The sequence below is a fragment of the Sphaerodactylus townsendi genome, unplaced genomic scaffold (assembly GCF_021028975.2).
Source record: "Sphaerodactylus townsendi isolate TG3544 unplaced genomic scaffold, MPM_Stown_v2.3 scaffold_19, whole genome shotgun sequence".
NCBI classification, from domain to species: domain Eukaryota; kingdom Metazoa; phylum Chordata; class Lepidosauria; order Squamata; family Sphaerodactylidae; genus Sphaerodactylus; species Sphaerodactylus townsendi.
The window spans coordinates 1,257,298-1,396,038 of NW_025950352.1; the positions used below are offsets into that span (position 1 = coordinate 1,257,298).

General features: G+C 53.2%; 5 protein-coding genes across 6 annotated transcripts; 4 read left to right on the forward strand and 1 right to left on the reverse strand.

The window, feature by feature from the left end:
* The first annotated feature begins 25,530 nt into the window (after positions 1-25,530).
* LOC125425154 (cytochrome P450 11B, mitochondrial-like) lies at positions 25,531-37,553 on the forward strand. Its single transcript, XM_048482697.1, has 9 exons — positions 25,531-25,822; positions 26,597-26,752; positions 28,538-28,737; positions 30,913-31,116; positions 32,173-32,327; positions 32,440-32,606; positions 34,803-34,881; positions 36,228-36,419; positions 36,780-37,553. The coding sequence occupies exons 1-9, from the start codon at positions 25,551-25,553 to the stop codon at positions 36,891-36,893; spliced, it is 1,539 nt and encodes a 512-aa protein (XP_048338654.1). The 5' UTR covers positions 25,531-25,550; the 3' UTR covers positions 36,894-37,553.
* Positions 37,554-38,583: 1,030 nt separating this feature from the next.
* On the reverse strand, positions 38,584-54,899 carry LOC125425093 (TBC1 domain family member 20-like). 2 transcript variants are annotated; one of them, XM_048482600.1, is made up of 8 exons: positions 54,791-54,899; positions 51,627-51,815; positions 49,137-49,217; positions 46,846-47,032; positions 44,797-44,898; positions 43,993-44,134; positions 43,554-43,738; positions 38,584-40,308 (listed from the first exon to the last, which is right to left on the reverse strand). In XM_048482600.1, the coding sequence occupies exons 1-8, from the start codon at positions 54,834-54,836 to the stop codon at positions 40,056-40,058; spliced, it is 1,185 nt and encodes a 394-aa protein (XP_048338557.1). In that variant the 5' UTR covers positions 54,837-54,899; the 3' UTR covers positions 38,584-40,055. The 2 variants fall into 2 exon arrangements, with proteins under 2 accessions (XP_048338557.1, XP_048338558.1); XM_048482601.1 differs by lacking the exon at positions 44,797-44,898.
* A 3,892-nt stretch (positions 54,900-58,791) lies between these two features.
* On the forward strand, positions 58,792-96,001 carry DGAT1 (diacylglycerol O-acyltransferase 1). The gene is made up of 18 exons (XM_048482684.1): positions 58,792-58,847; positions 60,983-61,642; positions 74,269-74,356; positions 77,975-78,015; positions 79,504-79,589; positions 79,682-79,734; positions 81,145-81,250; positions 81,352-81,477; positions 81,808-81,882; positions 82,062-82,165; positions 83,176-83,214; positions 84,642-84,683; positions 85,394-85,438; positions 87,095-87,207; positions 88,993-89,058; positions 90,436-90,523; positions 94,196-94,258; positions 94,869-96,001. Exons 1-18 carry the CDS (start codon positions 58,792-58,794, stop codon positions 95,013-95,015), a joined length of 1,998 nt encoding a protein of 665 aa, XP_048338641.1. The 3' UTR covers positions 95,016-96,001.
* Positions 96,002-97,655: 1,654 nt separating this feature from the next.
* Positions 97,656-116,502, forward strand: LOC125425141 (formin-like protein 5). Its single transcript, XM_048482685.1, has 4 exons — positions 97,656-97,766; positions 98,869-99,093; positions 100,888-101,124; positions 116,357-116,502. Exons 1-3 carry the CDS (start codon positions 97,656-97,658, stop codon positions 101,110-101,112), a joined length of 561 nt encoding a protein of 186 aa, XP_048338642.1. The 3' UTR covers positions 101,113-101,124; positions 116,357-116,502.
* On the forward strand, positions 116,392-132,805 carry LOC125425106 (casein kinase II subunit alpha-like). The gene is made up of 13 exons (XM_048482621.1): positions 116,392-116,480; positions 117,485-117,496; positions 117,744-117,855; positions 120,821-120,922; positions 122,705-122,755; positions 125,513-125,572; positions 126,596-126,679; positions 129,574-129,684; positions 130,184-130,285; positions 130,633-130,733; positions 130,875-131,023; positions 132,106-132,195; positions 132,333-132,805. The coding sequence occupies exons 1-13, from the start codon at positions 116,392-116,394 to the stop codon at positions 132,446-132,448; spliced, it is 1,179 nt and encodes a 392-aa protein (XP_048338578.1). The 3' UTR covers positions 132,449-132,805.
* Positions 132,806-138,741: the final 5,936 nt, after the last annotated feature.

A 138,741-nucleotide genomic window follows, 5' to 3' on the forward strand; every position in this document is an offset into this window, starting at 1 on the left:
GCAGCAAATTGAATCCAGGGGGCCTTGTGGTGCAGGCGAGCCACGGGGGCCACGGCTCGGGTCCAGACTGCACAGGCACTGTGGCAAGCTAACGCTGCTCCGGAGGGCTCGTTTTGTGAGGCCGGACATTTGCTCCACTGAGGAGGCCAAAGGTCATGCTGGCAAGCAAAAAAAAGGCATCCAAGGACTGCAGGAGAAATAAACAGCCCCTCTGCTGAGGACAGGGTGACATGATGCAGGTCCTGGAGAGGAAGCCCCCCCTGCCCCCCCCCCAGACAGAGGACCAAGAAATATTCCTGCTTTCACCTTCAACTCAAGCAGTTGTTGATGCTTCCTGAACAAACTGAGCATAGAAAAATTGTCCCCAAGTTTAGCTGAGAGACAATTTTTCCTGCGCCAGGGCTCCAAATGCAGGGTTCCTGCATTGCAGGGGGTTGGACTTGATGGCCCTCCTGGTCTCTTCCAACTCTGTGATCAAAACATTTGAAGCTGCCAAGAAGAGTTTGGATTTATACCCCACCTTTCTCTCCTAGAAGGAGACTCAGGGTGGTTTACAAGCTCCTTTCCCTTCCTCTCCCCACAACAGACACCCAGTGAGGTAGTTAGGGCTGAGAGAGTTCTGAGAGAACTTGGACTGGCCCAGGGCCACCCAGCAGAAATGTAGGAGTGCGGAAACACATCTGGTTCGCCAGATAAGTGGGGAATCAAACCCGGTTCTCCAGATTAGAACCCACTTGCTCTTAACCACTACACCAGTCTTGAAGAGCCAAAAGAAGAGAGTGCTTTCAGGCATGTACAAAGGACATGTCTCTCACTGCAGAACATTTAAAACCTGCCTCCTTCACTTCCCAAGTGTCAGGGGGCCTTTCCCCACTTATCTTAAGCCCCGCGCTATTCTCCTCAAGTAGCGCGGGGTCCCCCTGCACTCCCCACGACAGGGGCGGCGACAGTGCAGCCGCCCCAATGCTGCCGCTGTCGCGCCCCCTCAGCACGCGGCATGCCTGGCGCTGGAGAAAACTGCGCCTTTTGATGACCCCGCGCAAAGCGCAGGGTTGTGGGGATGCCCGGGCGCGCACCAGGGATGCCGTGCGCTGAGAGCAACGCGCGGCATAGGGGAGATCGTAGAGAGTGGGGAAAGGCCCAGGGACTGGGGCAAAGATAAGCATCGGAACACAGTCTCCAGTCTGGTTTGAGCACCAGGAGAGATGATTCCGGACTAGCCAGAAGATTGCAAGCAAGTAGAACCTTGTGTTGTTGGGTGGGGGTGGGGAGGAATTTGGGACCTGCCCAAATGCAGCAAAAACTGAGTTACCGCTGATCTGAAACTCTCCGGAGACACCAAGTGAATGATCACACTCCTTTGGAACAGTGAAATGTGCAGACGCAAGACCAGTTGACAGGGAGAGAAGTCAGGATTCAGTTGGAGGGACTTTGACTAGGTTGGGTTACAGACAGATGGAGAAACACCCTCCCAGCAGGGCAGGGCTGGGCCAAGCAAGAGAGAGACCATCTTGGGCAGTTGGGTTGCTTCGGAAGAGGATCGGTCCCAGCCCAGAGAAAGAAAAAAGGAAATGTTAAGAACATAAAAACATAAGAACAAACCAGCTGGATCAGACCAGAGTCCATCTAGTCCAGCTCTCTGCTACTTGCAGTGGCCTACCAGGTGCCTTTGGGAGCTCACCTGCAGGATGTGAAAGCAAGGGCCTTCTGCGGCTGTTGCTTTCGAGCACCTGGACTGTTAAGGCATTTGAAGTTGGGGGGAGGCAGAGGAGGGGGAGGCAGAGGAGGCATGGGCAGTGGGGGGTGGGGCGGTCAGATGTACAGATGATGCCATTTTCCAGGATGAGGACTACAAATAGCTCAGGGAGGACCTTTCCAGGCGGGGTAGGTGCCCCCCCCCCCCCACAAATGCAGCTCCCTGTCGCTTAGGACAAGGGGATGCACTTAGAACAAAAAGTCAGGTTTCAAGTCTATGCTGGTGGGGTCTGAATTGGCTAAGAGTGAAAGAGCTCTGCGGGATGGGGGAACCTCCATGCCCAAAGGCAGTCAACCTGTGAAACACAGGGCTGGGAGAACACGCGGGGCAGGCTCCCATTTCGGCTGCTGTGGCCAGAGGGCCCCAGGGGCATGAGCCAGCAGGGTTCTCCTGGAGCCACACAGCCCACCCGCCCCGGGTTCCAGGTGAGGCCCACTCAGCCTCTTGCGGAATGCACACCGGGCTGCCAGGAGAGCACTCAAGGAGAGAGGCGGCCGATCGATCTCCGGCTGAGCAACAGACACGGAGATGGCGAAGGGAAGAGAGCGGCCCAGAAGTTCCCCTGCAACGCCGTCAGGGGCTTCCTGGGGCTGCTGGTGTGGGTGCCTGTGGGCCCCCCTTCCCCTGTGCTTTTGCCGGGCCTCCTGCTGCCTGGCTTTTGTCTCCCCCCCACCCCCCTCCCCAGAAAGGGCCGGGCAGGCCTGGCTGCTCTCTCAGCGCTGGCTGCAGTGGCAGCGAATGCGCTTGGCCTGTGCTGCATCTCTGCAGCCCAGGCGAGCCGAGTCTGCACATTCCCTCCCGGGGAAGATGAGCACAGCTTTTATGTGCCAGGCGGGGCGGGCGGGGGGGGGGGGAGGGCGATGCAGCAGCTCTGCCTTCCCCAGCAGTAAAGATGCAGGGCTGCAGAATCCGGCTGACGAACCAAAGTCAACCGCTCGTCCTTGATTCTGCAGAAGCTTGCAGATGGGGGGGGGGGTGTGTGTGTGTGGAGGGGGCGAGGCGGCCCACAGTCCCCTCTTTCCCGGCCATCTCTTGGCGACCCCCCCCCCCCCACCGCTGCCTTCCACTCTGCTGACTCATGTTCCAGGTGTCAGGAGGGGTCAGCTTGGTACAGACTGCGGGAAAGAACCACAAGAGCAGAGAGGGACACCGCGGGTTGCGGCGGGGGGGGGGGGGGGGGAGAGAAAAGGCGGCCAATCAGCGCACAGGGATCCCCCTCCCCCCTGGAATTCTGCCCGCCACTGCAGGGCTGCTGTCCTTGTGGGGGGGGGGGCAGCGCAGCAAAGCAGCCTGTGGAGAGCGGAGCGGAGCGCGGCTGGGCACCCCCCACCCCCCGGCACATCCTGGGCACCGAGCGGCTTCCCCACGCCGCCACTGGAGCAGGACCGCCCCGGGATCGCAGAGAACCGCGCCAGCAGCCCGGGCCAGGAGAGAGGCCGGATGGGGCGCCTCCCCAGCCACCGCCGGACCTCAACCCGGGGTGGGGAGGGGCGGGGGGGTTCCGACGACTACAAATCCCAGAATGCCCCGTCGGCCCCGAATGGGCCGCGTTCTGTACCTGACCCGGCCCCAGGTTTTTGCCCGCGCAGGAGGAGAGCTGGCCAGGGGTAGGGGTAGGGGTAGGGGTAGGGGTAGGGGTAGGGGTAGGGGTGGGGTCCCGCAAGAACCGAACTCGCATCAGCTGGGCACAGCCGGGCACCCCCTCCCCCGCCCTCAACCATCCCCGCTGCCCTCCCCACCCGTGGCCAAGGGCTGCGTAGGCCAGGGAGCGACAGGTCCCTGCCCCGCGGAGCCGCCAGTGCCAGAAGCCGCGCCGGGCGTCGTGATTAGGCGCTCTGCACATGGCCCGGCGCCGCGCTGGCGGGGCTGAGCGCTCCTCTGCAGCCGGCGAGGCGGGGAGGCAGCAGGGGGTGAGTGACGGCAGCGGCTTCCCTGCATTGGAGCGGGTGGGGGGGGCTCTTTCACCACTTGCTGCTGCTGCTGCTGCTGCTGCAGTCGCTGGAACAAGCCCTGCAGGGAACGCGCGTCAGAGCAGCAGCAGCAGCAGCACAGCCCGTCCTCTGCAGTCTCGCGCTCGCCCCCCTCCCTCCCTCCCTCCCTCCAGCTGCAGCTGCGCGCCCTCCGCCCCCTCCCTCCGCTCCAGCGCCGGGCGGGAGGGGGGGGGGCGAGCACGGAGCAGCAGCCTCCCCCTCCCCCCGCCGTAACTGCAAAGGGGACGGGAAGTCAAAGGGGCAAGTACTGCCTGGATGCCTTTTCACCGCCTCTCCGGACCTGAAAACCGTGGCCCTTCCCCCCACCCCAGACCGGCGGCTCCTCCGCAACAGATGAGGGCGGGGCGGGGGGGGGGGCGACCGCACAGCTCCAGAGGGGCGCCCTCTCTTTGCCCCATAGGCTGTAGGGGGCTGCAGGGACGCAGTAATAAAGGAGGGCCAGAGCCCTCCTGCAAAGGGCGCCCCATCCCCAGCGTCCTGGTCGGGTCTGGCGGGGGGGGGGGGGCTGCTGGGGAGGCAGGATGATGAAGAGGAGGAGGAGTTTGGATGTATAGCCCTCCTTTTCTCTTCTGCCAGGAGTCTCAGAGCAGCTGACAAACTCCTTTCCATGTCTTGTGGAAGGCTTTCAGGGCAGGAATCACTGGGGTGCTGTGTGGTTTCCGGGCTGTAGGGCCCTGTTCTGTATGGCCGTGTTGGGGAGAATGCTGCTAGAACACGGCCATAGAGCCCGGAAACCACACAGCACCCCAGAAACTCCTTTCCCTTCCTCTCCCCACAACAGACACCTGGTGAGGCAGGTGGGGCCGAGAGAGTTCTGAGAGAACTGGGACCGGCCCACGGTCACCCAGCAGGCTTCATGGGGAGGAGGGGGAAAACAAACTCAGAGTCTGCTACTCCTGTGGAGGAGTGGGGAATCAAACCTGATCTCCAGATCAGAGTCCACCACTTTTAACCACCGCCTCACACTGGCTGCCGGGGCCCCTTGCGTCACAGGGCAACGAAAGCCCACGTTTTGTCCCAGGGGGATGCCGGGTGGCAGCAGCTGGGCACACTCTGGGTGCAGAGCCCCCGCTGGATGCCACACGCCTCTCCCCAGGACTGCCGTGCTGCAGAGGGTAGGCAGAGGACTCTGGCCCAGTGGGGAGTGCTGGGGGGGACTTGTGGACCTGGTGGTGCTCAGCAAGCAGCCCTGCATGCCAGGAAAGTAACCTGCGGCAGTCTGTCCCTCTGCAGCATCCCATGCGAGGGTGGCATCAGGGCAGCTTTTGGATCAGCTGACGGGGATGGCCTCTTCAGGAGAGGTTGCTGCGGGAGAGTGGAGGGCAGGATAGGCAAGAGCGTCTGTGTCCTGTCTGGCTCTCCCTTCAACTCATCCCTTCAAATATTTAAATCTCTCCAACTGGACCCAGAAGGAATCCCCCACAGGTCAAATCGGCAAGTGACCCGCAAAGAGGGCACTTTGCATTCCTCTCCATCGGCCTGAACTTTCTAAAAACTGGAGGCTCCCGTTTGCCCAGGAGCGTGGCTGGCACAGCATTGGATCATCCAGAGGGCGTCAGCCTCAGCCTCCGCAGCGCCAGGGTCCTTTGGGAAACTCAGGCACTGGGGGGCCGGAGGCATTTGGCTTTCCAGAAGTCAGCAAAGAGCTTTGGTTTTTCATGCAGCCCCCAAGGAGGGACAGCAGCTACCAGAGCGCCCACCACTGGGTTGCAGGGGCCAATCAGAGCCCAGAGCATTTCAAGATAAATTACACCCCCCCCCCGCCCCTGCATCAGCATAAGAAGCTGATTTGGGAAAGAATTGGGGGGGGGGGGGCAGGCACATATCACAAGTGGACACATTCATTTTATTGTTATTATTTACTATATTTATACACCACCTTTCTCCCCAAAACAGCTTACATAGTTCCCCTCTCCATTTTATCCTCACAGCAGCCCAATGAGGTAGAATCATAGAAACATAGAGTTAAAAGAGACCCCAAGGGCCATCAAGTCCAACCCCCTGCCATACAGGAACACACAATCAAAGCACTCCTGACAGATGGCCATCCGGTCTCTCTTTAAAAACCTCCAAAGGAGACTCCACCACACTCCGAGGTGGTGCATTCCACTGTCGAACACCCCTGATAGTCAGGAAGTTTTTCCTGATATTTAGGTGGAATCTCTTTTCCTGTACCTTGAACACATGACTCCGTGTCCTAGTCTCTGGAGCTGCAGAAAACAAGCGTTGCTCCCTCACCAACATGACATCCCTTCAAATCTCTAAACATGGCTACCATGTCACCTCTTAACCTTCTCTTCATTAAACTAAACATCCTCAGCTCCCGAAGTCTCTCCTGGTAGGGCGTGGATTCCAGACCTTTCAAGGGGTCTAAAAGCAACTTCCCATCACCCCCCTCTCAACAGATATCTTGTGTGGTCAGTGAGGCTGAGACTTTTGAGAGAACTATGATTGGCCCAAGGCAGAGGGCGTATCTGCCAGAGGGACATAGCTGCAGTGGAGGACTTCCACTCCAGATGGGACATCAGCCCCTGCCAGCATGGCCAATTGGCCATGCTGGCAGGGGCTGATGGGAATTGTAGTCCATAACATCTGGAGTGCCAAAGGTTTGCCCCCACGGTCATAGGTAGTCACATGTCCCCAGGCGCCACCCGTGGGGGAGCGGCACAAAATTACCCTCCCCCACAATGGGCCTGAATGAACAACCCGGCTGGCCTGAGAGCCTGCTATGGGCCCGCCAGGTGTCCCTTGGCCTGGCCCCACCAAGCCTGGCCCTGCCAACCTGCTCGGGACTGCCATCTTCCTCCTCCACTGGTGAGCCTGAAGGAGCAGCTGGCTGTTGTAAGGAAGTGCGGGGGGGGGGGGATGGGACAGGAGCAGGTGTTGCTCTGGGCACTATTTTCTCCCGGTATGCCTCTGGCCCAAGGTCCCCCAGCAAGCATTGTGTGGGGGAGCAGGGAAACAAACCCGGTTCTCCAGATCAGGTACTGCTGCTCCTAGCCCAGTGGTGGCGAATCTATGGCATGGGTGCCAGAGGTGGCACTCAGAGCCCTCTCTGTGGGCACGTGCAAACAGAGTGCCCCCCCCCCCCAACACACACATCTAGGCTGGCCTGGAACCGCTCGGCTCGATTATTAGCATTAAACCTAAGACCTAGCTTTGGGGAAGCAGTGTAGGTAACTCTGTTAAATGCTGTTAAACCCCACTGATTTTCATGCGAAGGACTAAAGCACAATCCTTTACCTAGGAGTAAGCTTGGTCGCTGGCAATGGGGCTTGCTTCTGAGTAAACCCTCCTAGGGTCATGATTCACCCATTGGATGAGTCGCACGATCGTTTCAAAGCAAAGCCACCGACTGCCACCAAACTTACTCGGGAGCAACGCACTCCTTGGAGCCAACTGTTTTTTCCTAAACTAAAACCTCAGCATTCAGGTTAAATTGCCGTGTTGGCACTCTGCGACAAATAAGTTGGTTTTGGGTTGCAATTTGGGCACTCGGTCTCGAAAAGGTTCGCCATCACTGTCCTAGCCACTCCGCCACACCGGCTTGGCCTTGCCAGGAGTCGAGTACTGCCATGAAAGGAAACCACTACAACACCCAAGAGGAAAGATGCTGTCAGATCCAAGCCGCGGGCTCCTCTCGCTTGTGGTGTTAACTCATCAGGCACAGCTCACTCTGCCTCAGTTATTCCACTTGTAATATGGACGTCACAGTACTGCCCTACTTTACAAGGGTGTCGTAAAGATGACTAAAACATTAAGTCGAGTGTTTCAAGTAGTCTGAGATCGCTGAACAAATACTCAGGACTGAGACACATCCTCCAGCTTTCTTGTATTACTGTATTTTTCTCCGCGGAGCTCAGCAGAAACTGAGACAAGGAATGGTGGACCCACCACGGTCCAGTGGTTTATACCTGTGCACTGATTTGAACCCAGGCCTTCTGCATCCTGAACTGAGGCTCCTTCCCCCACAGCCTAGACGGGGACTTTCATATTGATTTTAATTTGTGCTCTATTTATATGTTTTGTTGTTCACCGCCCTGAGCCCTCCGGGGGAGGGCGGTATACAAACAAACAAACAAACAAACAAACAAACAAACAAACAAACAAACAAACAAACAGTTAGTTAGTTAGTTAGTTAGTTAGTTAGTTAGTTAGTTAGTTAGTTAGTTAGTTAGTTAGTTAGTTAGTTAGTTAGTTAGTCTCGGTCTGAAAAACAGGAGGAGAAGCCTGTCTCCGATTCCCAAAAAACACGAAAGTCCATCTGCCTTGCCCGTGCCCCTCCGGCTGCAACACAAAAAGACACACACAGAGGGGGGGGGGGCGTCCCTTGCCCAGCATCCCAACCTGTGCGCCCCCACCCTGGAGCCTGCCTCGGTCCGGGACCTCCTGCACCCCCTCCTTTCCCACTGGCCGGTCTCTTGGGCCACCTCCAGCTGGTCCTCCCTCTCCCACTAATCAGCAAACAGGATTATTCTTCTCCTTTGCATCCACAGCGGTTGCTTATTAACCGCCTTAGCCCCGTTGCACTTAATCGCATTGCTGCGGCTGCACGGGCAGAGATAAGACCGGCTTCCCCAGCCCAGTGGGGCCGCACAGCGGGAGATGGCAGAGAGGTCGCCAGGTTGCCAACTCTGGATTGGGAAATTCCTGGGGATTCCAGGATGGATCAGGGGGACAGCAGGAAGAGGGGAGGAGAAACATCTCAGCAGGGCCTGGTGCCCTACAGTCCACCCTGCAAAGCCATCGTCTTCTCTGCAGTCTGTGGGGTCAGTTGTGATATTAAACAGATCAGCAAATATATACAGTCAAACCAATACTAAAAAAATCTGAGGCCAGCCAAGCCTAAGAAACACGGACTGTATATATAGTGACACAAGGCAAGGAAACTAACTGGTATATGCAATTAGTTTGAGTATAAAGTCAATAGATAATTCATAAACCGTCCATAAAGATTATTCATAAAGCACATTGTGATGAGAGTCCGTGGTATAGTCCTTTGGCACTCCAAATGCATGGACTATAATCTTTATCATCCCCTGCCAGCATGGCCAATTGGCCATGCTGGCAGGGGCTGATGGGAATTGTAGTCCATAACATCTGGAGTGCCAAAGGTTCGCCACCACTGTTATAAGTAATATTCAACTGGATATAAAGGTAATAACAAAACATACAGTGTGGGCACATAGGCAACCTAAGAAACGTAATGGGACTGTACTTAGTAACAAAGAGGATTCAATCTCTATTTCTACTAGATTTACCTGAACGCACTGAAGAAATTTCTGTTGAAAATGTGGACTAGCGCGCAACGCGTTCTGCGTTGGTGTCTTCATCCACTTGCTGGAGCTGCTACTGTCTACTACCACAATTTGTTTTAATGTTTTTTACTCATTGAATATTGGTGATACTGACTCTTGCAATTGATTGGAACGCAATATGAACGTTACAGGTTTCTTGCCTTATGTACAATGTTTATGACATCTTATACAATGCTTTTGAGAATTTGTTACTAAGTACAGTCCCGTTACGTTTCTTAGGTTGCCTATGTGCTCTCATTGTATGTTTTGTTATTACCTTTATATCCAGTTGAATATTACTTATAATATAATCGCAATATATCTTTATGAATAAGCTTTATGAATGGTTTATGAATTATCTATTGACTTTATACTCAAACTAATTGCATATACCAATTAGTTCATTGCCTTGTGTCACTACCGTGTTTCCTCGAAAATAAGACAGTGTCTTATATTAATTTTTGCTCCCAAAGATGCGCTATGTCTTATTTTCAGGGGATGTCTTATTTTTCTGTGTTCTGTTCGTCGGGCATGCTTCCAAACAAAAACTTTGCTACGTCTTACTTTCGGGGGATTCCTTATATTTCGCACTTCAGCAAAACCTCTACTGCGTCTTATTTTCCGGGGATGTCTTATATTCGGGGAAACAGGGTATATATACAGTCCATGTTTCTTAGGCTTGGCTGGCCTCAGATTTTTTAGTATAGGGTCAGTTGTGATGCCAGGACTCTGGAGGTTGGCGGTTCCGGCCCAGGAGACGTAAGGAGGGCAGAGGCTGGCCAATGCATCAGGTTGGGTGTGCATCATTGGAGGAGGCCCAGTGCTGATAGGCCGGGGGAGGGTGGCGGGGGTGGTAGAGGAGACCCGCTAGTCTCCGTGGCCCGGCTCCACAAACGGCTACTCTTTGTGCTTGTGAGAACTGCGGACGCTGGACTGCAGCCCTCTCTCCTCCCTGTCCCAGTTTCATTCTCTAGCCAGCCTTAGCTCCTCGAGTGCATGAACCACAACCCTGTGAGGGTGTCAAAGGCCCCATTTCCTCAAGGGAGAACTGAGGCTGAGCTGGAGCATGAGGGAAGTCCGAGGATTTCTCAAGAAGAACAAAAGCCACCCCCACCGCCAGGGGACCATTTCCCGTTCCTTTGTGTCTGAGCCAAAGGAAGTGCAGCCTGCCCAGCGGTTGCTGAAGGTTGGGATCGTGGAGGCAAACGTGCAGACCACCCCCCCCCCTTTAGGAGTTGGGTCTTAGTGGGAGAGCTTTTCTCCCAACCCTCGCAGTAAGAAATTGCCCTCCTTGCCAGCAGAAGCCCGCGCTGCCCTCGTTTGCATCTGGGCACCCTGTCCTTGAAATTGTCCAGTCTGCGCTTTGGCATCATCGCCTCTGGGTGAGACAGCCTAGGAATTGCCTCTGCAGTTGTTGGAAGCCAGAAGGCACCGGCCAAAGCCCCAGCAGCACTGCGGAGGGTCCAGCCCCGAGTGGCCTCTTCAGAGACCCTTCAAGGATGCCCCCGGCCCCCCCCCCTCACGGGTTGGACCTTCGAGGACTCTTGAAGGTCATTCGTGCAAATCTGCAATAACACCTGCGACCACTAGATGGGGATCGTGTCCTACGAGACTTCAATGAAAGAAACGCGGCAAAAAGTTGGGGAAGGCGTTTGCATTTATATGATACACTTAGCAAGCCTTTATTGGCATAGACAACAGTATAACAATAAAAAACGGATTAAAAAGCATATACAATACAGGAAATAAATGTTAGATCGAAGGAAATCTACTGGCGTTTAGTAATTTCTAGGAGAAAGTCTGCCACTATCATACAGAGAGAAGGATCAGGATTGTCCAACAAGCAGTGTAATCTAATTATATCGGGGAGATGGGGTAAATGTAAAGGTGTAAGATTCACATACTTGGATCTGATTTCCTTGAATCTGAGACAGTGTAGTAATTGGTGGGCCAGAGATTCAACTGAGCCATCATTACACGGGCACAATCTTTTAGCCTTTTCTTGCTTATTAAATCTGCCATGTAACAAGGCAGAAGGCATAACATTAAACCTGGCAAGCATTATGGCTCTCCTTTGAGCAGGGTTTATATATAATACACGTATATATAAAGTCCGCCTTTCCCACTTTAATACTGGCTCAAAATGCTGCAGACAGAATGTGGACTGGAGGGGGTCACAGGGAACACATCACTCCAATTCTGGCTCATCTACACTGACTCTCAGGGTTCAACTGAGAGCCAGGGTGGTGCAGTGGTTAATACAGTGGTGGACCAGGTTTGATTCCCCACTCCTCCACGTGTGTGGCAGACTCTTATCTGACTGGTGAACCAGATTTGTTTCCCCACTCCTGCGTTCCAGCTAGAATGGCTTTGGGCCAGTCACAGTTCTCTGGAACTCTCACAAGGTGTCTCTTGTGGGGAAAGGAAGGGAAGGAGTTTGCAACCCACTTTGAGATTCCTTACAGGAAAGAAAAGTAGCAGTGGCGGCGTAACTAGGCAAACTGGAGCCCTGGGCAAAACCTGAGTTCGATGCCCCCTCCAGGCACGTGCCCAGTGCAATGCACACACCCCGGCCCCCTTGTAGCTATGCCCAGTGGCATACCTAGGCAAACTGGAGTTTGGCGCCCTCCCCAGGTCGGGCAGCCGCCCTCCCCCACTGTGACCAAGCAATGATTTTTTTACACCAGGTCGTTTCAAAGTCACCATCACATTATAGGAACATGCCCCAACTCACAAATCTGAACACAGCAATGGGCCATGCCACACAGCAGAAATAATTTTTGGAAAACATTTTCAAAATGCTTTCAAAATGTTTTATTGCTGCTATGAAAACATTTTATGGTGTTGTATCCAGTCCCCCCAATTGGGGGAAAGAGCATCACTTTCAATGTTGTTTAAACTGGGGACCCCAGATTCTCCCTTTAAGGTAGATTTAAAAGGAGAATCTGGGCTCCCTAATTTAAACAAGTGATGCTAGAATCCACCCCTAAGCAGCATCACTTTCAATGGTGTTTAAACTAGGGAGCCCAGATTCTCCTTTTAAATCCACCTTAAGGGGAGAATCTAGGGTTCCCAGTTTAAACAACATTGAAAGCGATGCTATTTTTGGGGTTGATTCTCCCCCACCCTGAAACAGCATCACTTTCAATGTTTAAACTGGGGACCTCAGATTCTCCCTTTAAATCCATGCCAAAGGGGGGGATTTAAAAGGAAAATCTGGGGAAATTTAGAGGGTGCCTGCTGTCACGGGTGCAATTGTTAAGCTAGCAGCACCAAACTTTCAGGGTATCTTTAGGAAACTCTCCTAATGAAACCCACAGGTTTGGTGAAGTTTGGTTCAGGGGGTCCAAAGTTATGGACCCTCAAAGGTGTAGCCCCATCTCCTACTAGCTCTCATTGGAAACAATGGGGAATGGGGCACCCCCTTTGGGAGTCCATAACTCTGGACTCCCTGAACCAAACCTCACCAAACCTGGGTGATAGCATCAGGAGAGTCTCCCGAAACATCTCTGAAATTGTGGTGCTGCTAGTCTAAAATCTGTGCCCTCTGCAGGCCAAAAACAGAAAAACACTGAAAATACAAAAAAATCCCACAAACGAACCTGCAGTTTTTGCGCCCCCCACAAGGGGGTGCCCTGGGCAACTGCCCACTTTGCCCAATGGGAGGAACGCCTAAAGTGGGGATATAAATCCAAACTCTTCTTCTGTTAAAGGAGCTGATCTTGACTTTCCAAGCCATGTACGGTTTGGAACATGAACCAGTTGCTGCTCCCTTATGAACCTTCCTATTAAAACCATCTTCTGAGTCCCCACTTCTGAGGTTAGGCAGGTGACAATCCAAGAGATGGCCTTTTTGGTCATGGCACCAAAACTCTGGCCCTCTCTCCTCTGGGAGAGGTGACTCTCGCCTTCTGTTGCCATCTTCTACCCACAGGTGAAGACGAATTTGTTGCATTTGCCCTTCCCTCAAATGACCCCTCTTTCCTCGCCAATGTTTCTATGTTTTTCATGAATTTTCATTGTTTTATAAAACTCTTTGAATTGTTTTAATCATGTTTGTTTGGGAACGGGGTTGATTTCAATGGTTCTAATGTGTGACTTTATCATGCAGGCTGTTAGAAGAGAGAAGAAGAGTTTGGATTTATATCCCCCCTTTCTCTCCTGCAGGAGACTCAAAGGGGCTTACAATCTCCTTGCCCTTCCCCCCTCACAACAAGCACCCTGTGAGGTAGGTGGGGCTGAGAGAGCTCCAAGAAACTGTGACTAGCCCAAGGTCACCCAGCTGGCATGTGTGGGAGTGCACAGGCTAATCTGAATTCCCCAGAGAAGCCTCCACAGCTCAGGCGGCAGAGCTGGGAATCAAACCCGGCTCCTCCAGATTAGATACACGAGCTCTTAACCTCCTACGCCACTGCTGCTTCTGTTAATTGTTAGCTGTTAATTGTTAGCTGCTTGGTGTGCCCTTTGCTCGGTCTCTTTGTGACTCTCCGGCGTCTCAAGCAGCAAAAGGCCCTGCTCAGCACCTCCTCCTTGAGGACTGGCGGGGCAGACACTGGACATGTTCGCATGTTGCACAGTTACGGGTCATGTTCCCGTTTAGTGCTGCTGCTGCTGCTGCTGCTGAAGGCAAAGAAGAAGGGATTTTTTTAAATGGCACCTTTGTGGCATGGAACGTATAATGAGGAGCGTATGATTTGAGGGGTAGCACCCGCTAATACAGTCTGTCTCTTTAAAACGTTGAGATATTGGTTGTTGAAAATAACTTGTGCATGTGTGCTTGCCACAGTAAATTCCTCAGTGGTCATGATATATTGTGAGGTGAACTTAATAGAAAATTCAAAAGCCTTGAATGCGGTGTGAACTTGATGATATGTTGTATTAGACACTGCATTTATGTTTGTATAATTACCTTTGTGGCTAGCCCGTCCCAAATGCTAACTGCGCTGGGCTTCCTATGAGATTCCACCTAAACATTAGGAAGAACTTCCTGGCTGCCAGGGCTGTTCGACAGTACAACGCGCTCCCTCCGAGAGTGGTGGAGTCTCCTTCTTTGGAGGTTTTTCAAGAGAGGCTGAATGGCCATCCATCAGGAGGGCTTTGATTGTGTGTCCCTGCATGGCAGGGGGTTGGACTGGATGACCCTCGGGGTCTCTTCCAACTCTAGGGTTCTATGCCCATTTGACTGCCGGACATTGCTGACAGTTATTGCTGTTCTGTTTCAATTTGTTTTTCTGCTTGGGTACATTTTTCCTCTGTATTGAAAAAGGATTGTTTTTTGATAGACACTTCAGTCTTTGTTCGCCTTTTTGGGCACATGCTGCAGGGAGCGAGGGAGTGGGGGGTGAAAGAAATACAGAGCAGTTCTCTTGATGACAGAAGCAGCTTCCAGACCGTCTTAACCAGAGGTGGGATCCAGCTGGTTCTCACAGGTTCCCAAGAGTAGGTTACTAATGATTTGTGTGTGCCGAGAGGGGGTTACTAATGGGTGATTTTGTCACGTGATTTTTGTCTTAGTTACGCCCCTCCTCTCAGCAGTAGCGCGCAGAACTTGAAGCAGTCTAGCAGGAGGTGTGTGTGGCAGCCTGCGCCTGCGTGCATTCGTTTCCCAAGGACTCCGCGCGAGCTGCCAAGCCCAAGCGCCCAGCCCCGCCCTCAGGTGAATGCCCCACCCCCAGAATGCCTGGCCCTGGCCCTGTCGTGCCCCGCCCAGCCCCATTGGTGCTACGCCACTGTCTGAATCCCACCACCATGGGAACCTGTTACTAAAATTTTTAGATCCCACCACTGGTCTTAACGTTGCTTTTTTTATATTCCAGGGTTACTGTGTCACATGCCCTTTCGAGTAACCTGGTGCTGAACTTTCCAACTGTTCTCCAAGGCAGAATAGATGCTCACTACTAGCTCTAGCTTTTGGGGCAGAGGGCTAATACCCTGTTTGCTGGGGCAAAAGCAGTTTTTAGTTTTGTTTTTAATGTTTGCTGTATCAAATCGTTTTATGTTGTTTTTACACTGTTGTTCCCCATCTTCGGTCCTCGGTGTCAGGATCTGTCGACCGTGCAGTGACCAGACTCTTGGGTTCAGAAATTGGTTTATCGAGAGTTTATTACAAACAGCATGCAAGCCAGCTTTTGCTGGAACTGAGTTCCACTATCACAGCATTTTATGGTTGATATCTTTCCCCCAACCACCCCTCCAACCAGCCATGCAGAGTCTCCAAGGCCAAACTGAAACTGAGGCTAGGTGCTGGCCGGGCCACAGGATTAGAAAGTCAGAGGTGGGATCCAGCAGGTTCTCACAGGTTCCCGAGAGTAGGTTTCTAATTGTTTGTGTGTGCCGCGAGGGGGTTACTAATGGGCGATTTTGCCACGTGATTCTTGCCTTCGTTACGCCCCTCCTCTCAGCAGTAGCGTGCAGAACTGGAAGCAGTCTAGCAGGAGGTGCACTGGCGTGCCTGGCAGCCTGCGCCTGCGTGCATTCGTTTCCCGCCCAAGGTCCGGCGCAGTGGCTGCGTCCTTGCCACAGTCCTGCCCAGCAATGCCCCGCCCAGGAATGCCCAGCCATGCCCCCGTCGTGCCCCGCCCAGCCCCATTGGCACTACGCCACTGTTTGAATCCCACCACCATGGGAACCTGTTACTAAAATTTTTGGATCCCATCACTGTAAGAAAGTTACTCTGTGCCTAAAGTCAAAGAAAACAAGCCAGGGTTCCCCACGTTGCCACCTGCCTCCGACCCAGTCCAAAGTCTCACAGCAAGCGCTAGGGAAGAGCTGAAACGCTTGCAGGTCTTGGCACTGGGAGAAAGGCAGATGTATAAATATTTTGGATACATTTTAAAAATAGATCTTCTCCAAAGCCCCCTTTTTCTACGCAGCTGCAGGCCAACAGAGATTGTAACAAACTACTTGAACATCCACTGAAGAATGCCACAGAGCTCGGGGGCTTCTCGCCTGCATTCCCATGCTGTGCATCCCTTAACAACATAAAGTGCCCCCACCCCACCCTGCACACACACAAATTGCCTTCTGTCAAATGCTGAAAGTAGGCAGGGTGTGTATTTGACTAGGTGCCCCGAAGGAGAGGCAGGTTTATCAGGTAAGTTTTATTTGGTGTGATCTGCAAAGCGCTCCAGGCGCACGGCAGAACCTAAGTTGGGCGCATGTACTGCTGAAGGAACAAAGTCCACGGGAGCTCCGTGTAGGCAGGACGGGGAGAGGAGAGGCCGCCTTCTAAACTAGCCTAGCCAACTAGGCGGGTGGTGGCGGCAGCTTGACCTTGTCTCGTGGCAAGAGAAGAGGAGGGAGAGAGGAAATATGATTCCCTGAAGGTTGCAGAGCAGTAAGAAGGAGTAGGCTCAATGTCCTGACTCTATAGCCCCTCTCTGAAGTCTGAGGCTACGAGATGGTGCTCAGCCCCTTCACTCCCACCACTATTAAGCCTAAATAAATAAACAAATACATAAGAACATAAGAACATAAGAACGAGCCTGCTGGATCAGACCAGAGTCCATCTAGTAGCACTCTGCTACTCGCAGTGGCCCACCAGGTGCCTTTGGGAGCTTACCTGCAGGAGGTGAAAGCAATGGCCTTCTGCTGCTGCTGCTCCCGAGCACCTGGTCTGCTAAGGCATTTGCAATCTCAGATCAAGGAGGATCAAGATTGGTAACCATAGATCGACTTCTCCTCCATAAATCTGTCCAAGCCCCTTTTAAAGCTATCCAGGTGAGTGGCCATCACCACCTCCTGTGGCAGCATATTCCAAACACCAACCACACGTTGTGTGAAGAAGTGTTTCCTTTTATTAGTCCTAATTCCCCCCCCCCCAGCATTTTCAATGAATGCCCCCTGGTTCTAGTATTGTGAGAAAGAGAGAAAAAATTCTCTCTGTCAACATTTTCTCCCCCCCACATAATACATTGGAGTGATTTGATGGTGTGTTCCTGCATTGCAGGGGGTTGGACTTGATGACCCCTTGGGGTCTCTTCCAACTCTATGATTCTGTGATTCTATTATAAGAGGCAGCTCTATGGAAGACAGATTGATCTGACTCTAGGGGCCAGATCCGCAGAGAAACCCTTCTGCACAAATTCTGCTCCCCACAAGACTGCTCATTTTTGACTGATCACTTTAACCATACAGGCGTAGGAGACATTCCGGGTGGATTGGGCCCCATGCTACTTCTTGGGCGGGGGGTGGTGGTGGTGGTATGCTGTACAGAGTTTGTTCCCATTGCAGACAGCAAAACATGCGCACGCACGCACACACACACACAGTTTATGGGCACTCAGCATCCCAAGGTCCTCCCAAGCCCATCCATCACAGCCCCTGCAGGGGCAAAGTCTTTCCATGACGAAATCTATTTTAAAGGCCCCCTTTATCTGGGAACGGCATCCATCATGGCCGCTTGTGCCAACTGCGGCTCCAGCCCCGGCAGGGCCTTGACATTCTCAAGACTCAAGGATGCTGCCGGCTGCAGGAAATCCGGGCGGCCTGCTTGGGACTTTGGCTGCGGAGCCCTTCTGACGGCTTGAGCCCCACCTCGGCCAGAAGCCCTCCAGCTGGGCCTCAACCAGCAACGTTCTCTCTCTCTCTCTCTCAACCCCCTGTCCCCAATACAAAGATTAAAGTAATGGCCTACTTCGCAGGGTTATTGCAAGCATTAACTGGGGTTGTCACTTCTGGATTGGGAAATCCCTGGAGATTTGAGGGTAGACCTTGGGGGGGGGGGGCAGGATTTCAGAATGGAAGTGACCTCAGTCAGTGGGCTACAATAATGCCTTCGCAGTCCACAGCAGAGGCTTCCTTCCTTGGGCCAGTCACAGTTCTTCAGAACCCTCTCAGCCTCACAAGATGTCTGTTGTGGGGAGAGGAAGGGAAAGGAGCTTGTAAGCCACCCTCAAAAAGGTGGGCTATAAATCCAAACTCCTCCTCCTCCTCCTCCTCCTCCTTCTTCTTCTTCCCCCCCCTTTTAATGTCATGTAAACAAGGAAACCCCAAAATGCTCTGGTGCATACCCCTGGGGGTGCGCGTACCCCAGGTTGTGAGCCCTTGTCCTAGATCAGGGGTGTCAAACTCACTGCCCTCCAGATGTTCATGAACTACAATTCCCATCAGTCCCTCCCAATATGAGCATTGGCTTTACTGGCAAGGGCTGTTGGGAATTGTAGTTCATGAACCTCTGGAGGGCCGCCAGTTTGACACCTGTGTCCTAGATAATCTGTCTCCTTTCCGCAAGGAAACCTGATTGGGGTGCGATCCAATTGAGGGCTGTCTGGTGTGCCCTGGGGCGGGGGGGGGGGGGGGGGGGGGAGACTGCCGGGCTAAGCTTAGCAGCGAGATGTTGCTGCAGCATCACAGCCTGACTTTCGGGGCAGAGAGGTGCCGGCTTTTGGTTTTCTTTTGGCTTTCATTTCACCGCTGCTGATAGCAGCAGAGCCAAAAGAGATTTAAATCCGCAGCAGGAGATCAGCAGAGAGGGGCTCCAAGAAAGGCCTTTGCTGTTAACTGTTTTGTTGATTAATACTTTGCAGTGTTTCCTCAGCCTTATACTGGTTGTTGTTGGAGCTTTATTAGAAAATGGCACCAGATTCTAAACAGACACAGGATCTCCCTCCCCCCCCCCCCGCCCCCCTTGACTGTTTTAGTGCACTGGGATGAATCTGCGCATAGGTCACATTTGGCTTCCTGGCTATTGTTCCTGGCGGGGCCTGGAGGCTCTCTAGAATGGGATCCCTTCCCTTGGAGGGGATGGCTGTTTTTCCAGCCAAATGCTTTCTCCTCTACGCAGCGGTGTAGGAGGTTAAGAGCTCATGTATCTAATCTGGAGGAACCGGGTTTGATTCCCAGCTCTGCCGCCTGAGCTGTGGGGGTTATCTGGGGAATTCAGATTAGCCTGTGCACTCCCACACACGCCAGCTGGGTGACCTTGGGCTAGTCACAGCTGCTCGGAGCTCTCTCTGCCCCACCCACCTCACAGGGTGTTTGTTGTGAGGGGGGAAGGGCAAGGAGATTGTCAGCCCCTTTGAGTCTCCTGCAGGAGAGAAAGGGGGGATAGAAATCCAAACTCCTCCTCTTCCTCTTCTTCTTTCTGCCGTGGCCCAGCAGTGCTGTGCAGAGAAGTCCTTGGGGCTCTTCTCCACCCCCACCCCCACCCTCTTGCCCCTTCTTGACAGCCGTGATGGGCGAGGTTGTTTCTGAGCCCAGCTCTCAGCCCAGTGGGAGGGTGGCATTCCTGGCATCCGCCTGCTCTTCCAGAAATAGACCAGAGGGGGAGATGCCCCCTGCCCTTGCCCTCCTGGGCTTTCTGGATATTTTTAGCTTAGACAGAGTGAACTGTGTGGGTGCAGCTGACGTCACTTAGCGTCCTGCTGGTTACTGGACGTCAACCCCCTTCCAGTGCTGGGTTCCTCCCCACCTGCCCCTCCCGTCGGTGTTCAGCCCAGGACCCCTCCCAGAACAGCACCTGCCTGCCTGCCGTGGGAAGCCCCTCTGGGGGAAGAGTTGAACGTTTCTCAGCTGGGATGGGGGCAGCAGGGCCAAAACGAAGAGCGGGCCAGAAGCACCCCCGTGGTCCCTTTGGACAGATGAGTTGCCCTCATGTAACCTCAGCTTGTGGGTTCTGTGGGGCAGTATTTGGAAGGAGTTGCAAAGAAACTAAATTTAAAACAAAATGGTTTACTTTCTTAACAAATAACACTTTTAACATTTAACACATTCAAGGTCCTGTTCAGGTTGCATTTTCAAGTCCGTATATTTACAGTCTACTGACACTGCCAAGTCCAATTCTTCTTTGCAAGCGGGTTGGCTCCTGAAGACTCCAAGGGCTTGATGAACAGGACTCAACATGATGAAGGTTTCCAGGAGAACTCTCACCCATGACAACCACAAAAAGAAACCCTGGAACAATAAACTCCAACATTTACAACATAGCAAAAACAAACAACTACCTTCCCACTAGTTCCCAACAACATTGCAGTTACCTTAACAAGGTGTTCAGGGCTTATACAAATCAAGGTCCGAGTCTGGTAGCCTCGTCTCCTCCAAACTACATGAGGTCTGCAGCCTCTTGCTGCTTTGAGTCTCCAGCCCTTACTGGGTCAACCCATTCTGGACATGGGGGTTGCCCTCGCTCAGGGGCATCTGGCCTGCCTTGTATTGCAGGAGAACTTAGCTGCAGCAGACATTTGGGGAACTCTGCCTGGGGACAGGGGAAGGGCAGAGCGGGTGGAGGTCCAGTTAGAAAGACAAGGCAACATGTCGTGTGAAAGGCCCCGGAGAGACGCTGCCCATCTGGGTGGACGAGACTGGCCCTGATGGAGTTGCGGTCTGGTTTGGCATGAGGCAGCTACAGGAGCGTGCGTTCCCCGCTGTGGCTCAGAAGCCGATCACCTGCTTGGCCTTCGAAAGGTACCCAGTTCAGCCTCTGGCGCCTCCAAAGAGCCAGGCAGCAGGTGACGGGGGAGACCTTTCTCTGCCTGAGATATTGGGGAGCTGCTGCCAGCCTGAGCAGGCAATACTAGCCTTGACGATATGGACCCTCAAAGGTGTAGCCCCCCATCTTCTATTAGCTCCCATTGGAAACAATGGAGGATGGGGGCACCCCCTTTGGGAGCCCATAACCTTGGACCCCCTGAACCAAACCTCACCAAACCTGGGTAGTATCCTCAGGAGAGTCCCCCAAACAATCCCTGAAAGTTTGGTGCTGCTAGCCTAAACAATGGGCCCCCTGCAGGCCAAAAACCGAAAAACACTAAAATGTTTTAAAAACCAACAAACGGGTGGGCGGAGCTTCAGACATGAATGGGGAGGGTTTGAACCCGAGAACCCCCCCCCCCCTTACCTACGTCCTTGGACTAGTGGTCTGAGTCCATCTAAGTCAGCTTTATTTGTGTTACCTGGAAGCTGTTGAGAGGTCAAGGGCAGGGGGCACATCACGGCCAACTGTTTGGGGGACACCCCTGAATTAGCCTCTTTCTGAAAAACTACCACTGATACTTATTGCTTGCTTGTAGATCTGGGGGTTCCTTTCCTAATGGGATGCAGAGGTGCTCATGCACTGGCTGGCCCTGCTCGCATTCTGCTCCCCACCTGCTTGAAGGGAGCTGATTTTTCACGGATCTGTTTGGTTGTGGCTAAGAGCAGGTGCACTTGTAACCCCCATGCCCAGAATGGGTTGGCCCAGAATGGGTTGACCCAGTAAGGGGGTGGAGACTCGGAGCAGCAGAGAGGCTGAAAGAGCTCTTTTGCAGAAGAACAAGGCTACCAGACTCGGACCTTGATTTCTATAAGCCCTTAACAGCTTGTTAAGGTAATTGCAATATTGTTGGAAACTACTGGGAAGGTAGTTGTTGTTTTTGCTATGTTGTAAATGTTGGAGTTTATTGTTTCAGGGTTTTCTTGTGTGGTTGTAATGGGTGAGAGTTCTCCTGGAAACCTTCATCATGTTGCAACCTGTTCATCAAGCCCTTGGAGTCTTCAGGAGCCAGCCAACTTGCAAAGAAGAAATTGGACTTGGCAATATCAGTAGACTGTAAATAGAAGGACTTGAAATGCAACCTGAACAGGACCTTGAATTGTAACGTTAAATGTTGATGTTTTAAAAGTGTTAATTGTAAAGAAAAGTAAACCAATTGTTGTTTAAAAATTGTTGTTGCAACTCATTCCAAGTACTGCCCCACAGAACCCACAAGCTGAGGTTACACACTCTGATCTGGAGGAACTGGGTTTGACGCCCAGCTCTGCCGCTTGAGCTGTGGAGGCTTATCTGGGGAATTCAGATTAGCCTGTGCACTCCCACACATGCCAGCTGGGTGACCTTGGGCTAGTCACAGCTTCTCGGAGCTCTCTCAGCCCCAGGGGCGTACCTAGGCACACTGGCGCCTGGGGACAAAACCTGAGTTTGGCGCCCCCCCCCGCCCAGCGTATGGGCGGCCACCCTCCCCCACCATGACCAAACAATGATTTTTTGTACCAGCTCACAAAACACCTCCCACTCCCATCAAAACATACATGGCTCTCTCCCCACCAACTCTTTTCCTAATTTCCTAATCACAACAACCCTATGAGGTAGGTTGTTAGCCTGAGAAACAACTCCAAGCCAGTGCAAGTGGGTATTAAGCATGTAAATCTCTCACAAATCACCCCCAGTAAAACATTTACCAAACAAATGTCAGCATCATCTCTCACAAAACACCTCCAGTGGAATCCACCCCCAAACAGAATCACTTTCAATGGTGTTTAAACTAGGTCAAATTCTTCTTTTAAATCTACCTTAAAGGGAGAATCTGGGGTCCCCAGTTAAAACAAAATTGAAAGTGATGCTGTTTGGGGGTGGATTCTCCCCCACCCTGAAACAGCATCACTTTTGAGGGTTGGAGATTCAGGATGAAACAAATAGCAGATTTGGCTTGGAATCTGGGCAAATTTGGGCACATTCGACAAAAAAATTGTCCGGTTATGTCCTGCCCAAATATGAACAAATGCTAATGCACGGTATTTGGGTTTTGGGGGGGTATTTTGGGGTTTCGGCCTGCATGGAGCGCATTTTAAAGCTAAGCGGCACCATGATTTCAGGGCATCATCCAGAGACTGTCCTGATGATACCACCCGAGTTTGGTGATGTTTGGTTCAGGGGCAGCAAAGTTATGGATGCCCAAATGGAATGCCCCCATCCCCATTGTTTTCAATGGGAGCTAACCTGAGATGCGGGCTACCCCTTTGAGGGACCATAACTTTGGTCCCCCTGAACATAACTTCACCAAACTTGGGTGACAATCAAGAATAGTTAATAGATGATACCCCCTGAAATTTTAAAATACTAGCTTTAAAATACACCCCTTCCAGGCACCCCAAAATTTGGCCAAGATTCTTTGTTTTGCAGTGACTTTGCTCCATTGTAGCTAATGAGGAATTTCTGAGGCAGGCTGCACATTTTTTGAAGATAGAGGTGCCAGACTTTCAAGGTGGCTCCAAGAGGACTTGATTAATATCATCCAAGCTTGGTGAGCTTTGTTTCTGGAGTGGGGGTTTGAGAGCTGCCCTGAGAGAACCAGCCCACAGGCTTTCTTATGCAGGAGCTGGGAAACAGGGCCATGCCTTTTGGGGGCCCATAAAATTGAACCCCAGGAAGCAAAGGTTTCCAAACCTGGATGCTATTACCAGGAGGCCTCCCTGAGCCACCCTGAAAGTCTGGTGCCTCTATCTTCAAAAATGTGCAGCCTGCCTACACACTTCAGAAATTCCCCATTGGCTACAATGGAGCAAAAGTCACTGCAAAACAAAGAATCTTGGGCAATTTATTGGGGTGCCTGGAAGGGTAGTTTTAGTTAGTGACACTCAAATGTTCAGGGTATCATCTGTTAACTATTCTTATGATGCCACCTAAGTTTGGTGAAGTTATGTTCAGGGGACTGTAGTTATGGTCCCTCAAATGGGTAGCCCCCATCTCAGGTTAGCTCCCATTGAAAACAACAATGGGGATGGGGGCACCGACCCCCTTTGGGGCCCATAACTTTGCTAAATTTCTGACCAAACATCACCAAATTCTTGGGTGGTATCATCAGGGCAGTCTCTGGATGGTACCCTGAAATTTTGCAGCTGCTAGCTTTAAAATGCGCCCTCCTGCAGGCCAACGTGAAAAAAACACTTAAAACATTAAAACACACAAAACGACCCTGAATGTTATGCCCCCCATGTGTGACCAAATGGGGGGCGCCGAGGGACAAGGGTACCCTGTTCCTAGGCAGGAACACTGCTCAGCCCCCCCACCCAGCACTTCACAGGGTGTTTGTTGAGAGGGGAGGGTCAAGGAGATTGTCAGTCCCTTGAGCTCCCGCAGGAGAGAAAGGGGATATAACAAAAACTCTTCTTCTTCTTCTTCTTCCTTTCCTCTTCTTCTTCTTCTTCTTCTTCTTCTTCTTCTTCTTCTTCTTCTCTCTTCTCTTCTCTTCTCTTCTCTTCTCTTCTTCTTCTTCTTCTTCTTCTTCTTCTTCTTCTTCTTCTTCTTCTTCTTCTTCTTCTTCTTCTTCTTCTTCTTCTTCTTCTTCTTCTTCTTCTTCTTCTTCTTCTTCTTCTTCTTCTTCTTCTTCTTCTTCGTCAACAGCTCCAGCTGGTTTGTGGTTCAGCTTTCCTTTCCAGACATCCAAAACGTGAACTCAGCTGCGAAGGTATTGGGCTGCTTGGATGATGAACAGCTGGAAGTTTTGCCAAAGAAGATGGGAAGAATTCAGGGAAGCCAAAGAGCTCTTTCTGGGGGCTTTCACTGTGGGATGCGCAGGACGGCTACCCATGCTAGATCCCCTGTTTTCAGGAAAGGTGTTGGAAGAACTGAATCGGTGTAAACAAGTCTTCAAGCACCGTTCTTAGAAGCACACAAGGGAAAAGCCCACGTAAGGCAAAGAAACTATTCGGTCAACAGATTTCCTCCCTGTCTTGTAGGAGAGACGCTCCCACTGCTTCAGTAGAAACATAGAGCCATGTAGCATCTTTGGGGCTGCAGCTGCTGCCCGGACGTGATCGGACTTGCAGGCACTTTGGTGATCTGGTTGGAAGCTTACAAAGGTGGTGATCCCTACCATTGGGGTGTTGTGGGGTTTCCGGTGTTCCAGTAGCATTTTCTCCTGACGTTTCGCCTGCATCCGTGGCTGGCTAGCCAGCCACAGATGCAGGTGAAACATCAGGAGAAAATGCTACTGGAACACGGCCATACAGCCCGGAAACCCCACAACCAGAGGTGGGATCCAGCAGGTTCTCACAGGTTCCCGAGAGTAGGTTACTCACTATTTGTGTGTGCTGAGAGGGGGTTACTAATTGGTTATTTTGCCACATGATTTTTGCCTTAGTGACGCCCCTCCTCTCAGCAGTAGCGCACAGAACTTGAAGCAGTCTAGCAGGAGGTGCGCCGGCGGCGTGGCAGCCTGCGCCTGCGTGCATTTAGAGCCTGCCAGGGACCGGGCGCATGCCCCAAGGCCCCTTGCCACAGCCCCGCCCTGGAATGCCCCGCCCTGGAATGCCCGACCATGCCCCCATCGTGCCCCGCCCAGCCCCATTGGCGCTACGCCACAGTTTGAATCCCACCACCATGGGAACCTGTAACTAAAATTTTTGGATCCCACCACTGCCCGTGGTCCCTTTGGGCAGATGAGTTGCCCTCGCTCAGGGGCATCTGTGATTCTGGATGTGAAAGCCTTCAGCAATACATTGAACACCCCTCCAATTGCTTCGGGGAAGTCAGCATCTCTCTGTATCTACCGAACAAGTGGCAGTTTCCCTCCTCCGTCTTTCCTTGGGTTCAGCTGCCTCTCTGGGCCACACGTCCTTCCTTGGAAGATGGGTGGGAGGGGTCTTCAAGCAGCTCTCTGTCCCTCACAGACTGCCTTGGGTTTGGGGAGGGAGAGAGAGGGGGGGCCGTGTGCCTGGCCTTGGTGGGGGAAGCTCCGGTAGGGATATAAGAGCTGTGCCCCTTCCCCCTCCTGGCAGAGGGACAGCGGAGTCAGGCAGCAGCGGAGGGCGATGGGAGCCAGCAGCCGGCTGAGCCCCCAGTCTGCCGGATGCCATATTTCTCGCTCCATCTGGGCCGGGCGATCCTGCCGCTCGGTGGCCCCGGTGGTGGCGACCCAGCCGACCCCTTCCAAGGTGTTGCCCTTCGAGGCCATTCCCCGCAGCGGGCACAATGCCTGGCTCCAACCTTGCCATATTTGCCACTCTTTTAGGCGGACCAACAGCTTCCAAAACCTCCACCACATCATGCAGAAGAACTTCCAGCACTTGGGACCCATCTACAGGTGAGTCCCGACTCGTGGTCCAGTTCGGGGGGGGGGGGGGCCCAGGCGGTCCGTTCCCATCCCTCCCTGAAAGGAGATCCTCAGGTGCCCCCAGAAGTGAGCACCTTCTCTTCACTGGAGATGAACACACAAGGGCCACCTGTCCTCGCTGTTGCACTGGGTGGTCCAGACTGCACAGGCTTATTGGTCGGGGGTGGGTTTGGTAGATGACCCTGTCTCGGCTTCCGGCCTTTGTGCAACTCTGTGCAGCCTCAGCCACTGACGTTTCAGAGCTGGCCTGCGGTAGAACAGCTAGATTTGAATCCAGTATCATCTTAAAGCCGTGGTGGTGAACCTATGGCACTCCAGATGTTCATGGACTACAGTTCCCATCAATAGTGGGATTCCCATCAATAGTATTTATTTTACTTTCTGTCTCATCTTTGTCCCCAGTGGAGACTGGCTTACCTTGTTCTCCTCTCCTCTGTTTTATCCTCACAACAACCCTGCAAGGTAGGTTAGGTCAAGAGTGTGTGTGGCTGCCCCAAGGCCAATTGGCCATGCTGGCAGGGGCTGATGGGAATTGTAGTCCGTGAACATCTGGAGAGCCACAGGTTGCAGAACCCTGTTCTACTGTGTAAGTTTTAGTTGATATGGCTGCTGTACACGCGTGGGCCGTGAGGAGGGGGGCGCGGGGGGGGGGTGCCCAGAGCAGGTGTTGCCCCGGAAGCCATCCCCCCACTCCCATCTCTGCCCACCCTGCACTGGCAACTCTGACTCAGTCTTGTTTGGCAGGGAGACGGTGGGCACCCACAGCAGCGTCAACGTGCTCCTTCCCCGGGACGCCGCCCAGCTCTTCCAGTCGGAGGGGATCTACCCGCGCCGAATGGGCATTGATGCCTGGATCGCCCACCGGGTCCTGCGTAACCGCAAATGCGGCATCTTCCTGTTGTAAGCGATGGCAAAGGAAGGGCAGCGCGGAGAGTCAGCTCTTGCCCTTCGCAGCTCACTCCGGGCATTTGTGTCTCAGTGACATGACCGACCCCCTGCCTTTAGCTTGTGGCATAAGAGGGTTCACAATCCCAAGGTTAACACTATCCATAATACACTAAAAAAAAAACATTAGCAACCCCCCCCCCACCAACCAGGAAACACCTGCCTATCAGGAGCAGCAGTGGCATAGGAGGTTAAGAGCTTGTGTATCTAATCTGGAGGAACCGGGTTTGATTCCCCGCTCTGCCGCCTGAGCTGTGGAGGCTTATCTGGGGAATTCAGATTAGCCTGGGCACTCCCACACACGCCAGCTGGGTGACCTTGGGCTAGTCACAGCTTCTCGGAGCTCTCTCAGCCCCACCTACCTCACAGGGTGTATGTTGTGAGGGGGGAAGGGCAAGGAGATTGTAAGCCCCTTTGAGTCTCCTGCAGGAGAGAAAGGGGGGATATAAATCCAACCCCTCCTCCTCCTCCTCCTCCTCCTCCTCTTCTTCCTCCTCTTCTTCTTCTTCTTCTTCTTCTTCTTCTTCTTCTTCTTCTTCTTCTTCTTCTTCTTCTTCTTCTTCTTCTTCTTCTTCTTCTTCTTCTTCTTCTTCTTCTTCTTCTTCTTCTTCTTCTTCTTCTTCTTCCTCCTCCTCCTCCTCCTCCTCCTCCTCCTCCTCCTCCTCCTCCTCCTCCTCCAAACCCCCTTAAAAACCCTTCAGACTGAATGGCCTCATAAGTAAGCCTGCCAAATTCCAGGCTGTAGCTGGAGATCTAGGGTTCCAATGGATCTCAGAGGTCAGTTCCCTTGGGGGAAAGGGCTCTTTTGGAAGATGCTCTAGGGCAGGGGTCTGCAACCTGCGTCTCTCCAGATGTTCATGGACTACAAATCCCATCAGCCTCTGCCAGCATGGCCCCTGCCAATTGGCCATGCTGGCAGGTGCTGATGGGGTTTGTAGTCCATGAACACCTGGAGAGATGCAGGTTGCAGACCCCTGCTCTAGGGCAAGGTACCCCACTGAAATCCTCCCCTTTCCAAACCCCCCCCTCCTCAGGAATCATCCACCAAATCTTCAGGTATTTCCTAACCCTGGGTAGCAACCTGACTTACGGAGCCTCCAAAGAACTTCTCAAGATGGTGCCCCACCGCCTCCTCAGGGAACCCATTCCACAAGGTTGGGGCTGCTCCGGAGGAGAAAGGCTCTCTAGCTGAGGCCAAGTTTGTCACCTTGAGCAGTGGGACAATCAGAAGGTGGCAACTTGAGGAAAGTCCACAAGGCAAACAGGGATAGACCGTTCTTCTTCTATTATTATTATTATTGTAGATTTCACAGCTGCCAGATCTTTAGCTGGGTGTTGGCCTTTATTACAATTCGAGCCTCACCCAGAGGCCTAGGAAGTTGTAACGTATCGGCGTCGTATTTGTGCGGATCCCGGCAGGGCTGCCTTCTGAATCTGACAGATGTTGATTTTGTCCTACTGTTTTCGGAATGGTGCCCGGGGGTGCCGATGGCCACTGGGACGACCTCAACTGGTTTGTGCCCCGTAGTCACCGAATCTCGATTTTCCAATCATGCTTAGTGACCTTCTCATGTTCTTTTCCAATGACCCTGCTGTCACCAGGTATTGCTATGTCGATGAAGCCAAGATAGCACAGAGAAAAGAAATAGACATTTGTGTGTGTGGGGTGGGGGGGGGGGCGGTTACTGCCTTCCTGGGGCCTGCCCTTGCCTGCCTCACGCTGCTGCTGCAATCCTGCAGGAACGGGGAAGACTGGCGGGCTGACCGGCTGATCCTCAACAAGGAGGTGATCAGCCCCCGGGGCACCCTCAAGTTCCTGCCCTTCCTCAACACGGTGGCCGAGGACTTTGTGGATTTCATGCACCGGCGGGTGAGAAAGAACACGCGGCGCCTGCTCACCGTTGACCTTCACCGCGACCTCTTCCGCTTCACCTTGGAAGGTAGGCTGGTGCGGGCCCGCCCCAAAGGCAGGCCACCTTCTCCGCCCAGCGGGGCCGACCTGCTGCTCTCCAAAGCCATTCTCAAGCAGACCTGGCAACACCTCTGACCTTTGACCCCTGAGCTGCTCCACTCCAGACTGAGGAAGGCCAAATCCTGCTCCCCGGAGACCCCAGGAGGGCTGGCATCTGTGCTGGGGGGGGGGGCACTTGGACTCCCACAAAACCTTTGGCTTCTGCCTCCTCGCTGTCAGCTGGCTGGGGGCGCCGGCTTGACTCCTCTGGGCTGCACGATAGTGTCTTTCACCCGATGTTCAAATTCCTTTGGGCGGAGGGAGGGCTGCACAGCTGGGCGCCTTCGCACAGCCAAAGGATAGCAGCGTTGTAGGCACTGTAGAAGGTGTTCACGGCCAGAATCGATTGGCTGGGGTGGGTTTTCCAGGTTTGGGTGCCTGTCGCCCAGTCATTTTTGCTTCTAGCATTTCACCAGCATCTAGAGCTGGCATCTTCAGGGGCATGTCATGGTAGCAAGCATTTCTCGCTGGGGCACAGTGGAAACAGTATTTATTATTATTATTATTATTATTATTATTATTATTATTATTATTATTATTATTATTATTATTATTATTATTATTATTATTATTATTATTATTATTATACACATAACAACACAGCACAAGTGTCTGGAATTCATCTCTGAATATCGAGTCCTTCCCAAGGACCTAGGATATTAGAGGTATTTGCGTAGAATATGTGCAGTTCCTAGAAGTGCTGCTTTCTGCAGCATGTGGACTGATGTTCTGTCCAAGTTTAGGCTTTCCAGATGTTTTTCAAGATTTCTTGGGATTCCTCCTAGAGCACCGACTACTAGTGGGATTACTGTTTTTTATTATTATTATTATTATTATTATTATTATTATTATTATTATTATTATTATTATTATTATTATTATTATTATTATTATTATTAACTGGATTTAATATACTGCCCTATCCCCGAAGGGCTCAGATATTAGATTCCTTTTGCGAGGAGGCAGATTAGGAGGTGGGCTTTAGGAAGACGGGGAATGTGTGGGGGGTGGGGGGGCAGCCGTTCTGCCTGAAGGCTGCAGTTCAAGCCCCCGTGGTCCACTGGCTGAGCCCCCCACTCCCCACGGGCCATGGGAGGACCCCAGGAGGACTTCTGGTCTGCCGGGCTGTGACCCCAGGTCAGTTTGTCCAAGAAGAAGGACCTCTCCCCGCCCTAGAAGAGAATTTGCAAGGCCTCTGTGAGGCTTAACAGGTGGCCAGGTTTCCCTTGGCTACCAGCGGGGGAGGGGAAGGGGTGTGGCCACCAGATGCATGTTGGGAAACTCCTGGCGATTTGGGGATGGAGGCCTCAGTGGGGAACAAGGCCATGGAGTCCACCCTCCCAAGGAGCCGGTTTCTCCGAGGGAACTCTGGAGATGAGCTGTAATTCCCGGGGTTCCCCCGGCCCCTCCAGGAGGCTGGCATCCCTAGTGGGTGCTCCTGGCACATTGCAACTGACCTGCGGGAGCTCTTCCGCACATGAATGCTGACACGTGTGAACCGCCCCAGAGATAGAACAGAGGTGCCTGGCAGAGGCGTACCTAAGGAAACTGGAGCCCTGGGCAAAACTTGAGTTTGATACCCCCCATGGGTGACAATTATTAAGATAGCAGCACCAAAATTTCAGAGTATCTTCGTGAGACCCTGATGATGATACCACCCAGGTTTGGTGAAGTTTGGTTCGGGGGGTTCAAAGTTATGGACCCTCAAAGGTGTAGCCCCCATCTACTATTAGCTCCCATTGGAAACAATGGGGGATGGGGGCACTCCCTTTGGGAGTCCATAACTTTGGACTCCCTAAACCAAACTTCACCAAACCCTGGTCATACCATCAGGCGAGTCTCCCAAAAAAATCCCTGAAATTTTGGTGCTTCTGGCCGAAAATCTGCACCCCCTGCAGGCCAAAAACGGAAAAAACACTGAAAATACAAAATCCCCCACAAACGAACCTGCAATTTTGTCGCCCACCACAAGGTGGCGCCCTGGGCAGCTGCCCACTTTGCCCAATGGGAGGAACGCCTCTGGTGCCAGGGAGTGGCCACCAGCTCTGATGGTCAGCGTTCAGCCCCATCCCCCCTGACCCCGTCCCTCCCCTCCACTTGGCAGCCAGCAACTATGCCTTCTACGGGGAGCGCCTGGGCCTGCTGGAGGAGAGCCCCAGCCCCGAGTCCCAGCGCTTCATCCACGCCCTGGAGACGATGCTGCAGACCACGCTGCCTCTGCTCTTCATCCCACCGGGCGTCATGCGCTGGGTGAACCACAAGCTTTGGCAAGACCACATGGACGCCTGGGACACCATCTTCAAGCACGGTCAGCCCCGGAGCCCTCCCTGGCAGTGGGCGGGGGAGGGAGGGAGGGCACCCCCTTCTTCCCCACGGGATGTGAGGGGACTTTCCGGTGGGGAGAAGGATGTTGCCTGGCTGAAGACCAAATGGGCGCTGCTCTGAGAAAGGCACGGACGTCAGGGTGGTCGCAGGAATCGTGTCTGTCCTGAAAGAGGGGGAAGGATACGGTGACCAGACGTCCCGCTTTTGGTGGGACAGTCCCGCCTTAAGACAATTTGTCCCGCGTCCCGTGGGTTTTTTGAAGTGTCCCGATTTTTGGAAGGCTGCTGCACTGCCTTCCTGGAAGTGGCTTAGAAGGCAGTGTGGCAGCTCCTCCCAGCGCCGCTGCTTGACTGGAAACACTTCCCTTCTGGGGAATTGCTCCCGTTTCCAACCAGGCATCTTCTGGTGTTTCGCTTCCGCCTCGTCACAGGCGCGGAAGCGGAAGGCGACCACCAGAGAGGCAGTGCTTGCTCCTGTGGCCATTCAGACATGTGTCGCGACCTGCCTACCCACCCGTCCCGGTTTACAAAAGTGACCATCTGGTCACCTTCGGGAAGGAAGAAGAAAAGTTTGGATTTATGTCCCACCTTTCTGCCCTGTAAGGAGACTCCAGGTGGCTGACAAGCTTCTTTCCCTTCCTCTCCCCACAACAGACACCTGGTGAGGTAGGTGGGGCTGAGAGAGTTCTGAGAGAACTGGGACCGGCCCAAGGTCACCTAGCAGGAATGTAGGAGTGCGGAAACGCTTGAATGCTCTGCGATAAATAAGCAGTGACACTTGAGGAGGGATGGGCTCCTTCCCTCCTTTTACGTAGGGTAGCCAACTCCAGCCTCGTACATTCCTGGAGATTGTGCAGTTTATTAATCTACCAAGCTGATGGATTGCATTGTTTTATAGCACATCAGCTGTCTTGAATTTCAGCAAGGAAGGCCGGCTAAAAACAGTTAATGAAAACATGACATATAAATCTGGTCTCAAGGCAAGCGGGGACGTCAGCGTGGCCTGCTGCGGTTTCACCCCCGTCTCCTTTCTTCTCCAGCGGACAAAAGCATACAGAACATTTACCAGGAATTCTGCCTGGGGAAGCCCCGCAAGTACTCTGGGATCATGGCCGAGCTGCTCCAGCAAGATGAATTGTCCCTCGACTCCATCAAGGCCAACATGACGGAGTTTACGGCTGGTGGGGTCGACACAGTGAGTGGGTCATGTGTCCCAGCTGGCTCGGGCCACGACGGTGGCTCCGGCCAGGCCACGAAGGCCGCCTGCCGGAAGGGCCTCTCTCTAGCCATGCCCTTCCTCCCCCCAGACGGCCATGCCTCTGCTCTTCACCCTCTTCGAGCTGGCCCGCAACCCCCACGTCCAGACCGCGATCCGAGAAGAAGTCAAGGCGGCCGAGGCGGATGGGCCCAAGGAGCTCTCCAAGCTGCTCAACTCCCTGCCGCTTCTCAAGGCAGCCATCAAGGAGACCCTGAGGTGAGGAGGGCTGCACCGGTCAGTGGGCCTCCTCCCCTTCCACCTGCAACCGAAGGCACCAAATCCCGATTGAGGAGCTCTTGGAGATTTGGAGGGGGGGGGGCCTGGAGAGGTCCAGGTTTGGGGAGGGGGGAAATCTCCACAGGGTATGATGCCACAGACTCCACCCTCCAGAGCAGCCCTTTTCTCCAGCAGTTGGTGATTGCTGGCCCCTAAAGAGCCCGGTGGTTCCCAGCTCTGGCCCCGGCCTGGGGGATGCTCCGCCAAATGAGACCCGGGCCCTGTGGAGCTTGTCTCAGTTCCGCAGGGCCTGTGAGAGGCCACTATTCTGCCAGGCCTCCAGCTGAGGACAGCGAGGGCAGCTCCGTCACCACCAGCCTCCCTGTCCCATTCCTGTCCCTCTTTCCAGAGGTGGGATCCAGCAGGTTCTCCCAGGTTCCCGAGAGTAGGTTACTAATTATTTGCGTGTGCCGAGAGGGGGTTACTAATGGGTGATTTTGCCACGTGGTTTTTGCCTTAGTTGCACCCCTCCTCTCAGCAGTAGCATGCAGAACTTGAAGCAGTCTAGCAGGAGGTGCACCGGCGTGCGTGGCAGCCTGCGCCTGCGTGCATTCGTTTCCTGCTCAAGGACCGGCGCAGCGGCTGTGTCCTTGCCACTGCCCCGCCCAGGAATGCCCCGCCCCTGGAATGCCTGGCCACGCCCCGTTGTGCCCTGCCCAGCCCCATTGGTGCTACGCCACAGTTTGAATCCCACCACCATGGGAACCTGTTACTAAAATTTTTAGATCCCACCACTGCCTCTTTCATTTCCCAAGCTAGAATGGACTGTTAAGGTGCTATAAAGTACTAACAATATAACTGGGCTTTACCTGGATACTCTACGAGCCGCCTGGAGTCTGCCCTGGGGAAGGGGGGCACATAAATTCAACAATTCCTAAACAGCCAGCATTTCACTCTATGCCAGCTTCTCTGATACTGGATGGATACGGGAATACCCGATCAGCATCTGCTATTGTTATCAGCAAACCATTAGGCTGGCTATGTTTACGTTGCCACCTGTAACATGATCTTTATTCTTAGTTTTATGCATTTTATCAGTATTTATTTTGCATACTGCTTTGTTCGGTTGTTAGCCGCCCTGAGCCCTGTGAGGTTAGGGCAGGGCATCAATTGAACTGCACGTACAAACGTTTCAGAGATCAGGAATGAAGCGGAAGTGGTCGAGGGTGGGGTTTGCTGCTGTGTTGGGGGCTTCTGTAGACCCCCAGGGTGCCGGTGGGGAAGGCTGCGTCCTGTGAAATGATGAACCAGATGGCGGCATCTCCAACTTCTTCTGCCAGGACTACGAAGGAGCCAATGGTACCGTTTCTTGCCCTTTGGAATCTATCCTGAAATTAGCCTCACTGCTAAATATCTATCCCAACTGTCAGAAGCCAGGCAGAGAGGGATCATCACTCGAGCTAAATGTAATGCATTTCCCTCTGCGGTTCTTAAGGGCCGGCAGTCGAATGTTCCACTTCAAGATAGAACATGTGCAGATTGCCAGGATACTGTTGAGACCCTCGAGCATATTATGTTTTCTTGCCCAAGGGATGCGTTACCTAGACTCTCCCTACTTGTCCCTGCTCTAGGTAATAAGAAAAGTTGTTTGGAGTGTACACAGACTATTCACCTGCTGAATAATAGCAACGGCAGGATAACTGGAAAAATGGCTGAATTTTTATTAGAAGTGCTCAAGAAGAAGAAGAGTTTGGATTTATATCCCCCCTTTCTCTCCTGCAGGAGACTCAAAGGGGCTGACAATCTCCTTGCCCTTCCCCCCTCACAACAAACACCCTGGGAGGTAGGTGGGGCTGAGAGAGCTCCGGAAAGCTGTGACTACCCAAGGTCACCCAGCTGGCGTGTGTGGGAGCGTACAGGCTAATCTGAATTCCCCAGATAAGCCTCCACAGCTCAGGCGGCAGAGCTGGGAATCAAACCCGGTTCCTCCAGATTAGATACACGAGCTCTTAACCTCCTACGCCACTGCTGCTCAAGTCAAAGACATAATGGAAGTTTGATCACCTCTTCCTTACCAACCTTACGTGCTTTGTCCAGTTTTATGTTCTGTTTTAACACCCGCTCTGTCCTGTATTTTGTTTTATTGATATGCCTAATAAAGGTCAGTTGAAGTTGAAGGTACCATTTCTGTTGCAGGCTCTACCCTGTGGGCATTACTGTCCAGCGTTACCCAACGCAAGATGTGGTGATTCAGAATTACTGTGTTCCAGCTGGGGTTAGTATTCCCTGACTTGCATGCTCAACACCCTCTGCCCTAAAGGGTGTGAGCCTTTGCTACTAAGCCAGGTGGCTTGAGGGGGACTGTTGGTGCAGGACTCAGGCCGAACAGCCAGGCCCCCCAGAAGTGGACCAATGGGGGCCTTCCACTGGAAAGAGAGTCCTCCTCGGCCCTGCAGACTAATGCATGGATCCTGTGTAGGAGCACCTTATAAGCATTGCCCACAGGAAGGGTGAGGTCCCCAATGAAGCAGGCATCTGTGAGGATGCTGAGGCCAATGATGCTGGGCAGGTGGACTTGGCACCGGTGCTGAGCTCAAAGTCCTGGGCCAGAGGAGATGGCACCTCCACCCTGTCAGATGTTTGGCCAAGCCAGCTTTTGCTTGCTGAGGAAGAAGAGGAGTTTGGATTTATATCCCCCCTTTCTCTCCTGCAGGAGACTCAAAGGAGCTTACAATCTCCTTGCCCTTCCCCCCTCACAACAAACCCCCTGTGAGGTAGGTGGGGCTGAGAGAGCTCCGAGAAGCTGTGACTAGCCCGAGGTCACCCAGCTGGCGTGTGTGGGAGTGCACAGGCTAATCTGAATCCCCCAGATGAGCCTCCACAGATCAGGCGGCAGAGCGGGGAATCAAACTCGGTTCCTCCAGATTAGATACACGAGCTCTTAACCTCCTACGCCACTGCTGCTCACATGGCACTCAGGAGGGCGTCGCAAGGCCTAAGAGGACGGGGGGGGGGGGGGGGGGGAACTGAGCATGCTGATCCTGGAGAGGCGCAAGAAAAACCCAGTACCTGTTGCCCTTGAAATGCCTGTCCCAGAAGGGGAGCCAAGGCCTGCCTCTGCCGATCCTGGGGGCAAGACTGTGGCCAGACAGGTGGCAGGGCCTTCTTGGGTGTGACACCACCAAACCTTTGGGATGCCCGCCCCAGAACCATTTGTCTCCCTGCCCATCCATATCTTCCACCAGCCCGTAAAGTTATTTTGTCATACCTCCAATAACTCTCATGGCTGCTCATCTCTGGTTCTGGTACAGCTGACGTGCTTTTTCAGAATAATTTTAAATGGTTTTTTTAATTGTTCAAATGTTTTAATGTGTGTCGCCACGGAGACCCTGATTCATTAGAAAGATATAAAAACGTTTAAAGAAAAATAAATAACGAGGCTGGCTCAAGCAGGCTTAAGTTCCAAGAGGGAAGATTTGGGTTGAGCATTAGAAGAAACTTTTGCGGGGGGGGGGGGGGGCAAGTTCAGGGCTTTGACTCCTGCATTCAGCGAGAGGGTGAAGGATTCAGGCATCCCCCAGGGACGTGGGGCTGCCACTCACTCTCTCTCTGTCCCGACAGACCCTCTGCCAGGTGGGGCTTTATGCCATGGGCCGCAGCCCGGAAGTCTTCAGTGACCCTGAGTGCTACAACCCGAAGCGCTGGCTGACCAAGGAGGACCACAGCTTCAAGGCCCTGGCGTTTGGCTTTGGCGCGCGACAGTGCATCGGGCGGCGCTTGGCCGAAGCGGAGATGACGCTCTTTCTCTTCCACGTGAGTCCACGGAAAGGGCGGGCAGGGACCACAGGGAAGGGGGCCACCTTGACACTGGCTTGACCCCCTACTAGTGCAATCCTCTACAGAGTTACTTCAGTGTAAGCTCACTGGACCCAAGAGGTTTATACCAAAGTGACTCTGCAGAAGACCATGCAATTAAGTGACCGGCAAGCAAGCCGTTTTGTGCCTCTGCTTCCCCACTTGGCTTTGCAGTTTGCAGGATATGAAGTCTTTTGGAAGGCGAGGATGAGGAGAAAGAGCCCCGCCCCGTCCACCGGGAGGGCCCCCCCCGCCCCCATGGCTTAACTCACGGCCCAAACCCCTCCCGGCTCAACTGCACTGCGGTGGTTGTTTCAGATGCTGCGGAACTTCAGGATCGACACCGTTTCCAAGGCAGACATTAAAACGGTCTTTGGCTTCATCCTTATGCCGGAGAAACCGCCTCTGCTCACCTTCAGGCCTATTGACTAGGCCTGGGAACCACGCCCGGCCCCCTCTGGCCTCCCCTGTCCTTTCTCATGTGACCACCTGGACTGGCCATTAAAACATAAGAACATAAGAACGAGCCTGCTGGCTCAGACCAGAGTCCATCTAGTCCAGCTCTCTGCTACTCACAGTGGCCCCCCAGGTGCCTTTGGGAGCTCACAGACCTCACTAGCAGACCTTTAGCAGACCTCACTCCTCCCAGCAAAACTCAACTGGAGCCACCAACCAAGACATCTTGGACAGGAGACGGGCGGATTTAACCCTTCCACGCTCCACCTAGTTTCACAACAGAAAACTAGCCTCTCTCCATGCTGACATCATTTCAAGAAAGGGGGAAATAAATCCCCACAGCTTTTTAGAGAAGGGGAGATACGTTTCATAATAACAATCAGGGGCAGGTCCAAGGTACTGATTTTCTGCTCCATCTCTTCCCTTGGCTTCACAAGGCAAAGTGCGGCTGGGCCACAGGAAAAGAGGGTCTCAGGAAGGGAAGATGCCCCCCCCCCACTTATCTACTGTGCCCCCGCCCATCTGGCAACAGGATATATCAGTGATGGCGAACCTTTTCGAGACCGAGTGCCCAAACCCACTTATTTATCACAAAGGGCCAACAGGGCAATTGAACTTTTAAAAGTTGTTTTATCATTGTTGCCCCACCACCTTTGAGCCCCCAGGGGGAGGCTGCTTTTGTGAACTCAAATAAATAAATAAATAAACCTGAACAATGAGGGTTTCAAGATAGAAAAAAATGGAAGCTGGTTCACATGCTGCGCGTTACTCGGGAGTAAGCTTCTTGGTGGTAGTTCTGTGGCTTTGTTTCTGAAGCCAACTGTGCAACGCTTCTAACGGGTGAATCAATAACTTTAGGTATTACTCGGTAGCTGTGTTCTCCCACTGCCAGCAACCTAGCTTACGCCCCTGTAAAGTGTCATGCTTTAGTTCCTTCCTACAGCACCCAGTAGGGCCTAATTATGCCAATGAGGGTTACCACTACCCAGCCTCCCCAAAGTCTAGGTCTCAGGTTTCTAATGCTAATGGTCTCCCTGAAATAATTACTCTATTTGTCACATGACTAACTCTGCCCACGCGTGGCCAGGAGAGGGCCTTGAGTGACACCCTCAGCACCCGTGCCACAGTGTCTGCCACCCCACTATATATATTGTCAAAGGCTTTCCCAGCCAGAATCAAGAGGCTGTTGTGGGTTTTCCAGGGTGTGAGTTTGTGGTCTTGAAGTTTTTGCTCCAAGCATTTTGCTTGCATCTATGCCTCAGAGACTAGGACATGGAGTCACGGGTTCAAGGTGCAGGAAAAGAGATTCCACCTAAACCTTAGGAAGAACTTCCTGGCCATCAGGGCTGTTGGACAGGGGAATATGCTGCCTTCGAGAGTGGTGGAGTCTCCTTCTCTGGAGGTTTTCAAACAGAAGAAGAAGAAGAAGAAGAAGAGTTTGGATTTCTATCCCCCCTTTCGGTGGCGGGAGACTCTAGTGGCTGACAATTACCCTGCCCTTCCCCTCTCACAACAAAACCCCTGGGTGGACGGAGGGGCTGAGATAGAGTTCTCTCAGAAGTTTGTGATCAGCCCAAGTTGCCCCAGCTTGAAGCAAATGTGGGAGTGCACAGGCTTAATCTGAATTCCCTAGGAGAAGTCTCCACAGTTTGCAGAGCCAGAATCAAACCCGGTTCCTCCAGATTAGATACACGAGCTCTTAACCTCCTACGCCACTGCTGCTCCTAGATGCGGGTGAAATGTTAGGAGCACAACCATACAGCCCAGAAAACCCACAACAGCCAGTTAAGGAACAGACAGAAATGCCCAGTGCAAGGGTGGTGGTGGGGGTGGTGGGGGTGTGTGAAAGAGTCCAGCATCTGCGTTCAGGAGGGGCTACCAAAACTAGCCCACCACTTGGCCAAGTTCAGGGATGTTTGCTGCCGCTGCCACCACCGCAATGGCAAGTCGCCCCGTTTCGTGTCCTTGTGCCTGAAAACCCACCCGTGTTGTCGGTGCCCGAGCCAGAGGGCACAGTATCAAGAAGCCACAACGAGACCTTTGTAGAATCCAGAAATGCAAGAGCTGAGGAGCTGTGGCCCAAGGAGCAAGCAAAATGATGTTCAAATGAACTCTTTCTAGCACATTAGGGTGGCAAGTGGATCAGCCTCCTGCCTCTGGCCTCCGTCCACTCTGGTGAGTGCCTCTTGTCGGCCATTTCCTAATAAATAATGACTTATAAAGACACCCGACTTTGCCTGGATGTTCAGAGCTTCTGTCCCTGCCTGGCCTGAACCCCAACCGGTTGGGGGCAGGGGGAGGAAATCCGGTGTCCCTTACTCAAGGGAGGCACAGGCTGCTGGTGCTTTCAGAGTAAGTTTCCCCCAGAACTTCTAGGTGTGGGGCTGGCCTCGGGCCTGCGTGGCCTTTAACAATCCCCTGCATCTGTAAAGTGGGGAGGACAGCAGAGATGGAGGGAAGGCCCGCAGACTGCTTATGCAAGTGGCTTGACGGAGACCGGAATCGAAGTGTATGAACAGTCGCATTGCCACCAAGAACATGAGATGAGGCCACGGGCTGCTTCGGACGGTCCTGACCCCGCCCTTCTAAGGAATTCAACAGAGCCCTGCTGGATTAGACCGTGCCTTGTCCGGTTTGGTGTCCTGCTTCACCCAGTGGCCAGCCAGTTCCTCGAATGCCCAACTACAGGGCGTGGAGGCTAAGGCTGCTTCCTGGAGCTGGTACTTGAGGATGCGTCGACTGTCTCTCTGACTGGGGAGGTTCCCAAGCCCTGTAAGCCCAGAGCATGGCGTTTAGCTGTCGTATTTTCCAGAATCCGTTCAGCATGTTCTGCCTGTAACTCTTTGTGGGTCATGCAAAGCCAGCACACAAACACACACACACACACACAGAAGGGTAGTGCGGAGCTGGGAGCAAAGGCTCTTGGCAGTGACAGCTCTGGAGCCCCCCCTTTTCCTGGGGAGGGGGCCCACAGCCTTTCAAGAGGCACGGGCTGCTGGCTTGCAGTTCTCAATCAGCAGTGGGCAGGAGAAGCCTGTGTTTCGGCCGCCCCACATCCTTTAGAGGATCCCAGGGAATCCGCCCCCTTGGGGGCAGAGCCATGCGGTTGCTCGCTGCAGAAATCTCACCCAACGGTCACTAGAAGAGCTGCAGGAGGAACTCGGGGGCCCACTCCAAGGCTGTCTGGGTGACGGCCAGCGCTGCTGCCCCCAGGGTGGCCGTGATCCCCCAGACGGCTGCCTTCACCAGGGGGCTGTGTTCGGCCGGGGGCAGGAGGGGGCCCGCCTCTGTCCTGCTGAGCGCCAAGTGCTCCCGCTGCTGCCGAAGGACGGCATCCGGGCGCTGGCAGGAGGCGACCTGCTGGAATTCCAAGAAAGAGCCGATGGCGATGCTGGAGAGAGGGAGGGAGGGAGGAGAGAGAAAAATTGGTTATCTGCGTAGCTGGACACCAATCGGAGAGCCTGCCAGGAGTCATTTATTAAAACGGCGATTGACATCTTCAAATTTCGATGAACCGCCCGCCGATAAGTGCCCCCCCCCCCTCCATTGGCCCCTGACATCTGGGCCGTCTGTCATCCAACGGGACTCGCCAGAATGCTGGACGCCACTCATATTTTTTACTAGTATTTATTGCATATTTATTAGAGTTAGCTTTCATTGTTTTTATTGCTGCTTTTAAAGGTTTTAGCTATCCTATATTGCATAGGTGTCAAATTCGCGGCCCTCCAGATGTTATGGACTACAGTTCCCATCATCCCTTGCCAGCATGATGCTGGCAGGGGATGATGGGAGCTGTAGTCCACAACATCTGGAGGGCCACGAATTTGACACCTGTGCTATATTGTATTATATCTACATGCTGTGCACCGCCCAGAGCCCCTCGGGGATTGGGCGGTATAAAAGTCTAATAAATAAATAAATAAATAAAATATTTTCCACCAATGGCGAAGGCTCCCTTCAGGCTGGTCTTTCACTGGGCCGTGTGGCACAGCCAGCATGCACTCCGATCTTTCACTGGGCCGTGTGGCACAGCTCAGCCCTCACCTCTGCCAGCCTGCCAACCCGTGCTGACTCCTGGGCCCCGGAGGGCAGGAATTCCAGCTGCCCCTGCAGGAGGCTGAGTGGCCTCGCTTCACCTCCTCCGTTCTCCCTCCCCTTCCTTCCCTGCCCTCTCCTCTGGGCCTCACGCAGGGGCTACTAGCTCAGCCAGCCAAGGGGCAGCTCCAAGAGGAGGACGCTGATGAGCTGGTAGATGGCTCCCAGCCCCCAGGATCCCCTCCCGGGCCCACCCAAGCCAGGCCTTTGCCTTGTGGCCGGCTGGCTGGCAGTGCCAGGGACCCTAGTGCTGCGATGGCGAACCTTTTCAAGACCGAGTGCCCAAATTGCAACCCAAAACCCACTGATTTATCGCAAAGGGCCAACACGGCTGTTTAACCTGAATACTGAGGTTTTCGTTTAGAAAAAACGGTTGGCTCCGAGGCGTGCGTTACTCGGGAGTAAGCTTGGTGGTAGTCGGTGGCTTCGCTTTGAAGCGACCGTGCAACTCTTCCAATGGTTGAGTCACGACCCTAGGAGGATTTACTCAGAAGCAAGCCCCACTGCCAGCAACTGAGCTTACTCCCAGGTAAAGGATCGTGCTTTAGTTCTTTGCATGACAATCAGTGGGGTTTAACTTCCCGAAAACTAGGTCTTAGGTTTAATGCTAATAATCGAGCCCAGCGGCCCAGGTCAGCATAGATGTGTGTGTGGGGGGGGGGGGGACGACACACTGTGCATGCCCACAGAGAGGGCTCTGAGTGCCACCTCTGGCACCTGTGCCATAGGTTCGCCATCACGGACCACACCTGGGCGACTAGTGCCTGGAGGCAGCGTCTTGGGGTGGCCTCAGCCTCTCTGCCCTCTTCTGGGACCTGGAGAGGAACTGCTTGGCTGCTGGGTGAGGCGGGACGCTGGACGGGATGGACCCTCCCCGGTGTGATCCGACAGCTCCGAACTGGCTCCGCCCCACCCCACCCCGTCCCACTGAAGCCTTTCTGAGTCTAAAGCAAAGGTGTCAAACTTGCGGCCCTCCAGATGTTGTGGACTACAGTTCCCATCATCCCCTGCCAGCAGCATGCTGGCAGGGGATGATGGGAACTGTAGTCCACAACATCTGGAGGGCCGCAAGTTTGATACCTGTGCTCTAAAGCTTTCCACTGCCCCAGCTGCGTCCTCCTCTTCCACCCGCCCAAACTCTTTTGCACAGCAGCTGGTCCTTAGAGGAAGGAAGCAGTCCCTGCAGGGGTGTGGGGGGGGGGGGGGGCCTGGCTCCCAGTTCTGCAGAATGACAACAGAAAAAGCCTTGGAAATAGTGGGGAGACACCTGCCTCTCTTCCCCCGCCCCCGCAGGAAATCAAATTGCTGGATCTCTCAATGAGATGTGATGGGGTTTTTGGGCTGTGTGGCTGTGGTCTGGTGGTTTCAGCTCCTAATGTTTTGCCTGCTAAGAAGAAGAAGAAGAGTTTGGGTTTATATCCCCCCTTTCCCTCCTGTGAGGAGACTCAAAGGGGCCGACAATCTCCTTTCCCTTCCCCCCTCACACCCTGTGAGGTGGGTGGGGCTGAGAGAGCTCCGAAGAACTGTGACGAGTCAAGGCCACCCAGCTGGCGTGTGTTGGAGTGCACAAGCTAATCTGGTTCCCCAGATAAGCCTCCACAGCTCAAGGGGCAGAGCAGGGAATCGAACCCTGTTCTCCAGATAAGAGTGCACCTGCTCTTAACCGCTACACCACGCTGGCTCTCCTAGGAGCTAAAACCACCAGGTCACACAGCCCAGAAAACCCACCACAGCCGGTTGATTCCAGTCGTCACAGCCTTTGACAATACAAGGAAGGCCTCTCAACCACACACACAACATCCACACTTTCCTTGGGGGATGCATCAGAAAGATCTCCTGGAGAGGGATGGACCACTGAACTGAGGCAGAGGAGGAGGAGGAGGAGGAGGAGGAGGAGGAGGAAGACGCCCCCAGGACCCCTGACTGGCTCTCTGCCTCGAGGAGCATTGTTTGGAGTTTGGAGAGGAGAGGAGTTTGGAGAGGAGACATCTGAGGGGGGATAGGAATGAAGTCTATAAAATTATGCATGGGGTAGAAAATGTTGACAGAGAGAAATTTTTCTCTCTTTCTCACCATACGAGAACCAGGGGGCATCCATTGAAAATGCTGGGGGGAAGAATTAGGACTAATAGAAGGAAACATTTCTTCATGCAAGGTGTGATTGGTGTTTGGAATATGCTGCCACAGGAGGTGGTGATGGCCACTAACCTGGATAGCTTTAAAAGGGGCTTATGGAGGAGAAGTCAATCTATGGCTACCAATCTTGATCCTCCTTGATCTGAGATGGCAGATGCCTTAGCAGACCAGGTGATCGGGAGCAACAGCCACAGAAGGCCATTGCTTTCACATCCTGCCTGTGAGCTCCCAAAGGCACCTGGTGGGCCACTGCGAGTAGCAGAGAGCTGGACTAGATGGACTCTGGTCTGATCCAGCAGGCTAGTTCTTATGTTCTTATGAGCAAAGGGCAAGGCAGCAGCCCCAGCAGTGGCCATTTGGGCCAGCCCTCCCCCTCTTCACAACCCCCCTGCAAAGCCCTCTCACCTCTTGTGGAGCTGGAGAGCCGCCTCTCTGGTGAGCTCAGTGTGAGGCCAGCGCTGGAAGAGCAGGTGGGCCCGCACAACAAGGGCCTCGTAAGGCAGATCGGGAGGGATGTGAGACAGGAGCTGGTGGATGCTGGGCATGTCACAGTCGCAGGACAGCACCTCCTCTTCCCGGTACAGGACAATCTGGGGAGGGGGAGGAGAGACTGATGATGGAAAGCTTTTTCTCCCCCTGCCCCCCTTTCCCCGCCCCGGCATGCGGCTGCCTGAACACACTACACCAGTTGGCTCTTTTTCTTTCGAAAGCTGGAACTCTCCAGATGCCAGGTTCCATCCTGTACTGAAATGAGCGCAACCCCACCAAACAGTCAGACACAACTCTACACCGACACGAATGCATCACATTTCTGGCGCCCCCTGCTGCCCACAGCTTGACATACCGCAGCAGCAAAGTAGACCGCCATGAGCGGGTGGGAGGCCAGGAAGAAATCATAGAGTCGCAGGATGTGGTGAAAGTTGGACAGGACGTGGCCGTACCAGGTGATCAACCAGCTCAAGGCAAAGATTGTCCCCACTTCAGCTCTGCAATAAAAAAAGGTGCCACTCATGAGAACCTGCCAGGAACTGCCCTCAGCACATGGGTAATTTAAAAAAAATGGAAAAAGGAGTGAGAGATTAAAAATACACTGGGAAAAAGAAGAAGAGTTTGGATTTATACCCCACCTTTCTGTTCTGTAACGAGACACAAGGGGGCTTACAAGCCCCTTTCCCTTCCTCTCCCCACAACAGACACCTGGTGAGGCAGGTGGGGCTGAGAGAGTTCTGTAGAACTGTGACTAGCCCAAGGTCACCCAGCAGGAATACAGGAGGGTGGAAACACATCTGGATCACCAGATAAGCCTCTGCCGCTCAGGTGGAGGAGTGGGGAATCAAACCCGGTTCTTCAGATTATCATGCTGGCAGGGGATGATGGGAACTGTAGTCCATAACATCTGGAGGGCCACGAGTTTGACACCTGTGGATTAGAATCCACCTGCTCCTCACCACAACACCACGCCAGCTGCCCTGAAAGAATCTTATTTTAATCTAATGGCCAATCAGATCTCCAGTGGCCGATCAGAGCCCCTGCTTGGTGGGTGCCAAGAAAGGCGTCAGCAGGAGCCAGGGGACACCGTGCTGAGGACCCCGATGTGTACAACTCTCTCACACACACATGCGCGCACACACACTTCGCTCAGGGGTACCTCATCATGAAGTTGTGCAGCCGAGGGCTCTCCCGCTGGAGGATGGGCATCAGGTAGTTGAGGATGTGCTTGGTGCTGTCCATGGTGGGGTCCATGAAGTCCCTGGGAGGGGGAGGAGGGGGTGCTGCCTCACCACACGCACGGGCATCGACTCCTCCGAAGACTCTGCCCCATGCCGAGGCTGCCTGCTGGCAGCTGGTGCTCACGGCCCAGCAAGAAGGCCCCCGACCAAGGCGTGAGGTTCGGCCTCCCCTCCTCAGTCAGGACCTGGGAGATCTCACGCCCAGTGGTGGGATCCAAAAATTTTAGTAACAGGTTCCCATGGGGGTGGGATTCAAACTGTGGCGTAGCGCCAATGGGGCTGGGCGGGGCACAACGGGGGCGTGGCCGGGCATTCCTGGGCGGGGTTGTGGCAAGGACGCAGCCGCTGCGCCGGTCCTTGGGCGGGAAACGAATGCACGCAGGCGCAGGCTGCCACGCACGCCGGTGCACCTCCTGCTACTCTGCTTCAAGTTCTGCGCGCTACTGCTGAGAGGAGGGGAGTCACTAAGGCAAAAACCACGTGGCAAAATCACCAATGAGTAACCCCCTCTCGGCTCACACAAACAATTAGTAACCTACTCTCGGGAACCTGTGAGAACCTGCTGGATCCCACCTCTGCTCATGCCCCTTGACGGAACCTCCCTTGCTACCATTAGCCCTGCCTAGCATATATCATGCCTCCCACGCGGACTCAGATCCAAGACCCCCTTGACGGCTGAAGTTGTGTCTTTTGGGAGTGACCAGCCAGGTGCCAGGAGGGGAATACTCACTGCAGGGTGCCCACCCCAGACCCTTCCTCTGGTAGACAGAGGGGGTTTCTTCGAACGAGGAAAACTGCACCTCTGGGCTACGAGTCTACACTGTGCAAATCTTACAGCTATGTCAGCTCCTTTTCTTTTACAAGCCATTTTAATTATCCCACCGTTGTTCTACTGCACCAGGCCGATAAGCAGAAGATTTAATTTCCATTTTTTCTTCCAAGGAATTAGGCATATATTACGAAAGAATGGCTTTTGAAAAAAGGTAAGCATGGAGATTAGATCATGGTTGAGAAAGGAATGACGTTGACCAAACTAGCACCAAAGCCCATTGTGGGGGGAGGTGTAATGGGCTCTAGCAAAGAGGAGAGCGAGCAACCATTTCTCCCACGCATTTCTCCAACTTGATCTGAGATTGCAAAGGCCTTAGCAGACCAGGTGCTTAGGAGCAGCAGCAGAAGGCCCTTGCTTTCACACCCTGCATGTGAGCTCCCAAAGGCACCTGGGGGGCCACTGCGAGTAGCAGTGGACTAGATGGACTCTGGTCTGATCCAGCAGGCTCTTTCTGATGGTCTTATGTTCTAATAGGTTTTACTAGGACCATGGTGGCGAACCTTTGGCACTCCAGATGTTATGGACTACAATTCCCATCAGCCCCTGCCAGCATGGCCAATTGGGGGTGATGGGAATTGTAGTCCATAACATCTGGAGTGCCAAAGGTTCACCACCACTGTACTAGGACCACAGCAGCACCCCCTCTCCCAGTGTGATGCTTTCCACCTACCTGGTCCTGTGTCTTGGAATTGGGGGGGAGAATGTTGACAGGTGAGGCTTGGGGTGGGGGGAGGGGTTTTTTTTTGGGGGGGGGACCGGTAGGATGCTGGGGGGCCAGCGGAGCTGGGCTCGCTCCTGGGTCAGGGGAAGGTGAGTGGGTGGAATGTTGCTGAGCTATTGGTGGAGGATTCACCGTTGCAACATTCCACCACTTAGACAATTACAGGTTAGGCTGTGACGCCCAACTTGTGTTAATGACTGTATTGTATATTGTAGGAAACTAGCAGATCGTATCATGCAAGAAACAGACAAACCGCAAGCCACACAGGCAAGGGGAAGGACAGATCTACCGTCCTCCGGAAATCCTGCCTGTCAGGTTAACCCAGATGGCACGGGAGTTCCTGCATCCTCTGGAAAGCCCCGAGACGGCAGGAAAACATTTGTTTTCAGGAAAGGAGAAGAGGAGGCCTCGTACCGGAGGTGGAGCGTGGAGAGCCTCTCCAGCAAGGCCATGGCCATGCGCTCGCCGGACACCAGCAGCAGCGTCACGGCAATGTCGTGGTACCCTTGGTAGTAGTGCAGCTCCGAGTGGGACCTCAGGACGTGCAAGATGACGTCGATCAGCTGCTCCTGCAGAATCTGCCGCTGCTCTGCGCGCATCCCTGCCGTGGGGGAGAAGCGGGGGGGCCCAGTCACAACTCCCACACCCCACAGCTGGCTCCTCCCCCCTCCCGCCAGCTGTTTCAGCACCACAACAAATCCCAACCAGGAAGAAGAAGAAGAAGAAGAAGAAGAAGAAGAAGAAGAAGAAGAAGAAGAAGAAGAAGAAGAAGAAGAAGAAGAAGAAGAAGAGGAGTTTGGATTTATATCCCCCCTTTCTCTCCTGCAGGAGACTCAAAGGGGCTGACAATCTCCTTGCTCTTCCCCCCTCACAACAAACACCCTGTGAGGTGGGTGGGACTGAGAGAGCTCTGAGAAGCTGTGACTAGCCCAAGGTCACCCAGCTGGCGTGTGTGGGAGTGCACAGGCTAATCTGAATTCCCCAGAGAAGCCTCCACAGCTCAGGCGGCAGAGCGGGGAATCAAACCCGGTTCCTCCAGATTAGATACACGAGCTCTTAACCTCCCATGCCACTGCTGCTCCTGTGAGCAGAAAGAGAAGACCCTGTGAGCAGAAAGAGGGGCACCGGGGCTCATCTGCTGTATCAACCTTGAGCTTCAGTGAATGCGGGTGAGCGCCCTTGACTGTGCGTGTGTGCTCTGCACATGTTCAGAGCTGCTCTTTACACAGCCCAGGGCAAGACCCTAGCACTGAAAACTACTTCAGGGGCTGGGATGCGATCTGACGGCTTCTAGAACACTCACCCTCCTTCCAAGGATTTTGCAGCAACAGGCAGGGTTCCCCCACCCTCCCAACTTTCAGGGATGGGGCGGGATATAAATCCAAAAGAAATAAACAAATAATATCTTCTCAATAAAACCGCAAGGTTGATTCAGCAGGAGGAGAGTGACTGGCCGAAGCGTCACGGCGGAGTGGGAGTGAAAAGAAGCAGCAGCAGCAGCAGCTCTATGCTACTCCACCCGACAACAGCAATCCGTTCAGCAGGGAAGGCACAGAAGGGCGTTGCAATCGAGCACCAAGCACTAAGCAGGGTGCAGCCAGATGGCCAAGGCTGGACACTGGCCCCTCGCAGTGGGACAGGCAGCTCCACAGAGAGGCCAGGCAGACAGAGAGAACAAGGCCGAGTCAGTGTAACCCCCATGCTCAGAATGGGTTGACCCAGAAAGGGGCTGAGACTCAAAGCAGCAGAAAGCTGCAGAGCTCATGTAGTTTGGAGGAGACAAGGATACCAGACTCGGACCTTGGTTTGTATAAGCCCGTGGTGGCGAACCTTTGGCATTCCAGATGTTATGGACTACAATTCCCATCAGCCCCTTCCAGCATGGCCAGTTGTAGTCCATAACATCTGGAGTGCCAAAGGTTCGCCACCACTGGTATAAGCCCTGAACACCTTGTTAAGGTAACTGCAATGTTGTTGGGAACTACTGGGAAGGTAGTTGTTTATTTTTGCTATGTTGTAAATGTTGGAGTTTATTGTTTCAGGGTTTCTTTTTGTGGTTGTCATGGGTGAGAGTTCTCCTGGAAACCTTCATCATGTTGAATCCTGTTCACCAAGCCCTGGGAGTCTTCAGGAGCCAACCCACTTGCAGAGAAGAATTGGACTTGGCAGTATCAGTAGACTGCAAATATAAGGACTTGAAAATGCAACCTGAACAGGACCTTGAAGTGGGGTGTTAAATGTTGATGTTATATGTTAAGAAAGTAAACCATTTTGTTTTTTTTAAATTTGTTGTTGCAAACTCATTCCAAGTTCCCCACTTGGAATGCCCCACAGAACCCACGGATAGAGGTTACATCAGCAGAATGCTTCCGGCTGGGACACGGCACCCTCCACTTGGCCTGCGGGGGAAATGGGGCACCCACTGAGGGGCAGGGCGCATGGGGTACAAGAGGTCAAGGAAAAGAATCCTTCAGCTCAGAGCCAGCCACCCGGGGGTCTAACTCACGCTGGGCTTTGTGGCACTTAGTGCCCAGCTCCCAGCACCGGCAGGTCAGCCACTGCAGCCACACGGTGGCATATCTGGAGAGAGGCCCCAGGCGCTTGGGAAAGCTTCCTCCCCACTCCCAGCCCTGGGGATCTGGAGACTGCTCAGCGGCAACAAAAATGCACTCTGCACATGCTCACCCGTCCAAGGCCCAGCTCACCTGGGGGGAAGCGGCGGGAGGAGCGACGCACGTCCAAGAGGACCTGGTTGTAGTCCTTGTGGTTCTGGCGCACGTCCCGCCCTGCGGAAATAAGAAGGATTTGAAATGGGGGGGAGGGGGGGCAAAGGGACTCCCCAGTTGGGGAGGGGGGCTCAGCAAAGGTTGCCGGCAGCTGTTCCTGAGCCCCCTCCCTCCTCTGCCTCCACCTCTGGCTGTGCCAGACCGCCAGGTTTTCGGCTAGTGACAGTGTGTGGTTCTGGGGAGGCCTCAACGGGAAGGGGCAAGAGGCTCCCAAAGGCCTCACCACAGCTGCTCCCTCTCACAGTCCAAATGGACGCAACAGGCCCTCAGCCCCCTCCCCAAACCCCCACATGACAGGGAGAAGCTGTCATGGCCGACAGCAGGGCTGGAAATGCCCCCGCCAACTTCTGTGGTGCAAATCAGACAGAACGTCACTCATGTCTCCCGCTCAGGCTGCCATCACACTGGTCAAGGCCTGAGCCACACCTGGGCCTCCTTGCATACTCGACCGTCTCGTGTCAACGGACCTTTTGTTTTTAATCACTGCGGTTGGAAACTAGTAAGCAGGTGATCTCGCCCAAGGCCTCCAGAAGGGGCGAGTGATGAGGCATTGAGACACTCTGTGCTCCATAAAAAGCTGTTTACACCTTGTTGTTCCACTAATCTGTGGGAAGACCTGTGTGTGTGTGTGAATGAGCGGGAAACTGATAGAAATAAAGCAGTAAAAAAATGTGCCAGAGTGATTCCCAGCTCGCCCCTGGTGGTGCTGCAGCTGCATCCGGGGCGGTGTAAGCACAAAGGGGCATTTGGGGGGCGATGAATAACTGTAAGGGGGCGGTGAGAGCATAAAAGAAAGAAGAGAAGATTTAGAAAAATTGATTGATGTATTCCGCTCATAACGCTTAATTTTTCTTTGAACAACGTAGTTCATAAATAGTTCATAAATATGGGTGCTGTGTGGTTTCCGGGCTGTCTGGCCGTGTTCTAGCAGCATTCTCTCCTGACGTTTCGCCTGCATCTGTGGCTGGCATCTTCAGAGGATCTGATGTTGGGAAAGCAAGTTCATAAATAGTTTCATAATTTCAAAGTTCAATGTTTCTAAGTTACACCTTCCTTTACTATATTTTACGAAAAAGGTAGAAACATTAATACATATATCTTTCTGTTTAATTGCTATTAAAATTTAAAAAAATTAATTTCCAGGGAGCGCTAAGTAATATTTTTTCTGGAAAGGGGGCGGTAGGCCAAATAAGTTTGGGAACCACTGGAATACAGCTTCTTGCAAAGAGCCGGGACCTTAGAACCGGCTTCTTGCCGTTTGAGCCGCTGCTAACATTCCAATAAAGGCTTTTGATTCATACCCAGAGCTCAAATGATTGACCGGTGCACCAGGGCCAAACACAGGACAAACCGGCCGTTCATGCTGAGTCTTGGCTGCATGGAAAGAAAAACAGTGGCCGGCCTTCTCGGGTAGAGGCTGCGGCGGTCGTTCAGTCTGGCAAGCACGAAGACACGCTGAGAACCGCTGCGCCAGCTGTCCTGTGGAACTGGATGAGAAGATCTCCCGGGCAAGCACCCATGGCAGAGCGCAGATTCCAACCCAACTGTCTCAGGTCCTCACCCGGACACTCTAACCACGACACCACAGCTCTCAGACCTGAGAACAGGAGCCCTCAAAGCAGTGGTGGGATCCAAAAATTTTAGTAACAGGTTCCCACGGTGGTGGGATTCAAACAGTGGCGTAGCACCAATGGGGCGTGGCGGGGCATTCCGGGGGCGTGGCCGGGCATTCCGGGGGCGGGGCATTAATAATTTCTCTGTTACTGTAAAAAACTCTTACTGTAAAAAAACATGTTCTAATTTCCAGCTGGTACCTTTCTGTCCATTATTTAAACTCATTCTAGCAAGTCCTATCGTCTGCTGCCAACAGAAACAACTACTTCTCCTCTAATTGACTGCCTGTCAAATACTTAATACTTTCAAATACTTAATGTTGTTTCTAGAAATCAAAAGAAGGAGACTTTCCTTAAACAAGGAACTTTACCATATTGCTAAAACATGTTTTTAAAGCAGCCCAACAGGGAGAATGATCCCGTTTTCTACCTTCGCTAACCAGCCACATAGGAAACAACAAGACTTTATGATTTTTGGACCTAACTGAATTCCTAACGGAGAAGCAGACCCAATTAGGAACCCACTCTCGGGAACTGGTGAGAACCTGCTGGATCCCACCTCTGCCTCAAAGGCTGGAGGCCGGCTCTGCCCTCCCATTCCCAGAAAACAGCCTCCAGGGCCTCTAGAAGCCCCCCCCCCCCGCCCCCCCAAGCCACGCACTGCAGCCTGCTAAAGACTTGCCACATTTATTACTAGGAAGCTGCAGTTAGCTAGCTGGGCTGCGTGTCTGGCAGGCCACCTGCCCCCTCCCACCCCCCGACCGCAATCCAGACAGTGTATTCGAGGGACCCGCACCTGGTTTGGGTGGGAGGCTGTACACGTTCACGCCGAGCAGTTTGGGCCAGACCTTCCTGCGGATCTCATCGGTAAGCAGCCCCTCGGGGCCGAATGCCGCCGCCTGAAGGCTCTCCACATCGACAGGGTCTCTGGTGAGGGCTCGGTGGATCAGCAGCCGCTTCTCCTTCCGCTGTGAGCCTTGAAGTTCTGAAAAAGGGACCGGGGGAGGGCAGTTTGGGGGGTCTGGCCACAGGGACTAGCCTCATAGCTGGTCAGTGGTGCAAACCAGCTCCTCTCCACCCCCTCTCCAAGTGCCAGCAGAGAAACCATCCTCGGTGGCTGACCCCCTCAGCCGGCAGCCTCCATCCATCCTGGCTCTCCTGCCATTCCGGTTTTGATTCTCACACAGCAGAAATCCACGGTGGGTTTTTTTCCAACACACAAATGTTAGTCTGCAGCAGCAGAACAAAACCAGCTCCCCTTGCATTGTCTATTTTATGTGACACTATGCTCTCTTTTATGTAAAGGGCAACTCCACCCCCAATGCGCCCTGTCCTATCCTTCCTATAGAGCCTGTAGCCTGGTATAACAGCATCCCACTGGTTATCCTCATTCCACCATGTCTCTGTAATGCCCACTATATCAAAGTCCTCCTTCAAAACTCTGTACTCCAGCTCCCCCATTTTAGGTCGAAGGCTTCTACTATTAGCATAGAGACACCTGTATCCCCTGCCTCTGTCCTTAACCTGGGATTTATGTGCTTTACCCTCAAGTCTTTTGTAGACACTATCCCTTGTCACAGGCACATTGCTATGTTCCTTGCTTGTATGTGGTTGATTTAGAAAAACCTCCCTCTCTGTCTGCATCCCCAAAACCTGAGCCCGGTAGCAGAGTAAAGACCAGCCAGAATTCCAGGGGATGAGCTTTCCTGAGCCCAAACACTCTTCCATCCTGGGTCTGGTTCAGTTTGCTAGTCGAATGGGGCGCTGGGATTCAAAATCAGGATGCTAAATCCAGCCATGCTGAGCATAAGGTTCCCAGGAAATCAAATTGATGGATCTCTCAGCGAGCAGTGGTGGTTTTTCTGGGCTACATGGCCATGGTCTGGTGGTTTTAGCTCCTAACGGTTTGCCCACATTTAGAAGAAGAAGAGTTTGGATTTATATCCCCCCTTTCTCTCCTGTAGGAGACTCAAAGGGGCTGACAATCTCCTTTCCCTTCCCCCCTCACAACAAACACCCTGTGAGGTGGGTGGGGCTGAGAGAGCTCCGAGAAGCTGTGACTAGCCCAAGGTCACCCGGCTGGCGTGTGTGGGAGTGCACAGGCTAATCTGAATTCCCCAGATAAGCCTCCACAGCTCAGGCGGCAGAGCTGGGAATCAAACCCGGTTCCTCCAGATTAGACACACGAGCTCTTAACCTCCTACACCACTGCTGCTCCTTTAGGAGCTAAAATCACCAGGCCAAAAATCATTTAGGAGCTAAAACCACCAGGCCACGGCCACGCAGCCCAGAAAAACCACCACAGCCAGTTGATTCCAGTTGTCAAAGCCTTTGACAATACCAAGAAGATTTTCTCAACCAACCACACAACTTCCTCGCAAGGAACATCCAGGGGCAACCAGGACAATATTCTTCTTTAACTTTGGATGTCCCAGGCTAGCCCAGACCTCAGAAGCCCAGCAGAGTCTGCCCTGCTTAATACATGGACAGGCAACCACCAAAGGACACCAGGGTTGCAACTCAAGAGTCAGGTGGTGGCAAACTTCCTCTGAAAGTCTCTTGCCTTGATTTGGGTGGGTCAAGCTAGCTAGCCAGATCTCAATAAATCACAAAAGCTCAGCAGGGTGGGCTGTACTGGTTAGCAATTGGATGGGCGACCACCGGGGAAGTCCAGTCCAGGGTCCTGACGCAGGGGAAGCAGGGAATGGCAAACCACCCCTGAACACGTCTTGCTTTGGTCTACGGCAATGATGGCGAACCTTTTCGAGACCGAGTGCCCAAATTGCAACCCCAAAACCCACTTATTTATCGCAAAGTGCCAACACGACAATTTAACTTGAATACTGCGGTTTTAGTTTAGAAAAAATGGTTGGCTCTGAGGTGTGTGTTACTCGGGAGTAAGCTTGGTGGTAGTCGGTGGCTTTGCTTTCAAGCAACCATGCAACTCTTCCAACGGATGTATTATGACCCTAGGAGGTTTTACTCAGAAGCAAGCCCCATTGCCAGCAACCAAGCTTACTCCCAGGTAAAGGATCGCGCTTTAGTTCTTCACATGAAAATCAGTGGGGCTTAACAGCGTTTAACAGGGTTACCTACACTGCTTCCCCAAAACTAGGTCTTAGGTTTAATGCTAATAATCGAGCCCCGTGGCCCAGGCCAGCCTAGATGTGTGTGGGTGTGTGGGGGGGGGGGGGTGCAATCTGTTTGCGCGTGCCCACAGGGAGGACTCTGAGTGCCACCCTGCCATAGGTTCGCCACCACTGGTCTACCAGCTGGCCTGATCTGCTCAGACCTCAGTAGCTGAGCAGGACTGGCTCTGATTCAGTACGTGGCTGTGAGACCACCCAGGAAATCCAGGGTCGCCAACCAGGGGCAGGCAAGAGCGAACCATCTCTGTGGAAAATCCGATGGGATCGCCACGGGGGTGGGGGCCTGTGGCACTCCCCCCCCCCGACTGGAAAAGACCCTTGCAGAGGTCCATGTCTCATGTGCTCAGCTTAGTATGCTGAGGGTCCCACGTTCGATCCCAGGCATCTCCAGTTGAAGAGAGCAGGCAGCACGGTCATGCAAAGAGGAGCCGCGGCCACTCTGCACGAGTGGAAGAGACGCGTGCGAAAAGCCTGCCACTAGCCGGGGGGGGGGGGGTGCGCCCGCTGCAAGCCTGTTGTGGCCCCGGGCAAGGCTGCGCCCCCTCTCACGCAACCAGGGCGGGATCGCGGGGCAGCCCCCGAAGCAGGCGGGAGGACCCCCCCCCCCCGCCCCGTGTGGTGTGCCTGGCTGGGCAGCGGGGCCAGGAAACGCCCCCCCCCGGTTCGCGCCCAGGAAAAGCAGCCCCTGCGGTTGCGCCATCGTGGCAGGCGGCGATCGAGGCCGGCGGGCGCCTGCGCCCCTTTGCCAGCTGCGGAAGCTCCTGGCCGGCCCCCCGCCCGGGCCTCTGCACATGCTCAGCCGCCCTCTCACCTCCCCGGGCCACGCAGCCCGCACTCTGCCTGCGGCCCCTGCTCATCCCCTCGCGCAGCGGCCGGGCAGCCCAGGCGGGAGTCCCCGGGAGGAATCCCCGCCTCCGGCCACCCCCATTGGGGCAGCTGCCGCCGTTCGAGACGCCCATTGGAGGGCGGCCCCGTCAATCTAAACCAGGAGGCGGGAGTAGGGAGTTTCGCGCGCAAAGCTTTCTGGGAGTCGTAGTTCTTGGGGATCCCCAGCCGGGCCGCTTCTGAACGCGGGTCAAGGGGGCGCAGGAGGCCCTGCCGGAGCCAGCCGGGCAGGACTCGAACTCGTGCCACACCGGCCGCGCAGAGGGGGTCGGTGCTGCTCATGATAGCTGCGTGGCTTCCAGACCACGTGAGCCCCGCGTGGGGCAGGACTGTCACCTCTGGCTCCAGAGACTTGCAGCGGCTGCCATGGTCAGAGCAGGATTTGAACCTGGATCTCTCCCGTCCTCTCTCTGCTACGCACCGCTCTGACTTCTAAAGCACCCCCAGCCTCTGACCACCCCTCCCCACTGCCCCAGGGGGCAACGCCGGACAGTCGCCCCTCCTCTGCCCCAGCCCCTCCTCCAGCGTCCCTTAACATATGGGGAGACAGTTCACCCATTGGCCTCTTTGTAGGCTACCAGATCCTGCGGCTGTCCCCATCCCACTACCTCTAGAACAATGGTGGCGAACCTATGGCACGGGTACCAGAGGGGGCACTCAGAGCCCTCTCTGTGGGCACACGCGCACAGAGTGTGTCATGTTGGGGGAAAGCACTATTAAACCCCACTGATTTTCATGGGAAGAACTAAAGCACGATCCTTTACCTGAGAGTGAGCTCAGTTGCTGGCAATGGGGCTTGCTTCTGAGTAAACCCTCCTAGGGTTGTGATCCACCCATTTGAAGAGTTGCACGGTTGCTTCAAAGCAAAGCCATTGACTACCACTAAGCTTACTCCTGAGTAATGCGCGCCTCAGAGCCAACTGTTTTTTCTAAACTGAAACCTCAGTATTCAGGTTAAAATGCCGTGTTGGCACTTGGCGATAAATAAGTGGGTTTTGGGTTGCAATTTGGGCACACGGTCTCGAAAAGGTTCGCCATCACTGTTCTAGAATCAGTCTTCCCTGGTGCTGATGTCAGGCTGACTGGGGGGTGATAATTGTTTGGGTTCTCCCCCCCTTTTTTTGACGATGTGGAAACGTTTGCAGGGTTCCCCAGTGCATCTGCACCACCTCCCAGTGCAAGACGGTACGAACAGAAAAGGCCAGGCCGGCTGATCCAAACAAGTAAATCCTTTGTCAGCTTTCCAGTCCTCTCGTTTCAAGAACTATTGACATCTCAGGGTCACCCTGCCCTGGGCCTGGCAGCAGTGAGCGGCCTATGATGTATTGACATTTATTTACTTTTTAAATTGTCATCCTGCCTTTCCACTGTCTGAGGCAGGCAGCGGGCAGTCAATTCAAATAACAAACAGAACCATTTCACAGCCTAAAATCCAAACACATCAGAATGCAGAATGCAGAATGCGCAACTAAAATGGAGAAGCCACGATGTCTTGAAATGGGAGAAACAAAAAGCACGAGGATCGCGTTAGGCAAGCCATTCAAGGAACCAAGAAACACCCCCCCCCCCCTTGGGTGCTGTGTGGTTTCCGGGCTGCGTGGCCGTGTTCTAGCAGCATTCTCTCCTGACGTTTCGCCTGCATCTGTGGCTGGCATCTTCAGAGGAGGATCCTCTGAAGATGCCAGCCACGGATGCAGGCGAAACGTCAGGAGAGAATGCTGCTAGAACACGGCCATATAGCCCGGAAACCACACAGCACCCCAGTGATTCCGGCCTTGAAAGCCTTCGACAATACAAATCCCCCCCCCCCCTTCTTCTTCTGGAGATTAAATATCGTTGCCAGAGGTATTTGCATTTGTTTGTTTGTTCGTTAATATCCTACTTTTCTCCCCAGCTGGAGCCCAAAGGAGCTTTTAGAATATTGCTTTCCCTTCCTCCATTTTGTCCATTTTCTCACCACCAAGTTGCTGATCTTAGCAGGGCCGGCTGCAGACGCCTGCCTGCAAATGGCCAAAACCAACAACTGCCCATCGAGGGGCCTTCTCCGTCGTGCCCCCCACTTTCTGGAATGGCCTGCCTGAAGAGATGAGGACGGCTCCCACACTCCTGGCTGTCCATAAACCCTGCACTTGTTGCTGGCCCAAATCCTAAATCCCTGTTGCTTCAAATGGCATCTGTCGCCCGTCATATTTTAACTTTGATTTGAAATTCAGCTTTTAGTTGATGTTAATTCAAATGTCTTTAAACTAGATTAGATCAGATTTTTAACTACTTTGTTTTAAATTGTTTTAACTAGATTAAACTACTATAATTGTTTTAAACTGTTTTAAGTGTTTTAATCAAATTTATTTGTTATTTATTACTGTAAGCTGCTCTGAGCCCTTGTGGGGAGGGCAGCACACAAATCAAATCAAATAAATAAATAAAACTGAATTATTATAAAGGGCTTTTACACGCAGGTAGCAGTGTTACACTGTACTAAACAATTCCCAAAGTTCTTGGAGAAGTTACTAGTGACTGTGGTCTATGCTGCTGTGTTTAGCTTACTGCAGCTAGGATCTTACTATTTAAGAACATAAGAACAAGCCAGCTGGATCAGACCAGAGTCCATCTAGTCCAGCTCTCTGCTACTTGCAGTGGCCCACCAGGTGCCTTTGGGAGCTCACCTGCAGGAGGTGAAAGCAAGGGCCTTAAGAACATAAGAACGAGCCAGCTGGATCAGCCCTTCAGGGGATCCATCTGAATTGGCTCTCTGCTACTTACCGGTGGCCCTGGAGTGCCTTTGAGCTCACCTGCAGGAGGTGAAAGCAAGACCTTAAGAACATAAGAGCGAGCCAGCTGGATCAGACCAAGTCCATCTAGTCCAGCTCTCTGCTACTTGCAGTGGCCCACCAGGTGCCTTTGGGAGCTCACCTGCAGGAGGTGAAAGCAAGGGCCTTAAGAACATAAGAACGAGCCAGCTGGATCAGACCAGAGTCCATCTAGTCCAGCTCTCTGCTACTTGCAGTGGCCCACCAGGTGCCTTTGGGAGCTCACGTGCAGGAGGTGAAAGCAATGGCCTTAAGAACATAAGAACAAGCCAGCTGGATCAGACCAGAGTCCATCTAGTCCAGCTCTCTGCTACTCGCAGTGGCCCACCAGTACCACCAGTAATTTTTGTACCACTTAATGTGTCATGTTAATTAATTAATTAAATGTATAGGCTGCCTCATCCCCGAAGGGCTCGATATGCTTATAATATACTTACGGCATCTGTCCTTTCTGGCTGTTCCGTACCTCTAAAATCCTAATGCATTGGTTGTTGAATGTCTGACTGTGTGTACAGCCTGGAGTCCCAGCCTGTCAGAAAGGCAGACTACAAATGAATAATGTACATAAAAAATGAAAAAGGTACACCAGGCTGAGAGTTTGAGATGAGACAAGGTCGCCCAACAACCTTCCACAGCAGAATACAGATCTGAGCCCCGGTCACCAAATGCCCTCGTCCACCACTGTATGAACTAGTACATTTGTTTGTTCGTTCATTTATGCCACCCTTCCCCTCATGGGCTCAAAACAATGGGAGATCTTGATTGCCAATACGGCAGTCAGGTGAAGAGGCAGTCTTTTGGGTATACAAGTTCTAAACCGTAAGAGGACTGAAAGGGCCTTCACGGCTCTGGCCCCTGCCTGGTGGAATGCTCTACCTCCAGCTGTCCGGGCCCTGCAGGACCTTGATGAGTTCCGCAGGGCCTGTGAGCCCTTCGGGGATAGGGCGGTATACCAAATTTAATTAATAATAATAATAATAATAATAATAATAATAATAATAATAATAATAATAATAATAATAATAATAATAATAATAATAATAATATGTGTAATACACACAATAATAATAATAGAACAGAGCTTATTCCACGTGGCTTTTTTGGAGGGGTCGGTAGCATGGTTCCGCCCAGCCCCCCATATGGAAATCAAAGCCGCCTGTCTGGACCACCTTGGTTGGGCCCTAATTCCATCTTGGGCCCTGCCTATCTCCTCCCCTTTCTTTCTTTTTTGGCCTTTAGATCGGGCACCTGTGTGTGTGTGTTCTACACAATCCTGTTGTATTAATCTATTTATTGTTATTAACTGCTGTTGAGTTTTAATGGGTTAAGTTTTATGTTGTATTCATTTGCTGTTTGGAAAACAGCCATATTGTGAGCCGCCTCGAGCCCTTTGGGGATGAGGCGGCCTATTAATTAATGAAATAAATAAATAAATAAATAAATAAATAAAGGCAAGAACATGCACTCTAAGCCAGCAGGAAGCCCATGGAGGTCCCTAAGATGGGCTCTTTCTTTCATTTTATCTGTTCTTAGGCTGAGGTCTCGAACGATAAACCATAAAAGACCCATCTCTAAAAGCACTTCCCTGCGACTCTTCTCTGCAGCTTCTAAAAAACAGACAAGATAAATACATTGAGGGTTAGAGTCCTCTAGGAGGAACGGAATGTTTTGCTCTACAGTTGCTCAAGAAAAACATGAACCATTTTTAAAAACATGGCATAATGTACTTTAGCCTAAGACACATAAGGACATTGAAAAATAATGTGTATTGAGAAGTCCGCTGGCTGAAAAGGACAGGTGAGAGGGGCTGTATGTGTTTACATGGCCTGATGTGCCTTCCTGCCCTCAGCCCTAGAAGGAAAGATCCTGACACTGTTGGGAGTTGTGGAGTGTTTAGCAAGGGGGTCTGGATTCCCGGAGACCTGCCTGTGCCCCCCCCCCCCCCCGCCCCGCAATAACCACAGCACACTGCCTCCCTCACACCCTCTCAAGGGATTCTCCTCCTGAGCTCAGATCTGCAGAGCTGGCTTAATTTCCTTTGCTACTGGTGAAACCGCTTTTGCCCTGAAACAGGGGCTCTGGAGCCACCCACCCACCCGGCTGTTCTCTCCGTCACTGGGGAACAACAAAGGGTTTCATCAGTTTTTCAGCCCAACTGAAAAATTACCACACCAGCGCCTTTCATTTCCTTCTTTTCATCAGGCTGACTTTCAGCACTTGTTGGGGCAGAGATAAGAAAAAGGAACGGCTTCCTCTGAGTCCCGGTTTTGGCACTGCAAAATTGCAAGGCGCAATAACACACACACGCACGCACACACACACGTGCATTACTGCACCTTGCAATGTTGGTCTTCCAAATGCCCGAGCATTTCTTGGATCAGGCTGCTCTAGCTACCAGGTTTGATTCCCCACTCTGCCACTTGAGCTGTGGAGGCTTATCTGTGGGATTCAGGTGAGCCTGTGCACTCCCAACAAACGCCACCTGGGTGACCTTGGGCTAGTCACAGTTCTTCGGAGCTCTCTCACCTACCTCACAGGGTGTTTGTGGTGGGGGGGGGGAGAAGGGAAAGGAGCTTGTCAGCCCCTTTGAGTCTCCTTACAGGAGAGAAAGGGGGGATATAAATCCAAACTCTTCTTCTTCATCATCATCATCTTTATGCCAGGCATTCTGATAAATACGTTTTTAACTTCCACTGACGGTTGTTATGGGAAACTCCAGCAGGAATAGCACTGAAAATACTCGGCACCGGAATAAACTCCCAGGCGCCCTGGCAGTGGAGACTTGTTAGGGCCCAGGGTAAAGCCGTGTACGTTGGGGTAAAAACTCCCCGTGTGTGTGTGTGTGTGTATGTACGTATGTACGTGCGCATGTGTAACCCCCATGCTCAGAATGGGTTGACCCAGAAAGGGGTGGAGACTCAAAGCAGCAAGAGGCTGCAGAGCTCATGCAGTTTGGAGAAGACGAGGCTACCAGACTCGGACCTTGGTTTGTATAAGCCCTTGTTAAAGGTTTTTGTGGTTGTAATGGGTGAGAGTTCTCCTGGAAACCTTCATCATGTTGAATCCTGTTCACCAAGCCCTGGGAGTCTTCAGGAGCCAACCCACTTGCAAAGAAGAACTGGACTTGGCAATATCAGTAGACTGTAAATAGAAGGACTTGAACATGCAACCTGAACAGGACCTTGAAGTGTGATGTTAAATGTTGATGTTATATGTTAAGAAAGTAAACCATTTTGTTTTTAAAAATTGTTGTTGCAAACTCATTCCAAGCTCTGCCCCAGAGGTTACGCATGCATATTGCTTTCTAGGGTGTCGTCACTGCCAGCCTGGGGAGGCGTTCTGGCGAGCTCGCCCTTTGGCCCCGCCGGGCATGGTTGGCACGGGCGCAGAAGTCCTCCCTGGGGTCCGCCGGGGAGGCTCCGAACGGCCGTCCTCCTTCGCAAGGGCACCCTTCGGCTCTCCCGCCGCAGGACTACAACTCCCAGCACGCTCTGCGCTAAACCCCGGGGGAGGAGGACAGAACCACTACATCTCCCGGCATGCTTAGCGGCGCGCTCGCCTGTACAAAAGGCCCCCCTCTCCCGGCCGGCTCCTGCCTGGCCGTCGGCGGCTCCAGAGTCGGGACTGCGTTTCCCGTGGTGCAGAGCGCGCGCAGAGGTGGCGACGGCGCCCGCCAGGGGTCATTCGGCGGCTGGAGGGGCGGGACGCGGGCGGCGGGCGGCAACGGCGGCGTTGGCGGAGGAGGAGAGTCCGGGGCGGCCGCAGGAGGCTGCCGGCGCCGAGGAGATGCAGGCGGGCGGCGGGGCCCCGCGGCGGAGGCAGCAGCAGCAGCAGCAGCAGCAGGAGGCGCAGGAGGAGCCCGGGGGCGGCGGCGGCGGCGGGCGAGGGGGGGTCCCGGCCGGCCACAGGCGAGGGGGCTCCGGGGATGCTGTCGAGCCGAACGGCGGCCCGGCCAGCTCGGACTTCAGGTGCGCCCCCCTCCCGCGCAGCCGCCTCTCCGCGCGTTCTGACGTTCGCCTTTGACGCGTGTCCACGAGGAGCGGCCAAGCGGGCCAGACGCCGACCGCCGCCGGGGGACTTTGGCCGCTGGGGCGGGCGCGGCGACTCCGCTTCCCCTGGCCTGGGGCGGGGCGGGCGCGGCTTGTGCCCCTCCTCCTGCCCGGGCAGCCCCGCTGGCAGCACGTGCCGCGTGGGTGGGTGGGGGGCTTCTGCTGGGCCCCTTCCTCTTCCTTCCTTCGTGCCCCAGGGGCCCTCTCGGGCGGCCCTGGGCGTGGCTCCTCGCGTTGGGCCCGGGCCAACTCCACTCGCCCTACTCAAGCCTCTTCCGCCGGACTGGTCAGCTGGGGCGGTGGTCTTGGGGTCAACCGTCCCGAACTCTGCCACGCCTAGCTGGGGGGTCGGCGCCGCTGGCACCTGTGGAACCCGGAGTCTGGCATTGGGCAGGAGCGGGGGAAGAGTCCGTGTGTCTTGACCGCTTGCAACAGCCCCGTGTGTGGAGGGGCGCGTGAACACAACGTGTGCCGGAGCACATCTGGAGTTGCCTTGGCTGGATCAGTCCAGGGTGGCGAGCCTGTGGCACTCCAGATGTTATGGACTACAATTCCCCTCAGCCCCTGCCAGCATGGCCAATTGGCCATGCTGGCAGGGGTTGAGGGGAATTGTAGTCCATAACATCTGGAGTGCCACAGGCTCGCCACCACGGGCTCCAGGCCCTTTGGGTCACCTGCAGCCGGGTCCTTTTGGATGGAGGTGTCGGGACTCGAACCCGGTGCCTTCTGCGTGCAAAAAAGCCAAGGCGCTGCTTGCAGGGCCCTGGTCCCTCCCCAGGAATGCAGCTACCTTATGTTGACCAGGATTGTCTGCTGTGACAGGCAGCTGCTGTCTGGAGCTTAGGCTGGGGGGCGGGGGGTGGCGTGGCAGGAGGGTGGCCAGGCTACGGTGGCCAAGCCATCTTCTCTCTCGCACCTGTGACAGTGGCCGGGAGGGGAGTTGACGCAAACTCTACTTTGGACTGGCGTGGTTGTCCTGTGGGGGGAACCTGATTTTTCTCTCTCCCTCCCCAGGGATCAGCAGTGGCGTCGGAGGTTAAGAGCTCGTGTATCTAATCTGGAGGAACCGGGTTTGATTCCCAGCTCTGCCGCCTGAGCTGTGGAGGCTTCTCTGGGGAATTCAGATTGGCCTGGGCACTCCCACACACGCCAGCTGGGTGACCTTGGGCTAGTCACAGCTTCTCGGATCTCTCTCAGCCCCACCCACCTCACAGGGTGTTTGTTGTGAGGGGGGAAGGGCAAGGAGATTGTCAGCCCCTTTGAGTTTCCTGCAGGAGAGAAAGGGGGGATAGAAATCCAAACTCTTCTTCTTCTTCTTCCTGCTTGGGGTGTCGTCGTGATGCAGGACCCAAAGGACCAGTTGGCAGCAGGCAGGGAAACTGAAGCACCCAGGAAAGGGGGGGGGCCTCTACGATGCCAGGGGGCTGCATGCTCAACACAGGGGTCAGGGGTCAGCGTGGGGCTTCCCAGGCCCTGCTCTTTGATCTTGTGTGGCTGCTCACTGGAAGCTCACCTGAACTGGGCCAGGGGCCAGCGCTGGGATCCCAGTTTCCTGAACATCCCCAGTCCAGCTCAGTGGAGTTTCAGCCAGTGGTGAGTGGCAGCGCCAGGGAGCAAACACCGTGTAGAGATCCACTGTGGGGCTTGTGGCTGTTGGGGGCAGAGCGCCGTCTTGTGCCTCTGCTGTGTCTGCTTCCTCTTGCCTGACTCCGGCTCCTTTCGCCTGGGGCTGCCCACGGCTGGCGCTGCTCCTTCCCACACGTTCCACGATGGCAGAGATTGTCTTTCCTGGACAGAGGTGACTCTTGCAATGCTGGTGCGCAGTTGCCTCCGAAGCACGTGTCCCTGATGCGGCTCCAGCGAGGGCAACGGAGTGGTGTTGTGGGCGGTGCTGAGGCACCGGGGGCACTGCCAACCCACGCAGCGTTTGTGTCTGGGAGGACCTCTCACTTCTGGAGCACCACTCTTTGGAGGCTGTGCCGGTTTGCACTAGAAGAGCTGGGTTCAAGTCCAGCTGCACTCTAGAGACCAGTGAGATCTCTGGGATAGGAGCCTTCAAGATATTTGGACTCTTTAGTTTGGAGAGGAGACGTCTGAGGGGGGATATGATTGAAGTCTATAAAATTATGCATGGGGTAGAAAATGTTGACCGAGAGAATTTTTTCTCTCTTTCTCACAATACTAGAACCAGGGGGCATTCATTGAAAATGCTGGGGGGAAGAATTAGGACTAATAAAAGGAAACACTTCTTCACGCAACGTGTGATTGGTGTTTGGAATATGCTGCCACAGGAGGTGGTGATGGCCACTCACCTGGATATCTTTAAAAGGGGCTTGGACAGATTTATGGAGGAGAAGTCGATTTATGGCTACCAATCTTGATCCTCCTTGATCTGAGGTTGCAAATGCCTTAGCAGACCAGGTACTCAGGAGCAGCAGCAGCAGGCCATTGCTTTCGCCTCCTGCACGTGAGTTCCCAAAGGCACCTGGTGGGCCACTGCGAGTAGCAGAATGCTGGACTAGATGGACTCTGGTCTGATCCAGCTGGCTGGTTCTTATGTTCTTATCTGATGAAGCATGCTTTGAGTCTTAAAAACTAACCCTCCAAAAATCTTGTTGGTCTCTACGGTGCTGTTGGACTTGGATTGAAGAGCTTGAGACACTGACCAACTGAGGGTCCCCTGATGAGCTTCATGGCCAGGCCAGACCTAGCCTTAACCAACTCCGTGTGTGTGTGTGTAAAAAGTGCCGTCGGGCCCTAGCTGAGTTATGGTCACCCTTCATGGGAAGAGATATTGAGAGGTGGTTTGCCCTCACCTGTGGAGCAACCCAGGATTTCCTCGGTGGTCTGCCACCCAAGTACTAACCAGGACTGACCCTGTTTAGCTTCTGAGATGTCACCAGGGCAGGCTAGCCTGGGCCATCCAGGTCAGTTGGGTTGCTGTTCCTGAATTGGTAGCTTATATCAGAAGCCAACAGTGGAGGGACTTTGTGGTCACGGCTGAACCTATGCAGGCGTTGGGTCTCAGGCCTTGAATCAATAAACGGATTCTGTCTAGTTGATCAGCAGGAAGGCAACGAAGCACCTAGCCTGTTAAATCCAGTTCTGGCCAACCTGGCTTTTGCTACCCCCTTTATTCAGAAACAATGCCCCCTCCCATTTCCCCAAAGAATGTAAGAAAGAGTTACTCCGGAGCCGAGGCGCCCCAAGGTCGGCAAAAGATAGAAATAAAGCCACCTGGCCTCTCCCCCCTCCACAGAGCAACGGAAACATCCAGTTTCCCATGGGAGCAGAAGGTGTCAGGGGTAAGCCTAGTTACCTCTGTAGCATGTGAAGCCATAAAGGAGAGACCAAGAAAAGAATGCCCCATTACAGCAGTGGTAACATATGGCAGGCTGGTTACACATATCTTGTAGCAATTACGCTTAGGTAGGAATGCATCTCAATCAATTAGATACAATCGCCGGAGGTATATTTTGCAATACTGCATTGAACTAGGAATTCATCTCAGTCAACCAGCTGCCGTCCCTGACATGAGGACAGGCCGGCGCCAGCTGTGTCCAGCCGGGTGGTGATGCAAGTGGGAATCGGGGCTTGCTGGGGAATCCAGAAGAGCTCGGTGGGAGGCAGGGCCTGGGCAGATGCCCAGGTGAGCTTCTGTGCCAGGGTGCCCAAACGGGCTGCTTCTGAAAGCGCAGCTCCTGCCACAGAGTGGCAGGGGAGGGTGGGTTCTCTGCCCTCTGGGTAGCCCGTGTCTGCTCCTGCCAGAGTCTTGGCTTGGGAGAGCCCATCCTTGACCTTCTGCCCCTGAAGTGGCACTGGAAGACGCGACCGTGCCAGAGTCGCTCTATAAGCTGACCGCCTTCATGCTTCCAGCTCCTGTCCTGCCAGGTTTGAACTGATGGGTGCTTTGCCAGTCTTGGCAAGCATTGGCAAGCCTGCTCTGCAAACAGAAGGGGTGTTCCCTGTTTCTTCTTGTCAGGGCTTGGCTTGGGAGCCCTTTGCCTTCTTTTGTGAAAGCCAGGGCAGCGTTGTGGGTGTTGCGCGGAGTCAGGGAGCCTGCAGAGGCCCTCTCCCCAAGTTGTGCAACTAGGACAAGGGCAGTGCGGTACAGTAGTCAGGGCAGCAGGCAAGCTCGGGGTTCAGATCCCTGTTGAAACAGGAAGCTCTCTGGGTGGCTTCAAACCAGTTGTTGTCTCTCTGTTTAACCTTTAGCCGCCTTGAGTCTCCGGAGATATGACGGGGCATAAGTGTAAATAATAAATAAATAGTGGAGTGTTGTGGGGTCTCCTGGCTGTATGGCCGTGTTCCAGTAGCATTTTCTCCTGACGTTTCGTCACAGATGCAGGCGAAACATCAGGAGAAAATGCTACTGGAACACAGCCATACAGCCCAGAAACCCCACAACACTCCAGGTATTCCGGCTGTGAAAGCCTTTGATAATACAATAAATAAATAACTAGATAGATAAACCTACCTTTAGAGGAACTGGCAGTAGATAAAGGGTGAGCTGTTTATTTGATCTTTCAGATCCCAACGCTATAAACGTTGTCAGAGGATCTAATATAACATAATTTAAAATTTATTTATTTATTTATTTTATGGGATTTTTATACCGCCCAACCCCCGGAAGGCTCTGGTGGAAGGTATAATTTCATCAACATTATAGCTTTTGGAATAAAGAACAAAATAAGAGTAGATTTTTTTAAAAAAGTAAAATTACCTTTAAAAGTATTTTTAAACAATAACACAAGATAGAGTCAATGGTCCAGGGAACCTAATCTCAAGTGTGATACAAAAAACCTGGGCAGTTGTATCACACTAGAGAATATGCTAGGTGTGTCGGTTTTTCTTTGAAAAATAAAAGTAATTAACATGTCGTTAAATATCTCATTATGATTTTGCATGTTTGTTCCAAGTGATATGCAGTTGATATAATTGTGCCTTTCAACCTTTGATTTATTAGCTTCTCTGATGAAGTTGATAAAGAACCGCTTTGAGATCTAAAAAGGTCAAATAAATGGCTCTTCTTTGCACTTTGTCCTTGGAGGGGGGAGCGGGGGGCAGGGCAGGGGGGGGGGTCGTCCTTCCTACCCGCAGGGCCTTATTTTCTTCCTGGCAACAGATAACAAACAGGGAGAACCCCGCCTGCTGCTCAGAGTCTTTTGATATATGAGATTCTTTTTCAGAAAGTGAGCTACGCCCTGCTGTTATGTGAAGGGGAGCAGGGAAGCGTGACCCTGTGGCTGAGGGTTCCAGAGGCTTCGTGTGGTGACCAAAAAGGCCCTGTTTCCCAGGCTCACCTGCAAGAATGGTCAATCCTGAGATCTGGCCAGAATTTATAAGAGCAGAGGTTCTAAAGAAAGCCAGCAGCTGGAGTTGGGTCCGGGTGAAGAAGGGACCAGGAATGATGGTGCACCTGGATCGAGTCCCGGGCTAGCCAGGCAAAACACACGGATACAATGAATAGCCATACCCAGAGGTGGGATCCAGCCGGTCCTCACAGGTTCCCGAGAGTAGGTGACTAATTATTTGTGTGTGCCGAGAGGGGGCTACTAATGGGTGATTTTGCCACGTGATTTTTGCCTTAGTTACGCCCCTCCTCTCAGCAGTAGCGCGGAGAACTTGACGCAGTCTAGCAGGAGGTGCACCGGCGTGCGTGGCAACCTGCGCCTGCGTGCATTTGTTTCCTGCCCAAGGACCGGCGCAGCGGCTGCGTCCTTGCCACAGCCCCGCCCAGGAAATGCCCCACTCCGGAATTCCCGGCCACGTCCCCGTCGTGCCCCGCCCAGCCTCATTGGCGCTACGCCGCAGTTTGAATCCCACCACCAGGGGAACCTGTTACTAAAATTTTCAGATCCCACCACTGGCCATACCCAAAGCAGCCAGAGATGTATTCTCCTTGTCCAGCGTCCAGTGGTAGTGATCTGGCTGGACCACTAATCTCTGGCACTCTGGAAGATGCTGAGGGACCAGCGAAGCCAAGTAGGTTGTGTTGCGTCCAACGGAGCAGTGCTAAATCTTCATTCTCCTCTTCAGGGTGAGAAGTCCGGTTGCCACACTCCAGGTGGGGCCTGGAGATCTCCCAGAACTACTCCTGATCTCCAGACTGCAGAGATCAGTTTCCTCTGGAGGAAATGGCTGCTTTGGAGGATGGACTCTATGATATTGTACCCCACTGGTGTCCTTCCTGTTCCAAAACCTCCCTTTTCCTTTGCTGCCAATCCTGAGTCGGCAACTGGAGTGAAAACGGACGTCCCCCCTCCCGCAGTTCATGTACTGCTGTTGAAGCACTTTTTCCTGACACCTGGCTTTGAAACCTGTTTTTAGCGGCTTTCCCCTTCGCTTGTCCCACCTGGTCAGAGATCGCTCGCAACGGCTTCGGGACAGTGGCTTCCACCAGCGGCGTGTCATCCGCACGAAGCCAGTTGTGAGCACGAGCAGGGCTGCCGGCCCTCGCTCCGCACGGGTGTGCAGTTGTGTGCCTTGTGCAAGCCCAGGAGCAGTGTTGACAAGAGGAAGGGGCAAAATTCCTTGCGGATTGTGCCCCTCTCCCCGTGCCCATTTTAGACCTCTTTGTAGCTGCAGACCGTCCTGTGGTTTGCATCCATGGATGGTGTGGTATGCTTCCAGAGAGGCGCTCTGCTAGGTCAGTGGTGGCGAACCTTTGGCACTCCAGATGTTATGGACTACAATTCCCATCAGCCCTTGCCAGCATGGCCAATTGGCAGGGGCTGATGGGAATTGTAGTCCATAACATCTGGAGTTCCAAAGGTTCGCCACCACGGCACTAGGTGGGGGCTGCCTAGAGGTAAACTGGTCCTCTAGCTGGGCAGGGGGCTCCAGTCTGCTTCACTGGCATTGGTGGACGATGACAAAGCTTGGGTAGAGTTTGGAGAGTAGGGCCGTCTGCCGTCTGAGTCGTGTGTGGCCTCGCCAAATGGTCTGGCTACCGTTGCACAATGAGTTATTTGAGCTACCCAGATTTTGGGTGTGACTCAAATTGTTGGCGTCCTGTTTGGTGAGCCAATTAATTGCCTGAGTAAGGCCTGGTCTCTGATTCAGAAAGTGAGCTACGCCCAGAGGTGGGATCCAGCAGGTTCTCACAGGTTCCCGAGAGTAGGTTACTAATTTTGGGTGCTGTGTGGTTTCCGGGCTGTACGGCCGTGTTCTAGCAGCATTCTCTCCTGACGTTTCGCCTGCATCTGTGGCTGGCATCTTCAAAGGATCATCAGAAGATGCCAGCCACAGATGCAGGCGAAACGTCAGGAGAGAATGCTGCTAGAACACGGCCATACAGCCCGGAAACCACACAGCACCCAAGTGATTCCGGCCATGAAAGCCTTTGACAATACATAGGTTACTAATTATTTGTGTGTGCCGAGAGGGGGTTACTAATTGGTGATTTTGCCCCGTGATTTGTGCCTTAGTTACGCCCCTCCTCTCAGCAGTAGCGCGCAGAACTGGAAGCAGTCTAGCAGGAGGTGAACCGGCGTGCGTGGCAGTCTGCGCCTGCGTGCATTCGTTTCCCACCCAAGGACCGGCGCAGTGGCTGCGTTCTTGCCACAGCTCCGCCCAATAATGACCCGCCCCGGAATGCCTGGCCACGCCCCTGACGTGCCCCGCCCAGCCCCATTGGCGCTACGCCACAGTTTGAATCCCACCACCATGGGGACCTTTTACTAAAATGTTTGGATCCCACCACTGCTGTTATGTGAAAGGGAGCAGGGAAGCGTGACCCTGTGGCTCAGGGTTCCAGAGGCTTCGTGGTGGGGCAGCCAGAGCATGTGCCCGGGGGGTGCCATTTTAAGTGGGGTGTCCTTGGTGTCCAGCCCCCTTCCCACAAGAGCTCAGCGCCATCCCAGGTGGGCCTAGTTTTAAATGATGCAGGTTGGAGGCGAAGCCAGCAGTATAAAGCCGGACCTGGGCCCAGCTGACCTTGCAGTTGAACACTTGGCTACGTCTGGCCAGGTCTGGTGCTTGAGAAGAAGGAGAAGAGTTTGGATTTATATCCCCACTTTCTCTCCTGCAGGAGACTCAAAGGGGCCGACAATCTCCTTGCCCTTCCCCCCTCACAACAACCCCCCTGTGAGGTAGGTGGGGCTGAGAGAGTTCCCAGAAGCTGTGACTAGCCCAAGGTCACCCAGCTGGCATGTGTGGGAGTGTATAGGCCAGGGGTAGGGAACCTGCGGCTCTCCAGATGTTCAGGAACTACAATTCCCATCAGCCCCTACCAGCATGGCCAATTGAATTGTAGTTCCTGAACATCTGGAGAGCCGCAGGTTCCCTACCCCTGGTATAGGTTAATCTGAATTCCCCAGATAAGCCTCCACAGCTCAGGCGGCAGAGCAGGGAATCAAACCCGGTTCCTCCAGATCAGATACAAGAGCTCTTAACCTCCTACGCCACTGCTGCTAAGTGGGGGGTCCGCCTCCAAAATCCACGTAGCCATCAAAGGTGGTGCCTGCACCTGGCCAGGCTGAAGGGGTGGGGAGAGGGGTTTTCAGAGCTTGCTCAGATTGAGACCAGAGTCCAGCGGGGACGGGGGCAGCCCTGGTCTTCCCCCAGGTCTCGGGAGGCTGATCGGGGTCGTGCTTTCGCAGCAGCAGTCCGGTGCAGCGGCCCCTCCTCCCCTCAGAGAGCAGGAGAACATGCACAAGGTAGTCCCCCCCCCCCCCCCCCGTGTGAGCATCGCTGCTGCAAGTTGTTGCCTGGCTGGAAAGCAGTCAGCTGGGGGATCTGATCAAAAGAGTGGATCAAACCGCCTGCCTGCCTGCCGTGCTCTCAAGGGCGGCGCAGAGGCTGTTGTTGTGGCTTCAGGGCCACTCTTTTGTCGGAGCAGCGGCAGCTGGAACGCTTGCTGGGAGCCTGTGGCTCGGCTCAAAGGCTCACGGGAAGCTGCGGAGCCTCCGGTTGGTTGCCGCTGTCTGCTTTCCCTGGGCCGGCGCCTCTCTGCCTTCCCCTGGGCCGGGCTGAGTCTGTGGGTCCTGTCTCCAGACCTGCTCCTACATGAGAGGAAAACAGTTTGCCACTGTTGATAGCACTTCCAGTGGCTTTTCCTGCCGGCCTCCAGGGCCCAGAAAGCCAATCTGGAGTATCAATTCTAGGTGTCGTGTGCTGCCGGAGGGCGTCCTTCATGCCCCTTCCCCACATTCTTCTGGGCCGGCTTCTCCGTGACAGAGAGGGTGGATCCCTGCTCTGGTACTTCCTTGTAGGTCTGTAGGAGCTTTGGAGGCTGCAGAGGCTGCCCTGGGGCCAGTTGTAGCCCTGAGCCCGGAGGCAAGGCCAAAATCCCCCGTTATTTCATTTCTTCAAAACATTTATTAGCCGCTTTTCCGCCTGCAGGGACTCAAGGCAACATATGAGCCATTAAGGACATAAGAACAAGCCAGCTGGATCAGACCAGAGTCCATCTAGTCCAGCTCTCTGCTACTCGCAGTGGCCCACCAGGTGCCTTTGGGAGCTCACGTGCAGGAGGTGAAAGCAATGGCCTTCTGCGGCTGCTGCTGCTCCCGAGCACCTGGTCTGCTAAGGCATTTGCAGTCTCAGATCAAGGAGGATCAAGATTGGTAGCCATAAATCGACTTCTCCTCCATAAATCTGTCCAAGCCCCTTTTATAGCTATCCAGGTGAGTGGCCATCACCACCTCCTGTGGCAGCATATTCCAAACACCAATCACACGTTGCGTGAAGAAGTGTTTCCTTTTATTCGTCCTAATTCTTCCCCCCAGCATTTTCAATGAATGCCCCCTGGTTCTAGTATTGTGAGAAAGAGAGAAAAATTCTCTCTGTCAACATTTTCTACCCCAGGAATAATTGTATAGACTTCAATCCTATCCCCCCTCAGACGTCTCCTCTCCAAACTAAAGAGCCCCAAACGCTGCAGCCTCTCCTCATAGGGAAGGTGCTCCAGTCCCTCAATCATCCTCGTTGCCCTTCTCTGCACTTTTTCTATCTCTTCGATATCCTTTTTGAGATGTGGCGACCAGGACTGAACACAGGACTCCAAGTGCGGTCGCACCACGGCTTTATATAAGGGCATGACAATCCTTGCAGTTTTATTCTCAACTCCTTTCCTAATTATCCCCTAATTATTATTTCCTAATTAGGAACCAATTGTCTGGGAGTGGGTTAAGCAGGAAGGGTGTGTGGAAAGGATGGGGGGAATCCTGCAGCCCTGGAACTTTTTACAGCTCCCCCACAACGGACACGGCTAATGCCCCCCTGGCCCGGTTTGTTCTGTGCCCCCCTACTCCTGTTGTGGAGCTGGTGTTGTTTGGGACGTTTCTGCTGCCTCCTTGCTGCCTGCGGTGAAGCTCTCTTTTCTCTCTTTCTCCCAATACTAGAACCAGGGGGCATTCATTGAAAATGCTGGGGGGAAGAATTAGGACTAATAAAAGGAAACACTTCTTCACGTAACGTGTGATTGGTGTTTGGAATATGCTGCCACAGGAGGTGGTGAGGGCCACTCACCTGGATAGCTTTAAAAGGGGCTTGGACAGATTTATGGAGGAGAAGTCGATCTGTGGCTACCAATCTTGATCCTCCTTGCTTTGAGATTGCAAATGCCTTAGCAGACCAGGTGCTCAGGAGCAGCAGCAGCAGCAGAAGGCCCTTGCTTTCACCTCCTGCACGTGAGCTCCCAAAGGCACCTGGTGGGCCACTGCGAGTAGCAGAGAACTGGACTAGATGGACTCTGGTCTGATCCAGCTGGCTAGTTCTTATGTTCTTAGGTTCTCTCTCTTGTGCCCAGAAGGCTCCAGGCTCTTCCTGGGAGATTGAGGCGTTCCTGTTGCTGCTCAGCCTCGGAGCTTTCTGGCTGGCCCCGGGCCACGCATTCTTCCTCTGCATAATGTGCATGGAGAGCGGGAGTCACTCTCGTTGCAAGAGATCCTCAGAGATCTCCTGGGACGGCAAATGGGATGGAAGCTTTCAGCATTACCCGGACTATAGCCTGGACCATCTCCAGGCGTCATTAAGCGGGAGAGGGCGAAGTCCCTGTTCTGAAAAGGTGTTGTGGATTGTCCTCTACCACCCTGCTGGCACGTGAGCGCGTCTTGGTTATGCATGCCAAGAGGGTTTGGGGGAAATTCTTTAGGTCAGTGATGGCGAACCTTTTCGAGACCAAGTGCCCAAACTGCAACCCAAAACCCACTTATTTATTGCAAAGTGCCAACACGGCAATTTAAGCCAAATACTGAGGTTTCAGTTTAGGAAAAAACGGTTGGCTCCAAGGCACGCGTTACTCGGGAGTAAGCTTGGTGGTAGTCGGTGGCTTTGCTTTGAAGCAACTGTGCAACTCTTCCAATGGGTGAATCACGACCTTAGGAGGGTTTAGAAGCAAGCCCTGTTGACAGCAACCGAGCTTGCTCCCAGGTAAAGGATTGTGCTTTAGTTCTTCCCATGAAAATCAGTGGGGTTTAACAGCACTTAATAGGGTTACCTATCCCCCCCCCCCCACACACACACACATGACGAACTCTGTGCACGCGTACCCACAGAGAGGGCTCTGAGTGCCACCTCTGGCACCCGTGCCATAGGTTCACCACCACTGCTTTAGGTGGACTGTAGTGGTGTAGGCTCACCGAAAGGCTAAAGGAGAGAAGTGACCCATTTGCACACGGGGGTGGGGCAGTGGCCAGTGAGGATGGAGATGTACGGGTGACCCCCGGTCCGAAAATTGTCTGGCTTGCCTCAACCAAGGCCAGGAACTTTTCTCTGCCCTGGCCCCAGCCTGGTGGGACATTCTGTCTAGTGCAGTGGTGTGAACCTATGGCACGGGTGCCAGAGGTGGCACTCAGAGCCCTCTCTGTGGGCACGTGCAAACAGAGTGCCCCCCCCCCCCCCACATCTAGGCTGGCCTGGGTCTCTGGGCTCGAATATTAGCATTAAACCTAAGTCCTAGTTTTGGGAAAGCAGTGTAGGTAGCCCTGTTAAATGCTGTTAAACCCCACTGATTTTCATGCGAAGAACTAAAGCGCGATCCTTTACCTAGGAGTAAGCTTGGTTTCTGGCAATGGGTCTTGCTTCTGAGTAAACCCTCCTAGGGTCATGATTCACCCGTTGGATGAGTTGCATAGTTGCTTCAAAGCAAAGTCACCGACTGCCACCAAGCTTACTCCTGAGTAACGCACACCTCGGAGCCAACTGTTTTTTCTAAACGAAAACCTCTGTATTCCGGTTAAATTGCCGTGTCGGCCCTTTGCGACAAATAAGTGGGTTTTGGGTTGCCATTTGGGCTGCACTCCGTCTCGAAAAGGTTCGCCGTCACTGGTCTAGTGGGACCCAGGCCTGGCGAGATCTGATGCATCCCCTCCGGGCCCACGAGGCTGAGCTGTTCCTCCAGGCCTGGGGCTGAGGCAGCCACAGTTTTTATCCCCTTGGCCTCCCCTCTTCCTTTCCCACCTTCTTTGCTTCCCTCTTGCATTCTGGTTTTTACTGTAATCGTTCTCTTCTCCTGGCTGCTGCAAACTTTTTCTGCTGTGGGGCTCCTCTCCCCGTGTAGCATCTGTGACCACCCACCTTCTGGTCTCCCTTCTTTTCAGGTGCCACCGGCTCCAGGATTCCCTGCTCAGCTCGGCCAGTGGCTACAGCAACTACCGGGGGATCTTGAACTGGTGCGTCGTCATGCTGGTGAGTTGGAGCCCTAACCCTAACCCTAACCCTAACCCTCCCACCCACCCAGGCTGCCTCCTAGCTTTGAGGCCTCCCTCAGGTTGGTGACAAGGCCTTTAGCCGGCTATGCCGCTCACTTTAACGTGCAGGTGATGGTGGTGGCACGTTTAATTCCACTTTGGGCCGCCTGGATGCAGACTGGGGACCTCGCGTGTGGCGGAGTCCTTCTCTTCCCAGCTCAAAGCCGGCTGTCTATAGCAGAGGTGTCCAACTCTGGCGCTTCAGGTGTTCATGGACTACAATTCCCATCACCCCCTGTTGGCACTAGAATTACCCATCAGCCCCTGCTCAGCAGGGACCGATGGGAATTGTAGTCCATGAACTTCTGAAGCGCCAGAGTTGGACACCCCTGATCTAGAAGAAGAAGAAGAAGAGTTTGGATTTATATCCCCCCTTTCTCTCCTGCAGGAGACTCAAAGGGGCTGACAATCTCCTTGCCCTTCCCCCCTCACAACAAACACCCTGTGAGGTGGGTGGGGCTGAGAGAGTTCCAAAGAACTGTGACTAGCCCAAGGTCACCCAGCCGGCGTGTGTGGGAGTGCACAGGCTAATCTGAATTCCCCAGAGAAGCCTCCACAGCTCAGGCGGCAGAGCTGGGAATCAAACAAAGGCAGAGGGACGCAGGGGAGAGCAAGAGATGCCGCTCTGCCGATAGTTGCAGGTGGGTAACCATGTAGCTCTGCAATGGACCACCTGCTTTCCAGTCCAGCAGAAAGATTAGTCCGGTCCCTACGGCAGAAGTTTCCAAGTGTCAAAGCCGCCTTCCTCAGATACGCATATGAGTTTGGACTCTGGAAGGGAGCTTGGAGACTCTTGGACTCACATCTCGGAGATTTTGAGGGCCTCGAAGGCAACGAACCTTTCTGAGCCTGCAGGCACATTTGGAATCATGACATGGCTTGATGGCCGTGGCAACAAAATGGCTGCCACGGGAGGTGCAGTCAGCCACCAAGTGGAGACTCCGGCCGAACTTCAGTAACTCAGCGCAGATCTTGGTACTGTGGTGGCCGCTGCTGCGGAAACAACATTTGAAAGAAAAAATCTGCAGAGCCAATTGGATCATGTGGTTGCAACACGTGGTTGCTGATATTCTTCCTTCCTGCTCACACAGCTGGCTGGCTCCTGCACCGTTCCTCTTGGCAAGGGCTGGCTGCAGGCTTTGGCAGAGCCAGGCGGTGCAGTGGGCAGAGCGTGGGGCTAAGTCCCTGGGCGTCTTGGGTTCGAATCCTTCACTGAGTTGTTGTGGTGGGGAAATGGGAAAGGGGTGAATGAGATTGTCAGCCATTTTGAATCCCGAGTGGGGAGAAAAGCACGGTGTAAATAAAAGGAAAAAACGAACTCTTCCTGTTTCTGGTGTCCAGCGCAGGTGCGCATGGCGGGGGTGGGGTGGGGGGAGCAGGGAGGGGAACCGGCAGTTCTCAGGTTCTGCTCCTGAAAGGCTTCGGAGCAAGAACCGATGCGGCCGCTGTCAGGTTATGAATTGATCTTTGTGTCTGGCGTGCAATCAGTCACCTTTAGAACCTTTGCCCTTGAGACAGGGGCATCCCCTGAATCGGTTCGCAATCGCTGTCCCGCCTGCCCTCCCTTCCAGTGGGTGCTAATTCCACCTTGGGCCCTGCCCATCTCCTCCCCTCGCTTCTTCTTCCTTTTCTTTCTTCTTTGGCCTTTAGATTGGGCACCTGTGTATATGTGTTCTACGCAATCTTGCTGTTTTGATTTATTTATTGTTATTAATTGCTGCTGAGTTTTAATGGGTTAACTTTTGTGTTGTATTAATCTGCTGTTGGAAACAGCCGTGTTGTGAGCCGCCTTGAGCCCTTCGGGGATGAGGCGGCCTGTAAATAAATAAATAAATAAAAGTCTGGCTGAGGCAGACGGAGCAGATGTTCCTGGGGGCCGTGGGGGCTCCCCCTTGACCTGTTGGGCCTGGCGCTGGCTGGGCTGGCCTCGGTGTCCCATTGGCTGGGAGGAGCGGAAGGGCTGTTGTGGCTGGGTTTTTCATTCCCACGGAGCCCCGTAGCGCAGAGTGGTCAGCTGCAGGGCTTCAGTCCAAGCTGTGTTCATGCCCTGGCTAGATCCCGACAGAAATTGGGCTCAGGTAGCCACCTCGGGGTCGACTCAGCCTTTCACCCTTTCGAGTCCGGTAAAGAGGGCACCCAGCTTGCTGGGGGTAAAGCACAGACAACTGGGGATTGCAGTGGCAAACCACCCCATGAACATAGTCTGCCTAGTAAATGTCGTGATGTGCTGTCACCCTGTGAGTTGGTAATGATCCAGTGCTTACAAAGGGCCTTTACTTCCCACAACCATCCTTGTGAGAGCGTAATGCCCCCCCATCAGCACCATGGACAGCCCCTCCCAGCAACTTTCTGATAAACACCTTGGCTCTGTTATCCACCTAGGGTTGCCAACATCCAGGCAGGGCCTGGAGATCTCCCGGACATACCGCTGATCTAGAGAGACTAGATGCCGTGGTGGCAAACCTTTGGCACTCCAGATGTTATGGACTACAATTCCCATCAGCCACTGCCAGCATGGCCAATTGGGGTCAGTGCTATCAGTCACAGACCAGGAAAGGGATTTGGGCGTCTTAGTGGATAGTTCCATGGGAATGTCAACTCAATTCAAGGCAGCTGTGAAAAAGGCAAACTCTATGCTGGGGATCATTAGGAAAGGAATAGATAATAAAACTGCAAAGATTGTCGTGCCCTTATATAAAGCAGTGGTGTGACTGCACTTGGAGTGCTGTGTTCAGTTCTGGTCGCCACATCTCAAAAAGGATATCGAAGAGATAGAAAAAGTGCAGAGAAGGGCAACGAGGATGATTGAGGGACTAGAGCACCTTCCTTATGAGGAGAGGCTGCAGCGTTTGGGACTCTTTAGTTTGGAGAGGAGACGTCTGAGGGGGGATAGGATTGAAGTCTATAAAATTATGCATGGGGTAGAAAATGTCGACAGAGAGAAATTTTTTTCTCTTTCTCACAATACTAGAACCAGGGGGCATTCATTGAAAATGCTGGGGGGAAGAATTAGGACGAATAAAAGGAAACACTTCTTCATGCAACGTGTGATTGGTGTTTGGAATATGCTGCCACAGGAGGTGGTGATGGCCACTCACCTGGATAGCTTTAAAAGGGGCTTGGACAGATTTATGGAGGAGAAGTCGATTTATGGCTACCAGTCTTGATCCTCCTTGATCTGAGATTGCAAGTGCCTTAGCAGACCAGGTGATAAGGAGCAGCAGCAGCAGAAGGCCATTGCTTTCCCCTCCTGCCTGTGAGCTCCCAAAGGCACCTGGTGGGCCACTGCGAGTAGCAGAGAGCTGGACTAGATGGACTCTGGTCTGATCCAGCTGGCTTGTTCTTATGTTCTTATGTTCAGTGTGCCAGATTCATGCTGCCCGCCTGTCTTCTGCCTGCCCCACCCCAGTGGCTTCCTTATCTTCTGCGCTGTGTACAACTGTGACCTTGAACCGAGGGAGCCTGGGAGGGGAGGGGGTGTGGCATGGAAACAGCACTGGTGGTGCCCGCCGGCCTCCCCTTTTGCTGCACCTAATTCTGCCTCTTTCGCTTGCAGGTCTTGAGCAACGCCCGCCTCTTCCTGGAGAATCTCATTAAGTAAGTGCCGGACTCACCTGGGGCTTGGGGGAGGGGCTCTCATGGGGCAAAGACGCTACAGCTCTGTCAGAGAACAGCCGTGCCCTGCATGCTCCTGGCCTCTCCTTGGGAGCCTTGTGTGTTTTTTATTGGGGGGGGGGATGTGGCTCAGTGGCAGAGCATCTGATTGGCCCGCAGAAGGTCCAGGTTCAATCCCCGGCGTCTCCTGCTCGAAAGGTCCAGGCGGCAGGTGATGGGGGAGACTGAAGCCCTGAAGAGCAGCTGCCAGTCAGAGCAGGCAATACTGACCTGGACGCATGGATGGTCTGACTCAGTGGAAAGCACCCCTCTGGGGAGAGGCCTTCAGTCCTGCCTGGGTGGGTTCCTTGGGCTGTCCTGTGAGGGGTGAAGTCTGCAGGGTGCAGTTTGGTTCCCCAGTGGCAGGGCTTGCGTGGCTAATGTAGGGCTACTGCCGGTTGGAGTCCTGAGCACCAGGTGACCAGGTGCTCAGGAGCAGGAGCAGCCGCAGAAGGCCATTGCTTTCACCTCCTGCACGTGAGCTCCGAAAGGCACCTGGTGGGCCACTGCGAGTAGCAGAGTGCTGGACTAGATGGACTTTGGTCTGATCCAGCTGGCTTGTTCTCATGTTCTTATGAGTTCTAGGAGGCCAGAGGAGCTGCTGGGCCAGTCCCGGCCTCTGCCATGGGGTGGCCCTTCGAGCCCTCCGCTCAGGCCTGAGCACAGCCATGCCCGCCTGGGTCTCCGTGGCACGAGCAGGACGCTGTCCGAGAGCCACGCCGGGCAGAGCTTTGAGGGCTGCCGAGGGGGTGCTGCCAGCTTGTGGCTCAAAAGGGACACTGCAGTTCCCAGTCCTGCCCCCCTCGGCTGCCTCTTGAACTCCGTCTCCAAAGAAGAGGACAGAGTTTGTAGAATAGGGTCTCTCATTTCAAAACCGGCTTGTGACTTAACAGTAAAAAAATGTGAGGCCACAAAACAAGGAGGGGACACGAGTGTAAGAACGAGACAGTCAATTTCTCTTCTTCCCTCTCCCACCCCCCTTCCTAGAAGAAGAAGAAGAGTTTTTTATTTATACCCCACCTTTCTCTCCTGTAAGGAGACTTAAGGGGGTTTACAAGCTCCTTTCCCCTCCTCTCCCCACAACAGACACCTTGTGAGGCAGGTGGGGCTGACAGAGTCCTGAGAGAACTGCGACTGGCCCAAGGTCACCCAGCAGGAATGTAGGAGTGCGGAAACCCATCTGGTTCACCAGATAAGCCTCCGCCACTCAGGTGGAGGAGTGGGGAATCAAACCTGGTTCTCCAGATTAGAATCCTCCTGCTCTTAACCACTACACCTTGCTCTTTCTCTGCTCCAGGCAGTAGCCAGGCCAGGATCGTGTTAAGGGCCGGCCCCCCTCCTGGACCAGGTTTTGTTTGGTGGGGAGGGGAGGGGTAGAACCCCTGGATGCACAACAGCCTCACAACAGTAGATCTCTTCTCTCCCCCCCAGGTACGGCATTTTGGTGGATCCCATCCAGGTCATCTCCCTCTTCCTGAAGGACCCCTATAGCTGGCCCTCATTGTGCCTTATCATCAGTGAGTCTTGGGCCTTTGAAGTGGGCAGGGGCCGGACATGCCGGAGCTCTGCCTGCCACTAGCTAACCACGGCCATGTGCTTCTGTCCTCAGTGGCCAACGTGTTTGTGCTGGCGGCTCTGCACGCAGAGAAGAGGCTGGCCACGGTAAGTGCTGTCCCGTGGCCTCTCCAGCGTCTGGGGCTGGTGAGAGTGGCGGTCGGTCCCCCTTGTTCCGGGAGGGCCTGTGGCTCCGCGGTAGATCATCTGCCTGGCATGCGGAAGTTCGCAGGCTCAGTCCCCGCCATCTCCAGTTAAAAAGGACCAGGCGGTCGGTGAGGTGGAAGGCCCTTTTCCCCTGAGGTCCTGGAGAGTGGCCAGCAGTCTGAGCAGGCAAGGCTGTCCTGGATAGATGGGTGGTCCCAGCGAACAGAAGGCAGCTTCCACTCCCAACGCTGCAGGGTCAAGGGGAGCAGGTCAAACGTCCTCTTTGAAGAATCAAGCCTTTATTGGCATAGACAACAGTACAGCAATAATAAAAAAACGGATTAAAAAGCATATACAATACAGGATATACATGTTAGGACGAAGGAAATCTACTGGCATTTAGTAATTTCCAGGATAAAGTCTGCCACTATCATACAGAGAGAAGGATCAGGGTTGTCCAACAAGTAATCTAATTAAATCAGGGAGATGGGGTAAATGTAAAGGAGTAAGATTCACATACTTGGATCTGATTTCCTTGAATCTGAGACAGTGTAGTAATTGGTGGGCCAGAGATTCAACTGAGCCATCGTTACACGGGCACAATCTTTTACCCTTTTCTTGCTTATTAAATCTGCCATGTAACAAGGCAGAAGGCATAACATTAAACCTGGCGAGCATTATGGCTCTCCTTTGAACAGGGTTTATTAAGCAATACAGGTAGTGTGCCAAGTGGCCCCGTTCAAATGGGAGAGAAAAATACAGGGGGGAGCACGTTTTCTTGGCTGCGGTGATTAGGGTAGAGAACTCTCCATCCAATAGTTGACCTTTTAATTTCCTATAAGCTTCTGAATAGGACAAAGGGCAAAGTGAATCCACTGACAGTCCGATAGAGGCCATTTTTTCTTCAATTGTGGAAAACCAGGGGTTGGAATGGGTGTCAGAGAGCAGATGGTGGACCAGGGAATTACAGTCCGAGAGAAAGTGAATTCGCAGCCAGAATCTAAAAGCCCTCAGCCAAGCGGCTGATTCCAAGGAGTTTTGACCCAACTCCAGACAAAGAGCTGCAGAGGGCACGCAATTTGGGAGTCCAGTTATCTTGTGAAAAAATTTGGATTGAAGAGAATTCAAGGAGTGGTTAATAGCTTGAATCGCTTCTTGGCCTTTTGGCTGAGTTCAAGCGTAACATACTCTATGCCAGTGGTGGCGAACCTTTGGCACTCCAGATGTTATGGACTGCAATTCCCATCAGCCCTGCCAGCATGGCTAATTGGCCATGCTGGCAGGGGCTGATGGGAATTGTAGTCCATAACATCTGGAGTGCCAAAGGTTTGCCACCACTGCTCTATGCAAACGTCCTCTTGCTTTCTGCAGGGTTCCCTGTCGGAGTTCGGTGGGGCGGTCCTCCACACCATCAACCTCCTCATCATGTTGTGCTTTCCAGCCTTTGTGGTGCTGTCAGTGACGTCCATCACACCAGGTGGGCAAGCCCTCTGGGGGGAGCCACAAAGTCTCGGCCGGGGGAAGGCTGCCAGCCCTTGAGTTGCTGAGTCCCCTTTCCTGCTCTCTCTGTCTCCACAGTCGGGGCTGTGTTCGCTCTGGCCATCCACACCGTCCTCTTCCTCAAGCTCTTCTCCTTCAAGGATGTGAACAGGTGGTGCCGAGAGAGGAGGCGCGCCAAGGGAGTCCCGGCAGCTTCCGGCTCCGGTGAGCTGGGCCTTCTGTGGGAAAGGTTCTGGCGAGGGGGTTGGGGTGTGTGTGTGTGAGAAACTGGTTTTGGGGATTCCCTTCTGGCAGTGCCCTGGATCCAGGTAGACTCCGCGAGGGACAGCATCTTCATGCAACCCAGGCCCAGGGTGGGAGGAAGGAATTCTTGCGGACTCCTGTTTAGTTGGTATCAGGTGACCAGGACACAAGGCCATCCACACGCACACGCCAGTTATAAATGGTGGCTTTCGTGGCCACCCATGCTGTCTTGGGTGAGAGAGACGGCAGCACTGCGCCACGAAGGGGGACCGCTGTTTCTTTCTGTTCCAGCTTCCGGGCCAGCGAGAGCCAACGGGGACGTCACCTCGAGTGGAGTGTCTTACCCAGAAAACTTAACCTATCGAGGTAGAGTCTCCAGGGTGGGCGGAAGGGAAGGGGGCGGTGGTGAGTTCGGGGTGGACTCTCGCTGCCTCCTGTGTGCTTGGGGGAGACCAGAGTGTGGCTCGTAGAGCTGCTCCAAGGGTGGAGGCCTTTGGTTCTTCGGGTCCATAGAGAGCCCCTCGCTTTCTCCCCTCTTCATGCAGACATGTACTACTTTGTGTTTGCACCAACTCTGTGCTACGAGCTGAACTTCCCTCGCTCCCCCCGGATCCGGAAGCGCTTCCTGCTGCGCCGGCTCTTTGAGATGGTGAGTCCCTTCTGCCCAGGGGTGTGTGTGTGTGTCTGGGGGTCCTTCCCAAGGGTCTGCGGGTCTGCGTATATCTTCCCTTGCCTGCTTTGGGGTGCGCAGCTATCCAGAGGGGGGATGTTCTGTCATTCTGATGATTGACCATCCAAGGCAGGGGTAGGGAACCTTTAACACTCAAAGAGCCGCAAATAATTTTTGACATTTAAAATAAAGATAACACTGTATATATTGGGTTTTTTTAACCTTTTACTCCGTTCATTCTGAGAAGCGCATGGATGTGTCCGCCCTGCTGCCTGCAGGGCGGGCAAGGATGGGGCCGGCGGCTCGGCTCGTGGAGCCGCAGTGCAAGGGCAGAAGAGCCGCATGCAGCTCTCGAGCCGCAGGTTCCCTACCCCTGATCCAAGGGAATGAAATACATTTTTTAAAAAAAGGCATCACTTTATTCTGCCCTCCCCTCCACAAAGCAGAATCCCTGATTGGGTTACCTGTTGACAGGTGCTGCTCTGTTGTACCTGGCAACAGCAGACCTGGGTGCTGTGGGGTTCCTCTCCGCCAGCTGTTCCTGAGCTCGACGTGGGGGGTGGGTTGTGATGTGGCTGATGGAACTCTTGACGGGTGTTTTTAGACCCGGCAGCCGGCTCAGTGGGTCCCTGGGCTGGGCCAGCTGCCTGCCCCTCTTGTAAGAGCAGCAGTGGCGTAGGAGGTTAAGAGCTCGTGTATCTAATCTGGAGGAACCGGGTTTGATTCCCAGCTCCGCCGCCTGAGCTGTGGAGGCTTCTCTGGGGAATTCAGATTAGCCTGTACACTCCCACACACGCCAGCTGGGTGACCTTGGGCTAGTCACAGCTTCTCGGAGCTCTCTCAGCCCCACCCACCTCACAGGGTGTTTGTTGTGAGGGGGGGGGAAGGGCAAGGAGATTGTCAGCCCCTTTGAGTCTCGTGCAGGAGAGAAAGGGGGGATATAAATCCAAACTCTTCTTCTTCTTCACTCCTATCATTTCTGTTTCCAGCTCTTCTTCCTGCAGCTGCTCGTGGGGTTGATTCAGCAAGTAAGTGTGGGGCAACAATGAACGGGGGGTGGGGGGTAGAGGAAAGGTTCCCTGGGGACAGTGCTCCCTTTTTTCCCCCATAATACTTTTTATTAATTTCCTTCTTTAAAAAACACATTGAACATAAAACATACATGAAACCATTGAAACACATAAGACATCAACAAATATTAACATGTAACAAATGACCCACATTTACAGTTACCCAAACATAATCTATCGTACCCCAACTACCCATAACAATAACACATAATTCAATACATCTAAATCAAATCAGTTACTTCACTATTCTTTGGTAATTTATTCTTTCGCTTTAATAAACTAAAATATCTATACTATACTATCTTATTTTTCATTCCATATTTTTAATATTTAACCTAAAAATATACCTTGTATTTCATAATGCTATATGTCCTTCATATTTTAATTTAAATAAATTTCTTTTCTTATCTAGGCCCTTTCAATATCCCATAATCATGATTTTATCCCTTTTGTTGTGATGTAACTGCCCAATACTTATTGCTTTGGACTTCCCCTGTTAAGTAACTGTATCCATGTTTATTTTTCCCTTAATAAAAGTATACAATTTATTTTGTAATACAACTTTTTTGCAGATTAACTTATTGCAATATAATTTTGTAAACCATTTCATATTATATATCTTCAACCATCTTATCCTTGGAACTCTTTTCTAGGTATATAATTAGCTTTCCCCAAGTTTTCAAAAACTTTTCTTGTGGGAGTTCTTTCAATCTCGTCGATAACCTCCCTTGAGGGGGGGTGCTGGAGTGGTCTGGCCAAAAGCCGAACCCAGCAAGTTTGCCTGATACTTCCTGCCTTTGCTGAGGACGAGCCTTTTCTGAAACGGCCAAACCCCGTGGATCATGGCTGCAGTTTCAGGGGGGAGGGGAGCAGCTTGCTCCCCCCCTCTCCGCAGCACATCTGGCACAACTTCCAGCAGTCTGTGGTGGATCATCGTGGGTGGGAGGCTGGGAAGAACCCGGAAGCCAGAGATGTGGAGGGAGGGAGGGAAGGGCAGGAGCCGCGGCCCAGGAGAGCCGATCAAAGAACTTCCTGCCGTTTTCCTAGGGCGCAGGAGGGCAAAGAGGGGGCCGCCTGGAAGCCAGCGCCTCTCGCATCTGCGCCCTTGGAGGTCCTTGGCTGTGAGGCTGTGGCCATGCGGCACTTGGCACAGATAGATTCTGGGTGGTGGAAGGGTCTCCCCTGAGCTTGGGTGTGTGCTTGTGTGCACATGCTGTGGGTGATCACACCTCGTGTGTGTGGGGAGGGGGGCTGGCTTCCTAACGTAGCAAGTGGCAGAGAGTTCCCCTGTTCCAGGCTTCTGAGGGTGCTTGAGCCAGGAAGCACCAGAGCACCAGGTAAGATGCCCCGCCCTGCTGATCTGCTGACTTGTGTTCTTTTTCCAGTGGATGGTGCCCACCATTCAGAACTCCATGAAGCCCTTCCGGGTGAGCAGTTTTCTAGGTCCAACCCCCAGAAGCCCCCCGTAGACCCTCCCCCTCCCCATCAGAAGGTGGTTTGTGCCTTATTGTAGTGGAGGGTTGGGGTGGAGCAGCAGTGGCGTAGGAGGTTAAGAGCTCGTGTATCTAATCTGGAGGAACTGGGTTTGATTCCCCCCTCTGCCGCCTGAGCTGTGGAGGCTTATCTGGGGAATTCAGGTTAGCCTGGGCACTCCCACACACGCCAGCTGGGTGACCTTGGGCTAGTCACAGCTTCTCGGAGCTCTCTCAGCCCCACCCACCTCACAGGGTGTTTGTTGTGAGGGGGGAAGGGCAAGGAGATTGTCAGCCCCTTTGAGTCTCCTGCAGGAGAGAAAGGGGGGATATAAATCCAAACTCTTCTTCTATTTCTTCTTCTTGGGGTGGGGGCTGGGGAGGAGAGGAAGGGTTGAGCTGTAGCATTTGTGGGGCTGCAGAACAGCTCGGGGAACAACGGCCTGTTCCTCATAAGCCTGACCCCCAGTCTTGGTATGTGTGTGGGTCAGCGTCTCCTGCCATGGGGGGAGGTACCTCTGGGAAGAAGAAGCTGGAAGGGCCCTGATTTGTCTATTCTCGGCCCTTCCTCTGCCAGGTTGGGGGCGGGGGGGTAAGGGACCTGCCAGGCCTGCCCCTCCTCCCAGCCCCCCCCCCCGCTAAGAATGCCTCATTCTGTTTTGCAGGACATGGACTACTCCAGGATGATAGAGCGCCTCCTGAAGCTGGCTGTAAGTACCGCCTTCCAGCACCTTATCCCCTCCTCGGAAGAACTCTATGATTCCCGAAGCCTAAAGAAAGCCCAAAATATTCCGAGAGGCCCGTCTCATCCGGCACACTCTCTTTTTGCACTGTTACCATCTGGCAGACGATGCAGGTCTATCAAAACTAGGACCAAGAGGCTTAGAGATGGCTTCTACTCTAGAGCGGTGGCTATGCTGAACTCCGGGGCTTCGTGTCGATGTGTTTGGGGCTGTGTAGGGATGGGTGGAGGAAGGGGAAAGTGAGGGTGGGGTATGAGTCTGAAATTGTGTGCATCGAGGAATGCTGCTGTACATTTCGTTGTGCGTGCACAATGACAATAAAAATGCTTATGCTTAGCACTGGGGGAGAGGCTCAGCGGCCTGGGTATGCAGAAGGTTTCAGGTCAGTCCCCGGCACCTCCTGTTGAAAGGCTCAGGCGGGAGGTGATGCTGAAGGCCTTTCTCTGCATGGGACCTGAAACAGCCGCTGCCGGCCTGAGTTGAGGATGCTGCCCTCAAAAGATGGATGGTCTGGCTCAGTGTAAGGAAGCGCCACGTGTTCTTGTGCCCGTGTTCATCAGTCTGGCCTGAATGCCTCTGGGGTGAATGCAGCAGCCCTAGCCAGGGCCCCCAGCACTGAGCCCTTCCTGCCACGATTCGACTGACTGTCTGTCTGTCTGTCTGTCTGTCTGTCTGTCTGTCTGTCTGTCTGTCTGTCTGTCTGTCTGTCTGTCTGTCTGTCTGTCTGTCTGTCTGTCTGTCTTTCTTTCTTTCTTTCTTTCTTTCTTTCTTTCTTTCTTTCTTTCTTTCTTTCTTTCTTTCTTTCTTTCTTTCTTTCTTTCTTTCTTTCTTTCTTTCTTTCTTTCTTTCTTTCTTTCTTTCTTTCTTTCTTTCTTTCTTTCTTTCTTTCTTTCGACTTAATATACCGCCCCATCCCCAGAGGGCTCTGGGCGGTGAACAACACAATCAGTGTACATAAAATCATTAAAACATAATTATCGTAAATATAAATTAAAAACAGCAAATACTTCCTAACACAGGCATCTCACAAAAGTCAGTGCTTACCATAACTAAATCTCTCCCAGAAAAAGAGGAGAGAGAGGAGATGATAAAACCCGATGATATCAGGGCTCACATGGATCAAGACCCATATGGAACAGTGGGTGGGGGGGGGGGGGCACACTCAGCAGCTGGTCTCTCCAAGACTTGCTCTCAGGACCCCCCTGGTTTGTTTGGGGGCCGTGCTCCACCTGGTGAGGCGTAGGAGCCACCTTGCTGGAGGTTTGTCCTGTTCAGCGGAGGCTCCAGCAGCCATTCAGGTGCCCTGCAGACGCCATGCTGCCATGCTGATTAGGGTGGGCTCAACTGCCTCAGCCCATGGAGGCTCTGATCCTGGCTTGAGAAGCCAGTCATCTAGGGTACTGTGGGTTTTCTTCAGAGAAGATGCCAGCCACAGATGCAGGCGGAACATCAGGAGAAAATGCTACTGGAACACTGCCATACAATCCAGAAAACCCACAACACCCCAGTGATTCCGGCCATGAAAGCTTTCAACAAACCAGTAGTCGTTTGCATGGCTGGAGCTTCCTGGGCTGACCTCCATCCCTCCCTCCCTCCCTCCCTCCGCCTTGTCCCTCTCGGCAGGTTCCCAACCACCTGATCTGGCTCATCTTCTTCTACTGGTTCTTCCACTCCAGCCTGAATGTGATAGCTGAAATCATGCAGTTTGGAGACCGGGAGTTCTACCAAGACTGGTGGTGAGTCTCGAATGGAAGTGCTCCCCTCCTGCGGTTTTTTTTTTAATCCAGAGGGGGCACCCGAAAGCCCGTCTTGCTCAACGCCGGCAGCAGAAAGCGCTGGTGCAGCTGCCAGAGTGGAGTTTGGGATCCAGACCCTGACAAACGGGGTGGTTCCGTGCCCCCCTCCCTCTCCTCTCCAGCTTTTTTGGGATGGGAATGGTTTGCCCCAACGCCTGAACGTAAGGAAGGGCAGAGCCAGCCTGGGCTCCCAAGTTGTTGGGGCGGGGGGGAGAGATCAGGGTGCCAATGCTGGCAAGGCCCTGGGACCGTGGGAGAGCTCGGGTGGATGGATGGGGCCATGTCGGAAATGCCCCATATCCGTTGTGGGCCCAGAGACCCCCCTCAGGGGCAGTGAGGTTGCAGGACACGGGTTTGTGTCCCTGCTCCACTGCAGAGGTTCCAGGGGGCTATTCACTCTCCCTCAGCCTAACTAACTTCACCCTCACAGGGTGGTTGTGAGGGGAGAAGGGGGGGGAGGTAACTGGGAGCGCCATCTAGAACTCCCGGCAGAACAAGTGAAATATCAATGTGATGGAGGGAAACCAATCGGGGCGCCCCTAAAGCCTTTCATGCGGGGGGGGAGGGGGGCTCTGTGTGAGCCTTCTGGGAGTAGAAGTCGCTGGAGAGTTTATTGTCTTCTTCCCCTGCCAGCTTGGCGCTTTTGGCAGCCAAAGAAGGGGCCGGTTGCTCCCCCTCCTCTTGCAGAAGGTATAGCATAGCAAGCCTTTATTGGCATAGACAACAGTACAACAATAATAAAAAACGGATTAAAAAGCATATACAATACAGGAAATAAATGTTAGGTCGAAGGAAATCTACTGGCGTTTAGTATTTTCCAGAAGAAAGTCTGCCACTATCAAAAAGAGAGAAAGATCAGGATTGTCCAACAAGTAGTGTAATCTAATTAAATCGGGGAGATGGGGTAAATGTAAAGGAGTAAGATTCACATACTTGGATCTGATTTCCTTGAATCTGAGACAGTGTAGTAATTGGTGGGCCACAGATTCAACTGAGCCATCGTTACGGGCACAATCTTTTAGCCTTTTCTTGCTTATTAAATCTGCCATGTAACAAGGCAGAAGGCATAACATTAAACCTGGCAAGCATTATGACCCTCCTTTGAGCAGGGTTTATTAAGCAATACAGGTAGTGTGCCAAGTGGCCCCGTTCAAATGGGAGAGAAAAATACGGGGGGGGGGGGAGCACGTTTTCTTGGCTGCGGTGATTAGGGTAGAGAACTCTCCATCCAATAGTTGACCTTTTAATTTTCTATAAGCTTCTGAATAGGACAAAGGGCAAAGTGAATCCACTGACAGTCCAATAGAGGCCATTTTTTCTTCAATTATGGAAAACTGGAAGTTGGAATGGGTGTCAGAGAGCAGACAGTGGACCAGGGAATTACAGTCTGAGAGAAAGTGAATTCGCAGCCAGAATCTAAAAGCCCTCAGCCAAGCGGCTGATTCCAAGGAGTTTTGACTTAACTCCAGACAAAGAGCTGCAGAGGGCACGCAATTTGGGAGTCTATTTTTTCTTCAATTATGGAAAACCAGGGGTTGGAATGGGTGTCAGAGAGGAGCAGACGGTGGACCAGGGAATCTTGCAGAAGGTTTTAACCTCAGGGCTCCCTGCAGCACCCTGGGTGCCCCCCCACCCCCCATATTTGGGCCCTGTGTCGAAAGAGTGGTGGAGGAGGGGGCACCCCCAGCCTCTCCAACGGGCCTTTGCTGTGCTGCTCTTCTGCAGGAACTCTGAATCGGTGACCTATTTCTGGCAGAACTGGAACATTCCTGTCCACAAGTGGTGCCTCAGGTATGTCTGTGCCCAGGTGAGGGTCTCGTGTGTGCCGGAGGATCCCCCGGCTGCTGCTGGGAGCCTGTCTGGCCAGCTGGGTCTGGAGCTGCCGGGAAGGAGCAGGGGGCAATGCTGGTGCACAGACGGGGTTTGGGGGGGGGGGCGACTGATGGCCTGGGACAGCCTCCCCTCCCTGCCCTCCAGCATTTCCCTGTCTCCCTTCCTCTGGTGACCCCTGGGTGGTCCGAGAGCTGGCCTCCAGTAGCCAGCTTTTGGCTACCTTCTGAGCTGGTCTCCGGCATCAACCAGAGCGTGATGCTGCCCTGGGACAGCCTGGCTGCCCTCTGTGAGGCCCTGTCAGCCTTGCCCTTGAATAGCAGAGTCGGGTGGGCCGCTTCAGTCCTGCTCCTTGCCCCATCGTTCCCCTCCCCTTTCTTCCTGAGCTGGCTGCTTTGGACCCAGAGGGGCTGGAAAGTGGTCTAAGGCTGGGCTCAGACTGGAGCTAGGCTTCGTTGGGCCAGCTTTGGTGTGGAAGGAGGGCAGCTAGTTTGGGGATGAACATAAGATCTAGCCTGCTGTATCAGACCAGAGTCCATCTAGTCCAGCACTCTGCTACTCGCAGTGGCCCACCAGGTGCCTTTGGGAGCTCACATGCAGGAGGTGAAAGCAATGGCCTTCTGCGGCTGCTGCTGCTCCTCCTGAGCACCTGGTCTGTTAAGGCATTTGCAACCTCAGATCAAGGAGGATCAAGATTGGTAGCCATAGATCGACTTCTCCTCCATAAATCTGTCCAAGCCCCTTTTAAAGCTATCCAGGTGAGTGGCCATCACCACCTCCTGTGGCTGCATATTCCAAACACCAATCACACGTTGCGTGAAGAAGTGTTTCCTGTTATTAGTCCTAATTCTTCCCCCCAGCATTTTCAATGGATGCCCCCTGGTTCTAGTATTGTGAGAAAGAGAGAAAAATTTCTCTCTGTCAACATTTTCTTCCCCATGCATAATTTTATAGACTTCAGTCATATCCCCCCTCAGCCGCCTCCTCTCCAAACTAAAGAGTCCCAAACGCTTCAGCCTCTCCTCATAAGGAAGGTGCTCCAGTCCCTCAATCATCCTCGTGGCCCTTTTCTGCACTTTATAAGAAAGATGTGACCATGTTTGAGTCGCAGAATTCTCTGCCTTGCAGTAGGAGGTCCCCTTCTCCAGTTAAAAGGCTGTGGCTGGCTGGCAGCACGAGAGGCCGGGGCCCTAGTCTTGCTAGGCCGAGGGTCTGGCCGGGCCACCTGTGCATTCAGCGGGGGGCAGACAGTCTGACGGTGTCCTCAGCCCCCGGTTGCATCTGCTGCCTTGCTGTTCCTCGAGGCCCCCGTGTGACGCATCTCTCCCGTGCTCGCAGGCATTTCTATAAACCCATGATCAAGAGGGGCGTCAGCAAATGGACAGCTCAGACGGCTGTGTTCTTGGCTTCCGCCTTCTTCCATGAGGTTGGTCTCTCTTCACCCCACACAAGAGCGCCGGTGGGGGGTGGGGGTCCCCTAGAGGTCCTCAAGTTGACCCATGTCTTGAAGACTGCCTAGTGCATCCTCGGCTGTGCCGTTTGCATTCTCCGAACGGGGTGTGGCAGGACCATCGAACAAGTTTGCATCCACTAATGATGGTTGTTGGGAGCTGGGCTTTCGGAAGTGACGCCAGAACGGGATCCTCACCGGTGCCTGGCAGACCCCCCCCCCCCCCCCCGGGCTTCCTCATCCTGGGTGTGGTTGGCTTCCAGGAAGACCGAGGGGCAGGGAAGGGCTGGCCAAGTCTAAACATCAAATCTCACTTCTCTCTCTCTCTTTTAGGGGACTTGATTGTAGGTGCCATCTGTTATGCTGATTTAGTGTGCTGCGTTTTAATGGGGTGGGGTTTATCCAGGGGCGTAACGAGGCAGCCCTGGGCAAACTGTAGCCCTGGGCAAAACCTGAGTTGGATGCCGGTATCACTCCATCATGACCAAATTTCTTTTTGCACCAGGACATTGGTGCCTGCAGGGGGTCATTTTTAGACATATCAGCACCAAAATTTCAGCATATCATCAGGAGACTGTCCTTATGCTTCTCCCCAAGTTTGGTGAGGTTTGGTTCAAGGAGTCCAAAGTTATGGACTCCCAAAGGGGGTGCCCCATCCCCCATTGTTTCCAATGGGAGCTAATAGGAGATGGGGGCTACAGTTTTGAGGGTCCATAACTTTGCCCCCCCCCTGAACCAAACTGCACCAAACTTGGGGGGTGCCATCATCTCCAGATGATACCCTGAAATTTTGGTGCCGATACATCCAAAAATGCACCCCCTGCAGGAACATCCTAGAAATTTGCCCAAGAATCTTTGTTCTGCATTGAGTTTTCTGCATTGCTGTCAATGGGGGTTAAGAACATAAGAACATAAGAACAAGCCAGCTGGATCAGACCAAAGTCTGCCTGCTGTATCAGACCAGAGTCCATCTAGTCCAGCACTCTGCTACTTGCAGTGGCCCACCAGGTGCCTTTGGGAGCTCACATGTAGGATGTGAACGCAATGGTCTTCTGCGGCTGTTGCTCCCGATCACCTGGTCTGTGAAGGCATTTGCAATCTCAGATCAAAGAGGATCAAGATTGGTAGCCATAAATCAACTTCTCCTCCATAAATCTGTCCAAGCCCCTTTTATTTTTGAATATACTTTATTGTTTTAAAAAAAAAAGAGAGAAGGGCATGCGACAAGCACACCCACAAAAAACAACAAATAACAAACAGACAAACAATGACAGACATAAATTTTTCATATCATGCTTCCACGGCTATATCTGTATAACAAGTTCTACATAATCTAAACCGCTAAATCTCAGAAGCTGTTATAAAGAAAGAAGATAATTGAGACTTCCCCTTCAGCCTACTTCATGTACTTTGTTCTATAATCTCACTATTACACCTGACTGTTCTTGATTCATTTAACAATTAAAGAAAAGGGAAAGGGAAAAAAAGAAAAGAAAAGAGAGTTGTCTATAATAAGTATTTTATATTAATACATACATACCACGGTGCTGCTGGGTCAGCAGTGCATTACTACACTCCTCCATAAATCTGTCCAAGCCCCTTTTAAAGCTATCCAGGTTAGTGGCCATCACCACCTCCTGTGGCTGCATATTCCAAACACCAATCACACGTTGCGTGAAGAAGTGTTTCCTGTTATTAGTCCTAATTCTTCCCCCCAGCATTTTCAATGAATTCCCCCTGGTTCTAGTATTGTGGGAAAGAGAGAAAAATGTCTCTCTGTCAACATTTTCTACCCCATGCATAATTTTATAGACTTCAATCATATCCCCCCTCAGCCGCCTCCTCTCCAAACTAAAGAGTCCCAAACGCTGCAGCCTCTCCTCATAGGGAAGGTGCTTCAGTCCCTCAATCATCCTTGTTGCCCTTCTCTGCCCTTTTTCTATCTCCTCAAGGGTTGCAGGCTGTGGGGGGGGGGGGGGGCACATTCTGAAGGCACAGTCTCAAAGCTTTCAGGGTCTCATCAGGAGACTGCCCTAATGATACCCCCCAAGTTTGGTGAGAACGGTAAAGCAGAGGAGCCAAATTCCAAATTTCAGTAGATCCGGCTTGGTGGGCGGGATATTTATTGCCTTGGGCTGACCCGGATGGGCCAGGCCAGCCCGATGTGGTCAGCCCCCAGAAGCCGAGCAGGATCCCTGGATGGGGGACCGTCGAGGAAGCCCAAGGTTGCTATGGAGAGGAGGAGGAGAAGAGGAGGAGTTGGATTTATATCTCCCCTTCCTCTCCTGTAAGGAGACCTAACAGGGCCTTACAATCTCCTTTCCCTTCCTTCCTCCTCCTCCTCTCCACAACAAACACCCTGTGAGGTGGGTGGGGCTGAGAGAGCTCAGAAGAACTGTGACTAGCCCAAGGTCCCCCAGCTGGCACGTGTTGGAGTGCACAAGCTAATCTGGTTCACCAGAGAAGCCTCCACAGCTCAAGGGGCAGAGCAGGGAATCAAACCAGGTTCCTCCAGTTTAGAGTGCACCTGCTCTTAACCACTACACCATGCTGCCTATCAGTATTCTGTTTGTCTCTAGCCTTGGAAACTCCATGGGGCCACTATAAGTTGCCTGCGGCTTGATGGCTCTTTCCACCTCTAAGTGCTATTGAGACTTGTGCAGAAGTCTCTTTCAGGAAGTATCCGAAGGGCAGCGAGCCACTATTTTCAGACTGAATGATGGTTTCGCGGTTTTCAGATGTTCAGGTTTAATTGTATTTTCTTCTGTATTTAGAAACAGTTGAAGGCTACTTTAGGCACAACAGTAAATAAATTATTGCTGTGTTCTCGTGTCTTCCCTCCCCTTTTCCTGAGACTCAGCATAAAGATCTGAGGGGGGGGGGGGAGCGGCAGTGGCGTAGGAGGTTAAGAGCTCGTGTATCTAATCTGGAGGAACCGGGTTTGATTCCCAGCTCTGCCCCCTGAGCTGTGGAGGCTTCTGGGGAATTCAGATTAGCCTGTGCACTCCCACACACGCCAGCTGGGTGACCTTGGGCTAGTCACAGCTTCTCAGAGCTCTCTCAGCCCCACCCACCTCACAGGGTGTTTGTTGTGAGGGGGGAAGGGCAAGGAGATTGTCAGCCCCTTTGAGTCTCCTGCAGGAGAGAAAGGGGGGATATAAATCCAAACTCTTCTTCTTCTTCCTCTGGCCTTGGGCAGGAGGTGGGGGCAGCAGCCCAGTTCCCCTGGAACACAGGTGTCAAACTCGCAGCCCTCCAGATGTTATGGACTACAGTTCCCATCATCCCCTGCCAGCATGATGGGAACTGTAGTCCATAACATCTGAAGGGCCGTGAGTCCTGGAAGATCTGCTGCCTCTCCCTTCAAAAGCCCCAAATGGCTCTCATCCCAACAGCGATTAGACTTGTGTGTAGTATCGGTAGCAATATAATTAGGCAATCGAGGCCAGACTCCGTGTCAGTCAGTTCCTGGGGCAGGGGGTTGGGGGGGGCACCACCACAAAGGCCCTCGTTTGGGTCCCCAGGAGACCTCCTGCTGGGACTTCGAGAAACCCCTCAGCAGAGGTGTCTCTGGACGTCGCCTTGGCCGGAACCTGCCAGAAGGAGCCCGGCTGCTTCACCTGCCTCCTCTTCTCTCCTGTTCTCCAGTACTTGGTGAGCGTGCCCTTGAAGATGTTCCGGCTCTGGGCTTTCATGGGGATGATGGCTCAGGTGAGGGTCAGAAGTGCGTGGCGTTTTCTCCTGCTGGGGGGCTTGGCCTCCTGTCTTTTGCTAGCCAGCTGTGGCGAGATAGCCCACGGCTCAGTGGCACAGCCTCTGCTTGACGTGGCGGAAGGTGCAGGGTTCAGACCCCGGCATCTCCAGTGGAAGAGGTCTGGATGGGAGGTGATGGGAAAGACCTCAGCCAGAGACCCCGAGAGCCTCGTTCAGTCTGACCTGGATGGATCAAGGGTCTGATTCATTAGAGCAGGGGTCTTCAAACTATGGCCCTCCAGATGTTTATGGACTACCAATTCCCATCAGCCCCTGCCAGCATGGCCAAGTGGTGGGGCTTTTGGGAATTGTAGTCTATGAACATCTGGAGGGCCATAGTTTGAAGATCCCTGCATTAGAGACTCCTTGGCTCAAGCAGCCGGCTCTCCGTGGGGGTTCCAAACGGGTGCCTGGCTATCTCACAAGCATTCCTCGTGGTCTGCTGCTGCTGGATCAGCACTGATCTGGTCAGCTTGCCCCCTTCCACCCGCAGAGCCTGCTCCTGAGCAGCTCAGATCCACCCCTCCCCCAGGCTAACCCCGCCTTCTCCCCCCGCTCCTTTCCTCAGATCCCCCTGGCCTGGTTTGTCGGACGGTTTCTGCAGGGCAACTACGGCAATGCCGCTGTGTGGATCTCCCTGATCATCGGGCAGCCGGTTGCCGTCCTGATGTATGTGCACGACTACTATGTGCTGAACTACGAAGGAAGGCAGTGACGGGGGCCGGGGTGCAGCTGCCTGCCCGCTTCCTCCGGGTGCCTGGCGGGCAAAGGCAGAATCAGCCCCGTCTCCCTCTTCTTCCCGTGGGAGCTTCGCAACTCACCAGCGTGGGCAGATGTGCTGCCGTCGCCATCTTTGTCCTGGGAAGCTGCCGCGTGTGGTCTTTCGTGTCTGTGTCTATGAGAGGTGGCTGCTCGCCGGCCCCTCTGAGTGTGAAAATGCTGGATCAATGCAATAGCCTTCCAAGGCTGGTTCGCAGCTGGCGTCTGCCAGATCACCCCTGGAGTTTGGGAGCCAGTCACGGTGGGTGGAGATCTCCCACCTCTGGATCTGTCTTGTAGGACTGGAGGGTTGGATCGTGCTGTGTCAGCTGAGAGGGGGGTAGGCAGCAGGGCTTTATTTGCTTTCTAAGAAAATGTGAACTTCAGCCAGAGTCCCCCGGGGGTGGGATAGACCCTCAGTGGCCCTGGCCTCTGCAACCCGAGGGCAGCCCCCTTGCGCTGCTGTCCCTGAAGCACTTTAACGTCCCCTGGGTGGGTTCTTGCTGGGTATCCTCTTAAGGGGTAAGCTGGCAGCTCCTCTGGGATCAGAAAGGGTATTTCTGTTGGGTTGGCTTTGTAGGGATGGGTGCTCTTAACCGGGGGATTCCATGGCCAGTTTTGGGACTGCCTTGTGTGTGTCTCTCTCAAGGCTTAGTTCTGTCATCCTCGTCTGAGTTCTGTCCCAGGTCCAAAGAGCTGCCACACTTCTCTGCGCTAACTACAATCCATCCTGGTCTGACAAAAGCTGAGCTATCCGAGGGACTCCCTTTATGTCCACCTTGGTTTTGTGATATATTCTCTCTGGTTGGGGCAACCACCCGCCTTTCCCCGGGGCCATCCTGACTGTGTGTGCCCTTTCCGTGTTTGGTCACCTTAGCGACTTTTTAGAGTTTGCAGACTGAATCTGCCCGGTACTACGTGATTAAAGCATATTTTCGGAAATGGTCTGTGTCTCTTCCTTGGATTGGAGGTGTTGTTCTAAGTCAGTGGTGGTGAACCTTTGGCACTCCAGATGTTATGGACTACAATTCCCATCGGCCAATTGGCCATGCTGGCAGGGGCTGATGGGAATTGTAGTCCATAACATCTGGAGTGCCAAAGGTTCGCCACCTTTCGCCAATTGGCCATGCTGGCAGGGGCTGATGGGAATTGTAGTCCATAACATCTGGAGTGCCAAAGGTTCGCCACCTTTCGCCAATTGGCCATGCTGGCAGGGGCTGATGGGAACTGTAGTCCATAACATCTGGAGTGCCAAAGGTTCGCCACCTTTCGCCAATTGTAGTCCATAACATCTGGAGTGCCATAACAATTGTAGTCCATAACATCTGGAGTGTCAAAGGTTCGCCATCTTTCGCCAATTGGCCATGCTGGCAGGGACTGATGGGAATTGTAGTCCATAACATCTGGCGTGCCAAAGGTTCGCCACCACTGTTCTAAGTGGAGCATAGAACAGAAGGAGAGTTCGGATTTATAAAGCAGCTTATAAACACCTGTCCTGTCCTTACAGCAGACACCACGTGAGACAGATGGGGCTGAAAGAGTGCCGAGAGAGCTGCGAGTGACCTGCGGTTGCCCAGCAGGCTTCATGTGGAGGAGGGGGGACTGAGCTAGGCTCTCCAGTTTAGAGTCTGCTGCTCTTAACCATTACACCATGCTGGCTCTCCGTGCCTACTTACCGCTGGGGAGAACCCCCTGTGAATTTATTCACAGTTTGTGCCTTCTGAATTCATGGGTGAACATCCCCTTTCTACTTCCCACTTGATGTTTTAGCTCCAGTCGGAGAGGGGCCACGGCTCAGAGGAGGCGCTTCGACTTTCCATTCAGAAGGTCCAAGTTCAGTCCTCAGTAGAGTCTCCAGATAAAGGCAGTAGGTGGTGTGGAAAACGGCAGCTTGAGACCCTGAATTGAGGAGCCAGGGGCCGACTCGGCTGAGTGTGGCTTTATGTGTGTGTTGCCCAGCGGGCTCCAAAGGGTGATCACTCCTGCACAGAGGATTATCGGCTGCCCTCTCCCCTCCTTGGAAGAACTCTATAATTCCCGAAGCCTAAAGAAAGCCCAAAATATTCTGAGAGACCCGTCTCATCCAGCACACTCTCTTTTTGAACTGTTACCATCCGGCAGACGATACAGGTCTATCAAAACTAGGACAAAGAGGCTTAGAGACAGCTTCTACTCTAGAGCTGTGGCTATGCTGAACTCCGGGGCTTCATGTTGATGTGTTTGGGGCTGTGTAGGGATGGGCGGGGGAAGGGGAAAGTGAGGACGGGGTATGAGTCTGGAATTGTGTGCATCGAGGAATGCTGCTGTAAATTTCATTGTGCATGCACAATGACAATAAATGCTCATGTTATGTTGGGGCACCTGAGTTGCAGGAGATCAGGGACTGTGAAGGCTGCAGCTCCCCCTCTTTCAAAAGTAGGGCTAAAAAAGAAAAGGAGTTTGGATGTATACCCCACCTTTCCACCCTCCCCTCCTATAAGGAGACTCAAGGCAGCCTGCAAACTCCTTTCCCTTCCTGGGCCAAAACAAACAAAATGAATTTCAACAGAGATAAACGTAAGATTTAGGCAGAAAAAATGAAATGCACAGATATAGGATGGGTGCCACCTGGCTTGACTACACTACATGCGAAAGGGATCTGGGAGTCTTAGTAGACTACAAACTGCACATGAGTCAGCGGTGGGATGTGGCGGCCAAGGAAGACAATGTGATTTTGGGCTTTTTCGATAGGAGTATAGTGTCTAGAGATCAAGGGATGTAATTGTTCCTCTCTATTCTGCATTGGTTAGACCTCACCTGGAATACTGTGTACAGTTCTGGGCATTGCAATTCAAGGAGGACATTGACAAGCTGGAACGGGTCCAGAGGAGGGCAACCAAAATGCTCAAATCCATGCCCTATGAGGAGAGACTTAGGGAGCTGGGGATGTTTAGTCTGGTGAAGAGAAGGTGAAGAGGTGACGTGACAGCCATGTTTAGATATTTGAAGGGCTGTCATGTTGAGGAGGGAGCAAGCTTGTTTTCTGCTGCTCCAGAGACTAGGACCAGGAGTCATGGGTTCAAGTTGAAGGAAAAGAGATTCCACCTAGTAAACATCAGGAAAAACTTCCTGACCGTCAGGGCTGTCCAACAGTGGAATTCGCTGCCTTGGAGGGTGGTGGAGTCTCTTTGGAGGTTTTCAGACAGAGGCTGGGTTAACATCTGCCGGGAGTGCTCTGATGGTGTGTTCCCGCACGGCAGAGGGTTGGACTGGATGGCCCCTTGGGGTCTCCTCCAACTCTATGATTCTGTGGCTATTGACTGGGAGTGAGACTTTTCTTGGCTGCCATCATTTTTATGGGGTTTAAATTGTGGTTTTTACACGTTGTCAGCCGCCCTGGGCCCGTGCGGGGAAGGAAGGAAGGGCGGGCAGCCTAGAAATGCAATAAAATCCACAAAGAAGCATTTTGCGCGAGTGAAGCGGCCTATTTTGAAAAAAAGCATTTCCGAAGAGCACAGGTGTCAAACTTGCAGCCCTCCAGCTGTTCGTGAACTACAATTCCCATCAGCCCTTGCCGGTATAGCCAATGCTCACGTTGGGAAGGACTGATGGGAATTGTAGTTCATGAACAGCTGGAGGGGCGTGAGTTTGACCCCCCTGCCGAAGAGGACCCATCCCGTTCGCATCCGGGGCCTCCGCCGGCCCTGACTCCGCCCCTCGCTCCGCCCAGCGCCCGGTGCCGCACCTGTTGAATTTCGGCCTGCGACGCCTGGCCGGGAGGAAGCGGGAGGCGAGCCTCCTCCTCCTCCTCCGTGGCAGAGCCGCGCTAGAGCGTCTCCGAGGGAGGCGGAAGCGTCGGCGCTGCTCGGGCGCCCCCTGGTGGCCGGAAGGTGGAGGCGCGCCTCCCGCCGCCGCCTCCTCCCCCCCTCAGCGCCGCGGCCGCCGCCATATTGCCACCCCCCGGCGGACCGAGGAGAGGCCAGGGCCCTCCCTCAGGCGCGGACCCGGCAGAGGCCTGCCCCTCCCTGCCGCCGCCCTTCGAGCGGCCCGGCGAGGTAAAGGCCCGGGCGGGGGAGGGCGGGGAGCCTGGCGGGTGGGGGTGGGGGCGGGGGGACCAGGCCGGGGCTCCGCGGGAGGGGAGGGGAGGGGAGGGGGCTTGGTTCTTCCCTCCCCCCAGTCGTGGGGGGCCTGGGGTCGAGAGAGGCGCTGCAGCCCCCCACCCCCCCCGCCAGTCCAGGGCTCCTGCAGCTGAGCCCCCCCCCCCCCTTACACACACACACGAACCCCTCAGTCCAGCGGGCGACCTCAACGTGTGTGTGTGTGGGGGGGCCTCATCTGCAGGAGCCCTGGACTGGCGGGGGGGGGGGCTGCAGCTAGGCTGGGGGCCTCCAACGTGGGGGGGGGCTCAGCTGCAGGAACCCCGGACCCCCCCCCTGCTGGTGACACTCCCCCCCTCCCCCCGAGGACTCACTGCAAACGTCCTGAGGGGGCTCTCGCTGCTTGTATAATTCTCGTCTCTGCAGTTTCGAGAGGGGGGGGGCTCTTGGTTTTGACCCCTTCCCCCCCCCCCCCGTGATCGAGGTGCATGGCCTGGAGGGGACTGGAGTAGAGGCCTGCAGCAGTTTTGGGGGGCTCTGCTGGCCCTTTCCCCCCTCGCACTGTTCACACGTTACAGCAGCGCCTGTGTGTGAGGAGGAGCTGACGCGTGTCCGACCACAGGTTCAGCTGCGCCCTGGTTGAGTGGGGCGCGGGACGTGCTCTGCCCAGCCCTTTGCTGCCTTTCCTTCCCCAAAAATCCTTGGGGTCCCCCAAAGTGCTCTCCAGCTCTTCCTGGGGGCAGCCTACAGGAGGAGTCTGGGCTCACGGTGAAGAACAGGAGAAGGGTCTTCCGGGGTCCGATCTGGGCTGCTCTTTGGAAGAATATCGGGTGCCAGCGGGTGCCGGAGAACCTCTGGAAACAGACCCCTGACCCACAAATGACCTGCAGGCCCTTCCGTCCGCCCATACCTAGGACGTGTTGCTGAGGAGCAAGCACCCCATTCCAAACTCCATTTTTATCTTTGTGGCTCTGAAGATTATTCTGGTTTTTTATTCACTTCATTTATATATGCCTCATCCCAAAGTAATTTACATCCCTTTTTCTGCCTCTATTTTGCCCTCACAACAACCCTGTGGGGTAGATTGGACTGAGAAAAAGTGACTGGCCGAAGGACACCCAGCAAACATCCCTGACAGAGGATTCGAATCTGGGTCTCCCAGATCCTAATCCCGTGCTCTTACCGCTGCACCACAGTGACTGTTTTATACAAACTGTTTTACCATGTAAAACCTCTCTATCCGTGGTGGTGAACCTTTGGCACTCCAGATGTTGTGGACTATAATTCCCATCAGCCCCAATTGGCCATGCTGGCAGGGGCTGATGGTAATTGTAGTCCATAACATCTGGAGTGCCAAAGGTTCGCCACCACTGCTCTATATCAAATATTGGGGTTTTCCGGGGAAGGGGTGGGGAAGTATTTTTTAGCTGACAAAGATATCAAACAAACTATTAGAGGTTGATTTGGTTTTCGCCCACTTGCCGGTGTGTGTGTGTGTGTGTGTGTGTGTGTGTGTGTGTGTGTGTGTGTGTGTGTTTCTACAAGCTTTTGTATTTCTGATGAACGTGTGCTGATAGTGTTTCAGCTGGAAAATGGTGAAACCTGGGTGTGCTCTTTCATCTGCCTTTATTGTCGTGTTTATTTTTGTAAACCACAATGAGAAAGTTGAAGGATAAAAGTTTAAATTAGTAAAAAGTAGGGGGAGAGGAAGAGGAGGGAGCTGCCTGATAACAATGTCTGCTGTTCTTCTAGGGACAGGGCGATGCTGTGACAGCCCTCCTGTCTCTTGGGGAGCCCTTCAGGTTTCGTCCTTCTGTGCTGGATGGAAACCTGCTGACGACGTTGGAGCCCCCCTCCCCACAGCTCTGCCTGACCACTCTCTCTTACCCCCTCCCCCCCACTCTCCCTGGAATGCTGTACGTGCCTTCCTCTGCATCTTGCGGGACAGCTCCAGGTTGCTTTCGGGCTACAGATTAACCAGCGCTCAAGGTAGAAAAGTCTTTTGATGTTGTGTTTCTTGAAATCTGAACATGCTGGCTGTTCTGCAAGGAAAGTGTTCCAAAGGGGGCTTGGGGGCTTATTGGCTGCCCCGGCACTTGCTGCGTGGCCTGGTTTGGGTGCCCCTGTCAGACGACAGAATGCTGAGTGCCTTTTCCAAGAATGGGGGTGGAGAGTTCAGAGGACTTAGTGCCACAGGGGGTATGTGACGTGGAATTGCAGCTGGCTACTACTCTGCGCACGGGCACGCTGAGAAACAAGCATCTAATCATACACGGGATAACTCATGTTCACTCGTTCAAATGTCTGAAATGGAGGCAGTACCTCAGAGTTGAAGCTGAGCTACATTTTCAGAAACAAGCAATGCACGCTGAGTCTTGCCTCAATTCCTATTGCTTTTTTATTTGAAATTTGATTTGATTTGAAATTTAATTTATATACCGCCCTCCCCGGAAAATGCATAGAATCCTGACTTGTTTAGGTAAGGTTAGAAATCACCTTACAGTAGATGTCAGGTGCTAATCTAGGTCAACAAAGTCACACAATATACCTATTATGCAAATATGGGTGTTTTATTTACATAGCTGTACTTTGTCTTTGGACCAGGGTAGATAAAAAGCAATATTAAAAAATTCAGATAAATAAGGTTTTTAAATTTATATCAGATTTTTGTAATAAATTCTTTTTTGTGAAAAAAATCTAAGATAGTTTGACTAGTTTTCTACTTAAGATACACTGTAGTCCAAAAGTTGATCATCATGAAATAAGGATAGTTTTAAATTATGTAGCAAGACACTATATGTATACAAGTTTAAATTTCTGATTCAAATTCTTCTTCATGCATAGAAACAAATTCTATTAATCCATTCACGATTTCATGTTCTTCCCAAGATTTCTGTAAAATTATTTTCGGTAGTTTTTCTGTCTAGAAGGTATTATCATAGTTACTTGGGTTTGCAATTCTCAAAATTGTGAATTTGTACCTACAGAAATAATATGCTTCTTTTTCAAGGCAAAAATGTTATAAAATAAATACTCAGAGGTGCGAACAAGGCCTTAATCCCATTGCTCATTTGCAAATCTGTGCACGTAGAATCAACCCCTTACCTCTCAAATGCTAAGTTTAAATAAATTTAACAAATAGAAGAATGTTTGGAGCAGAATAGATCTACGCAAGGAGATAAGTGTGAGGAGGGAGGGGGAAGAAATAAAAATAAATGTGAAATCTTTTGAGCAGACTAGGCTGTTAGTTTTGGAATCTTTGTGAGTATAGTCTGAGGTTTATCATATTATTCTCTCTCTGGAAGAGAAAATCTATGATAGCAGCAGGCTATAAAGGAGACACAGTCTGGGAATATTTTCATGAGATTTCTGTAAGTAAGGGTAAGGTAGGCATGGCTGCAAAATGCAAACACCGCCACAAAGAAATGCAAGGCCTGGTGGAGATAGTTCACCTTGCAGCAATTTCCTGATTATCTACCTATGTATTTCCAAAAGTATGACCAAATCAGTAATTTTTGACATAACTGTAAAACTAATCCAAAAAGTTATTCTAAGAATGAAACCTTCATCTGGTAGTAAATATTAAGGTTATCCCAGCAAGGATGAGTCCATGTAAAAAAACCATGATTTAAATCTAGTCTTACTGACTAGTGATTTAAATCAGATCTACCCTGATTTTACAGCTGTATGAAAAACCTGAAATGCTTTGACTGGTAAGAGCAGAGTGCTTGAGAAGAGAAAGGGACTGAGATTTGTGCAGAGGTCCTCCGCAGGTGGCGGCATCCCCCCCCCCGGTCACTGGAAGCTTTTCCAAGCTTTGAATAGAGGCTTGTTCTTTTTTTTCCTGTCTCCGTGAATACTGGCATCTTTTTGTAAAAATGAGAACTGAAATTTTGCGCCCGAGGGCCCAGTTTTGTACCAGAGTCTCAACCGTGCGGAAGGAATTCAGCTCCTCCAGTGACAGATGATGGGCGACCGAGTTGAGCTTGATCTAACCAGCGCTTCCTCTGGCCACTGGAAAATCCTGTGCAGATTCTTTCTCTGGGTGGATTTTCACCAGTGTGCTGCTGCGTCTCTTTAGAGGCTGGTTTTGTCCTGTGACATCCAGATCCCTTCCTGTTGGGTGCAGGTTCACTGAAATACCTGGAACCTTAGTGGGGGTTTACAGATGAGCATCGTTTTGCTGTGGTGTGCAAATGTTTTAGCACGGCGGGTTCCTTTCCGGAGGATGGTGCATAAATGAATGAAAAGAGGGAAGGGAGCAGGGGCTGGTTGGGTCTGGAAACATGTTGTAAACCAGGGGTCTTCAAACTATGGCCCTCCAGATATTCATGGACTACAATCCCATCAGCCCCTGCCAGCATGGCCAAGTGGTAGGGCTCATGGGAATTGTAGTCTATGAACATCTGGAGGGCCATAGTTTGAAGATCCCTGTTGTAAACATTCAGCTTTGCTTTGGAGACACCAACCTTGTACAAATGTGTTGAGCTGTGTGATAGGGATAGCAGTCTCAGATGATGGCTGAACAGGAGGGCGTTCAGGGGAAGATTCTCCTTGATCTGAGATTGCAAATGCCTTAGCAGACCAGGTGCTCGGGAGCAGCTGCAACGGGACACCCTTGCTTTCTCATCCTGCATGTGAGCTCCTAAAGGCACCTGGGGAGCCACTGCGAGTAGCAGAGTGCTGGACTAGATGGACTCTGGTCCGATCCAGCAGGCTCTTTCTTATGTTTCTATGTTCTGGTGCCTTCAGGCAGGGTTTGTTTTGAACCTCCTTGGCCAGAACACTTCCTCCTTCTGTGGTGTGTTCTCTTACCGTGTATGAAGCTGTGTCCTTTATGAAATATGAGAATGCAAAAGCAGACCTGTTGAATCAGACCACTGGTCCATCTGCTGCTGAAGTAACCTGTTTCACATAGTGGCACTGTTGTTGTTCTGGAGGACCAGCAACCAGGCACAGAGACCTAGGCCTCCCCCTGAAGTTGCCTCTTGGCAGTGGTACTCAGAGATTGACTGCCTCTGAATATGGAGGTTCCCTCTAGACCAGGGGTAGGGAACCTGCGGCTCTCCAGATGTTCAGGAACTACAATTCCCATCAGCCCCTACCAGCATGGCCAATTGGCCATGCTGACAAAGGCTGATGGGAATTGTAGTTCCTGAACATCTGGAGAGCCACAGGTTCCCTACCCCTGGTCTAGACATTTTCACTTGTAGCCACTGACAGACCGATCCTCCACCGATCTGTCTAATTCCTTTTTACTTCTTGGCCCCACTGGTGGCCACCATTTCATCCACTGCCACTGGCTGCGACTATCGAATTACTCATTGAATGAAGAATGTACGTCCTCCTTTCAATGCAAGTTTTGGAATTCTTTGTTGTGTTCAGTGGCCAGGCAGCCAACAGGTGTTACATGGTGGTCCCAAAAGCCCTTAAAATGCAGCGAGAGGGGCTGTGTCAAGCACCCACTTCGGTCGGCTTTTCTCAGCGTCTCTTGGGAGTTGTGAGCAAGCTGGAGTGTTGATTTGCGTTCAGTTCTGTGTTCCTTGCTGTGCCCCACAGCAGTTTTCTTGGCTGTGAGGGTCTGACACATGCTCGAGTGTTTGCCCGGATGGGGGTCAACTTTCATTGGTAAAATATTTTAGTTGCCTCCTGGCATGGCCCCCTGTGGCTGCCACAGGTGGCAGGAGATCTGTGGGCCAAGCAGGTATCTCTGACCTGTGAGCTACCTGGGGCTTCTGCTTCCAAGTGACAGGATACCTCAGGGCCAGCAATCTCAGCTAGATCAGCGTTGTGCTCATTTGCTGAGTCAAAAGAGGGCAGCCAGAGATATTGCTGTGGCTCAGTTTCCAGGCCATGTTTTCAGAGTTCCCTATCAGATCTGGGACACACAGTAAGAACATAAGAACAAGCCAGCTGGATCAGACCAGAGTCCATCTAGTCCAGCACTCTGCTACTCGCAGTGGCCCACCAGGTGCCTTTGGGAGCTCACATGCAGGATGTGAAAGCAATGGCCTTCTGCGGCTGTTGCTCCCGAGCACCTAGACTGTTAAGGCATTTGCAATCTCAGATCAAAGAGGATCAAGATTGGTAGCCATAAATCGACTTCTCCTCCATAAATCTGTCCAAGCCCCTTTTAAAGCTATCCAGGTGAGTGGCCATCACCACCTCCTGTGGCAGCATATTCCAAACACCAATCACACGTTGCGTGAAGAAGTGTTTCCTTTGATTAGTCCTAATTCTTCCCCCCAGCATTTTCAATGGATGCCCCCTGATTCTAGTATTGTGAGAAAGAGAGAAAAATGTCTCTCTGTCAATATTTTCTACCCCATACATAATTTTATAGACTTCAATCATATCCCCCTTCAGACGTCTCCTCTCCAAACTAAAGAGTCCCAAATGCTGCAGCCTCTCCTCATAAGGAAGGTGCTCCAGTCCCTCAATCATCCTCGTGGCCCTTCTCTGCACTTTTTCTATCTCTTCCATATCCTTTTTGAGATGTGGCAACCAGAACTGGACACAGTACTCCAAGTGCAGTCGCATCACTGCTTTATATAAGGGCATGACAATCCTTGCAGTTTTATTCTCAACTCCTTTCCTAATTATCCCCAGCAGAGTTGGCCTTTTTCACAGTAGAATCCAGAAGCGTGGTTGATAGGAGGAACCGGGACCTCAGCAGCACGTTCAAAGAACCATGTGAAATGTTCTGCCATAATCCATCAAAAATGGCACTGCATTCTTTGGCGAAGCAGGTGACAGGCCTTTAGGAGCAGGAAAAGAGTCCAGCGTCTTGTTTTCTGCTGGCCCACTCAACGACCACCCCTGGATTTCATGAATCAGGAGCCTTTCCTGAATTGACCATCATGCGCCTGGCTTTGCAGAAGCCAGTTCGGATCCAACATTCCACACCCCCACAGTATAACCCAGTGATGGCGAACCTATGGCACGGGTGCCAGAGGTGGCACTCAGAGCCCTCTCTGTGGGCACGCACAGAGTTCATCATGTGGGGGGGAAATCACCCCCCCCCCCACACACACATCTAGGCTGGACTGGGCCGCTGGGCTCGATTATTAGCATTAAACCTAAGACCTAGTTTTGGGGAAGCAGTGTAGATAACCCTGTTAAGCCCTGTTAAACCCCACTAGTTTTCATGCAAAGAACTGAAGCGCGATCCTTTACCTGGGAATAAGCTCGGTTGCTGGCAATGTGGCTTGCTTCTGAGTCAACCCTCCTAGGGTCATGATTCACCTGTTCGAAGAGTTGCACGGTTGCTTCAAAGCAAAGCCAACAACTACCACCAAGCTTACTCCCAAGTAACGCATGCCTCAGAGCCAACCATTTTTTTCTAAACTAAAACCTCAGTATTCAGGTTAAATTGCCGTGTTGGCACTTTGTGATAAATAAGTGGGTTTGGGGTTGCAGTTTGGGCACTCGGTCTCAAAAAGGTTCGCCATCACTGGTATAACCCCTCTGAATCCAACCCTCAGCCTGCCCTTTCCCATGCAATGCAAAAGCGGGAAAAGTGTGGGAAAGCAAAAGTAATCCCCAAGGCTGGACAGGAGATAGCCAGCCAGCCATCTGGGCCAGACGACCAGAGATGCTTCTGTTGTCTAAGTACCAAGCAGACAGGAGGGAAAGGGAAACAGCATGGAACCCAGAGTCACCAGGGCCTAGCACTGAGCAGCCAGAGTCAACCTAACACGAAGCAGGGCATACATTCAGCAGGACTCCCCTCTATTTACCTACAGTAGCTGGCATGCCCAGGTGTGCAGCTTCTGGACATGGAGGCTCCACGTAGCTGTCATAGCCAGTAGTTCTGGATCCTCTCCCTTCCATCATTTGCCTAACCCAGGGGTAGGGAACCTGCGGCTCGAGAGCCGCATGCGGCTCTTCTGCCCTTGCACTGCGGCTCCACGAGCCGAGCCGCCGGCTTCATCTGGGCAGGCAGCAGGGCGGGCACACCAATTGCCTGTGGCTGGCTGGGCCGCGCTGCGGGCTTCCCCTCTCGCCCGCCTTGTTCGAGCTGGGCGGGCGCTTTCCTGGCGGCCGGCAAGGCCGAGCCGCTGGCCCCATCCTTGCCTGCCCTGCAGGTAAAAAAGGTAAAAAAGCCCAATATATGCAGTCTTATCTTTATTTTAAATGTCAAACATTATTTGCGGCTCCAAGTGTTTTCTTTTCCCGTGGAAAACGGGTCCAAATGGCTCTTTGAGTGTTAAAGGTTCCCTACCCCTGGCCTAACCCCTCATTAAGGTTACCACACCCCTTGGCAGTGAACTCCACAAGTAAACGGTGTGACACACGCCTGCCTTTTCACTGTCCTGCATCTAGTGCCAGGAATCAACCGTGAGTTCTAGTATTTGGGAGGCCGGGCAGCTTATTTGCTCTCCCTTCTTCTTTCTGATGCCCGCTGGCCGTAAGTCAAATGGACGTCATGGTGGTTCAGTCCTTGACAGATAGCAAATGACAAGCAGTAAAGCTGGCTGTAGGGTAAGAAATATAGCAGGTCTAAACGGGGTTGGGGGTGAAGACAGCTTGTCTTAGAGCACAGGTGTCCAACTCGCGCCCCTCCAGATGTTATGGACTACAGTTCCCATCATCCCCTGCCAGCTGGAACTGTAGTCCATAACATCTGGAGGGCCACGAGTTTGACACCTATGTCTTAGAGGGTGGGAGAGGCTGGTGGGGGGGGGATGGCGGGGAGGACTTCTTTGAGGCCGAGGTAGTCGCTGGGGGTGGCAGAGAGGGCTGCTTGGCTGGTGGATCAGATGATCCGTGGGCCAGAGTGCTTGGTAAGGGAGGAGGCTGGGAGGGCTTGCTGGGGCCCAGGGGAAGGCCGGGAGGGCGTCGTGGGGGTGGTGGGGTGGGGGTGGTGGTGGTGGGGGGGAGGGCGGGCGGGCTTGTGCAGCCCTGAAGCAGTGACGCCAAGCAGTGAAGCAGTGACGCCAAGGCGCTGCTGCTCTAGGGCAAGGATGGAATGTCCGATGACGAACCCCCCACCAATAAGGCCAGGACTCATGAAGGGAGTCCTGCTCCCATATTGGTGGAGGGTTCGTTGTCGAACGTGCCATCCCCTAGAGCTTTATTACCGGCAAGATGCCCATTAAATAACCCCCGTAGAAGCCATTAGCAGAGCAGAGATCCAGGAGGGCCTCCCAAGAATACCAGGAAAGCCTCTTCCATCGAGGCCGTCACCGAACACAAGATATCGAGTGGATCAGGCCATTTGCTAAAGAGCCGGAAGAGTGCCTTCTTGCGGGGAGTGCTGTGGAGCTGGCTGGCTCATGACCACTGCGAGGGAGCAGCAGCGGCCCTTCTTCCCGAAGGCAGGCTGACCCTGGCTGTCCCTGGAGCCTTGTTGCCTGCCTCTCTGTGTTGGCTGGAGCCCCCTTTGGGCCCTGCTTTGTTTATGCTGAGTCAGCTGCTGGGGCTGACTTGTTGAATGTCTTCTGGGTAGTTTTCTATGCTGAGAGGCTGAGTCCTGTTCCTCTGCACAGAACCAGTCTTGTGAACAGCCGCAGGAGAGTTCTGCCCGCGCCCAGTGCCTTGCCCCAAGCGGAGGCTGCTGAGAGAGGAGCTTGTGGCAGCTGTGGCTGCTTTTGCTCTTAAAGCCCCCGACCCTTCTGAGCCTCTGGGTGCCTCTGGAACTCTGACATGGGGGTGGGTGGGGGGTGGAACCACTAAACTGCCTTTTCAGGAGGAGGATCCCGTTGCAGAATGCCGGGGAGCGAGCGAGTTTGCTGCTCTGTGTAGTCCTTCGCGAGTCTTCAGCATTTCAGGCAGACGCTCTGTTTGCTGGGGTTCCTTTTAACATGAACATGCTGTTTTAAAATATTTTCTGGTTCATGCACACAACGTACCTTCAGTCACCCAGTGAAGATCCTTGCGCTGTGGTAGCAGCTGTTCCCAGTGTACCAGTTAAGAACATAAGAACAAGCCCGCTGGATCAGACCAGAGTCCATCTAGTCCAGCACTCTGCTACTCGCAGTGGCCCACCAGGTGCCTTTGGGAGCTCAAGTGCAGGATGTGAAAGCAATGGCCTTCTGCTGCTGCTGCTGCTGCTCCTGAGCACCTGGTCTGCTCAGGCATTTGCAATCTCAGATCAAGGAGGATCAAGATTGGGAGCCAGAGATCGACTTCTCCTCCATAAATCTGTCCAAGCCCTTTTTAAAGCTATCCAGGTGAGCGGCCATCACCACCTCCTGCGGCAGCATATTCCAAACACCAATCACACGTTGCGTGAAGAAGTGTTTCCTTTTATTAGTGCTAATTCTTCCCCCCAGCATTTTCAATGGATGCCCCCTGGTTCTAATAATATGTATGTTAAAATACGTATGTTCTAATCCAATCAGACGCTCTCCTGGGCACAATCCCCATGTGGCCCCGCCTACTCCCTAAAAGCACTTGGCAGCCCCCTATTGGAGACCCCTGGTCTAGGCCCAGCCTGTCCCCATTGCTGACTTCCAGCTTCGGTTGCCCTGTGTGTGTGTGCGTGCGTGTGTGCGTGCGTGCGCGCGTGCCAATTTGAGCTGCATTCTCCAACTTTGCCTTGGAGCATCATCAGGGATGCTTTTTCCTGTGGCTCCAGTGCATGGGGTTTAGCCTTGCAGGTAGAAGGAGCCACCCACAGGGATGGGTGAGAAAAGGAGGACTACCCCCCCCCCCGCCTTCTAAGTGGGCTCTTTGGTTCAATTTGGAGGAGGAATCATCCTTTGCGTAGAGTTCTTGGCGGAAGGCTGGAGTCTCTGCCTCAGTTGTTGGGTTTCAGCTGCCTTCGTGTGTCCTCTGCTTAGGTGACGGCCGTGTGTCTTGATGGAGGCTGGGCTTGGTGCTGAGAGCTGGCGCCACTGGGCAGGGGGAATTCAAGCATTCTGGAATTATTTGGGGTGGGGGGGTGCACACAGCTTGGTAGCCAGCTTGGGCCTCGAAGCCTTGGTCTGCACGTGCCCTCCGCACACGCTGGCCCGCACCGCTGGAAGCGGGGTCTCTGTAGCTGGTGCTGCTGCAGTGCCTTGCAGAGTGAGTGGAAAAGGCCAGTTTTGAAGAAGTTCTGCATTCCAGCTAGCTGGAAATGTCTCTGTACAGGGGGGATGGAGCGGGTTGGAACACGTCTTTGTTTTCAGTATGGGGTGTTTTTTTTGGTCTGTTATCTGTCCTTTTGGGGGTATGAAATATGCCTCAGCTTGACTTATTTATTTAGTTCCTTTATGTCCGCTTTTCTCCCCGAGGTGGCTTATAAGAGGCTCCTCTTTTCCATTTTGTCATCCTATGCCCGTGCTGGTGAACCTTTGGCACTCCAGATGTTATGGACTACAATTCCCACCAGCCCCTGCCAACATAGCCAATTGGCCATGCTGGCAGGGGCTGATGGGAATTGTAGTCCATAACATCTGAAGTTCCAAAGGTTCACCACCACTGTCCTATGCATAGAGCATGTGACCGTCCCAAGGTCACCCAGCAAGTTTACAAGGTGCATAGGGATTGGACCCAGAGCCTAGCGCAGCCCTCTTACCCACCTGGCTGAGACCGGGTGCTGTCAGGTTGCTGGCCTCAGCTTGCATTGTAAAAGGAGCTCTCAGGCGCTGGTGGGAAGGGCCATGTTATTCCCGTGGGGTTGTGTTTGTACCCTGAGTCGAGAAGGATCCCCGGGCCTGCTTCCGCTTCCTCTCATCAGCCCTCTGGTGCTGTCACCCTGTACAGTCCAGGCTGGGCACCTGGGTTATTCCCCGTACCTATAGAGCCGGGAAGAGCAAACAGCTCCTTAGTGACTACTAGTTAGCGGCATGCCTTCTTCTTCTGGAAGAGTCCTCCCTGCAGGTTTTTGTGAAGGGAACGGCCTGTCTTGAGAGCCGGCCTCTCTGAGCCCACCTCCAGCATCCCACTCGTGGTTTCTCAGGGGGGTCAAGAGCCTTGCATTAACTGGGATTGGGGTTGTGTTTTGCTAACTCCTCATCAACCTTTCATTTTCTGGCTGTCTCTATGCCTGCACTATGTAGTGATTTAGATTGTGCTCTTATCAGTACCTATCAGTACACTTCTTCACACAACGTGTGATTGGTGTTTGGAATATGCTGCCACGGGAAATGGTGATGGCCACTAACCTGGATAGCTTTGAAAGGGGCTTGGACAGATTTATGGAGGAGAAGTCGATCTAGGTCAGGGGTAGGGAACCTGCGGCTCTCCAGTTGTTCAGGAAATACAATTCCCATCAGCCTCTGTCAGCATGGCCAATTGGCCATGCTGGTAGGGGCTGATGGGAATTGTAGTTCCTGAACATCTGGAGAGCCGCAGGTTCCCTACCCCTGATCTAGGTGCTCATAAGAACATAAGAACAAGCCAGCTGGATCAGACCAAAGTCCATCTAGTCCAGCTCTCTGCTACTCGCAGTGGCCCACCAGGTGCCTTTGGGAGCTCACATGTAGGATGTGAACGCAATGGACTTCTGCGGCTGTTGCTCCCGATCACCTGGTCTGTTAAGGCATTTGCAATCTCAGATCAAGGAGGATCAAGATTGGTAGCCATAAATCGACTTCTCCTCCATAAATCTGTCCAAGCCCCTTTTAAAGCTATCCAGGTTAGTAGCTATCGCCACCTCCAGTGGCAGCATATTCCAAACACCAATCACACGTTGCGTGAAGAAGTGTTTCCTTTTATTAGTCCTAATTCTTCCCCCCAGCATTTTCAATGAATGCCCCCTGGTTCTAGTATTGTGAGAAAGAGAGAAAAATTTCTCTCTGTCAACATTTTCTACCCCATGCATAATTTTGTAGACTTCAATCATATCCCCCCTCAGCCGCCTCCTCTCCAAACTGAAGAGTCCCAAACGCTGCAGCCTCTCATCATACGGAAGGTGCTCCAGTCCCTCAATCATCCTCGTTGCCCTTCTCTGCACTTTTTCTATCTCCTCAATATCCTTTTTGAGATGCGGCGACCAGAACTGAACACAGTACTCCAAGTGCGGTCGCACCACGGCTTTATATAAGGGCATGACAATCTTTGCAGTTTTATTATCAATTCCTTTTCTAATGATCCCCAGCATAGAGTTTGCCTTTTTCACAGCTGCCATGCATTGATTTGACATTCCCATGGAACTATCAACTAAGACGCCCAAATCCCTTTCCTGGTCTGTGACTGATAGCACTGACCCCTGTAGCGTGTATGTGAAGTTTGGATTTTTTGCCCCTATGTGCATCACTTTACATTTTGCTACATTGAACTGCATTTGCCATTTCTGAGCCCACTCATCTAATTTATCAAGGTCCGCTTGGAGCTCTTCGCAATCCTTTGTGGTTCTCACCACCCTACATAATTTGGTATCATCTGCAAACTTGGCCACCACGCTACCCACCCCTACTTCCAGGTCAGGAGCAGCAGCAGCAGCAGAAGGCCCTTGCTTTCACCTCCTGCAGGTGAGCTCCCAAAGGCACCTGGTGGGCCACTGCGAGTAGCAGAGTGCTGGACTAGATGGACTCTGGTCTGATCCAGCTGGCTTGTTCTTAGGTTCTTATGTTCTTATGGCCTTGGAGAGCAATGGCGGCTAGTACATTCCCTCGCAGAGCTCTGCCTGGGCATTTGGGAACGAGGAGTGGCGGGATGGGAAGCATAGATTGGGGTTGTGGGAAGCCAGACCTCAGTACTGGCTTTCTCTCCGGATGGCCAAACTGCTGTCTGTCAATAAAGCTTCCGACTGAAATCACTGAGCTCATTATTGGTAACAGACCCAGGGCTTGACACAGGGGCTCCGGGGCTCCTGGGCTCCTGTCCTGCCTCCACAAAGCCACGAGACTGCCCAGCTGACCTGCAGATCAGGCCCGGGCCTTTCAGCTGGCTGGCTGGTGGCATTAATCTCTCCGGTTTTCCTTGTGTGCTTTTAAAAACGCTCAGCAGCTCAAGGGCTCGGCCGCTGAGGGGGGATTTCCTGCACAGGCTGAGTGGGCCCTTGGCGAGGGGGTGTCTTCCGATGCGTAGTGTGGGGTCGGCACCATAACCCCTGCTAACGTTTCTGGCCTGACACCACTGACCAGAGTGCCTCGTGTGATTCGGGGAGGTTGTGTGTGCTGTGCCAGTCTGGGCTTGTCTCCCTCTTTTGCCTGGATGAAGTCTATAAAATTATGCATGGGGTAGAAAATGTTGACAGAGAGGAATGTTTCTCTCTTTCTCACAATACTAGAACCAGGGGGCATCCATTGAAAATGCTGGGGGGAAGAATTAGGACTAATGAAAGGAAACACTTCTTCACGCAACGTGGGATTGGTGTTTGGAATATGCTGCCACAGGAGGGGGTGATGGCTGCTGACCTGCATAGCTTTAAAGGGGGCTTGGACAGATTTATGGAGGAGAAGTCGATCTATGGCTACCAGTCTTGATCCTCCTTGATCTGAGGCTGCAAATGCCTGAGCAGACCAGGTGCTCAGGACCAGCAGCAGCAACAGGCCATTGCTTTCACCTCCTGCATGTGAGCTCCCAAAGGCACCTGGTGGGCCACTGCGAGTAGCAGAGAGCTGGACTAGATGGACTCTGGTCTGATCCAGCTGGCTTGTTCTTATGTTCTTATATTCTTATGAGCTATCCCAGCAGTTACAGTCCCAGTGGAGCGGGGTCCAGGGTGACCTCTTGCGGGCTTCACAGGATGCCATGACATCGTCTGAACTGGCGACTGATCCTCTCAGCCTACTGCAGGCTGAGGCCCCCCTCCCCCCGGTGCCTGCAGTCTTCAGAAGGGGGCAGGCAGCGTGCAGGGAACTCGTACAGCTGACTGGCACCAGCGGTCCCCCTCTTTCTCAGCCCTGCTGTCGAGAGGGCAGGTGTTGAACTGGGGGCCTTCGTGGCCCATGTGGAAGCTGCGGCTGGCACAGGAGGCTGGCTGGAGTGGGTCACAGAGACCCCCTCGCTGCAGTCTTTCTCCCTGGCCGGCTTCCAAACCCAGCTCCAGCTCTCTGGTGGCTGTGTGCTGGGACATATTGCGGATCCCTCCTACCAGGGGGAGGCTGGGGGGGACTATGAAAAGCACCAGCCCCTCAGCCTGGCTTTTGTTCCATTCTGGCCCTGCTGCCTGTGCTCTGTGGGCCTTTTCCCCCTGAGGGGCACTGCCTGGTTTGGGCTGTGGGATTCTCACAGTGGCGTAGGAGGTTAAGAGCTCGTGTGTCTGATCTGGAGGAACCGGGTTTGATTCTCCGCTCTGCCGCCTGAGCTGTGGAGGCTTCTCTGGGGAATTCAGATTAGCCTGGGCACTCCCACACACGCCAGCTGGGTGACCTTGGGCTAGTCACAGCTTCTCGGAGCTCTCTCAGCCCCACCCACCTGATAGGGTGTTTGTTGTGAGGGGGGAAGGGCAAGGAGATTGTCAGCCCCTTTGAGTCTCCTGCAGGAGAGAAAGGGGGGATAGAAATCCAAACTCTCCTCCTCCTCCTCCTCCTCTTCTCCTCCTCCTCCTCCTCCTCCTCCTCCTCCTGGTGAGGCTGGGAAGGTCATTGTGCCTGCAGCCCAGGTTTTGGGTATTGAGGGCTGATGTGCATTATCTAGCCTTGGTGGGGTGCCCCACCTTGCCATGCAGCAGAGGGTGCTTGCGCAGTGTTCGGTGTTCGTGCATTCTGCCTGCGAAGATGCAGCCACTTTCTTCCCCCCCTCTCCCTTCCCCTCCCCCGGGGGCGCAGGCATTAGCTGGTCTGTGGATTGACTGTGCTGGGGCAGAAAACACAACCGTGCTGGGGCAGTTGGCAGGGACCCAAAGGAGAGGGCATGGCTGGTGCAGCCCCCTGTACTGCCGCTGCTGCCCAGGACCAAGGTGACTTTCCTGCCTGCCGCACTTGGCTCCGACCGCTCATCCCTGCTGCTTCTTGGGTTCTGGCTTAGTCTCCAACGAAGTGGTTCAGGAAGGGCTCTCCAGGGAGCGTCAGAAACCGGAGGGCTGGTTTCCCTTGTTGTTTGCCTAACTGGCCTCTGCCAGGAGAGGCTTTGGTGCAAACCGAAGGGAGAGCTTGTGCTGCCAGCGGCAGAGAGGCGGTTGGATCAGTGGGTGCCAGCGCCCCCTGCCGGCCCAGCCAGGCCTCTAGCACAGACCGGCCTTCCTCCACCTGACGGGGAGCTGTTGCTGGACCCGAACGTGACTTCCCCGAGGTTGAGGCAAACCTGAGTTTGGATTTATATCCCCCCTTTCTCTCCTGCAGGAGACTCAAAGGGGCTGGCAATCTCCTTGCCCTTCTCCCCTCACAACAAACACCCTGTGAGGTGGGTGGGGCTGAGAGAGCTCCGAGAAGCTGTGACTAGCCCAAGGTCACCCAGCTGGCGTGTGTGGGAGTGTACAGGCTAATCTGAATTCCCCAGAGAAGCCTCCACAGCTCAGGCGGCGGAGCTGGGAATCAAACCCGGTTCCTCCAGATTAGATACACGAGCTCTTAACCTCCTACGCCACTGCTGCTCTTACAAGAGGGCGACAGCAGCTAGCCAACCAGGGACCCACACTGAGCGGCTGCGGGTCTAAAAAACACCACCCGTCAAAGAGTTCCATCAGCCACATCACACAACCCACTTACGTCGAGCTCTCAGGAACAGCTGGCCGGAGAGGAACCCACAGCACCCAGGTCTGCTGTTGCCAAGGTACAACGAGCAGCAGCACCTGTCAACAGAGTATGGCTTAATCAAGGGATTCTGCTTTGTGGAGGGGAGGGCAGCAACTGCTCAGCCGTGGGTTGGAAGCAGGCCGTCTTCTCTCCGTGTTGGAGGGGATCCACGGGCAACAAGTCCCAGGATTATGCCTCAGCTCAGATGCCCGGGAGCCGCTTCGGCTGCACAAGGAGGCTTCCTTTCTCCTGCCCTGCCCCCTTTTTGTTTCCACAACTTCAAGGCCCTTGCAGAAATCCCATGTCAGCAGGCTCCAACTCTGGCTTCCAGGGGCCATCTGGATATAGCACAGGGCTGGTGGTGTCAATGCCCTCTGGCCCTGAAGGTTTTGGCTCAAAGGCTCAGAAAGCCCAGGAAAAGGCTTGGGGTGGGAACGGTCTCCGCCCTTCCGTGAGTCTCAGTCCTCGTACCTCTCCTCACTCTGTGCCTCAAACAGAGGAAAAAGAGAATGCTACGTGATGCCTTTGGGTGTGTGTGGTTCTGGGTTCGCCTCGTTCACAGCTGAGGCCGGGTCTCTCCTCCTTCTGCCCCCGCTTAGCCTTGTGCGTGAGGAGACCTGTCCTTTGTCTAATTTCTGCTTCTCTTTTCTGTGGGCTTGTATTTTCAGAGCCATCGAAGTGCTGATCGCCCCTCTGGGACAGCATGTCGGGCCCAGTGCCAAGTCGAGCGAGGGTCTACGCCGATGTGAACACACAGAGACCTCGCGAGTATTGGGACTACGAGTGTAGCATGTGTCATTAAAGTGGAATAAGGGGAATTTAGGAACTTTGGGGGGCTCTGCTACAATTAAGGAGTGGTTAGGGTGCTGTCCAGTCCGTGAGGCAGACCTCCTGCAAGAGGGATAACCAGGCACCACCAGAGGTTCTGGCTTCTCCCTTAGCCGCCTTGGATTTCCCATTTGGGCCAGAAGTTGGTGTACCAGCCACCGCCCTACACAGCCTGGCAAAATGAGGGCAAGCGAGAGACCGGAGTACTGTAGTCTCCAGCAGTGCTGCTGTTTGCGTATTCACTGTTTGGAAAGGTCAGCTGAGCACTGCAGTTGAGTCCCTCCCGGCAGGCCTAGGGGGCGCCCAGACTTTTTCAGGGACCCACTTCACCCCAGCTGTCATAAAACCGCACCCAGGTACGAGCAGATCACCTGCACAGCTGCCAGGGCTTCACGCCACAAACCTTAGACAGGGAGGATGCTGGGAGCCAGACTGATCCTACCGTGATCTGCCCTTCAAAATCCAGCGCAGCTTAGAAGCAGGAATTCGGCTCAAGCTCTGAGCTTTGGCGTTGGAACTCAATGCCTGACCCCCCCCCTCCCCCCGCCCCTTGGCTTTGAGAGGCTCCAGGGCAAGGGTTGAATGGCTGGGACAGAGCCACTCTGTGATCTCCGCAAGGGCCTCCGAGCCAGCTGGCCTAGTAAACGTTTCGGTTGGCTGGTGAGTTTTCCAAGGCTGCGTTAAGCTGTTGCATACTTTAACAGGGACAGAGTAGAGCAGTGGTGGCGAACCTTTGGCACTCCAGATGTTATGGACTACAATTCCCATCAGCCCCTTCCAGCCTTGGCCCAATTGGCCATGCTGGAAAGAGCTGATAATCCTAGTCCATGCTTTATCTGGAGATACCAAAGGTTGCTCCTACCCCTGAAGTAGAGGAACAATTTTTCCTTGGGGCAGGCAGATGACTGCAGAACATAGGCTGAGGGCTTCTGGGAAGACCCCTGGCCCATTCCTGGTGAACTGACCAGTGTCGTCTGGTTGCTGGGACTCCTTCCTGGCATAGAAACATAGTTGGGCCTCGGTCTGAAACAGCAAGCCAGAGCACAGGCCTGGGAACTATTTTGCTGGTGGTTTCACTGTTCCTTGCTGATTACGAGGCTGGTTGGCCGTGGATGTGTATGCCTTGAGACTGGCCTGGGCGGAGCCAGGAAACAGGAAGGGGGAGAATTGCTGACCCCTGGAAGCCTCACTTTCTTCTCCTGCCTCTTCTTTCCTCCTCTCTCTCAGCAACCAAGACGATTACCAGCTGGTGCGGAAACTCGGCCGTGGCAAATACAGCGAGGTCTTCGAAGCCATCAACATCACCAACAATGAGAAGGTGGTGGTGAAAATACTCAAGGTGAGCGAGGGTGGCGCAGGGAAGGGGCAGTCGTTTCTTGGTGGTGGGCCACTCCCCGAATCCCACCTGGGTGGTGGCTGCATACCTGGAAACCTTTGCTTTGGGTCTTCCCTGACCCCAAATTCACTGGCTTGGTCTTAGGCAAGCAGCGTGCTCTGCACTGCTGTCTGCTGTTTGAGGGGGATCATGCTGGCCAGCCTTGCAAGGCTGTTTTAACAAATGCTAAGGTAATGGAGGTAGAGCCCCTTGAGTACTTCTGGTGGTGGCTGTGCAGAATGTACGCCCCTGCCCAAAGAAAGGCTGAAGTTCAACTCAAGTGAGGCATCAGTGGGGGATCAGTACTTCCCCTGCTCTGGCACCGCTGCATAAGAACATAAGAACAAGCCAGCTGGATCAGACCAGAGTCCATCTAGTCCAGCTCTCTGCTACTCGCAGTGGCCCACCAGGTGCCTTTGGGAGCTCCCATGCAGGAGGTGAAAGCAAGGGCCTTCTGCTGCTGCTGTTGCTCCTGAGCACCTGGTCTGCTCAGGCATTTGCAGTCTCAGATCAAAGAGGATCAAGATTGGTAGCCATAAATCGACTTCTCCTCCATACATCTGTCCAAGCCCCTTTTAAAGCTATCCAGGTGAGTGGCCATCACCATGAGGGAGAGGCTGGGCCAAAGGCAAATAAGATCATCGTAGAGAGGAACAATTTGAAGGAGAGGACCCTAGAGGTCTTCTAGAGGGGCACAGTTCCGGGTATAAGGGGAAGCAAGGGCAAGGGGGCGTTTGAGGGAGCAGAGGACCCTTGGGTGACTGAGGGCGGGGCAGCCGGAGGAGCACAGGTCCTGGCCAGGGTCTGTCAGAGGAAGTTTAAGGGCCAGGAGCTTGTTCTGGGAAAAGGCCAGGAGCCCCTGTGAGAACTGAAGGGGTGGGCAGGGCATGGACCAGATCAGTAAGAGGGGGTGGGTAGAAAAACCCCCCTTCTGGGGCAGAGGAGGTGGCATTAAAAGAAGGCAGAGGATGCTCGGAGGAGGGGCCAGAGAATAAGGACCCCTGTGGCCTGGTGGCTGGCTGCCCAGTGACCACAAAGCGCAGAGTAGAGCCTAGGGCAGTGATGGCGAACCTTTTCGAGACCGAGTGCCCAAATTGCAACCCAAAACCCACTTATTTATCGCAAAGTGCCAACACAGCAAGTTAACCCAAATACTGAGGTTTCAGTTTAGAAAAAACGGTTGGCTCCGAGGCGTGCGTTACTCAGGAGTAAGCTTGGTGGTAGTTGGTGGCTTTGCTTTGAAGCAACTGTGCAACTCTTCCAACGGGTGAATCACGACCCTAGGAGGGTTTACTCAGAAGCAAGCCCCATTGCCAGCAACTGAGCTTACTCCCAGGTAAAGGGCTGCACTTGAGTTCAGTGCATGAAAATCAGTGGGTTTTCACAGCGCTTAACAGGGTTACCTACACGGCTTCCTCAAAACTAGGTCTTAGGTTTAATGCTAATAATCGAGCCCAGCGACCCAGGCCAGCCTAGATGTGTGTGTGTGGGGGGGACTCTATTTGCACGTGCCCACAGAGAGGGCTCTGAGTGCCACCTCTGGCACCCGTGCCATAGGTTCGCCATCACTGTCCTAGGGGAAGGTCTGTCCCCTAGTTGGCTGTTGGCTGTTGTTGCTACGTGTGGCTCGTGGTGGGTCTCCGCTTGAGACTCTGCTGTGGGGCTGGACCAGTTTGGTCTGTGCTGCTGTTGTGGCTGGTGTTCTTGTGGCCCGTGGCTGCTTCTTTCGTCATCCCAGGTGCTCCTGGGCTCAAACGGAGCTGTTCCATTGCAGACCAACATACCGCTACTCTGAAGCTGCTGTGTTAAAATCTGTCCAGGGAGCCAAAGACTGGGCTTGCTTGCGTTACTGCTTCATTCCCCTGTGAAGCTCTCTGTATCGTGTCCCCTTGGGTTCTGGTGGGAGAGCAAGGCCGCTCTTTACAAAGAAGTAAAAATAAATAAACTCTTGAGCTCTGGACTCACCCTCCTTTCTCATAGCCCCTCCCCCAGCCCTTTGCAACAGTGCCCAGGGGAGCGAGCTAGGCCTTCTGCTCCCCTCTGTCCCAGGCACTTCCCCCCTTCCCCCAGCAGACTTGCGGGGAGTTGGCTGTGTGGGTGGTGTGATGGAAGCAGGGCTCTAAGGGGTCTGTGCCCCCACTCCTGTGTGCACCTGTTTTGTTGCAGAACTGGGACATGCTCCACCCCTTGTGTGTGTCAGGAAGCTCGGGGGCTGCCCGCACGCACCACCTCTGTCTCTCAGGTGGCCAAAGGAATTGGTTTTGCTGATGCGTTGGAAGAAATGGAGGAAGAGCGGCTGCAGGAAGCGAATTTACATATCTAGATTTTTCCAAGTGGAATTTTGGCATGACGTTTGCTGTTTGCAGAACTAGGGGGAGAGGAGCCGGCCTTGTAGCCAGGGAAAAGAGACACAGCGTGGGTGTGCTGGGGCTCCTTTTAAGGGGCTGTTGGGGGGCAATGGAGACTTTGTGGTCTTTGCCTGTGTTCCTTGGGGGCCCTTGAGCGCATCGCTCTTCTTTCTCAGAGGAGGGATCCGGGGTGGGGGGACGACAAGGGGTGCCACTCAGGCCCCTCCATCTCGGCCAAAGCTGCTTTCTACAGCCAGCCCTTCCACCAGCCTGGCAGTCCAGAGCACAGGCAGCAAGAGGCTTTTCCAGGCTTTGCTTCCTGAGACCCTCTTTGTTGGAGGTGCCGGGAACTGCGAGGACACAGGAACGTCCTCTCTTCCCCATCTCAGCATGGTCCAGCTGCGCCCTGGATCTGCACCCGCCGACGGCATCTCGAGACTCCGGGCAACAGGAAGGGGCGGACTGGGCACCAGCTGGTGGCTCTGCTCACATCTCCTTGCAGAGGAGACCCACACGGGGGCTTTGAGGGGAGGGGCCCTGCCCTGCAGCTTTAGCGATGGTTGTTTGGTTCTCTTTCTCAGCCAGTCAAAAAGAAGAAAATTAAGCGTGAAATTAAGATCCTGGAAAACCTCCGAGGGGGCCCCAATATCATCAGCCTTCTGGACATCGTCAAGGATCCCGTGGTAAGGAAAGCGGCGGCTGAAGACCGATCTCGGGGAGGGGAGAGCCCTGAACGTTCTCTCGCAAGCAAGCATTTCTTTCTCTAATCAGACCCCTCCTCCCATTTCTCCTGCACTGGAGACCCAAAGAAACTTAACAGTTGAAGTTAGAACCGGCATTCCAAGCAGCTTCATACACACACCGCCCAAGTAACATGAACCAGCCTCATGATCCACAGTCCCCAAAACTCTCCTGCTTCCCTGCTCAGTTGGTCCAAGAGACCAGTCGACTTTTCACAGCCTGTGTTCAGGAGTCTCCCAGGAGCAGGAACTTATAGCCGAGGATTCCCCAAGAATGGACGGGGCCAGACTTTTGGCTGGGGATGAAATGTCCCCCACCTTTCCCGCCTGCTTGTCCCCTAGAACCCACGACCTGCTTCACCTGAGCCTCGTTATTTTTAATTTATTTTTTTAATTTATTTTTCAAACTTATATACCGCCCAATCCCCGAAGGGCTCTGGGCGGTGAACAACAGGAAATTCAAATACAAATAAACATAAAATCAAATACAATACTCTCTCAATAATATAAATTAAAATGCAGCAATTAATATATAACAATGCCCGTTAAAATCCTTCTTAAACCCTCCCAAGAGGAGAGAAGAAAGGGTGGGTTCTGTAGATGATAATGAACTCAAATTTCCATGGGGATGGAAGGGAGGGGGGGGCACTTTCAGCAGCTGGACACTCCAAAGGCCCGGCAGAACAACTCCGTCTTACAGGCCCTGCGGAAATCACCAAGGTCCCGCAGGGCCCGGACAGCTGGAGGAAGAGAGTTTCACCAGGCAGGGGCCAGGGCTGTTAAGGTCCTGGCCCGAGTGGAGGCCAGCCGCATCATTGAGGGGCCAGGGACTACCAGTAAATTGGCCTCTGCTGAGTGCAGAGGTCTAGTGGGGACATATGGGGTAACGCGGTCCCGAAGGTATGAGGGTCCCAGGCCGCGTAAGGCCTTAAAGGTGAGCACCCATTCTCTGCTTGGGGCTCTCTGTTGGCAGGGCCTGGGGTGTGCGCTGAGAAATCCTGGGTAGTGTTTTGCTTTGTTTTGGCCAGGAGTGAGGGAGAAACTTGCCAGTCGGCTGCTGCGCTCTCAGATCTCGGGGCCTCGGCTGAGGCTTTTCTGAAGGCACCTTTCTCTGGCTGCCTGCCTGAGCCGTCAGTGCGGCTCTTCCGTCTGAGTTGGGGCCACGATGGCTGTGAAGAGCTCACCGTGAGTTCTGCCCGTCCCTTGCGTGGACTGTAGCTGAAGGTGTTTCCCGCTCTAGGGTGGCAACACAGGGAGGAGCTAAGAGGTGGCCCTTGAGCTGCCCACTCGGCTCAGGAACAGGCCGCCTTCACTCTTCCGTGACCACTTCTCCTCCTTCCAATAGTTTGCTGGTCATGTTTTAAACTGACAGAGCAAATTCTCTTGGGGAATCTGTGTGAAGTGATCCCGAGGCTGCACTCTCAGTTCAGAACATCCGAACGAGACCCAGATCCCAGCTTCTCTGCGGGCTGAGTCGGAATCCCCACGGCCAAGAGGCACTACCAGGACAGGCCTATCAGAAATTGGCCAGTCTACACCTGCATCCCACCTACTCTCTGACTACTCCCATCTGCAAAAAAAAAAGAGCAGCAAAAAAAGAGGGGGGGGGTTTTGCTGGGCAGCTCATCTTACCCTGGGTGTGTCTACTCGGCTGCCCGGCGTGAGGCTAAAACACTGTTCTCTCTCTCTTTCCTCCGTGCCTTGGAATGTCTGCGGCTGCTGCAGTCACGAACACCTGCCCTGGTCTTTGAGCACGTCAATAACACAGATTTTAAGGTGAGAGGCCTTCAGTTTGGAATCTGCATCCTTTCCCAAACCCTAGAATCATAGAGTTGGAAGAGACTCCAAGGGCCATCATGTCCAACCCCCTGCCACGCAGGAGCACACAATCAAAGCACTCCAGCAGTGGCGTAGGAGGTTAAGAGCTCGTGTATCTAATCTGGAGGAACCGGGTTTGATTCCCAGCTCTGCCGCCTGATTTGTGGAGGCTTATCTGGGGGATTCAGATTAGCCTGTACACTCCCACACACGCCAGCTGGGTGACCTTGGGCTAGTCACAGCTTCTCGGAGCTCTCTCAGCCCCATCTACCTCACAGGGTGTTTGTTGTGAGGGGGGGAAGGGCAAGGAGATTGTCAGCCCCTTTGAGTCTCCTGCAGGAGAGAAAGGGGGGATAGAAATCCAAACTCCTCCTCCTCCTCCTCCTCCTCCTCCTCCTCCTCCTGACAGATGGCCATCCATCCTCTGTTTCAAAACCTCCAAAGAAGGAGACTCCACCATACTCTGAGGCAGTGATCCTATTGATACAGCCCAGAGTTGCATTGACTTTCTTGGCTGCTGCACCCTCTTCTTTACCTCCTGCCCACCATAATAAGAGATTCCTTCCCACATTTTATTAAAGGACCTGTGCTAAACCGTTTTCAAGGCTTTTGCCCGTGCAAAACTGATTAGCAGCCCAGTTCTTATTAAAGGAGATTTACAACCTTTCATTCTGAAAATGCAAAAGATTAAGTAGGGGCTGAGTTCAGTTCTTTGAACTATTAACCCACAAACCAAACAGAACTCCTGTAGAAACTTTCACCTTTTATTGAGAAAAGAAAAGATTCTTTTATTCAGCAAGACATGAAAAAAATTATAGACATGTAAACATAAATCCTATAATTACGTTGAAGATAAATGCCAGAATTATGAAAGTTCCTAGCATTATATTATAGCGAGTAATAATTTTCAAAAAGTAAATCAGGTTTCTGTGTTTTGTCTCACTGTTTTAGAGATTATCAGATAGCCCAAGTTACCCATAAATCTCACCTAGAAATATTTTGTATTCTTCTTGTGAGATTTCCAGCCAGAGGACTCTGACGTGCTTAGTCTCAGGCGTGCATGTAGATATCTGACTGTGTACAACTTAGCATGAGATAAGCAATGTGAGCCGATAAGCAAATAAGCCGACTGGCCGATGTTGACGAAATGCCTCTGATACAGCAAGATAAGAAAGCCGATCTCAACTCTTAACCTCTCTTAAAAAGCAGTTAAGGTGCCCCCCCCCCCCCGTGGCTGTTTTAACTAGTTGCCCAAGATGAGAGTTCACTGACAGTTGAAAAGTGGGTGCTTAGATAACTTGCACATTCGGCGAGAAGCGAGGGGTGATGCCGTTGCTACTGCGACACCCCCTGGCAGGGGGAAAGATGCGAAATGGTCCTGTGTGCTAGTTGAGTCCCCAAGCGTTGGCCCTTTGGTTCCAGGGCGTGAGGAAGCCTCTCTGTCTCATGTCATAGGGCCTGGCACGCCCCAACGCCCACTCAGGGGTGTCTCCAGCTGCCGCCCTCCTCCTCTTTGCCCTACTTGCCTTGGAAAGAGAGCCCCCGGGATGCGCTGCAGCTGCCAGCTCAATGGCTGGCCGGCCGGCTGCCTTCCTTCTGTTGGTTCCAGTCTCGCATCCAGGCTGGGGTCCTGCCCTCCCCTGGCTCAGGGCTGGGGCCACCAACCAGGAATGTCACATCAGGTGGCCCTGTCTCTCCCATTGGGACAGGTGGAGCTTTCTTCACCTGGGTCTGTCTGCAACCCGCCAGCGTCGGGATGCTGTCCCTAGTGAGACTTGGTACGTGTGGGTGGGAGAGACGTGTCTGTCATGCCTGGGAAGCCGTGTGGTGGACCACAGGGCTCCATGGCTCAGGTTGTGGCTGGTCCCTCTGCCTATTCAGGCGAGTGCAAAAGATGGGCTGCTTGAAGAGCACAAATTATGGAAAGGGATTGGCTGTGAAAAATTTAGGAAAACTCTTTTATAGTGAGAGCAGTTCGGCAGTGGAACCAGCTGCCCAGGGAGGTGTGAGCGCCTCCTCCTCTCTGGAAGTCTTCAAGCATTGGGAATACCTGTGGAAGCCACCCCAGCATTGAGCAGGGGGTTGGATTAGGTGGCCCCTTCCAGCTCTGTGGTTCTGTGATTTGGGGCGGGGGCGGGGGAGGAGCATCCTATCTGTGTCCACACAGTCAGGGCAGACTGCAGTGCTGGGCAGATCTCTCCACCTCTCTCCTGTGTTGTTGTAGCTCCCTCCTTCCACATCTACGGAGCCTTGCAAGGAGGGGGGCGTCTCAGAAAGACTGGAGAGCAGGAGGGGGTCGACCTTCCACCTGAGAGTTGGGGAGGGGCTTAAGCCAGCCAGCCACCCAACCCTCTGACCTGGAAGCGCTTCATGCAGCTCCAGAGGTAGAACAGGTCTTCTCTCTACCTTAAGGCTTACCGTTGTCCCCCCCCCCCCCCAAAAAAAAACAGGCATCTTATGAGGTAGGTGGGGCTGAGGGAGTTATGACAGAACTGTGACTTGACCAAGGTCACCCTGGGGGAGTGGGGAATCGAACCCAGTTCTGCAATGTAGAGTCCACTGCTTTTACCAGCTGAGCCCCCCTAGTGTGCCTTGCCTGTGATGATTCCCTGACGCAGAGAGATGCTGTCCGCTCCTGCTTCCCATAATCCAGGGCAGCGCCCGGCCATTTGGTCAGTCTCGCTAACCTCCGCTCCACAATCCTTCTCTCCCCAGCAATTGTATCAGACGCTGTCGGACTTCGACATCCGGTTCTACATGTATGAGATCTTGAAGGTATGGACTGGGAGTGGGGGGTGGGCTGGGCTGCTCCGAGCATTGGCTGGCCCTGCATGGCGGGACGCAGGACAGAGCAAGGGGGAGGGGGAGCAGGAGGAGAGGACGCTCTTTCCTCTGGAGGGACCCTTGTCCCAGGCAGATTCATTCATTCATTCATTCATTCATTCATTCATTCATTCATTCATTCATTCATTCATTCATTTATTTATTTATTTATTTATTTATTTATTTATTTATACTTTAGACTTTTATACCGCCCTATCCCTGAAGGGCTCCGGGCAGTGTACAGCATGTAATAAAATACAGTCATAAAACCATCATAAATTAGTTAAAACCTATAAAAGCAGCGGAAGACTAACTGTAATACTGATAATTATAAGTGTGAGTGGCGCCTGGCTACCTATTATTAAATCCTTTCCCAAGGGGAGGAACGGCGAGTCCCATCAGATAGTATAAGGCCCAGACGTAAGAGCCCAGAAGTGGAGGGCACCATCAGCGGCCGGTCCTTCCAAAGGCCCGGTGGAACAGCTCCGTCTTACAGGCCCTGCGGAATTCACCGAGGTCCCGCAGGGCCTGGACAGCTGGTGGGAGAGCGTTCCACCAGGCCGGGGCCAGAGCCGTAAAGGCCCTGGCCCGTGTGGAGGCCAGCCGCAACATCGAGGGCCCAGGGACCACCTGATGCCCTCACCTTCACCCAGCTAGGACCCACCTTTGAGGCTGAGGCAGCACGGCTGTGGCTTTTCCCTGCTTGTGTTCCGTTGTCTGCTGTACGGCCACCTTGCTGGGCTTTTGTAGGGGCTGCAAAGAGATAATCTGTGAGGTCCTTTGAGCACTCAAGAGGCGCCACGTCAGTGTTCAGCAGGGCCGGCCTTCAGTTTCTCTTGTGCCATATTGGAAGCTCCTCCCGTCTTGCGGTTCCCAGTCTGTCGGCTCAGAAGGAGCCGCTGCTGTGCTTTGGCGACCAGGCTGAGCTCCCCTGCTCTCCTCAGGGTTGTGACTGTCCTCATCTTAACCCCACAGGCGCTGGATTACTGCCACAGCATGGGGGTCATGCATCGAGACGTCAAGCCACACAATGTCATGATTGACCACGAACACAGGAAGGTATGGCCAGCGTGGGGCGGGGCTGGGTCTTTCAGCTGCTGGGTGCCACAATGCCAGGATCCAGGAGCCCTGTCCCCTACCGGGCTGCAGTTTGAGGGGTGTGTGTGTCATTGGTGCAAATTGTTGAAGCAGCGGATTTACTCGGAGTAGACCCACCTTGTAGGACGCAATGTAGATAAGAACTGATAGATGCACAATCACCAGTGCAGTTCTATTTATTGCTATCTACTGACAAAGTACTTCGCCAGACCACAGGTGTTTTCAGTCACACATCACTCTGTTGTCTGTGCTATCTATATACATATGTGGTACCAATCAGGTGCCCTCACCTTATCAGGTTTGCACACGGTACAGTCTCCAAGTTGCTGTAGAGGCAGAGGAGCCTCTGTCTCTGTTGGATTTTTAAAGTACCTGCACCCCATGCCTTCTCCCTCAAGGCATCCAGTGGGCCGGTGTTTTCCTCCAGTGCCCAGAGCCCAAGAAGTACCTCTGGAGCACTAGAAGATCCATGGGATCTACCCTCTTGTTCCTGGTCCTGTTTCTGGGCACACAGAAATACGTGCTGTGTCTTTTCTGGGTTGCTCCCAGGGGGCAGGAAGCCGGGCCTTCTCTTTTGAAGTGCCAGGCAGGGGCTGGTCTTCTGCCCCCTCTCACATGCCTCTGCAACCTTGTTTTGGGATGTGACTTAAGAACATAAGAACTAGCCAGCTGGATCAGACCAGAGTCCATCTAGTCCAGCACTCTGCTACTTGCAGTGGCCCACCAGGTGCCTTTGGGAGCTCACCTGCAGGAGGTGAAAGCAAGGGCCTTCTGCTGCTGCTGTTCCCGACCACCTGGTCTGCTCAGGCATTTGCAACCTCAGATTAAGGAAGATCAAGATTGGTAGCCAGAGATTGACTTCTCCTCCATAAATCTATCCAAGCCCCTTTTAAAGCTATCCAGGTTAGTGGCCATCACCACCTCCTGTGGCAGCATGTTCCAAACACCAATCACACGTTGCGTGAAGAAGTGTTTCCTTTTATTAGTCCTAATTCTCCCCCCCCCCCCGCCCCCAGCATTTTCAATGGATGCCCCCTGGTTCTAGTATTGTGAGAAAGAGAGAAAAAGTTCTCTCTGTCAACATTTTCTACCCCATGCATCATTTTATAGACTTCAATCCTATCCCCCCTCAGACATCTCCTCTCCAAACTACAGAGTCCCAAACACTGCAGCCTCTCCTCATAAGGAAGGTGCTCCAGTCCCTCAATCATCCTCGTTGCCCTTCTCTGCACTTTTTCTATCTCTTCGACTTCTGGTGTCAGAGCAGAGGGGTGCAGGTGGGTGAGGATGCTCCACGTAGACGAACCCTTACAAAGAACTACTGGCCAGACATTTGGCCCACATGTCGTCACAGATCCCTGGAGGACACTTTGACACCAGCTAGTCAGAACTTGGGAGCAGAAGGGGGGGGTCTTGCAAAGGGGGCAGGGGGCAGGCCGCTGGAGCCGCCCAGAGGCCCCTGGGGTTGGGGGGGAGAGGCACTCCCAGTTCCAGTCGGGTACTAGTCTCTGCTGCCTCGTGCCAGTTTCACTCAGGAGTGACTCAGCGTTTCCTCATATTTGATGCACTGATATTGATCAATACCCACCATCTTAGACTCCCAGCGGCTCCTGCCGTCTCTGTTCTGCTAATGAAGCACTTACATTCTTCCAGTGGGCTTCTCTCTGCCTGGTCTCCCGTCCGAATTTTCCTCCGGCCAGGGGCTGTTGCTCTGGGGAGATCCGTCTTTGTGCTGGCTGTGGGCGCTGGGGTCGGGGGTAGAGAGAAGGGGCAGCTGGGCCTGGGGGGTGGGAGGGAGGGAGGGCTGGCTGACAAGAGGTCACTGTGGCCTCTGTTGTTTGGCCCCAGAGCAAGCGGGGCACTTTGGGTTTTGAGATTTTCTTCTCTTATGAAGCAAGAAAATGTAGGTAGAAAATGTAGAATGGGGTAGAAAATGGGGTAGAAAATGTTGACAGAGAGAAATTTTTCTCTCTTTCTCACAATACTAGAACCAGGGGGCATTCATTGAAAATGCTGGGGGGAAGAATTAGGACTAATAAAAGGAAACACTTCTTCACGCAACGTGTGATTGGTGTTTGGAATATGCTGCCACAGGAGGTGGTGATGGCCACTCACCTGGATAGCTTTAAAAAGGGCTTGGACAGATTTATGGAGGAGAAGTCAATTTATGGCTACCAATCTTGATCCTCTTTGATCTGAGATTGCAAATGCCTTAGCAGACCAGGTGATCGGGAGCAACAGCCGCAGAAGGCCATTGCGTTCACATCCTGCATGTGATCTCCCAATGGCACCCGGTGGGCCACTGCAAGTAGCAGAGAGCTGGACTAGATGGGTTCTGGTCTGATCCAGCTGATTTGTTCTTATGTTCTAAGTCCAAAGAGCCTCCTCCAGAAAGGGGAAGCTCAGAAGGGGAGGACGTCATTTCAGTGGTATCGGTGTTGTTGGGGGGGTAGGGTGGGGTTTGCAAGACCCCCTATGTAGTGCACACAGAGGTCTGCGGGAAGAGCCTCCTCCAGAAAGAGAAAGCTCAGAAGGGGAGGAATGCCCTTTTGAAGCCGGCATATGGTAGCTTCCGAGGCTGCCTGTAAACTTGCAGCTGACTGATGAGCCCAGCTGTCAAAAAGGCCCACCTGGCTGTTTGTAGGAAGCATTCTGTCCCCCTTTAGTTTTCACTCCTGTGCTCTTGTGAATGTCCAGTCCTGGGCCAGTGGCTCCCAGCTGCCTGGGCAGGCTCAGATCAGTCAGTCCATTCAGCTGGCTGGTCTGGGGTGGGTGGGTGCCGCTGCCTGCTCTCCGGAAGGCCTTTCGTGCTGCTCATGGATGGCCTCCCCCTCTCCTCCCTCTTCTCTCTGCAGCTGCGTCTGATCGACTGGGGCTTGGCCGAGTTCTACCACCCTGGTCAGGAGTACAACGTGCGGGTGGCCTCGCGGTACTTCAAGGGGCCGGAGCTCCTTGTGGACTACCAGGTGGGTACAGCAGCCTCTGAGACAGGCACTTTTGCATCTCCATGGCTGTGAAGGAGGTGCGGTTGTAATGGGCTGATAGAACCCGGTCCCACCGTGGCCTCTCCTTGACTGGGCAAGGCCTTTGCGGGATATCTGGGAGGCCTGCCAGGCACAGGGAAAGGCCCTGGCCTGGGCAGGCCAACAGCCTGACTCTGCCTGAAGCAGTTCCTTCTGTCCAGAAGAGAAACGATGCTGGCAAGATGGAGAAGTGGGTTTCTCTGGACAAGGCAGTGCAGCTGAGAGCTGGCAACTGGAATAGAGTGGGGGGAGGCATCTACACTTGAGCACTGGCCGAAGGAGACGCATCCATCTAGGGACAGGAGAGGGGGCTGGGGGCGGGGCGGGGGCTGAGGTGGAGGCTGCTGCTGGGAGCTCTCTTTCCTGCCTCTTTGGCCTCTCCATTGGTCCTTGTTGTGGCTTCACCTCGCAGCTCACTGTGTGCATTTCCCGTGCCCTGCAGATGTATGACTACAGCCTGGACATGTGGAGCCTGGGCTGTATGCTGGCCAGCATGATCTTCCGCAAGGAGCCCTTCTTCCACGGCCATGACAACTACGACCAGGTGAGGCAGCCCCCCGGCCGGCCAGCCGGCCCCCTCCACCTTCTCTCCAAGGGTGCCCAATCCTTGACGCTGTCGCTCTTGGCTTCTTCAGGAGGGTGGCAAAGCACCCCCTTCCCTCTCTCCTTTGCAGCCTGCCCCCCCCCCCCCCCCGCCCGCAACAACACTGATGCCACTGAAATGCCTTCCTCCCCTTCTGAGCTTCCCCTTTCTGGAGGAGGAGGCTCTTCCTGCAGACCTCTGGGTGGACTTCAAACTTGCCGGGGCAGTGGGGCTGTGCCTTCCCCTGTATCTCCCTCCCCACCCCGGTGGTGCCCTTTCACCAGCTCTGCCCCTCCCTCCCCACGCAGCTGGTGCGGATCGCCAAGGTGCTGGGGACGGAGGACCTCTACGATTACATTGACAAGTACAACATTGAGCTGGACCCCCGCTTCAACGACATCCTTGGCAGGTGAGTGCCCGGCGTGGGCTGCCCCTGAGTCTCATGGCCGTGCCCCTCGGGTGCTCCTTGTGGGGGAGGCCGACCCCGGGAAAGCAGCGAGGCAGGGAGCCCCCGACTCCAAATGCCGCCCCTCCGTGTCCCCTTGAACAGACACTCTCGCAAGCGGTGGGAGCGCTTCGTGCACAGCGAGAACCAGCACCTGGTCAGCACGGAGGCCCTGGACTTCCTGGACAAGCTGCTGCGCTACGACCACCAGACGCGGCTGACGGCCCGGGAGGCCATGGAGCACCCCTACTTCTGTACGTGGGCCTTCCAAGCTTTCCCCCCCACATCTCAAATGCCCCCACGGGGGTCTGAGTTGTGCTCTCCCATCTGGGCCCTGGCTGCCTGGCGTTCCTGGGTGCAGGGGCTTTGGGGCTGCCCAGGTGGGTGCTGGGCCAGGAGGAGGAGGAGGAGCTCAGTTCTCTGCCGAGAGTGGGGCTGCGCTGCTGCGACGGGACCCCTCGGCAGGGACAGGGTCCTGCTGAGTCCTCTGCTTCCCCCGCCTCTCGGTCTCTCTGCTCCCCTGATGAAATGGTGGCCCCTCCACTTTGGCCGGAGGGACTTCTCAGCCTCCTCCCTGGACTCGGTGGGCCCAACAGGGACTCTTTAGTTTGGAGAGGAGACGTCTGAGGGGGGATACGATTGACGTCTATAAAATTATGCATGGGGTAGAAAATGTCGACAGAGAGACATTTTTCTCTCTTTCTCACAATACTAGAACCAGGGGGCATCCATTGAAAATGCTGGGGGGAAGAATTAGGACTAATAAAAGGAAACATTTCTTCACGCAACATGTGGTTGGTGTTTGGAATATGCTGCCACAGGAGGTGGTGATGGCCGCTAACCTGGGTAGCTTTAAAAAGGGCTTGGACGGATTTATGGAGGAGAAGTCGATCTATGGCTACCAATCTTGATCCTCCTTGATCTAAGATTGCAAATGCCTTAACAGACCAGGTGATCGAGAGCAACAGCCGCAGAAGGCCATTGCTTTCACCTCCTGCATGTGAGTTCCCAAAGGCACTTGGTGGGCCACTGCGAGTAGCAGAGTGCTGGACTAGATGGACTCTGGTCTGATCCAGCTGGCTTGTTCTTATGTTCTTACGTTCTTAACAGCAGCTGGTCCGTGGCTCCTGTTCAGACCCTGCAACAGCCCTCCACCACGAGCTTGTGCTGAGTGGGGGCTTTTCCCTTCCTGTGTGCCACTGGGACAGGAGCAGGGGGGGTCCAGCGACCGGGCATATCTCTCTGTGCCCCCTGCAGAGCCGTTGAACACTGGACTCCAGCGGGCCCTCGGGGGTCAGCTCCAGCAGGGCTCTTCTGACGTTCTCCTCCCTTGCAGATCCAATAGTGAAAGATCCGGCAAGGATGGGCACCTCCACTGGGCTTTCTTCCGCTAACACCCCTGTCAGCTCCTCCAGCATGTTGGCAGGTAGGTTTCCAGGGCCGGGGAGTGGCCGTGGCCGATCTGGAGGCTCGCAAGATCCGCGCTGAAGCTGCCGCGCCTCTGCCTCGCCTTCCCCACCCCTGACTCTCAGCTGTGCTCTCCCCTTTGTCGCCCTTGCCCAGGGATCGCCTCCATGGCAGCCTCTCAGCCCATCGGCAGCTTGGCCGCCTCGCCTGTCATCTCCTCTCCGAACGCTCTGGGCTCGCCGGTCCCCGCCGCCGCCGGAGCACAGCCTTGAACTCGCCGCCGCCGCCACCACCTCTGGCTTCCAGCTCCACCAAGGCCACGGCCTCCCCTCCCCACCTGCCCTCGCCAGGCAGGAGAGCAGAGGGAGGGAGGGCGGCCGGGGGAGTCCTCTGGAATGATTTTTTTTCTGTTGAGTATGTTGAAGAGCAGAGCCTCAGATGCTGCCGCTGCCGCTGCCCCTCCTCTTCCTCCCCCCTGCGCGGCAGCGAGCGCGAACTCTGGCTACGGACGGAGGCCTCTCTGTGTCACGGGAGGGTAGCTGCGTTCTTCCCAGGAGGCTTGGGGCTAGCGAAGCAACTGCAGTGTAGACACTGAAATGGAGAATAAAATTTATTTTCTATGTCCCTAACGGGCCCGCCTGGCTGCCAGCTCATTCCGGAGGGGAGGGGAGGGGAGGGCTGGGGAGGTCACGTCGGGGCACGCACTCCGGAGCTGTGGCTCAGGGGGGTCCGGGTGTGGCAGGAGGCCGGGTTCTGGCCAGGAATGCTGCTCCTCTGACCTCCATCTAGAGGTCAGACTTGTTCCACTCCTGTTTCTCGACCCCCCCCCTTGTTTGGCAAAAGTGGGGGGAGGTCAGGGGCACTTGGAGAAGGGTTCAGCAGTCTCCAGTAGACCCCTGTCCCCCAAATGCCACACCAGCTCTCCCCAGCTCCACCTCTGGGTTGGGAGGTTAGAGCAAAAGGGCGGAGGGCCCAGTTCCTCCCCAACATGTTACACCTTTAAGTGATGCAGTTACGAAGTGCACTTCCGGGAGCTGGAACACCAAAGCGGTGCTAACAGTGTTTTTGTGAAGAGCGACCTGGATTTTGCACAGGACTGTGTGACTCACTGATCGTGGAGCCTGATAGTTTGCAATCAGACGCCACCCTGTGTTGGATGGAATTCCATAGGCACGAGCTGCAGGGGGTAGTCCCCCCCTCCCCACACACACACACTTGGGTGTGACAGCTCTTCTCTGAAATACCAGGACTAGTGTTGCGGGGTACCTGATGCTTCTCACTCAATCTGGGCCTCTGCTGCCAGCTCTACAGCTTTGGGCTTTTATTCATTGTTATGTTGTTTACGTCAGCTGTGCCCTGCGTTTTCTTCCCAGTGGGGGCCAAAGCAACTTAGATCCTCCTCTCTCTTTTTACCCTCACAACAACCTTTCAAGGTAGGCTAGGCTGAGAGAGTTTGACAACCACAAGGTCACCCAGGGAGCCACCATGGCAGAGCAAGGAATTTGAAACGGGATCTCCCAGAACCTTGTCCGGCACTGGGACCACTAGACCGCAGTGGCTTTCCTCTCCTGGGCTTGGCTCTACAGCTTTGCTTTTATTCATTGTTATGTTGTTTACGTCAGCTGTGCCCTGCGTTTTCTTCCCAGTGGGGGCCAAAGCAACTTAGATCCTCCTCTCTCTTTTTACCCTCACAACAACCTTTCAAGGTAGGCTAGGCTGAGAGAGTTTGACGACCACAAGGTCACCCAGGGAGCCACCATGGCAGAGCAAGGAATTTGAAACGGGATCTCCCAGAACCTTGTCCGGCACTGGGACCACTAGACCGCAGTGGCTTTCCTCTCCTGTGGAGAGATGGGAGGTGGCTGGTGACAGAGGCAAAGGGCAAGCAATTGGGTTGGCCACGTGGCTGCAGAATGTGCCAGGGCTGTCCCAAACAACGATGCTGGAGGGAGGCTCCTGGCCTTCCAAAGGTCTCTAGCCTGCCCTTTCCACCTCAGTTTGCCCAGCTTTAAACAGCGGCTCCTGCCACGACACCTACTCTAGCAGGAAGGTTGGGGGCACCCTAGGCTTCTCCGGTTTTCACTTGGATCTGCCCGTGTCAGTCGGCAAAGGGCTGCAGCTGCGATAGCCCGGCGCCTCCAGCAGAGGGCAGCAAAGCGCTCCCGTGGGTTGTTGCGTGGCCTCTGCAGGCAGGTGAAGTCCGACTGGGCAAAGGTCAGCTCCAGTGGATCCCAGGACGGGCCGCCAGCTCTTGCGCCGCAGCAGGAACTACTGTGTGCGCGCATCTCCCTTCTGTGCCAAGCGTCAGAATAAAACTGCACTCGGGATAGTCAAGGCAGGATGTACATTTATTATTTTGACCAGGGCTGGAATGGGGAGCGACCGGGAGGCGTGAACCCCTGGGAATCCGAGTCTGCTTCCTGACTATGAGAGCTCTGCTGTGTCACCTTTCCTGTCTCAGAAGGGAAACTCAAGCATGATTATATGGATGCAATCAAAGGATCCAGAAATGTGAGGCTAGAGGGGGGCTGTGGTGGGAGGCGGGCCCCCTGGAGCATCGGTGTGAGATTCTTCCCCCCTCGGCACCTGGGATGCTCATCTCTTCCCCCAAAGTGAATCTGCTGAGTCAGAAAAACGATCCCCGCTGACATTTCTGAATGCTTCTGCTAATGAAATTAATCAAACACAGTGGTTCCCAAGCTGAGAACAAAGTATTCTGGGAGTTCCATAATTCTCAGTCCCAGGAATAAGCTTACTAAAGAAGAAGTGGGGTTCAAGGTGGTGCTAAAATATCCCAGAGTGCTAACTAATCAGTTTAAACATGTCAAGTCGGATTCCCCAGGGACATTAATAATGAAAGCTGAAGTGTTAAGCAGACTTCCATGTAGCTGAACGTGGGATCTCGTGATGGTTACTTTGGGAGGTTGACTCTTGGAGACCACAACCCTTTTGAAGAGGGAGAATGCTGTAAATTTGTGTGTGCGTGTATGTGTGTGGGGGGGGGGTGTTCTGTTATCAGGCCCCAGCTGACTTATGGCAAGTGCCTTGGTGGTGTTTTTCAGGGAAGAGATGGTCAGAGGTGGTTTGCCATTGCTTGTCTCCATGCAGGGCTCAGAGAGAACTGTGACCGGCCCGGGGTCACCCAGCAGGGCCCTCATATGGAGGAACGGGGTGTCGAACCCGGTTGTCCCGTTTAGAGTTTTCCTCTGTTTACCATAACACCATTCTGGCTTTCGCTGCAAATTTAACACTACGTATTTCGAGACTTAGCTCATCTGCTTTCAGTCTGAAGTGGCGTACCGATCGGGCACCACTGATCCATGCTAGATGGCACCTCTAAAGGAACCAGGTTTGATTCCCCGCTCTGCTGCCTGAGCTGTGGAGGCTTCTCTGGGGAATTCAGATGAGCCTGTGCACTCCCACACACGCCAGCTGGGTGACCTTGGGCTAGTCACAGCTTCTCAGAGCTCTCTCAGCCCCACCTACCTCACAGGGTGTTTGTTGTGAGGGGGGAAGGGGCAAGGAGATTGTCAGCCCCTTTGAGTCTCCTGCAGGAGAGAAAGGGGGGATATAAATCCAAACTCCTCCTCCTCCTCCTCCTCCTTCTTCTTCTTCTTCACTGGATCGTTGCAAACATTCTTCCTTGAAGGCAGTCCGAACTTTCGTGATGCAAAATAATAATAATAAGCCTTTATTTGGCATAACAATAATCATAACACAATAAAAACCTGAGATAAAAGGTATACAAATCCAAAGGTTTAGGATAAAATATAAATTATTGATTGTGCATCACCTCCAGTAAAAATTGTGAAACCAATTCACAAGTTTCATTGTCAGAATTGTCCAGAAGGAAAGGAAGTCTACCTGATTCTCCCATTTCACTAGGTATCCTAGAAAGAATATTGGAATATTTTGATCTGATATTAGCAGATTTAGGGCAGCAAAGCAGTTGATGTGCCAATGTTTCCAATTTGTTGTTCACCACAAAGAGCATACCCTTTCGCTCATTTCCAAGTTGTTAAATCTACCACTGTGAAATAAAAGCGGAGGAGAAAACATTGATGAGCGAGCAAGTGTGAGGGAGCTTTCTTCTCTGCATTGTTGGATTAGTCCAAAATACAAATAGGGAGCCATCACCTGTTTTGATATAGGGGTATTGAAAGATGTAAGGGTGAACAAGTTTTTTCATAGCAGCCCTAAATAAAATTAATCCCATTAAACTTTCCAACAATTTTTTGTTTTAACAAGTTGTAGGATTCTAGAACTAGATAGCGAGGAGAAAAGCCGAGTCGAGAGAGATATACCAAGTGATTCAATCTTTCCTTTTGCGATCAGAGAACCATGGGATTAGCCTGAGTATCAGACAAAGAGTAAGGTGAATCAGCGAGTGCTCATCATGCGAGAAATGCAGAAGCCGGAGAAGCCAAAGGGGAATTTAAAAGCTCTCCAACCAAGCCCTATAAAACTAATGAATTTTTTTACAGGCCCCGAGTTCTAGAAGCAGGAGGGCCAGCATCACGAGTTTACCTGAGATTTGGCGAGGGGCCCATAATTTTCTGAGGAGAAAATTTGGATTGGACAGTGTTCAAAGGAGTCGATCAACTGCTTGGAAGGAGCCAGATAGGTACTCCATAAAGTAACTTTAAACTTCTATCTTTAGAGTTAAAGATTTTTTTTTAGTGCTGCTGGGACCAAAGGGAGTGGCCCTTTCCATAAAAGAGGCGTGCAATGGAAGAATAACTGTTGGTAGCGGCTGCAATAGCAGCTTTTTTTGTAGGGGTAACCAGGAGGAGAGGTTATAAGAAAATGTAATTCCAAGATATTTGTATTGGTTAACCTGCTCCACTGGCACTTTATTAATCGCCCAGTTATGTTTTTTTGTATTGTTTTGGCCAAAGATCAAAATCTTGGTCTTTTGATAATTGATGACTAGTCCGTTATCTGCATACCCAGTACTTGCCCACATCTATTCAGCAGTCGACTAGGTCCAACTTTTGGCTTGAGATAAGAGAAGGGGATGGTATCTATCCAGCATATAGAAGTATTTGAGAATATGCCTTGAGCCTAATTTAGGGGCATGGTTATTAATTTTCAATAAGGCTGATGGAAAGGTCACTCAAAAAAATAAATTAGAAAAGGGTTGAAGTGCTAACACACACAGCGCTTGCCTCACACCTTTAAAAGGTAGAAATGGAATCCAGTCATGAGACCTTCACGTGAGCTACTTAACTCTGCAGTTTGTGTTGGTATAAAGTTGCCTGATTAGAAAAAGAAGTTTATTGTCTATTCCTTGTATAGCCAATTTATTCCAAAGACGTTCTCTAGAGACTGTGTCAAAAGCTGCCTTCAAATCAATGAAGGCAGCATAAAGTTTGCTTCTTGGACTTTTGGAGTATTTATTAACCAAATGCATAAGAAGCATAGCATGGTCTAACGTGGATTTCCCCCTCGTGAAGCCTATTTGCTCTGGGCCAATGATGTTCTGATGAATCGTCCAGGCCTGTAGTTTGGGTAGAAGTGTCTTAGCATATATTTTCCCAATGACTGATGTCAAACTAATTGGGCGGAAGTTGGCAGGATGTGATGCAAAATGCAGCGGCTCCCTCTATGGATCGGGTGGAGCTGATGGGAATATGCTGCACCCCAGCAGCGGCCCCGTGCTTCTGCGTTCAGTTATTTGAAGCAAATAATCACAGCAAGGGTAAGTTGTTGTTTTATTAGTAGTAGCGGTGGTAAAATATTAATAACCTGCCTTTCCTTGTGGCTCAAGTTAGCTTACAAGTCAGAATTTAAACCACCATGTAGTTAGCACAAACCCCTAAATTAGCACCCTCACAGTAAAAAGTTACCTGTATCCTCTGCCCCATTGAAAGCACGGCCTCAAAGTGGGGCGCCTCCCTCACTTCCTTGGGGATCCTCTTCCACAAAGTGGGAGGCGCAAGGGAGGGAAAAGGCACAGGCTGTGTCTGATTTTTAACAACAACAACCACCTTTATTTGGCATTTAAAAATAGGTTCTAGCGTTGCCAGACATTTTTGAAATACAAATCAAGAGTACATTCAAAGCGCAGACAGGAAGACTGTATATAGCAGTATACATTACTTAGAAAGTTCTATCACTTGCAAAAGAAATTTTGCTACTTTTTCCAAGAGCATGACATCTGTGTTGTTAAACATAAGCTCCACAACAGAACAGTCAGAGTCACTTTCAGATTTGTCTAGGGCCAGCCTGGGAGAGAAATTCCTAATGCCCACATATCTCGGACAGTCAAGAATAATGTGAGCAAGAGTCTCCACTTGATTTTTACAGTGTGGACAAACCCGATCCTGGAGAGGGATGGATAAGTAATGACCCTTTGTAATGGCCGATGGGAAGGTATTGGATCTGGCCCTTGTGATAATCCATCTCTGTTGGGGTTCAGTTAATAGTTCAAGATATTTGGCTATGTGCCCCTGTTCTGGTACTATTCCGACAGAGGGGTGAGCATGATTTATTTGCTTGCCCCAACAAGATATAACATTCCTGTTCTAGAAGTCTACTTTTTAAGGTTCGGAAAATCTCTCTG

Coding starts and splice junctions, on each gene's coding strand:
- LOC125425154 (XM_048482697.1), top strand. CDS start 25,551: ATGGGAGCCAGCAGCCGGCTGAGCCCCCAGTCTGCCGGATGCCATATT. Junction 25,823..26,596: donor CACTTGGGACCCATCTACAG/GTGAGTCCCGAC, acceptor CTTGTTTGGCAG/GGAGACGGTGGGCACCCACA. Junction 32,607..34,802: donor GCCATCAAGGAGACCCTGAG/GTGAGGAGGGCT, acceptor TTTCTGTTGCAG/GCTCTACCCTGTGGGCATTA.
- LOC125425093 (XM_048482600.1), bottom strand. CDS start 54,836: ATGAGCAGGGGCCGCAGGCAGAGTGCGGGCTGCGTGGCCCGGGGAG. Junction 44,135..44,796: donor CTGCACAACTTCATGATGAG/GTACCCCTGAGC, acceptor TTTTTATTGCAG/AGCTGAAGTGGGGACAATCT. Junction 43,739..43,992: donor CGGTCTACTTTGCTGCTGCG/GTATGTCAAGCT, acceptor CCCCCTCCCCAG/ATTGTCCTGTACCGGGAAGA.
- DGAT1 (XM_048482684.1), top strand. CDS start 58,792: ATGGTTCCGCCCAGCCCCCCATATGGAAATCAAAGCCGCCTGTCTGGA. Junction 58,848..60,982: donor CGCCTGTCTGGACCACCTTG/GTTGGGCCCTAA, acceptor ATTGCTTTCTAG/GGTGTCGTCACTGCCAGCCT. Junction 74,357..77,974: donor ACTGGTGCGTCGTCATGCTG/GTGAGTTGGAGC, acceptor TTTCGCTTGCAG/GTCTTGAGCAACGCCCGCCT.
- LOC125425141 (XM_048482685.1), top strand. CDS start 97,656: ATGGGTGCCACCTGGCTTGACTACACTACATGCGAAAGGGATCTGGGA. Junction 97,767..98,868: donor TGGCGGCCAAGGAAGACAAT/GTGATTTTGGGC, acceptor GAGCCGCGCTAG/AGCGTCTCCGAGGGAGGCGG. Junction 99,094..100,887: donor CCTTCGAGCGGCCCGGCGAG/GTAAAGGCCCGG, acceptor CTGTTCTTCTAG/GGACAGGGCGATGCTGTGAC.
- LOC125425106 (XM_048482621.1), top strand. CDS start 116,392: ATGTCGGGCCCAGTGCCAAGTCGAGCGAGGGTCTACGCCGATGTGAAC. Junction 126,680..129,573: donor TTGACCACGAACACAGGAAG/GTATGGCCAGCG, acceptor TTCTCTCTGCAG/CTGCGTCTGATCGACTGGGG. Junction 130,286..130,632: donor GCCATGACAACTACGACCAG/GTGAGGCAGCCC, acceptor CTCCCCACGCAG/CTGGTGCGGATCGCCAAGGT.